We start from the raw sequence: 144,179 nt of genomic DNA, 5'->3' as shown, positions 1-144,179 counted from the left end.
ACTAGCCAGTATTTACCTAGCTGGTTTGTACAGTCACTTTAGGTATGCTAGCCAGTATTTACCTAGCTGGTTTGTACAGTCACTTTAAGTATACTAGCCAGTATTTACTTAGCTGGTTTGTACAGTCACTTTAAGTATACTAGCCAGTATTTACCTAGTTGGTTTGTACAGTCACTTTAAGTATACTAGCCAGTATTTACCTAGCTGGTTTGTACAGTCACTTTAAGTATACTAGCCAGTATTACCAAGCTGGTTTGTTCATTCATCTATTTATACTAGCCAGTATTTACCTAGCTGGTTTGTACAGTCACTTTAAGTATACTAGCCAGCATTTACCTAGCTGGTTTGTACAGTCACTTTAGGTATACCAGCCAGCATTTACCTAGCTGGTTTGTACAGTCACTTTAAGTATACTAGCCAGTATTGCCAAGCTGGTTTGTTCATTCATCTATTTATACCAGCCAGTAATTACCTATCTGGTTTGTTCATTTATTCCAGGTATACCAGCCAGTATTTACCAAGCTGGTTTGTTTCAAAACCCATAAATATATATATTATTTTGCAGTAAATTGGGGGGGGGGGCAAAAATGTATTGGAGATTACAACATGAAATTATATTGAGTTGATTCAAAATATTTGTTTAATACGTAACATATTCTAGATAATTGTTCCTACACCCAAGTGTAAACTGTTTGGTTTTGTAACGACAATGAAATGACTTCATAATGTGTACAAAAAGATCGATACCTGGATCTTCACATTGAACTGTGGTACAAAGAGATCAATACCTGGATATTCAGTGAACTGTGGTACAAAGAGAGCAATACCTGGATCTTCACATTGAACTGTGGGACAAAGAGATCAATACCTGGATCTTCACATTAAACTGTGGTACAAAGAGATCGATACCTAGATCTTCACATTGAACTGTGGTACAAAGAGATCAATACCTGGATATTCAGTGAACTGTGGTACAAAGAGAGCAATACCTGGATCTTCACATTGAACTGTGGGACAAAGAGATCAATACCTGGATCTTCACATTAAACTGTGGTACAAAGAGATCGATACCTGGATCTTCACATTGAACTGTGGTACAAAGAGATCAATACCTGGATCTTCACATTAAATTGTGGTACAAAGAGATCGATACCTGGATCTTCACATTGAACTGTGGTACAAAGAGATCAATACCTGGATCTTCACATTAAACTGTGGTACAAAGAGATAAATACCTGGAACTTCACATTGAACTGTGGTACAAAGAGATCGATACCTGGATCTTCTGTGAACTGTGGTACAAAGAGATCGATACCTGGATATTCAGTGAACTGTGGTACAAAGAGATCAATACCTGGATCTTCACATTGAACTGTGGAACAAAGAGATCGATATCTGGATCTTTAGTGAACTGTGGTACAAAGAGATCAATACCTGGATATTCACATTGAACTGTGGTACAAAGAGATCGACACCTGGATCTTCACAATGAACTGTGGTACAAAGAGATCAATACCTGGATATTCAGTGAACTGTGGTACAAAGAGATCGATACCTGGATCTTCACATTGAACTGTGGTACAAAGAGATCAATACCTGGATCTTCAGTGAACTGTGGTACAAAGAGATCAATACCTGGATCTTCACATTGAACTGTGGTACAAAGAGATCAATACCTGGATCTTTAGTGAACTGTGATACAAAGAGATCGATACCTGGATCTTCAGTGAACTGTGGTACAAAGAGATCGATACCTGGATCTTCACATTGAACTGTGGTACAAAGAGATCAATACCTGGATCTTCAGTGAACTGTGGTACAAAGAGATCGATACCTGGATCTTCAAATTGAACTGTGGTACAAAGAGATCGATACCTGGATCTTCACATTGAACTGTGGTACAAAGAGATCAATACCTGGATCTTCACATTGAACTGTGGTACAAAGAGATCAATACCTGGATCTTCACATTGAACTGTGGTACAAAGAGATCAATACCTGGATCTTCAGTGAACTGATTTCCTACTTAGTTTTGTACAGAGTATTAAAGAAAGTAAACAAAGCTTTCGTGAGACACGTTAAATAGAACCAATTATATAAATAACATAATGTAAGTAGAACTAACTATATAAATAACATACTGTAAGTAGAAACAACTATATAAATAACATACTGTAAGTAGAAACAACTATATAAATAACATACTGTAAGTAGAACTAACTATATAAATAACATACTGTAAGTAGAACCAACTATATAAATAACATACTGTAAGTAGAACTAACTATATAAATAACATACTGTAAGTAGAACCAACTATATAAATAACATACTGTAAGTAGAACCAACTATATAAATAACATACTGTAAGTAGAACTAACTATGTAAATAACATACTGTAAGTAGAAATAGCTATATAAATAACATACTGTAAGTAGAAATAGCTATATAAATAACATACTGTAAGTAGAAATAGCTATATAAATAACATACTGTAAGTAGAACTAGCTATATAATAACATACTGTAAGTAGAACTAGCTATATAAATAAGATACTGTAAGTAGAACTAGCTATATAAATAACATACTGTAAGTAGAACTAGCTATATAAATAACATACTGTAAGTAGAACTACCTATATAAATAACATACTGTAAGTAGAACTACCTATATAAATAACATACTGTAAGTAGAACTAGCTATATAAATAACATACTGTAAGTAGAACTAACTATATAAATAACATACTGTAAGTAGAACTACCTATATAAATAATATACTGTAAGTAGAACTAACTATATAAACAACATACTGTAAGTAGAACCAACTATATAAATAACATACTGTAAGTAGAACCAACTATATAAATAACATACTGTAAGTAGAAACAATGCATAAATAACATACTGTAAGTAGAACCAATGCATAAATAACATACTGTATCTAGAACCAACTATATAAATAACATACTGTAAGTAGAACTAATTATATAAATAACATACTGTAAGTAAAACCAACTATATAAATAACATACTGTAAGTAGAACCAACTATATAAATATCATACTGTAAGTAGAACCAACTATATAAATAACATACTGTAAGTAGAACCAACTATATAAATAACATACTGTAAGTAGAACCAATGCATAAATAACATACTGTAAGTAGAACCAATGCATAAATAACATGCTGTATGTAGAATCAAGTGTATAAATAACATACTGTAAGTAGAACCAACTATATAAATAACATACTGTAAGTAGAACCAATGCATAAATAACATACTGTAAGTAGAACTAACTATATAAATAACATACTGTAAGTAGAAACAATTATATAAATAACACACTGTAAGTAGAACCAACTATATAAATAACATACTGTAAAAGTAGAACCAACTATATAAATAACATACTGTAAGTAGAACCAACTATATAAATAACATACTGTAAGTAGAACCAATGCATAAATAACATACTGTAAGTAGAACTAACTATATAAATAACATACTGTAAGTAGATACAACTATATAAATAATATACTGTAAGTAGAACTAACTATATAAATAACATACTGTAAGTAGAACCAATGCATAAATAACATACTCTATGTAGAACCAACTATATAAATAACATACTGTAAGTAGAACTAATTATATAAATAACATACTGTAAGTAAAACCAACTATATAAATAACATACTGTAAGTAGAACCAACTATATAAATATCATACTGTAAGTAGAACCAACTATATAAATAACATACTGTAAGTAGAACCAACTATATAAATAACATACTGTAAGTAGAACCAATGCATAAATAACATACTGTAAGTAGAACCAATGCATAAATAACATGCTGTATGTAGAATCAAGTGTATAAATAACATACTGTAAGTAGAACCAACTATATAAATAACATACTGTAAGTAGAACCAACTATATAAATAACATACTGTAAGTAGAACTAACTATATAAATAACATACTGTAAGTAGAACCAACTATATAAATAACATACTGTAAGTAGAACCAACTATATAAATAACATACTGTAAGTAGAACTAACTATGTAAATAACATACTGTAAGTAGAAATAGCTATATAAATAACATACTGTAAGTAGAAATAGCTATATAAATAACATACTGTAAGTAGAAATAGCTATATAAATAACATACTGTAAGTAGAACTAGCTATATAATAACATACTGTAAGTAGAACTAGCTATATAAATAAGATACTGTAAGTAGAACTAGCTATATAAATAACATACTGTAAGTAGAACTAGCTATATAAATAACATACTGTAAGTAGAACTACCTATATAAATAACATACTGTAAGTAGAACTACCTATATAAATAACATACTGTAAGTAGAACTAGCTATATAAATAACATACTGTAAGTAGAACTAACTATATAAATAACATACTGTAAGTAGAACTACCTATATAAATAATATACTGTAAGTAGAACTAACTATATAAACAACATACTGTAAGTAGAACCAACTATATAAATAACATACTGTAAGTAGAACCAACTATATAAATAACATACTGTAAGTAGAAACAATGCATAAATAACATACTGTAAGTAGAACCAATGCATAAATAACATACTGTATCTAGAACCAACTATATAAATAACATACTGTAAGTAGAACTAATTATATAAATAACATACTGTAAGTAAAACCAACTATATAAATAACATACTGTAAGTAGAACCAACTATATAAATATCATACTGTAAGTAGAACCAACTATATAAATAACATACTGTAAGTAGAACCAACTATATAAATAACATACTGTAAGTAGAACCAATGCATAAATAACATACTGTAAGTAGAACCAATGCATAAATAACATGCTGTATGTAGAATCAAGTGTATAAATAACATACTGTAAGTAGAACCAACTATATAAATAACATACTGTAAGTAGAACCAATGCATAAATAACATACTGTAAGTAGAACTAACTATATAAATAACATACTGTAAGTAGAAACAATTATATAAATAACACACTGTAAGTAGAACCAACTATATAAATAACATACTGTAAGTAGAACCAACTATATAAATAACATACTGTAAGTAGAACCAACTATATAAATAACATACTGTAAGTAGAACCAATGCATAAATAACATACTGTAAGTAGAACTAACTATATAAATAACATACTGTAAGTAGATACAACTATATAAATAATATACTGTAAGTAGAACTAACTATATAAATAACATACTGTAAGTAGAACCAATGCATAAATAACATACTCTATGTAGAACCAACTATATAAATAACATACTGTAAGTAGAACTAATTATATAAATAACATACTGTAAGTAAAACCAACTATATAAATAACATACTGTAAGTAGAACCAACTATATAAATATCATACTGTAAGTAGAACCAACTATATAAATAACATACTGTAAGTAGAACCAACTATATAAATAACATACTGTAAGTAGAACCAATGCATAAATAACATACTGTAAGTAGAACCAATGCATAAATAACATGCTGTATGTAGAATCAAGTGTATAAATAACATACTGTAAGTAGAACCAACTATATAAATAACATACTGTAAGTAGAACCAATGCATAAATAACATACTGTAAGTAGAACTAACTATATAAATAACATACTGTAAGTAGAAACAATTATATAAATAACACACTGTAAGTAGAACCAACTATATAAATAACATACTGTAAGTAGAACCAACTATATAAATAACATACTGTAAGTAGAACCAACTATATAAATAACATACTGTAAGTAGAACCGATGCATAAATAACATACTGTAAGTAGAACTAACTATATAAATAACATACTGTAAGTAGAAACAACTATATAAATAATATACTGTAAGTAGAACTAACTATATAAATAACATACTGTAAGTAGAACCACCTATATAAATAATATACTGTAAGTAGAACTAACTATATAAATAACATACTGTAAGTAGAACCAACTATATAAATAACATTCTGTAAGTAGAACCAACTATATAAATAACATACTGTAAGTAGAACCAATGCATAAATAACATACTGTAAGTAGAACCAATGCATAAATAACATACTGTATGTAGAACCAACTATATAAATAACATACTGTAAGTAGAACTAATTATATAACTAACATACTGTAAGTAAAACCAACTATATAAATAACATACTGTAAGTAGAACCAACTATATAAATATCATACTGTAAGTAGAACCAACTATATAAATAACATACTGTAAGTAGAACCAACTATATAAATAACATACTGTAAGTAGAACCAATGCATAAATAACATACTGTAAGTAGAACCAATGCATAAATAACATACTCTATGTAGAACCAACTATATAAATAACATACTGTAAGTAGAACTAATTATATAAATAACATACTGTAAGTAAAACCAACTATATAAATAACATACTGTAAGTAGAACCAACTATATAAATATCATACTGTAAGTAGAACCAACTATATAAATAACATACTGTAAGTAGAACCAACTATATAAATAACATACTGTAAGTGGAACCAATGCATAAATAACATACTGTAAGTAGAACCAATGCATAAATAACATGCTGTATGTAGAATCAAGTGTATAAATAACATACTGTAAGTAGAACCAACTATATAAATAACATACTGTAAGTAGAACCAATGCATAAATAACATGCTGTAAGTAGAACTAACTATATAAATAACATACTGTGAGTAGAAACAACTATATAAATAACATACTGTAAGTAGAACCAACTATATAAATAACATACTGTAAGTAGAACCAACTATAAAGATAACATACTGTAAGTAGAACCAACTATATAAATAACATACTGTAAGTAGAACCAATGCATAAATAACATACTGTAAGTAGAACTAACTATATAAATAACATACTGTAAGTAGAAACAACTATATAAATAATATACTGTAAGTAGAACTAACTATATAAATAACATACTGTACGTAGAACCACCTATATAAATAGCATACTGTAAGTAGAAACAACTATATAAATAACATACTGTAAGTAGAACCAACTATATAAATAACATACTGTAAGTAGAACCAATGCATAAATAACATACTGTAAGTAGAACTAACTATATAAATAACATACTGTAAGTAGAAACAACTATATAAATAATATACTGTAAGTAGAACTAACTATATAAATAACATACTGTAAGTAGAACCAACTATATCAATAACATAGTGTAAGTATAAACAACTATATAAATAACATACTGTAAGTAGAACCACCTATATAAATAACATACTGTAAGTAGAACTAACTATATAAATAACATACTGTAAGTAGAACCAACTATATAAATAACATACTGTAAGTAGAACCAATGCATAAATAACATACTGTAAGTAGAACTAACTATATAAATAACATACTGTAAGTAGAAACAACTATATAAATAATATACTGTAAGTAGAACTAACTATATAAATAACATACTGTAAGTAGAACCACCTATATAAATAGCATATTGTAAGTAGAACCAACTATATAAATAACATAGTGTAAGTATAAACAACTATATAAATAACATACTGTAAGTAGAACTAACTATATAAATAACATACTGTAAGTAGAACCAACTATATAAATAACATACTCATCTAAGTTCAACTTCAGGTTATTAATTACCGATTCGTTTATTTGACTTTTCGTCAGTTGTTTTTGTTTCTTACAATTAACAGTATTATTTATTAACAGTATTAATTATTAACAGTATTAATTTTTAACAGTATTAATTATCAAGAGTACTAATTATTCACAGTATTAATTATTAACTGTATTATTTATTAACAGTATTAATTATCAAGAGTATTATTTATTAACAGTATTAATTATCAAGAGTATTAATTATTAACAGTATTAATTATTAATAGTATTAGTTATTAACAGTTTTAATTATTAGTAACGTAAAACTTCAATGAAGAAGTGAGATTCGAATTGAAAAAAAACAATTTTTGTGAAATCATAATTAATTTAAAACATGTTTGATAATTATTGTATAAATCGAAAATTTATATTACGAAATTAGCTTTTTTTATATATCTGAACAGACTAAACTCCATTTGGTGATTCTGAAAATTTTAAATTGTCTGATTCTAAAGTAGATTGTTGGATAACATTTTGGGAAGACAGCCATCTTCTGTATCACCGCAGCATGTCGAATCTCGTAAGCTTATATTTTGTATATTGCCTATATATATATATCTTAATAGAGTTTAATAACTATTTATATTTTTATCTTTATAATTTATAAGTGTTTTGAAGTAAGATTTCGTTACACAGAAAGTGACATGCCCATGTTGATGTAACCAGCTGTCCTCCTCAACGATGCCTTACCCCCACAAGATTAATATGTATCGATCACTCTTTATGTTAAGACTGACGTCACTGGTCTTACAACGAGAGTGGATGACGTGCTTAATTAATAGACAGCGATCATTTGGAAAGAGTTATTAGTATTATATGACGTTCGTCTTCAAAACGTTCGTTAAAAAGATTATAAACAAGTTATAATAGCGGGTCAGTTCGGTATATTGATTTATCAGGTTTGTTCACTTATCTAGGATATGATAACATATAATGACACGTTTATAAACATGAAATATTCAAAATTTCAACATCTCACGACCTCCGAATTATATTTATTCGTCCTGTAGACAGACAGACAGACATCTGTGGTCAAAAGGCTAGTTTCAACTGGACGAATAAATAACCACGTTTTGTGTCAGGCCTTGTTCTGACCGTGGATGTTGTTATTGTTTCGAACGTTGTAAAGTTACACAATGGTTCAAGGACGGAATCGAACCCAAAATTTTAGCATTATAAGCCCGTAGAAATTACCGGGAATTCTCCATTGAGGTTTCTTCATCCCACGCAACCTTCTCATCCTAATCTCCATGGTTACTTACAACTGTCAAAAATCTGTTCAAGCGAATTCCTTAAAATCAGTCTATATTTCTGGGTATTGATTTTAAAATCAGTCTATATTTCTAAGTATTGATTTTGTGACTTGTACTTCAGAATCTGAGGTTTTCGTTAGAATTCTCACGAACATATTTTCAGTGAAAATTTTTGTTTGCGTTTTAATTAAATATATGGAATTAATAGCAGCCAATAGTCGTGCAAGTGTACTTACATATTACCTACGTATAGTATAGTCGTGCAAGTGTACCTAAATGTTACCTACGTATAGTATAGTCGTGCAAGTGTACCTAAATGTTACCTACGTATAGTATAGTCGTGCAAGTGTATCTAAATGTTACCTACATATAGTTTAGTCGTACAAGTGTACCTAAATGTTACCTATGTATAGTATAGTCGTGCAAGTGTACCTAAATGTTACCTACATATAGTTTAGTTGTGCAAGTGTACCTAAATGTTACCTATATATAGTTTAGTTGTACAAGTGTACCTAAATGTTACCTACGTATAGTTTAGTTGTACAAGTGTACCTAAATGTTACCTACGTATAGTATAGTCGTGCAAGTGTACCTAAATGTTACCTACGTATAGTATAGTCGTGCAAGTGTACCTAAATGTTACCTACGTATAGTATAGTCGTGCAAGTGTATCTAAATGTTACCTACATATAGTTTAGTCGTACAAGTGTACCTAAATGTTACCTACGTATAGTATAGTCGTGCAAGTGTACCTAAATGTTACCTACATATAGTTTAGTTGTACAAGTGTACCTAAATGTTACCTACTTATAGTTTAGTTGTACAAGTGTACCTAAATGTTACCTACGTATAGTATAGTCGTGCAAGTGTATCTAAATGTTACCTACATATAGTTTAGTCGTACAAGTGTACCTAAATGTTACCTACGTATAGTATAGTCGTGCAAGTGTACCTAAATGTTACCTACGTATAGTTTAGTTGTACAAGTGTACCTAAATGTTATCTACTTATAGTATAGTCGTTCCTAATCTTAAACTTACAGACTAGAAATAACACAGTGTCTACCGTTACGTCATGTGGAATAGTCTGGCTTAATTTATTACTCATTTAAGGGTCCAAAGTTCGACGCACGTTTTTGGGACTGAAGGGTTTCGGATTCACAGACCTAACGCTATTGTTATTCTCATGGCTTGGCTGTTATTTGTTTGTTTTTATATTTGACACACTTTTTACTGTAACATAAAATCACAAAACTACGAAACCATTATTAACTTGAAATATATTTCCTTGTTTGTCCACTAACCGTCATGTCAGTTTATTTATCCAAACGGGCACTAGTAGAAAAAAAAGACAACATAAAACGATCGTCCAAATGTAGTATAATGGAACAATATACTCAAAAACTAATCAGTCAGCAACAAACTAAAGTCAGTAGGTAATCTGTCCGTAACAAACTAAGGCCAAGGGATAATGAGTCAGTAACAAATTAAGGTCAGGAGGTAATCAGTCCGTAAGAGACTAAGGTCAGATGATAATCAGTCAGTAACAAACAAAGGTCAGATGATAATGAGTCAGTAACAAACTAAGGTGAGGAGATAATCAGTCAGTAACAAACTAAGGCCAGGGGATAATGAGTCAGTAATAAACTAAGGTCAGAAAGTAATCAATCCGTAAGAAACTAAGGTCAGTAGGTAATCAGTCAGTAACAAACTAAGGCCAGGGGATAATGAGTCAGTAATAAACTAAGGTCAGAAAGTAATCAATCCGTAAGAAACTAAGGTCAGTAGGTAATCAGTCAGTAACAAACTAAGGCCAGGGGATAATGAGTCAGTAATAAACTAAGGTCAGGAGGTAATATGTCCGTAAGAGACTAAGGTCAGATGATAATGAGTCAGTAACAAACTAAGGCCAGGGGATAATGAGTCAGTAATAAACTAAGGTCAGAAAGTAATCAATCCGTAAGAAACTAAGGTCAGTAGGTAATCAGTCAGTAACAAACTAAGGCCAGGAGATAATCAGTCAGTAACAAACTAAGGTCAGTAGGTAATCAGTCAGTAACAAGCTGAGGTCAGGAGGTAATCAGTCAGTAACAAACTAAGGCCAGGGGATAATGAGTCAGTAACAAACTAAGGTCAGGAGATAATCAGTCAGTAACAAACTAAGGTCAGTAGGTAATCAGTCAGTAACAAACTGAGGTCAGGAGGTAATCAGTCAGTAACAAACTAAGGCCAGGGGATAATGAGTCAGTAATAAACTAAGGTCAAGAGGTAATCAATCCGTAAGAGACTAAGGTCAGATGATAATCAGTCAGCAACAAACTAAGGTCAGGAGGTAATGAGTCAGTAATAAACTTAGGTCAGGAGGCAATCAGTCTGTAATAAACTAAGGTCAGAGGTAATGAGTCTGTAAGAAACTATGGTCAAGAGGTAATGAGTCATTAACAAACTAAGGTCAGTAGGTAATCAGTCAGTAACAATACTAGAATCTATCGGAAAAGTTCAATGTAAGTAATTTATTTCATTTTGTGGAAATAATCTGAAGAATTCTGGATATTTCCTCGGATTCATTACTAGGAAGTCATTTTCAATTATCATCTCTTTAGCAGATAAAGTAAACAGAATTCATCAGGTAAATAATGAGAGTTTTTTACACTTTATTAAGAACGAAACTCCTTACCAATTTAGTTGTAGAATTTTCTGGTAAAATTAGGTAAGATAAAGCTGTTTAAATGATTTTAATATGCGATATTGAACACGACGCTAGGGTCCTTCGTATTAATTTCAGTTGTACGTACTGGAATGCACACTGTTTCATCGAAAATCTAGACAGAGTAAATTCTGTATAGAGTTTATTTCACGTGAGCAGTTGCTATGTAACCCGCAAATATCGACCAATCAGAATCAAGACAAGGTACGTTCATAGAACTTGCAATTAGTTTGCTATGACATCGCAGGACATTGATATTACAAGTCAGTATACTGTTGTCAGGTATGATACTGGATATCAGAACAGTCTCGAGCAAGAATGCTCTATCATAAGATATTATAAAGCCTTAGGCTATTGTTAAAGAAGTTTTTCTATTCATAGTAATATCTGCATCTTAGTCAACGTATAAACAGTTTCTGTTGTTCTTCAACTGAGATTCGTTTCCTGAGTGCTATTAATATATATTAATATTATTTTACATGGATTAATAATTACTTAATGCAAACTTATTTAAAACAAGTTAAACATTGTTAAAAATCATAACATTTCCTCAGTTTGTTTTGTTCTAAAATATAATTATTATTCGCCCAATTTCCTTCTCCAATCAGAAGTAGAGCGTTTACGTATTAGCTCTTTGCAGCTGGAGGGAAAAGACAGCTATACAGGGGCGTCTTATATATAACTCTGAAATAGCATTTCGAATGATGAATAAACACAGTCTTCAATCACTTTTCCCACCCACTTCGCCACATGTACCCCAAATATTCTATTTTTATCACCTGTGTGAATATGATAATTAAAAGCGATAAACGTTACAATAATTGTTTGTTTGTTTTGAATGTTGCGCAAAGTTACACGAGGACTATCTGCGCTAGCCGTCCCTAATTTAGCAGTGTGAGACTAGAGGGAAGGCAGCTAGTCATCACCACCCACCGCCAACTCTTGGGCTACTCTATTACCAACAAATAGTGGAATTGACTGCCACATTATAACGCTTCCACGGCTGAAAGTATGAGCATGTTTGGTGTGACGGGGATTCGAACCCGCGACTCTCAGATTACGAGTCGAGTGCCCAAACCACTTGGCCAAGACAAGCCTACGGGAATTGTCACGTAACTTATAAATAATTAGAAAGATAATAATTCATACAAGAAATCAACCTATAGTGTAAGGTTATTTAGTTTGTTCCTACAGGTTTGTTACACGTTACACAAGTCGTTACAACATAATAACTTGATGGTTGTTAAACTACCAACTGGAACATAAGGGTATGTTTGATATTAAACAAGAGTCAGTCGGTACATTCACACACAATCTATCGGGGTGGTGACGAAACTGACTGAACGTCATGAAAAATAACCAGTCGTAGCAGGTGGTGTATTACATATTACCAGTCAGTCATTTTAAATATTAAAAATAAGTAGTCGTGGCAGGTGGTGTATTACATATTACCAGTCAGTCATTTTAAATATTAAAAATAACCAGTCGTGGCTGGTGGTGTATTACATATTACCAGTCAGTCATTTTAAATATTTAAAATAACCAGTCGTGGCAGGTGGTGTATTACATATTACCAGTCAGTCATTTTAAATATTAAAAATAACCAGTCGTAGCAGGTGGTGTGTTACATATTACCAGTCAGTCATTTTAAATATTAAAAATAACCAGTCGTGGCAGGTGGTGTATTACATATTACCAGTCAGTCATTTTAAATATTAAAAATAAGCAGTCTTCGCAGATGGAATTATTACATATTACCAGTCAGTCATTTTAAATATTAAAAATAAGCAGTCTTCGCAGATGGAATTATACCAGTCATGCTGCATAGTGTATTAACTATTAACATTTATGACAAATATATATTGCCAGTCATGTTAAATGGTATATTACATATAAGTAGTTATGATAAATGGTTTATTATAAATTATCAGTCATGACAGATGGTATTATATATATTACCCCTTATAGTAGAATGGGTATGTTAAATGAGTCATGATAGATTGCATGTCACTTGTATATATCATCGGTCATGTCAGTAAGTGCGTTATAAGAGTGGGTGTCAAAGTCATGCATTCCCCAAGAAATTTGGAGTATGGTTTAAAATGCGTAAAGCGTGATGTTGCAGCAATGGGACACAATCCTTGAACCCTCGGAGCCACAGTACAGCGTGCTGATCACTATCAACAGTCGGTGCTTTCGACAGAAAAAAAGAATTACAATATGAGTGTGATGAATTTTGCCCAAAGCTATTCGAGAACGTTTCTGTCCCTAATTCAGCAGTGATAGGCTACAAAGAAGGAAGCTAGTCAACAACACACACCGCCAACTCTTGAGCTGTTCTTTTATTAATAAATAGTGGGCTTGACCGAATATAATAACGTCCCCATGGCTGAATGGGCAAGCATATCCGGTGACGGGGATTCAACCACGCATATCGTAAGTCGTGAGCAGAACGCAATATTTTCTCTCCCTAACGTTGATTTAATAACCAACTTGTATTATAGATTTCATGTTGACTTAAAACAGGATATCACTAGTTCTACAAAATAAGGACGGATGGTTCTGTAATTCGTTTTAATAAACTCAAAACTATTAGTTGAACTAAAACACGTCACGTTTGAAACAAAGCAAGTGAAATGAAGTTGTAGGTAAATGTCTTTCTATCCTTCCTTTTTCTTTATATCTATCTAACCGTAAAACATGTATCGTTATTGTCTCGTATTATGAGCACGGAAATGGAGACAGTCTAATCTAATGCGTATTTATCAAAATTTTATAGCGTATTACTTTAATACGTCTGCCTTAACGCTATTCGAGACAAACGTGTTTCCTATTGAACAGCATGCAATTCACGGTGTGACTTCTCCATCGTCCCCCTAGTGGCTAAATCTAATAAAATAAAATTATCATTTTCTGCTTTCACTCAAAACTAATGTTTTGTTCGAAACAAAATATTCTGTGTGAAAGAATTTCTTGTAAAGATTTTTTGTTTTCAAGGAAATTAAAAATGGCCGACTTTAACAGAGAAATAAAAAAATGAGCTTACTGATTTACGTTATAGATTTTATGATGACTTTAACAACAACTAACCTGATACGTCGCACGCTAGTTTATCGTTGTAACTACACGCTCTGTTGTCAATTTCCCGCTACAATGTTTGACCTACATGACTACAGATCTGACGTACCGTCTACTTATAACTGTTTCAAACGCGTTTTGCTTTGTCATATTATTCGAGATAAACAGATCATTTTATACTATAAAATATAATATACATCATGTTGCCAAAAGACATCACTCAAGCAACGTCCAGAAACGTCCACAAAACTTTTAAAACAATACGAACTGGAATTTTCAACTTGAATGACCAGATGAGAACTTCATTTAAGATTCGTGTACAGCTGTCCCTGACTTGGAGATACTGACCAAAATCGAAGGCAACCAACCACAAGGTTGTTTCTTTCTAGCTCTTTTAATCCAATAATAGTGTTGACTGTCACTCTAATAACGCATACATAAACTAAAGTATTAAACGTGTTTGATAACGTTATACCTCGAATCCACAATTTTTCAATCTACAGCCCACCTTCTACGATGTAACTGACCCTCAATAAACTTATCTTTACAAGAATATGTGTTTCAGAGAATTGTTATTCAAATATATCGTTTAGTAAAAACACTAGCACTTTTTTAACTTTTAACACGTCTGCATCGTGTATTTTATTTAAAGTTAAAAAACATGACAAGGAAACTTTAATTCAGTACAGATAAAAACGAGGCTGGCTGTTGGGTAATAGCTTCTCTAGGATACCTCTGGGAATAACGTAAACAGAAAACACAAACTCAATGTTGCAGAAAAAGTCTTTTCAACATCTGAACAAATTTTTTACAAAATACGTAATAATAAAGTATAAATAATACAGTATATAAAGTTCTTTATTTCTCCCTCAAGTATTTAGTGAAAAGGTTGAGGAAGTTACATTGGTAATGATATGGAGCCTGAACACGCGACATTACCCTGTGTTATCTCATCCGGTCAAGTTCTACCTGTCGATCGTGCATCTTGTCAATAGTCCTGCAGCGTAGTATTCGTTGCAAAAGACTCGTGTCCAAAGCACAGATTCTTCCCATAACATATCTAATAAAGAAGGATGATGGTTTATAGCGCGTGTTTCACGCAGAAACCTACACGCTCTCCTTGTGTACAAACTATCAACAAAATATGGCGTAAAGGCAGTATGTGTTTCTTAGACAGACATTTGTATTTACTATGTTGTCATAAACGCGTAGACTGCTTTTATTCCAAACCTTGATGTCAGTGGATTCGCACCTGTTAAAATACGAAGAAATTTGCTTACAACGATTGAAGTGCGTCTTTTTTGTAGACCTTCTCTTCCTGGAGAGTTCTGGTACCCCAAGTTGATACATAATTCCTTTGTTTCCACCGTTATTAAGTAATAGAGATATCCACGTCTTCGAAGGTTAATATCCTCATCTGAATACATCGTAATGGTCTGAGTGTATAAATTGTTACAAACTCTTACCACGCGTAATCAATGTTTTTAGTAGCAGCAAACTATTTACAAAACGCCACACAACGTCAAAATGTAATTCTAATACATTCCGTTCCACCGTGACTCTACTTGAGCTGTCATTGTCACATCAGTTGCTTATTTAGGTATTCAAATTTATTTTAATATAATGCAACCAACCCTCTGTATATGCCCTTCTTTCTTTTGTTACGTTAAACCCCAAATTGCCCCAAAATTGTTTTCTTCAAAAGAAAAATTCCATTACATTCAAGGAAATCGAAACAATCAACTCTGAAAGTAACTCTGTTGCTCGGATGTAAAACCTCCTGTTTAGCTGACGATAATGTAACGTTGCTCGTTTTTTGCTGACGTAAAACGTAAAAAAAAACACAGCACATGTGGTAACATTACTTTTCTGGATTTTCACAGTCGGTTTATACAGCACATTGAAATCATACAAACACTGTGAAATGCATATCTATTTGACTCATTTTGCGTATCATAAACATGGGTTTTGTCACGTAAAGAAATCCTAGTGCTTCTTTAAAAACACCAAGTATTTTCTTACACAGAGGACATACGGATATAAACACATTTATATCACAGGTATGGATTCTTATTACGAAATTCCAACTTTGGTTTCCACCAAGTAAAGGCACGCTGAAATAGACACAGATGGCACAAAATGATGGTGCTAGTGTAATCATATACTTCAAAAATCGAATAGATAACTTCGTGTATCATCACGAGAAAAGGTAAAGATTCCTCCAGGGGTCACTTATCGTCTAATGACCACTAGTAATAGAATAGAATATTATTGATAGTGTTTCAAGATCACATTGTAATAACATTAAAATGTAACACTAGCATTGAAATACAATGTAACACCAGTATTGTAATGTAATGTAACACTAGGATTGTAATACCATGTAACACTACCGGAATACTACTAAAATGTAACACTATGATTGGTTTGGTTCGTTTTAAATTTCGCGCAAAGCTACACGAGGGCTATCTGCGTTAGCCGTCCCTAATTTAATAGTGTAAGACTAGAGGGAAGACAGCTAGTCATCACCACCCACCGCCAACTCTTGTGCTACTCTTTTACCAACGAATAGTGGGATTTACTGTCACATCATAAGCCCCCACGGCTGAAATGGCGATCATGTTTGGTGCGACGGGGATTCGAAGCCGCGACCTTCGGATTACGAGTCGAGTGCCTTAACCACCTGACCATGCCGAACCCACAAGAATTGTAATACAGCCCACAGATTGTAAACCTTAAATAAACCACTGTAATTGTAGATGCTGTTTTAAATCGTCTCTAATACCGAGATATCTGTAAGGTGTCAAATTTTTACCTACCATTCCAACAGTAACAGAATAACAAGGCAATCTAGACAGTGAACTATGTGTGTATAATTCTAGTAATACACATAATAAAACCAGAACCCATAATGATATAGTTCTAGTGATATAATGTTAAACTAGAACCCATAATGATATAGTTCTAGTGTTACACATGATAAAACTAGAACCCATAATGATATACAAGATTTTATTCCATGTCCGTTGATATATCATGATAGCGCAACAAAAATGTCACTCCCGAAATCTCCTAAGTAAAGAATCTGACAAAAGGGGGCAAAATGATCTCAACTTTCAAGAAACCTCTGGCCAACTTAATGGCACTCATCAAGAAACCTCTGGCCAACTTAGTGGCACTCATCAAGAAACCTCTGGCCAACTTAGTGGCACTCATCAAGAAACCTCTGGCCAACTTAGTGGCACTCATCAAGAAACCTCTGGCCAACTTAGTGGCACTCATCAAGAAACCTCTGGCCAACTTAGTGGCACTCATCAAGAAACCTCTGGCCAACTTAGTGGCACGCATCAAGAAACCTCTGGCCAACTTAGTGGCACTCGTCAAGAAACCTCTGGCCAACTTAGTGGCACTCGTCAAGAAACCTCTGGCCAACTTAGTGGCACTCATCAAGAAACCTCTGGCCAACTTAGTGGCACGCATCAAGAAACCTCTGGCCAACTTAGTGGCACTCATCAAGAAACCTCTGGCCAACTTAGTGGCACTCGTCAAGAAACCTCTGGCCAACTTAGTGGCACTCATCAAGAAACCTCTGGCCAACTTAGTGGCACTCATCAAGAAACCTCTGGCCAACTTAGTGGCACTCGTCATCTCTTCTCCACGGAGATCTTCCACCAAGACATAATTTAAAAAGCCATTTCTGATGGCTGGTGTGGGATTTGTCCCCACATCGGCTGAAAACCGAATAGAACCAGCTTGTGATGTAAGAACTCTTGTGGTTTATTGGTTTTCAAAACACTCGCCCATTTTATCCAATTCTTTTACCCCACTTTAAATAACATCCGATTATTTAGGATTCACCCCTCATCCGGTTGAACATCTCCCCACAAGCATTGCAGACACTAATCTCGCTTCAGACATTTTCCACACATCCACCTTTAACTGTTAACCCTCGGGAAATAATGTTTGTTTGCCACAGAAACCAAACACATTCCTGTTATATCTCCAAACGAAGGTTCAGCTGATTTATAACATTTCTTTGCCATATTTAACTCCTTCGCTAACACACTAACCCCAGTTGTTCACACAGTTTTAAAATTCATCAACTGTGTTTTTAGTAACAAGTTCCATGAACCACGGGATCAAACGTTAGTCAAAATTATCAAAAATTATTATTCATACGAATACAGCAGATCAGAAAAAACCTCACTAAAATAACGAATCTTTCGTAGCGTTCAGTTATAATCAAATTATACCTGACAAGGGTAAACTTATTAATATATCAATCTTATAATATTAAATTACAATCGCTTTTTGTAAGCTGTGATAAAATGTATTGATTTTAAGTTAGAATGCAAAAGATATAAACAACAAATGTTACTAAAAATTCAATGTGAAGTCCGGTTCAGGGGGCAAGAAACAACCTTGGTTATCATATAGTGGTTCAGGGGAAAAGAAACAACCTTCGTTATCATGTAGGGGTTCAGGGGGTAAGAAACAACCTTCGTTATCATATAGTGGTTCAGGAGGTAAGAAACAACCTTCGTTATCATGTAGTGGTTCAGGGGGTAAGAAACAACTTTCGTTATCATGTAGTGATTCAGGGGGTAAGAAACAACCTTTGTTATCATGTAGTGGTTCAGGGGTAAGAAAAAACCTTCGTTATCATGTAGTGGTTCAGGGGGGTAAGAAACAACCTTCGTTATCATGTAGTGGTTCAGGGGATAAGAAACAACCTCCGTTATCATGTAGTGGTTCAGGAGGTAAGAAACAACCTTCGTTATCATGTAGCGGTTCAGGGGGTAAGAAACAACCTTCGTTATCATGTAGTGGTTCAGGAGGTAAGAAACAACCTTCGTTATCATGTAGTGGTTCAGGAGGTAAGAAAACACCTTTGTTATCATGTAGTGGTTCAGGGGGTAAGAAACAACCTTTGTTATCATGTAGTGGTTCAGGGGGTAAGAAACAACCTTCGTTATCATGTAGTGGTTCAGGGGGTAAGAAACAACCTCCGTTATAATGTAGTGGTTCAGGAGGTAAGAAACAACCTTCGTTATCATGTAGTGGTTCAGGGGGTAAGAAACAACCTTCGTTATCATGTAGTGGTTCAGGAGGTAAGAAACAACCTTTGTTATCATTTAGTGGTTCAGGAGGTAAGAAACAACCTTCGTTATCATGTAGTGGTTCAGGAGGTAAAAAACAACCTTCGTTATCATGTAGTGGTTCAGGAGGTAAGAAACAACCTATGTTATCATTTATTGGTTCATGGGGTAAGAAACAACCTTCGTTATCATGTAGTGGTTCAGGGGGTAAGAAACAACCTTCGTTATTATGTAGTGGTTCAAAAAGTAAGAAACAACCTTTGTTATCATTTAGTGGTTCAGGGGGTAAGAAACAACCTTCGTTATCATTTAGTGGTTTAGGGGGTAGGAAACAACCTTGTTATCATTTAGTGGTTCAGGGGGTAAGAAACAACCTTCGTTATCATGTAGTGGTTCAGGAGGTAAGAAATAACCTTTGTTATCATTTAGTGGTTCAGGAGGTAAGAAACAACCTTCGTTATCATGTAGTGGTTCAGGGGGTAAGAAACAACCTTTGTTATCGTTTAGTGGTTTAGGGGGTAGGAAACAACCTTCGTTATCATGTAGTGGTTCAGGGAGTAAGAAACAACCTTCGTTATCATGTAGTGGTTCAGGAGGTAAGAAACAACCTTCGTTATCATGTAGTGGTTCAGGAGGTAAGGAACAACCTTCGTTATCATGTAGTGGTTCAGGGGGTAAGAAACAACCTTCGTTATCATGTAGTGGTTCAGGGGGTAAGAAACAACCTTCGTTATCATGTAGTGGTTCAGGGGGTAAGAAACAGCCTTCGTTATCATGTAGTGGTTCAGGAGGTAAGAAACAACCTTCGTTATCATGTAGTGGTTCAGGGGGTAAGAAACAACCTTCGTTATCATGTAGTGGTTCAGGAGGTAAGAAACAACCTTCGTTATCATGTAGTGGTTCAGGAGATAAGAAACAACCTTCGTTATCATGTAGTGGTTCATTAGGTAAGAAACAACCTTCGTTATCATGTAGTGGTTCAGGAGGTAAGGAACAAACTTCGTTATCATGTAGTGGTTCAGGGGGTAAGAAACAACCTTCGTTATCATGTAGTGGTTCAGGGGGTAAGAAACAACCTTCGTTATCATGTAGTGGTTCAGGAGGTAAGAAACAACCTTCGTTATCATGTAGAGGTTCTGGAGGTAAGAAACAACCTTCGTTATCATGTAGTGGTTCAAGGGGTAAGAAACAACCTTCGTTATCATGTGGTGGTTCAGGAGGTAAGAAACAACCTTCGTTATCAAGTAGTGGTTCAGGGGGTAAGAAACAACCTTCGTTATCATGTAGTGGTTCAGGAGGTAAGAAACAACCTTCGTTATCATGTAGTGGTTCAGGAGGTAAGAAACAACCTTTGTTATCATGTAGTGGTTCAAGGGGTAAGAAACAGCCTTCGTTATCATGTAGTGGTTCAGGAGGTAAGAAACAACCTTCGTTATCATGTAGTTGTTCAGGAGGTAAGAAACAACCTTCGTTATCATGTAGTGGTTCAGGGGGTAAGAAACAACCTTTGTTATCATGTAGTGGTTCAGGAGGTAAGAAACAACCTTCGTTATCATGTAGTGGTTCAGGAGGTAAGAAACAACCTTCGTTATCATGTAGTGGTTCAGGATGTAAGAAATAATAGCTGATACAGGTATTAACACTTTTATTAATAAGGAGGAAACCTGGTTATTTTCAGGTTCTTAAGAGGTTCTGAAGATGACCGAGGAAGTTCGAAACGTCGTTCTCTGCTTTATCAGTCAAAGTGTTAACACCAGCCGTTTTGAGATACATTTCTATTTCAACTGGTTTATCACTCAAAGTGTTAACACCAGCTGTTCTGAGATACATTTCTATTTCAATTGGTTTATCAGTCAAAGTGTTAACACCAGCGGTTCTGAGATACATTTCTATTTCAATTGGTTTATCAGTCAAAGTGTTAACACCAGCTGTTCTGAGATACATTTCTATTTCAACTGGCTTATCAGTCAAAGTGTTAACACCAGCTGTTCTGAGATACATTTCTATTTCAACTGGCTTATCAGTCAAAGTGTTAACACCAGCTGTTCTGAAATACATTTCTATTTCAACTGGCTTATCAGTCAAAGTGTTAACACCAGCCGTTCTGAGATACATTTCTATTTCAAGAGGGTTTTGGTCATCAACAACTACCATCTGGAGGTAATTCTTGGTTGTTGTTTTATTACTAAAAGTCAACTTTTACAAAGGCTGGCCAACACACCCATCAACAAGTAAATACATTTTGATACTAGTTTTGTTTAATGACAACAATTATTTAATATATTGATTTATACAATATATACAATTCATTTTTAAATGTCTGGTTATATAAAAAATAGTACATTGATTTCTTAAGTTTTTGTTTATACAATGATGTACTTGCATTGTTATATAGTGCGTTGATTTCTTAAGTTTTTGTTTATACAATAATGTACTTGGATTGTTATATAGTGCGTTGATTTCTTAAGTTTCTGTTTATACAATGATGTACTTGCATTGTTATATAGTGCGTTGATTTCTTAAGTTTTTGTTTATACAATGATGTACTTGCATTGTTATATAGTGCGTTGATTTCTTAAGTTTTTGTTTATACAATAATGTACTTGGATTGTTATATAGTGCGTTGATTTCTTAAGTTTCTGTTTATACAATGATGTACTTGGATTGTTATATAGTGCGTTGATTTCTTAAGTTTCTGTTTATACAATGATGTACTTGCATTGTTATATAGTGTGTTGATTTCTTAAGTTTCTGTTTATACAATAATGTACTTGGATTGTTATATGTTTCTAGTTACATAAAGTTATATTGGATTAATGTTTATGTTCCTGGTTATATAATGGCGTACTCAGATTGAACTAACTATAGAAACGTCTACAATGTAATTAAACACGAACTGTAGGAACGTCTACCATGTAGTTAAATACTAACTATAAAACCTTCTACCATGTAGTTAAAAACTAACTATAGAAACGTCTACAATGTAATTAAATACTAACTATAGAAACGTCTACAATGTAATTAAATACTTACTATAGAAACGTCTACAATGTAATTAAACACTAACTGTAGGAACGTCTACAATGTAATTAAATACTTACTATAGAAACGTCTACAATGTAATTAAATACTTACTATAGAAACGTTTACCATGTAATTAAATACTTACTATAGAAACGTCTACAATGTAATTAAATACTTACTATAGAAACGTTTACAATGTAATTAAATACTTACTATAGAAACGTCTACAATGTAATTAAATACTTACTATAGAAACGTTTACCATGTAATTAAATACTTACTATAGAAACGTCTACAATGTAATTAAATACTTACTATAGAAACGTCTACAATGTAATTAAATACTTACTATAGAAACGTTTACCATATAATTAAATACTAACTATAGAAACGTTTACCATGTAATTAAACACTAACTGTAGGAACGTCTACAATGTAATTAAATACTTACTATAGAAACGTCTACAATGTAATTAAATACTTACTATGGAAACGTCTACAATGTAATTAAATACTTACTATAGAAACGTTTACCATATAATTAAATACTAACAATGTAATTAAACACGAACTGTAGGAACGTCTACCATGTAGTTAAAAACTAACTGTAGGAACGTCTACAACGTAATTAAATACTTACTATAGAAACGTCTACAATGTAATTAAATACTTACTATAGAAACGTTTACCATGTAATTAAATACTTACTATAGAAACGTCTACAATGTAATTAAATACTTACTATAGAAACGTTTACCATGTAATTAAATACTTACTATAGAAACGTCTACAATGTAATTAAATACTAACTATAGAAACGTCTACAATGTAATTAAATACTAATTACTACAATGGTCGTTTCATTCTTTGTTCCCCTACCTCCCACAAAAACTAAACGTATGCACCATTCCAGTTCTGACGTGATACACGTTTGACGTCAGCAGACCATCGAAGAAGCTTGAAACGTCGATATAGAAGCTCAGGGTTGGCGCCAGTCCATACATAGCTAAAATGAAAGCTTCTGTGATAGATGAAATACATTGTTATTCAGAAACGTAGCATTTGGTTTGCAATCAGAAACTGTTGAAAGGAAATTAATTTGTTAAAAATGCATTTCATTCTGTCCTCTGGTGTTCAAACATTTAAACCAATAAACTATAAGTGTGGTTTTCCCAAATCCGTGTGAAAGCAGTTTTTGATAATATAGCTTTGAGATTCACGCACACACAAATTATCTAAACGTCAAGGGTCAGAAACAAAAGAAATATACGTGTTAATGAAGCAAATTCTATACACGAAAACTGAAACCTACAAGCTAAGATTTGTTGCCTCTACTACTCATTATAATTCCAAAGCTTTTAATAATAAAACCTTTCTAACGCCATATCTGATTAGTATTTGTTAAGTCCAAAGAATATGAAATAACTCCTTCACTTATAAAACACGAGACTCCAACAAAACAGTGTAATTTTAAGATTTATACCTTGAGCATGCGCACTAACTAACGTTGTTATTCCTGTCTGGGAAGGAATTTGACATTAATTTTTTTTACCACGTGCTTTATTAAACTGGGAGAACTTTCTGATGTACCATATGTTTAAATAAACCTTCTGATGTACAATATGTTTTAATAAACCTTCTGATGTACTATATGTTTTAATAAACCTTTTGATGTACTATATGTTTTAATAAACCTTCTGATGTACTATATGTTTTAATAAACCTTCTGACGTACTATATGTTTTAATAAACCTTCTGATGTACTGTATGTTTTAATAAACCTTCTGATGTACTGTATGTTTTAATAAACCTTCTGATGTACTGTATGTTTTAATAAACCTTCTGATGTACAATATGTTTTAATAAACCTTCTGATGTACTATATGTTTTAATAAACCTTCTGATGTACTATATGTTTTAATAAACCTTCTGATGTACAATATGTTTTAATAAACCTTCTGACGTACTATATGTTTTAATAAACCTTCTGATGTACTGTATGTTTTAATAAACCTTCTGATGTACTATATGTTTTAATAAACCTTCTGATGTACAATATGTTTTAATAAACCTTCTGACGTACTATATGTTTTAATAAACCTTCTGATGTACTATATGTTTTAATAAACCTTCTGACGTACTATATGTTTTAATAAACCTTCTGATGTACTATATGTTTTAATAAACCTTCTGATGTACTGTATGTTTTAATAAACCTTCTGATGTACTACATGTTTTAATCAACCTTCTGATGTACTATATGTTTTAATAAACCTTCTGACGTACAATATGTTTTAATAAACCTTCTGATGTACAATATGTTTTAATAAACCTTCTGACGTACTATATGTTTTAATAAACCTTCTGATGTACTATATGTTTTAATCAACCTTCTGATGTACTGTATAAAGTCTTGTCAATGATTTCACATGAATATTAAATTAAAAAAGAAAAACGCGTGTTTTTATTCACCGTTATTACGTTACGTTATAAGACTACAATAACAGGAAAAGTACATTACTTCTTGAACGTTCATAATTGCCAGAATATTTTCTGTAACATTCACATGTGGTAGTACCCTTCCTGTAACATTCACACGTGGTAGTACCCCTCCTGTAACATTCACACGTGGTAGTACCCCTCCTGTAACATTCACACGTAGGTACCCCTCCTGTAACATTCACACGTGGTAGTACCCCTCCTGCAACGTTCACAAGTGGTAGTACCCGTCCTATAACATTCACACGTGGTAGTACCCTTCCTGCAACGTCACAAGTGGTAGTACCCCTCCTGTAACATTCACAAGTGGTAGTACCCCTTCTGCAACGTTCACAAGTGGTAGTACCCCTCCTGTAACATTCACAAGTGGTAGTACCCCTCCTGTAACATTCACAAGTGGTAGTACCTCTCCTGCAACGTTCACAAGTAGTAGTACCCCTTCTGTAACATTCACAAGTGGTAGTACCCCTTCTGCAACGTTCACAAGTGGTAGTACCCCTCCTGTAAAATTCACAAGTGGTAGTACCCCTCCTGTAACATTCACAAGTGGTAGTACCCCTCCTACAACGTTCACAAGTGGTAGTACCCTTCCTGTAACATTCACAAGTGGCAATACCACTCCCGTAACATTCACAAGTGGTAGTATCCTTCCTGCAACTTTCACAAGCGGTAGTACCCCTCCTGCAACGTTCACAAATGGCAGTACCCTTCCTGTAACATTCACAAGTGGCAGTACCCCTCCCGTAACATTCACAAGTGGTAGTACCCTTCCTGTAACATTCACAAGTGGTATTATCCCTTCTGTAACATTCACAAGTGATAGTACCCCTCCTGCAACGTTCACAGGTGGTGGTGCCCCTCCTGTAACATTCACAGTGGTGGTACCCTTCGTGCAACGTTCACAGGCGGTAGTATTCTTCCTGCAACTTTCACAAGCGGTAGTACCCCTCCTGCAACGTTCACAAGCGGTAGTACCCTTCCTGTAACATTCACAAGTGGCAGTACCCTTCCTGTAACATTCACAAGTGGTATTACCCCTCCTGTAACATTCACAAGTGATAGTACCCCTGCAACGTTCACAAGTGGTAGCCCCTCCTGCAACGTTCACAAGTGGTAGTACCCCTCCTGTAACATTCACAAGTGGTAGTACCCTTCCTGCAACGTTCACAGGCGGTAGTACCCCTCCTGCAACGTTCAAAAGTGGTAGTACCCCTCCTGCAACGTTCACAAGTGGTAGTACCTTTGGTTGCAACGCTCAGAGTCAGAAGCATAACACGTACAACGCACGATCGAGTTAGGAACCCAAGTGTCTAAATTATATCTCGTTGTTACAACATGAGATCCACGTTACTCAACAAATCCTGCTCGTGAGTTATTAACGTGTATTATATCCAATACGCACAGCATTACATTATTTTAGAATTAAGCCACAAACGAAATCACCGTAAGAAATAAGACATTACAAGCTGATTTATGTGGTTTCGAAACTTCTAATTCTTCAAAATGTATTCAGACATCGGGCTACAGTTCTATACCTAGTAGCTAGTAAACAGATCTAACGAGAAACAATCGCATACAACTCCCATATTAACAGAGACCTTACTCTGTGAAGTGAAAATCAGTTATGGTAAGTGTTGGAGCGTTGCAAAGACGTTGTTTTATCCACATGTTAAATATTAATAATTATCCACTCATTTCAGTTTAAACACGAACCAATTAACGAAACTTAAGAGCAGGCTATAACAAAGTAATATAATTAGTCAGAGATTTGGATTTTCTCTTTTTAACGCAGGCCTTCCTTTTCATTTTGTTTACTTAAATTTATCAGTATTAAGTTTCTGTAAATATATACATGTATATTACATTTACAACAAATGTAAAACTTTAATAAATATAAACAGTTGACTTACCAACCACCTCCAGACAAACACCGTAAACATACTTTAAGAATAAATAAAAATAACCAACTTTGTAGGTTTAAAAGTGACAATGAAAGAAGGCATTGAAACGTAGTTCAATACCAGTAAAGATCTCTGGAACGGTATGGGGTACTTAGTAGAGACGGTCGGTCCAGCAGAGTTTAGTATTCATCGATAATTCTATAACCGAATTCACCAGTAAAGGATATGGCCACTCGATAATAAACCTTGTGTATCTCCTTATTATGTTATCTTCCTTCAGTATAAACAAGGAAGAGGGGGCCTTCCCCCCTGGGTAGTGGTGAGTGCCTCTCTTCCGTGGCATTGTTTTCAGTACTCTCCCGTGGCCCGCTGAACCTCCATAGTCGCTGAACGTGGAAGACACCGGGGCGCCTTCACTAGCTATTGCCGTCAACGCCCTCTGTCTGAAAGAGAAGGAACAACACTTCTATTAATTTTTTTTTTTCACCGTTGTTGTTGTGTTAAACCAAAATGGTTCAGCATGTACTTATTGATCTAGCTTCTATATCTGGCTTTTAAATTTTTGAGAAAGAACCGCAGTGGATAAAACCGCTTAGGTGGCGTGAAGACTAAAACACATTTTTATGAAAACGATTTTGTTTTGACTAAACAGCTCATAAATTTGTTATCTGTTGGTTCGTTTCCAAAGATCCTTGTGGTAGGTTTTAATGAATATTCATTTGCAACGAGTAAAGGTTAGGAATCAGAGATCATTATTGGTTGATATGAATTTCATAAGCAGAGAAGAAACCAATCGAAATACAAATACCAAGGAAACAAATGAATGAAACCTGAGTCATATTTCCATTGAACATTGAATGTGTTCTATCTGCTAGATTGTGACACAAAGAATCGTCTATCAATAACAATATACACCAGTATTGTTTACTTGTTTGTTCTTCTATGTTCATCACGTGGAATCGAACCACGATTTTATTATTGTAGAAGACTGGGTCAAAACTAGTACGGTAACTTATATGTAAATTAGGGTTAGGGCAAAGATATAAACAGCTAGTACGGCAACTTATATGTAAACAAAGATTAGGGCAAAGACATAAAACAGCTAGAACGGTAACTTATATATAAATTAGGGTTAGGGGAAAGACATAAACCAGCTAGTATGACAACTAATATGTAAATTAGGGTTAGGCAAAAATATAAAACAGCTAGTACGGCAACTTATATGTTAACAAAGATTAGGGCAAAGACATAAAACAGCTATTACGGTACCTTATATGTAAATTAGGGTTAGAGCAAAGATATAAAACAGCTAGTACAACAACTTATATGTGAACAAAGATTAGGGCAAAGACATAAAACAGCTAGACCGGTAACTTATATATAAATTAGGGTTAGGGGAAAGACATAAAACAACTAGAACGGTAACTTATATATAAATTAGGGTTAGGGGAAAGACATAAAACAACTAGAACGGTAACTTATAAGTAAATTAGGGTTAAGATAAAGACATAAAACAGCTAGTACGGCAACTTATATGTAAAAAAAACTTGGGCAAATACATTAAACAGCTAGAACGATAACTTATATGTAAATTAGGGTTAGGGGTAAGAGATAAAACAGCTACAACGGTAACTTATATGTAAATTAGAGTTAGGGCAAAGACATAAAACAGCTAGTATGGCAACTAATATGTAAACAAAGATTAGGACAAAGACATAAAACAGCTGTAACGGTAACTTATATGACATTAGAAACTTTGTAAAACGCAACGTTAGATTTCGACGAAGATTGGAACCAAAATAAAATGGTTAACTCCACTGTAAGATATTACTACAAACTTATATGTACGAAGTAACTTCAAATATGGTTAGCGAATTAGTTATAAACGTTTGTGAATGATGGAGGTGTTTGTCTTTTTGTACATCACGTGGAGTTGTGGTTTGATGTGTTTTTGTATTTTGTGCAAAGCTACACAGGGCTATCTTTGCTAGCCGGCCCTCATTTAGCAGTGTAAGACTGGAAGGAAGGAAGCTGGTCATCACCACCCACCGCCAACTCTTGGGTTACTCTTACCAACGAATAGTGGGATTGACTGTAACTTTATAACGTCACCATGGCTGAAATGGCAAAAATTTTTGGTGTGACGGGTACTCGAACCCACGACTTCCAGATGATGAATCGAGTGCCTTAACCAGCTGACCATGCCGGACGGGTGTTTGGGTACATCACTTAGAATTATGGTTTGAAGTGAGATGTTTTTATATATCACGTTAAGTAAGGGTTCAGGGTAAGGGTTCGGGGTCACGTGTGATTTAGTACAACATCAGTGCCACTTCTTGAATGTGTCTGGGTGAAGGTATCAAAGTGTGATACAGATGTGTGGTACCTGGTGATACAGATGTGTGGTACCTGGTGATACAGATGTGTGGTACCTGGTGATACAGATGTATGATATCTGGTGATACAGATGTATGATATCTGGTGATACAGATGTGTGGTACCTGGTGATACAGATGTATGATATCTGGTGATACAGATGTGTGGTACCTGGTGATACAGATGTATGATATCTGGTGATACAGATATATGATATCTGGTGATACAGATGTGTGGTACCTGGTGATACAGATTTGAGAATATCTCTAACACTTATACCACCAAACTTTACCTTACAATTTGTGTTACCTGAAACAATCGTTCAACGCAGAAGGAAGACATTGGGGTCAGTTTCAAAGGTCCATCCTCTTACGTTACTCTCTAAGGGTGCATATCATGTTCGGTGACAACCGTTCAAGTATTTCGCCTGTTATAAGCGGACAAACACACATATGTAGATCTCTGTCAATTAACAGCTTCGATTTTTTATCTTATCGATTCTAGACTCACACGTGTGTGTAAAAACGGCTCGTTTGGGTTGAGAAAATATCTTACGTAGAGGAGCGAATAACGTTTCCATCTTCTTCGGTCATCGTCAGGTTCACAAAGAAAGGAAGAGGTAACTGACCGGAAGCTCACCACATGTTTGAAAAAGGATATGTAACTGAGTGTCGGAATGTAGAGGGCGTACTTAGATGTTTGAATATATAATTTTATATTATTCATTTTATTGTTATTATTTATTATATTATTTTAATATAGGCGTTCCTTTGTATTGGTTTATTTTGGGTTTAAGTTGTTGTATAAATAAGGCTTCTTTAATTTTGCGTGTGTTTATGTTTATTTCTTTATTTAGTATTTGAGTTGTATTTTTACATAATTCAAACATGTTTTCTCGACATCACGAGACTCACACAGTTTTATAATTCGTAACTACTTTAATGTACCGCTAGCCTCACACTTTCAAGTCCGCCCTTAAGTTTACCGCTAAATCGCCAGCGACGAGTGAGTCTTATCAACACTCCTACGAAAAGACGTTTCTAGTCCTGATTTCTCCAAGCCCGTTCCCCTGGCTGTGGTTTCGCTAGATAGTAGATAGGGACAGTGGGAATCTCGTTAATCCATTCATTAATGGATTTAAATGGCAATTTCATTTAAATACAAAATTATTAGCCTAATATTAATAACCTTTCAAATTGCTCTGGGGCCTATTAGGCCCCATTTTTCGTAAGAGTGTGAAAAATCTCTACATTATTAATATTCGTAATGTTTTTCGAATTACACACCAGAGCTTTGAGCGCTAGTTTTTATCGAAACAGAGAAGTGAACAATAAACAGTAACATTCACTCCATTTATCACGACTCAAATAACAAACAACATGTACGTCGCCGATACAACAAACCCGGGAATTGAACGACACGAACCAACAGAACTCACTTCCTGCATGTGACGTAACAATAATGTGTTCGTCCAATGAAAAACGAAGACGTTTCATCGGAGGGATCGAACGTACTACAAGACCCTAAAACATGACTAAACACTTACGAGCCAGAGACAATAACATAACAAGGAATAAATATGGTTATTTATATATCATGATATTAAATCTAGAAATTGCTTAATCATGTATGACAATACTAATTGTATAGAACAAATGTGTATAATAATATTACCTATGGTAGTCGTAACGATTCAGACAGAAGGACGATTCTATATATTGTCTGGATATTCTCAAACAAAAATATTATATCATTTATAATATAGGGGAAAAATAACAACTTTTGACACGGGCTGGAAATGTGAGGAAGCGCCATCTACTTTTAAGATATTTTTTTGTCATTCCATACATATTTTATTATATTGATCAACTGAAATCTTTGTTCTGGTCTCTTCATAAAATATATTTATTTAACCCAGTAAGCTTCACCGACAACTTATTGCACGTTATAACGTCTTGCAGCCACTTTAAGAACCTCTTTAATGTTCACTAGCTCTTAATTTTCTGTGCTTACTGATTGCATGTTACAAACTACAATAGTTCGTAACAATGGTTAGCAACAGAAGTGGTCCAATAAATACATCCAACCAATAAGTAAAACAGAGCTAAATAAAGAGTTTACTAGAGATAATAACAAGAGATGTAACATACAACAGAGGTAAAGAAACACGTGTTTATAGAATATTGTTTACTGTGATATAAAAACAAACATTCACTACAGTTAGTTTAAGAAACACGTGTTTATTGAATATTGTTTACTGTGATATAAAAACCAAACATTCCTTACAGTTAGTTTAAGAAACACGTGTTTATAGAATATTGTTTACTGTGATATAAAAACAAACATTCACAACAGTTAGTTTAAAAGACACGTGTTTATAGAATATTGTTTACTGTGATATAAAAACAAACATTCCTTACAGTTAGTTTAAGAAACACGTGTTTATAGAATATTGTTTACTGTGATATAAAAACAAACATTCCTTATAGTTAGTTTAAGAAACACGTGTTTATAGAATATTGTTTATTGTGATATAAAAACCAAACATTCACTACAGTTAGTTTAAAAGACACGTGTTTATAGAATATTGTTTACTGTGATATAAAAACTAACATTCCTTACAGTTAGTTTAAGAAACACGTGTTTATAGAATATTGTTTACTGTGATATAAAAACAAACATTCCTTATAGTTAGTTTAAGAAACACGTGTTTATAGAATATAGTTTACTGTGATATAAAAACAAACATTCACAACAGTTAGTTTAAAAAACACGTGTTTATAAAATATTGTTTACTGTGATATAAAAACAAACATTCCTTACAGTAAGTTTAAGAAACACGTGTTTATAGAATATTGTTTATTGTGATATAAAAACAAACATTCCCTACAGTTAGTTTAAGAAACACGTGTTTATAGAATATAGTTTACTGTGATATAAAAACAAACATTCCCTACAGTTAGTTTAAGAAACACGTGTTTATAGAATATAGTTTATTGTGATATAAAAACAAACATTCCTTACAGTTAGTTTAAGAAACACGTGTTTATAGAATATAGTTTATTGTGATATAAAAACAAACATTCCTTACAGTTAGTTTAAGAAACACATGTTTATAGAATATAGTTTACTGTGATATAAAAACAAACATTCCCTACAGTTAGTTTAAGAAACACGTGTTTATAGAATATAGTTTACTGTGATATAAAAACAAACATTCCCTACAGTTAGTTTAAGAAACACGTGTTTATAAAATATAGTTTACTGTCATATAAAAACAAACATTCCCTACAGTTAGTTTAAGAAACACGTGTTTATAGAATATAGTTTATTGTGATATAAAAACAAACATTCCTTACAGTTAGTTTAAGAAACACGTGTTTATAGAATATTGTTTACTGTGATATAAAAACAAACATTCCCTACAGTTAGTTTAAGAAACACGTGTTTATAGAATATAGTTTACTGTGATATAAAAACAAACATTCCCTACAGTTAGTTTAAGAAACACGTGTTTATAGAATATAGTTTACTGTGATATAAAAACAAACATTCCCTACAGTTAGTTTAAGAAACACGTGTTTATAGAATATAGTTTACTGTGATATAAAAACAAACATTCCCTACAGTTAGTTTAAGAAACACGTGTTTATAGAATATTGTTTATTGTGATATAAAAACAAACATTCCCTACAGTTAGTTTAAGAAACACGTGTTTATAGAATATAGTTTACTGTGATATAAAAACAAACATTCCCTACAGTTAGTTTAAGAAACACGTGTTTATAGAATATAGTTTATTGTGATATAAAAACAAACATTCCTTACAGTTAGTTTAAGAAACACGTGTTTATAGAATATAGTTTATTGTGATATAAAAACAAACATTCCTTACAGTTAGTTTAAGAAACACGTGTTTATAGAATATAGTTTACTGTGATATAAAAACAAACATTCCTTATAGTTAGTTTAAGAAACACATGTTTATAGAATATAGTTTACTGTGATATAAAAACAAACATTCCCTACAGTTAGTTTAAGAAACACGTGTTTATAGAATATAGTTTATTGTGATATAAAAACAAACATTCCTTACAGTTAGTTTAAGAAACACGTGTTTATAGAATATAGTTTACTGTGATATAAAACAAACATTCCTTATAGTTAGTTTAAGAAACACATGTTTATAGAATATAGTTTACTGTGATATAAAAACAAACATTCCCTACAGTTAGTTTAAGAAACACGTGTTTATAGAATATAGTTTACTGTGATATAAAACCAGTACCTGGACCTGATATTATGAAATAATCTATATTTTCGATTGTGTATTTAATTTCTAGTTCACTATTTATATCTATAGTGCAAGCTCCACAAATATATTTTCCACCGTACGTCACAACCGATGAGACCTTCCGTATCGTACGTGGGGATTTATCATACAACGAGATTTATCTTTTCATTAAAATCCCCTATCGCAGGACCAATAGAAAATAACCTGTACAGAACTTTCACCCATTTAATATGAAGGGTCATATAAACTACCACCCATTTAATATGAAGGGTCATATAAACTACCACCCATTTCAAGTATTTTGCCATCGACACCTCTTACTTGATATCTGTTTGTCTTTTGTGTGACATTTGTTCAATACTGAAATAAAGTTCATAGCATGGGTTTTATGCTAGAAATAACGATTATTTTGTCCTATTTATCAAATTAAAATAATCATGAATGGAACATTAATAGTGATTGATTCTCTTTAATATTAATTTATAAATGAAAATAAACAAATTCCTTTTCTACTACGAGTTTCCATTACATTAGATGTTTCCATTGGATTATAAGGTTACGTTCTTCTAGTTTCTTCCTTTGGAGAAAGTGGTTCCACTAAACTAGGACTATTGATTGCACTTGTAGTTCTAGTTTACTAAGTAAGGAGTCAAACTTGCAGAAGTAGCTACACTCCAATGGTAGGAGTTGGCAGGTGTTAGGAAAATCTCCCAGCTAGTGTTATAGCACTTCTCGAAACTTCTCGTATAATTTGTGAGATTGCGTGAGGAAAAAATAGAATCGGCCAGCACAAGTTGGAAAGAAAGACGATAATGGAAGAGGCACAATCGGCGAGCGCGAGACTGTCAGTAACTAGGACACAGAATTTCTCTGGTCAGAAGCGGAAAATCGTACGTTCAAGTTTATTGACAATTTTCTAGTAATTACTCGTGAAACACGAAAGTTCAATGTTTGACTCATCACGCAGTGAATGTAGTATGTTTCAAAATTAACAAAACACAAGAAAGAGTTTTTGTTTTATCTACATTATTGTTAATTCAATTATATATTATTAGCAGTTATATTTATAGACTGAGGCGTTAAACCTATTGAATAAAATACCCTGGCGTTGACCTCGGATAGTTTCAAGTTAGAAGGATTGAGCGAAACCAAACATTTTAACCCTGTTTGTCTGTTTTGAATTTCGCACAAAGCTACTCGAGGGCTATCTGCTCTAACCGTCCACAATTTAGCAGAGTAAGACTAGAGGGAAGGCAACTAGTCATCACCACCCACCGCCAACTCTTGAACTACTCTTTTACCAACGAATAGTGGTATTTCTGAATAGTTTCAGAAACCTGAAACTCGGAGTGTGATTAACCTTAGAAGATGTAAGGTACTTCAGAAACCTGAAGCTAGGAATGTGATCAACCTTACAAGATGTAAGGTACTTCAGAAACCTGAAGCTAGGAGTGTGATCAACCTTACAAGATGTAAGGTACTTCAGAAACCTGAAGCTAGGAGCGTCATCAACCTTACAAGATGTAAGGTGCTTCAGAAACCTGAAGCTCGGAGTGTGATCAACCTTACAAGATGTAAGGTTACTTTTCAACTGCGATTCATAAACAGTATATAAACAGAGAATTTTATATTGTAATTAAGGCGATAAAAAGAAAATATATTTCAAGTGGTTTGAGAGTGAAGAATTATATAAAGATATTGTTGAATATGTATACAAACGTAGTTTTATACAGCTGTATATTGTTGAAGATCTATACAAACGTAGTTTTATACAGCTATATATTGTTGAAGATCTATATAAACGTAGTTTTATACAGCTGTATATTGTTGAATATCTATATAAACGTAGTTTTATACAGCTGTATATTGTTGAAGATCTATATAAACGTAGTTTTATACAGCTGTATATTGTTCAATATCTATATAAACGTAGCTTTATACAGCTGTATATTGTTGAATATCTATATAAACGTAGTTTTATACAGCTGTATATTGTTGAATATCTATATAAATGTAATTTTTATACAGGGATTCACATATATCTTAGTTTACTCTGCTACACATAAAATTGTTTTTGGTGCACAAAACAAAGAATACCCATCTTGTTGAAACTTCACTGCAGGAGATCCTGGTGTTTCTTTCTTTCGCGGAAGTCTACAGTTAGTTATTTATATACATGTTTCCTTACATCTTTCTTTCATTGTGTTTGTTTTATAGATAAGCACAATTCTACGTAAACGGATATCAGTGGTCTGCCAAATGGAGGTATCGAAATCTGGTTTCTATCAGTATAAGTCCGAAGCAGTTGTGACGTTAGGGGGCGCTGAAGAAAGATCATTTACTGATGTAACGTTTTCTTAACATACGTCTTGCAGAAGTTGTAGTTACTTTAGCGACAACCAGTTACAATTAATGTAAAACGAAATATGTAATAATTTCAATAAATCCAGTATCTGAATTTGTCACTGAATTGTTTTTAACAGTAGTTTATGTTTCTTTGTTTGATTATTTTTGCACAAAACTACACAAGCTAGTCGACACATCGGTCTCCAACTCTTAAGTTTCCTTATTTTAAATTCTTACGTCACTATCCCAAGTTGTGGAATGTTTCTATTCTGAAAAGAAACGCGTACCCTGAAACGTCGTGTTCACTGCTCAGGCACACTAATCTCTAGGCCGCGTCTGAACTTTCAAAACTGAGATATGTAGGTACAGCAGAAATCATACGAAACTCAATCTCTCTGTAGAGTAGTTCTGGATATATGAAGTTCAAACATCAATAAACTCTGAACCGAAACACTGAAGCGTTGAACGTTGCTCGGCTCTGATCTGAAGCAACGAAGCTTCTTACCCTCGAGGCTAACATTTAAAGGAGATACTTATACGAGAGGCCAACTAATGATGAAATTCCTGTTTTTTTACACAGTTGTACCTAAAGATATGTATGACACCTAATATATGTGTAAACCAACACCTGTTTGTTTATCCGTCCGTTATCTAACTACTCCTAAGTCGCTGAGCCAGTCTCAACCAAACTTTGTGGGATCAGAACTTGGTTGTGAGCCCCAGGTTACAGAATTTGGATGTTGTGAGTTCCCGGTCACATGCCTTGTTATTACACCTTTATTATGTTTGACATAAGTTAACTTTAACTACCTTCATATACGTATATATATATATATATTACACAACATACACACAGTGAGGCCCCGGCATGGCCAGGTGGTCAAGACATTCAGCTCGTAGTTCGAAAGTCGAGGGTTTGAGTCCCCATCACACCAAACATGCTCACCCTTTCAGCCGTTGGGGCATTATAAGTGATTGTCAATCTCACTATTAGTTGGTAAAAGAGTAGCCTAAGAGTTGGCTGTGAGCGGTGATGACTAGCTGCCTTCCCTCTAGTCTGACACTACTAAATTATGGACGGCTAGCGCAGATAGCCCTTGTAGCTTTGTGCGAAATTCAAAAAAACAAACAAACCACACAGTGTGAGGGGGAAGACACTGAAATGTTTCATACGTCGGAGATAGTGTGTTATCACTCCTAATAGAGGATTTCAATGGAAAAAACTGGTTGCCACTATTACAATAATACATAAACTCGTCTGGAGTTTCTACTCCAATAGCCACGATACGAGTAATACGAAGAGCCGTTACCTAAGTTACACCCACTTCCTAACTTTGACCCGTGCGTGACCTTACAATTTTATCTCATAAGGAACTTCTGCGGCCAATAATCGCCAATTAATTAATCGAGTGGAAAACAGTGTAGAAGGACATTAAGAACTGGTTGTTGAAAACAGGTAACAGAAAGGTCTTCTAGCGCCACTAACTTATCAGCTACCTCTTCCTACAATGTTACCTTTAACATCACACAGCGCATACCATGTTTTACGTATATACGGACTGAAGTAATAATGAATGTTTTAATAATAGTTTATGTTATAAATAAATTATGTAAAAGTTAGGATTTTAGTGTTATTTATAATAACATTTATTTAAGGTATTACAGAAATGATACCCCAGCTTGTATTCAATATAACAGTTTCGATATTGGTCATGGTATAGAAATATATACCATTTTATCTAAAAGTGCAGTGTTGTATAACCCAAGTACCTAATAAAACACACACCATTCAGTCTAAAGATGTAATATCATACGACAGATATATATATATATAATATGAAAATGTCATATATGAACAGATACGTTTAAAAACGAATTTGGTTATTTGTATGTCCATTTATAGTTCCTTGTGTGTCCACTTAACTTAAGTGGTTGTTTCTGTGAGGACCACATGCCTGTTAGTAAACTTCAGCCTTGTCTTCTTTAGATTCATCTGTGTATGCTTAGATGCGTTGTAAATTATAGAAAGAAAGTCAGACATTCATTTCTCGAACATGACGTTCTCTTTCATTCAGTTATTTCCGTGTTCTTTTAAGAATCGCCAGCATCTTTGGATTTAGAATCTTGACGGGTGAAATATTGAATAGCAAGGAAGAAATTATCCCGTTAAAATATTCTTTATCGACGAAAGGCCAGAGCTAACCCTAAAAACTTTCCATTCAAGACTAAACTTTGTCAGAGCTAACCCTAAAAACGTTCCATTCAAGACTAAACTTTGTCAGAGCTAACCCTAAAATCGTTCCATTCAAGACTAAAATTTGTCAGAGCTAACCCTGACACCTTTTCATTCAAGACTAAACTTTGTCAGAGCTAACCCTGAAAACTTTCCATTCAAGACTAAACTTTGTCAGAGCTAACCCTAAAACCTTTCCATTCAAGACTAAAATTTGTCAAAGCTAACTCTGAAAACTTTCCATTCAAGACTAAACTTTGTCAGAGCTAACCCTAAAAACTTTCCATTCAAAACTAAACTTTGTCAGAGCTAACCCTAAAAACTTTCCATTCAAAACTAAACTTTATCAGAGCTAACCCTGAAACCTTTCCATTCAAGACTAAACTTTGTCAGAGCTAACCCTGATACCTTTTCATTCAAGACTAAACTTTGTCAGAGTTAACCCTGAAAACTTTCCATTCAAGACTAAACTTTGTCAGAGATAACCCTGAAACCTTTCCATTCAAGACTAAAACTTGTCAGAGCTAACTCTGAAAACTTTCCATTCAAGACTAAAATTTGTCAGGGTTAACCCTAAAACCTTTCCATACAAAACTAAAATTCGTTATTAGTTAAGGAGATAATTTTTCAGAGCTAACTCTGAAACCTTTCTATGTTTTCTTACTTTTCTTTTCAGGATAATATAATGTTATCATATAACCATCAGAAATTAACTTCAATAGCATACATATCTTTCACAGCAAAAGAACAAAATCTATGTTTATGTTCTCAAACTGGTTATTCAACATTTGTTTTCTTCCCAGAATAGTACCTTTCCAAAAACCAAAACGTACAACAGTGGTGTTTCTAGACAAACCAGAAGTATCAAACATTCCGAAATGTTTCCACAGAACTCATAGCGAAATCTAAGTGTGATTAGGAATTTTATCCTGACGTTCTTACATATATAAAAATCGTTATCTCTGATATTTACTGCCATCTAGTGGCAATGAAACGACTACAAATCTTCGAGTGGCTTTCGGAAGGTTATTGTGCTCTATTGATTTATCAATTATTGCATTAAACAAAAGAAAAACAAATCAAGTAAAATTACGTTTTTTAAGTGGTAGCTAAGAAATGAAAACGTAATTGAACTCTAAAATAACACACGTAATATGAACATCTGTATTTATAAAAGAAATTATTTTGAACTTTATAAGTAAAATTATTCTATGTTTCCCCTTCGTTCTTCGACTACAAACTATAATATAATTTGTATGAAATGAGACACATCACAATAACGTCACTCAGTTAAATACTTTCTAATGCTATTCATAAATAATTCTACATTAATATATTTTTCACACAATTCTATTACCTTAGTTCGTGACGAAGAGATATATCGAAATATTGGTGTTAAAGAACATATGAAATGTTTACTAATCTAAGCCTAAAATTAGTAAATGACTTTAAGTTTTAATACTGAAGTTTGATAGATACTGAATGAATTAAAACTATGAGCAAACAAACAGTAAACATAAATTGTACTCCACCAAATCGACTATAAGAGATACCAGTTTATAGCCAGTCGTTCATGTATATATATAAACGGTTTCATAGCCAGTCGTTCATGTATATATATATAAACGGTTTATTGCACGTACTTTATTAGCTCGTAACCACTCATTATTTTGTTTGTTTGTTTTTTGAATTTCGCACAAAGCTACACGAGGGCTATCTGCGCTAGCCATCCCTAATTTAGCAGTGTAAGACTAGAGGGAAGGCAGCTAGTCGTCACTACCCACCGCCAACTTTTGGGCTACTCTTTTGTCAAGGAATAGTGGGATTGACCGTAACTTTATAATGCTCCCACGGCTGAAATGGTGGGCACGTTTGGTGTGACGGAGATTCGAACCCGGGACCCATTACTTTGTAAAATGCTTACTGTACGTGCCTTGTGCTTAATAACCAACCACGCATTTAAGAATCCATAGGAGAAAAAAACAACATTTGTGATTCGTGAACTTATTTACTTATTTATCCGACTTAGTTTTAGTTTTAAAGACACCTTCCTGTTGGTATGATGTTGGAGATCAAACATTTTTAAAAATAAACTACCACGAAGCAAATTCATACAAAATTAGGCTATTGTAGTAACCCAAGAGTTGCCGGTTGGTGCTATTTGTCTATGACACGGCATGGCCAGGTAGTTAAGGCACTCGACTCGTAATCCGAAGGTCGCGGGTTCGAATCCCCGTCACACCAAACATGCTCGCCCTTTCAGCCGTGGAGGTGTTATAATGTTATGGTCAATCCCACTATTCGTTGGTGAAGGAGTAGTCCAAGAGTTGGCGGTGGGTGGTGATAACTAGCTGCCCTCTAGTCTTACACTGATAAATTAAGGACGGCTAGCGCAGATAGCCCTCGTTTAGCTTTGCGCGAAATACAAAGCTAACCAAACCAAACAATTTGTCTAGCTGGCTTACCTCTAGCCTATAGGTGTAGGTTTGCGCAAAAACCCGAGACGAACAAACCAGGACTTTATTAGAAAGAGAAGAAAACAGAAAGCAACGGTTTAAGTGGTCGAATCAGAACCACGAATGATGAACAGGTCCATTAAAGTAGCGTATTTCCTTCCTTTTCATTGTAAAAAAACAACAGAAAGAAAACCAACAAATAAATAAATATCAAACAGCCTCTGTAGTCGTTTGTCTTTAATACCAGTAAACCTAAAATGCTACATTTATAGATATCTGAATAAGATACCGGAAACCAATTAAAAGAACGTAAAAGTTTGTTTTTTTATTCTCGTCTGCGCAGAGTAAAGGGTGTGCCCATTTAGGCTTAACTGTTTTCGTGTCATCTCTACAAGACTACAAAAAGAGCACACTATTCCACCTGCTATAAGAAAAATCGAATTAGTTAAACAAAGTGAGTATAAGAACACGGGGGGTGGGGCTGAGATAAAGAAAGAAAGCTTGCTTATAAAAGTGTTGTAATTTTAAACCTTTAAATAAACGGGTTGTGGGGTGGAACAGAGAAAACTTAAGAGCTCTGCGGAAACAGATTACAATATATATACTTGTTTCATTTAGAGTTCATAAATTTCACGTTTCCTGGTGGTCTTATTTCAGAATCTCTCTAAAGCATTTCCAAACATTTATCTAGAAACGTTAACAAATCAGAGAACTGATTAAACAGAGAACTTTGGATGCACCACTAACATATTTGCTTTTTTTTTTAATTAATTATATAAAGCGTATACTGTTTCAATATTTACACTTTAACTGTTAACCAGAAATGTAACAACAAACGTCTGTGGTTAAACGTATATCGCAGGGTTACCAACAGTTTGTGCATAAAAACAAAACAAAAACCAACAAGAAATAAAGACATGCGCACTAACCTGTCCCACCCTTCAAACGTGAATAGTCAATAATTCTCTCGAACCTGCGTTTTTCTAAAGCCAACAGAATAAAATATTCACATACCACACATAGGATTTCTTTCTTTTTCAACTCCGAGAAAATTTTGAAAAAAAATAAAATTGAGTGTATATTTAAGGTCAGAGGGCACTTCCGTGAATCTTCAAGTGTTAGTGGCCCAGTCATAGCAACTGTTGCCAAGGTACAAGCAATTAATAACAGGTTGCAAGCGTCTAGCCTTTGCGCATGCTCTTGTGTGACCAGCACGCGGCTTCAACCGAGAGCGAGAGTTGGATTATTCATTAGCAATAATTTGTTTTCGCTGCTTTGTCCGGGTATTTTGCTTAACGAATCACATACGTAGGTTTAAAAGATTACGTCACGATGTCTGGTATCCTAGTGGATACACAGAAACGATTTTAAAAACAGCAGCTGTCATTTTATTTGTTCAATAAACATTCCTCTGTGTTGTCGTCATAATTTTGTATCGGCGTATACAACTGATGGCCCCCCATAATGCTAGAAATTCGATATTATTCATGATGGGCACAGCACAGATAGCCCATTGTATATCTTTGTGCCGAACAACAAACAAACTGAGTTTATGGGTTTCCTTGAAGAGGGAAAATGGCGTCGATAAATATTTTGGAATACAATGTACTTTTAACATTATTTTCCTCACATTTCTTTATGTTAGTTTTGTGTTTAAAAACAAAGCTACACAAAGGACTATTTGTGCTACGCCCTACACGGGTATCGAAATTCAGTTTCCAACGTTGTAAGTCCGCAAATATACCACTGTGCCACTGGGGGCTCGTCTTTGTATCTATTATGTCTGTAAGGTCAGCAAACGACAGAATTTAAAGCAATTATTAATCCACGTGATTTAATCTGATCAATTTCAATAATATATACATATATGTATGTATGTATGTATATAGAGATCGGTTCCATGTATACATAGACAATGTTTATAGACATAGGTTCCATATAAACGTAGACAATGTTTATAGACATAGGTTCCATGTATACGTAGACAATGTTTATAGACATAGGTTCCATGTATACGTAGACAATGTTTATAGACATAGGTTCCATGTATACATAGACAATGTTTATAGAGATAGGTTCCATATATACGTAGACAATGTTTATAGACATAGGTTCCATATATACGTAGACAATGTTTATAGACATAGGTTCCATGTATACGTAGACAATGTTTATAGACATAGGTTCCATGTATACATAAACAATGTTTATAGACATAGGTTCCATGTATACATAGACAATGTTTATAGACATAGGTTCCATGTATACATAGACAATGTTTATAGACATAGGTTCCATGTATACATAGACAATGTTTATAGACATAGGTTTTATGTATAGGTAGACAATGTTTATAGACACAGGTTCCATGTATACATAGACAATGTTTATAGATATAGGTTCCATGTATACGTAACAATGTATACGTAACAATGTTTATAGACATAGGTTCCATGTATACATAGACAATGTTTATAGACATAGGTTCCATGTATACGTAGACAATGTTTATAGACATAAGTTCCATGTATACATAGACAATGTTTATAGACATAGGTTCCATGTATACATAGACAATGTTTATAGACATAGGTTCCATGTATACATAGACAATGTTTATAGACATAGGTTCCATGTATACGTAGACAATGTTTATAGACATAGGTTCCATGTATACATAGACAATGTTTATAGACATAGGTTCCATGTATACGTAGACAATGTTTATAGACATAGGTTCCATGTATACATAGACAATGTTTATAGACATAGGTTCCATGTATACGTAGACAATGTTTATAGACATAGGTTCCATGTATACATAGACAATGTTTATAGACATAGGTTCCATATATACGTAGACAATGTTTATAGACATAGGTTCCATGTATACATAGACAATGTTTATAGATATAGGTTCCATATATACGTAGACAATGTTTATAGATATAGGTTCCATGTATACGTAGACAATGTTTATAGACATAGGTTCCAGGTATACGTAGACAATGTTTATAGACATAGGTTCCATGTATACGTAGACAATGTTTATAGACATAGGTTCCATGTATACATAGACAATGTTTATAGAGATAGGTTCCATATATACGTAGACAATGTTTATAGACATAGGTTCCATATATACGTAGACAATGTTTATAGACATAGGTTCCATGTATAAGTAGACAATGTTTATAGACATAGGTTTCATGTATACATAAACAATGTTTATAGACATAGGTTCCATGTATACGTAGACAATGTTTATAGACATAGGTTCCATGTATACATAAACAATGTTTATAGACATAGGTTCCATGTATACGTAGACAATGTTTATAGACATAGGTTCCATGTATACATAAACAATGTTTATAGACATAGGTTCCATATATACGTAGACAATGTTTATAGACATAGGTTCCATGTATACATAAACAATGTTTATAGACATAGGTTCCATGTATATATAGACAATGTTTATAGACATAGGTTCCATGTATACGTAGACAATGTTTATAGACATTGGTTCCATATATACGTATACAATGTTTATAGACATAGGTTCCATGTATACGTAGACAATGTTTATAGACATAGGTTCCATGTATACATAAACAATGTTTATAGACATAGGTTCCATGTATACATAGACAATGTTTATAGATATAGGTTCCATGTATACGTAGACAATGTTTATAGACATAGGTTCCATGTATACATAAACAATGTTTATAGACATAGGTTCCATGTATATTTAGACAATGTTTATAGACATAGGTTCCATGTATACGTAGACAATGTTTATAGACATAGGTTCCATGAATACGTAGACAATGTTTATAGAGATAGGTTCCATATATACGTAGACAATGTTTATAGACATAGGTTCCATATATACGTAGACAATGTTTATAGACATAGGTTCCATGTATAAGTAGACAATGTTTATAGACATAGGTTTCATGTATACATAAACAATGTTTATAGACATAGGTTCCATGTATACGTAGACAATGTTTATAGACATAGGTTCCATGTATACATAAACAATGTTTATAGACATAGGTTCCATGTATACGTAGACAATGTTTATAGACATAGGTTCCATGTATACATAAACAATGTTTATAGACATAGGTTCCATATATACGTAGACAATGTTTATAGACATAGGTTCCATGTATACATAAACAATGTTCATAGACATAGGTTCCATGTATACGTAGACAATGTTTATAGACATAGGTTCCATGTATACGTAGACAATGTTTATAGACATAGGTTCCATGTATACGTAGACAATGTTTATAGACATAGGTTCCATGTATACGTAGACAATGTTTATAGACATAGGTTCCATGTATACGTAGACAATGTTTATAGATATAGGTTCCATGTATACATAGACAATGTTTATAGATAGAGGTTCCGTATATACGTAGACAATGTTTATAGACATAGGTTCCATGTATACGTAGACAATGTTTATAGACATAGGTTCCATATATACATAGACAATGTTTATAGACATAGGTTCCATATATACATAGACAATGTTTATAGACATAGGTTCCATGAATACGTAGACAATGTTTATAGACACAGGTTCCATCTATACATAGACAATGTTATAGACATAGGTTCCATGTATACGTAGACAACGTTTATAGATATAGGTCCTATATTCTTTAGGCTCAAAATTGAGGAGAGGTACAAATTAACACAAATAGCCCTTGTGTAGCCACGCACAAAATACTTTTGATTGTTTAGTTCAGAAGTAAGCATAATGTTACACAATGAGCTATTTGTACACTGCCCACCACGAGTATCGAAACCCAATTTCTAGCAGTAAGAATCCGAAGACATACCGCTATGTCACTGGAGGGCCACAAAATACTTCAACAAACGAAGTCATAAAATTTTGCAATATAGACGCAAAGGTTACGTTTTCCTCTAGAAACTTCTGAAAGCAGAAATGAATTATTACATAAATAAATAAAAATAAGTCTTGACCTCTGGAAATAATGAAAATCATAACTAGAAAAATATTTTTTTTTGTCTCTCGTTGGAACTGTAACAATCGTATATTCCTAGACGGCATGTGACGCTAACATTGGGCCTTAGTTCAAATCGTATCACACGAAACGTTTTGTACCTAGAAAAGTCATTTCAACACCAGGGGACAGACTATTTCTTGTTTGTTTATTTTTGGAGCAAAGCCACATGGGGCTATTCTAGGGAAGAATACCAATTATATCTAGGATAAGAATAGTACAAAATCTGGATCGCTCTCTCTAACTTTGCATTTATTAACGTACTACGATAGTTATATATCCCATAATTCATTAAATATAATTTACAAAACATACCACGTGCTCAAGATTGTAATACAGTTTTACAGAAGTTTAATGACACACCACCAAAGATGTTACGTGTTCAAGTCTATATTTTAAAACAGGTATTATTGTTTATATAAATGTTAGAATACGGTCAACCACAGATTACACTTTAAATTCATTCAAGCGTAGCCGATAAAATAAGTTGTGTACCTGAGTTGACGATAAAATAACTCCTATTATATAAGTAGTGTTAATTTATGTGTTGGTAACTAACGCTCAGAAATTTGCAGCACACGTAATGTCATCTATGAACTAATACTAGTAATTGGGAGGTTTTAATTAAAAAGTTGTATTAGTTGTTTATGGATATAGTTACTGATGGTCAGGAACGTGTTTTAAGTAGCTCCATCTATGAACCAACACTAGTAATCATGAGGTGCTAGTTAAAATCTTGTAGTCTACATGTTGGTAACTGACGCTCTGGAAAGTGTTTTACAAATGGCTCTCCATTTATTAATTAATAGTATTAATTATAGAGCGCTAATTCATCCTGTCAATTTTTATTTTTAGAGAAATCAAAGTACTCGCAAAATAAAATATTTTTGTGCATAAAACACGTTATTGTCGTGTTATTCTCTGGAAATCTAAGTAATTTGACAATTTTATCAGACCAATCAACAGCGACATAATAATGTCTTTAGAATAAGCTTCATTGTGATGAATAGATTTTCAGAGTCATCTCTGTTGTCATGACAATGTCGTCACAAAAATACGTACGTTATAAAACCAAACGGACAGAACTGGTTAATCCATTTGTTTGAACGTTGGTGTGTGCTATACAGGACATCTCGATGAATACACGATAATGTTCTGTGTTGTGAGGCATTTAGACATAGTGATGTCATGTTCTCAAAATACTGAAGATATGTTTTGAGTTAACCACGATAGTTGTTATGTTGAATTAAGACAATTTAATTTGATTTTTGGTATTAAGCACAAAACTGCACAATGTGTTATAACTGCTGTGTCTGCCACGAGCGTTAAAAGTCACGTAAGAACTTCGATTCTGTACAAATTTGAAGAACATCAGGCCAGGTGTAGAATACCACAGAAACACGGCTGTAATGAATAGTGAATGGTATTTGTAATACAGATCTGTAAAATTTGGACAACGATAACTGACATACAAACCATTTAACACGTGCACAACGGTCAAAGGCACTTGGCACCAAACCAAAGATCCATAAATTTAGACAACGGTCAAGAATATTTGGATACAAACAACAGGTCCATTAAACCTGAACTATAGTCAGGAGCACATAGACACAAACAACAGATCCGTAAAATGTGGACAATAATAAAAACAACTTCGTTATAAACCACAAATCCACAAAGCTTGGACAATGGTAAAGAGAAGTTGGCTACACACTATAAATCCACAAAAATTGGACAATGGTAAAAAAACACCTGGCTACAAACAACAGATCCACAAAACTTGGACAATTGTTTGTTTTGAAATTTCGCGCACAGCTACACGAAAACAAATTCCGCTAGCTGTCCCTAATGTAGCAGTGTAACATTAAAGGAAACACAGCTAGTCAACACCCCCCACCGCCAACTCTTGGGGTACTCTTTTACCAACAAATAATGGGATTGACCATCACTTATAACGCCCTCACGGCTGAAAGGTGAGCATGTTTGGTGCAAGCTGGATTCGAACCCGTGATCATCAGATTACGAGTCGAGCACCTTAACCCACTTTTCATTACATTGCAACACTATCTACACCGTACAGGACTATGAAACAACATTACTATTACATTACAACTCTATCTACACCGTACAGGACTATAAAACAATACTACTATTACATTGCAACACTATCTACACCGGACAGGACCATCAAACAATACTACCATTACATTACAACACTATCTACACCGGACAGGACTATAAAACAATACTACTATTATATTACAACACTATCTACATCGGACAGGACTATAAAACAATACTACTATTACATTACAACACTATCTACACCGGACAGGACTATAAAACAATACTACTATTACATTACAACACTATCTACATCGGACAGGACTATCAAACAATACTACTATTATATTACAACACTATCTACACCAGACAGGACTATAAAACAATACTACTATTACATTACAACACTATTTACACCGGACAGGACTATCAAACAATACAACCATTACATTACAACACTATCTACACCGGACAGGACTATAAAACAATACTACTATTACATTACACCACGGTCTACACCGGACAGGACTATAAAACAATACTACTATTACATTACAACACTATCTACACCGGACAGGATTATCAAACAATACTACTATTACATTACAACACTATCTACACCGGACAGGACTATAAAACAATACTACTATTACATTACAACACTATCTACACCGGACAGGACTATAAAACAATACTACTATTATATTACAACACTATCTACACCGGACAGGACTATAAAACAATACTACTATTACATTACAACACTATCTACACCGGACAGGACTATAAAACAATACTACTATTACATTACAACACTATCTACACCGGACAGGACTATAAAACAATACTACTATTACATTACAACACTATCTACACCGGACAGGACTATAAAACAATACTACTATTATATTACAACACTATCTACACCGGACAGGACTATAAAACAATACTACTATTACATTACAACACTATCTACACCAGACAGGACTATAAAACAATACTACTATTATATTACAACACTATCTACACCGGACAGGACTATAAAACAATACTACTATTACATTACAACACTATCTACACCGGACAGGACTATAAAACAATACTACTATTATATTACAACACTATCTACACCGGACAGGACTATAAAACAATACTACTATTACATTACAACACTATCTACACCGGACAGGACTATCAAACAATACTACTATTACATTACAACACTATCTACACCGGACAGGACTATCAAACAATACTACTATTACATTACAACACTATCTACACCGGACAGGACTATAAAACAATACTACTATTATATTACAACACTATCTACACCGGACAGGACTATAAAACAATACTACTATTACATTACAACACTATCTACACCAGACAGGACTATCAAACAATACTACTATTACATTACAACACTATCTACACCGGACAGGACTATAAAACAATACTACTATTACATTACAACACTATCTACACCGGACAGGACTATAAAACAATACTACTATTATATTACAACACTATCTACACCGGACAGGACTATAAAACAATACTACTATTACATTACAACACTATCTACACCAGACAGGACTATAAAACAATACTACTATTATATTACAACACTATCTACACCGGACGGGACTATAAAACAATACTACTATTACATTACAACACTATCTACACCGGACAGGACTATAAAACAATACTACTATTATATTACAACACTATCTACACCGGACAGGACTATAAAACAATACTACTATTACATTACAACACTATCTACACCGGACAGGACTATCAAACAATACTACTATTACATTACAACACTATCTACACCGGACAGGACTATCAAACAATACTACTATTACATTACAACACTATCTACACCGGACAGGTCTATAAAAGAATATTACTATTACATTACAACACTATCTACACCGGACAGGACTATAAAACAATACTACTATTACATTACAACACTATCTACACCGGACAGGACTATAAAACAATATTACTATTACATTACAACACTATCTACACCGGACAGGACTATCAAACAATACTACTATTACATTACAACACTATCTACACCGGACAGGACTATCAAACAATACTACTATTACATTACAACACTATCTACACCGGACAGGTCTATAAAAGAATATTACTATTACATTACAACACTATCTACACCGGACAGGACTATAAAACAATACTACTATTACATTACAACACTATCTACACCGGACAGGACTATAAAACAATACTACTATTACATTACAACACTATCTACACCGGACAGGACTATAAAACAATACTACTATTACATTACAACACTATCTACACCGGACAGGACTATAAAACAATACTACTATTACATTACAACACTATCTACACCGGACAGGACTATCAAACAATACTACTATTACATTACACCACGGTCTACACCGGACAGGACTATCAAACAATATTACTATTACATTACAACACTATCTACACCGGACAGGACTATAAAACAATACTACTATTACATTACAACACTATCTACACCGGACAGGACTATCAAACAATACTACTATTACATTACAACACTATCTACACCGGACAGGATTATCAAACAATACTACTATTACATTACACCACGGTCTACACCGGACAGGACTATAAAACAATATTACTATTACATTACAACACTATCTACACCGGACAGGACTATAAAACAATACTACTATTACATTACACCACGGTCTACACCGGACAGGACTATAAAAAAATATTACTATTACATTACAACACTATCTACACCGGACAGGACTATAAAACAATATTACTATTACATTACAACACTATCTACACCGGACAGGACTATCAAACAATACTACTATTACATTACACCACGGTCTACACCGGACAGGACTATAAAACAATATTACTATTACATTACAACACTATCTACACCGGACAGGACTATCAAACAATACTACTATTACATTACAACACTATCTACACCGGACAGGATTATCAAACAATACTACTATTACATTACAACACTATCTACACCGGACAAAACTATCAAACAATACTACTATTACATTACACCACGGTCTACACCGGACAGGACTATAAAACAATATTACTATTACATTACAACACTATCTACACCGGACAGGACTATAAAACAATATTACTATTACATTACAACACTATCTACACCGGACAGGACTATCAAACAATACTACTATTACATTACACCACGGTCTACACCGGACAGGACTATAAAACAATATTACTATTACATTACAACACTATCTACACCGGACAGGACTATAAAACAATATTACTATTACATTACAACACTATCTACACCGGACAGGACTATCAAACAATACTACTATTACATTACAACACTATCTACACCGGACAGGTCTATAAAACAATACTACTATTACATTACAACACTATCTACACCGGACAGGACTATCAAACAATACTACTATTACATTACACCACTATCTACACCGGACAGGACTATAAAACAATACTACTATTACATTACAACACTATCTACACCGGACAGGACTATAAAACAATACTACTATTACATTACAACACTATCTACACCGGACAGGACTATAAAACAATACTACTATTATATTACACCACGATCTACACCGGACAGGACTATAAAACAATACTACTATTACATTACACCACGGTCTACACCGGACAGGACTATAAAACAATACTACTATTACATTACAACACTATCTACACCGGACAGGACTATAAAACAATACTACTATTACATTACAACACTATCTACACCGGACAGGACTATAAAACAATACTACTATTACATTACACCACGGTCTACACCGGACAGGACTATAAAACAATACTACTATTACATTACAACACTATCTACACCGGACAGGACTATAAAACAATACTACTATTATATTACACCACGATCTACACCGGACAGGACTATAAAACAATACTACTATTACATTACACCACGGTCTACACCGGACAGGACTATAAAACAATACTACTATTATATTACAACACTATCTACACCGGACAGGACTATAAAATAATACTACTATTACATTACAACACTATCTACACCGGGGGACTATAAAACAATATTACTATTACATTACAACACTATCTACACCGGACAGGACTATAAAACAATACTACTATTATATTACACCACGATCTACACCGGACAGGACTATAAAACAATACTACTATTATATTACACCACGATCTACACCGGACAGGACTATAAAACAATACTACTATTATATTACACCACGATCTACACCGGACAGGACTATAAAACAATACTACTATTACATTACAACACTATCTACACCGGACAGGACTATAAAACAATACTACTATTATATTACACCACGATCTACACCGGACAGGACTATAAAACAATACTACTATTATATTACACCACGATCTACACCGGACAGGACTATAAAACAATACTACTATTATATTACACCACGATCTACACCGGACAGGACTATAAAACAATACTACCATTACATTACAACACTATCTACACCGGACAGGACTATAAAACAATATTACTATTACATTACAACACTATCTACACCGGACAGGACTATAAAACAATACTACTATTATATTACACCACGATCTACACCGGACAGGACTATAAAACAATACTACTATTACATTACAACACTATCTACACCGGACAGGACTATAAAACAATATTACTATTACATTACAACACTATCTACACCGGACAGGACTATAAAACAATACTACTATTATATTACACCACGATCTACACCGGACAGGACTATAAAACAATACTACTATTATATTACACCACGATCTACACCGGACAGGACTATAAAACAATACTACTATTACATTACAACACTATCTACACCGGACAGGACTATAAAACAATACTACTATTACATTACATCACGATCTACACCGGTCAGGACTATAAAACAATACTACTATTACATTACAACACTATCTACACCGGACAGGACTATAAAACAATATTACTATTACATTACAACACTATCTACACCGGACAGGACTATAAAACAATACTACTATTACATTACACCACGGTCTACACCGGACAGGACTATAAAACAATACTACTATTACATTACAACACTATCTACACCGGACAGGACTATCAAACAATAATGTAGTTTTTATTGAGATCGACTTTTGTCGGTTCTTTGTGTCTTACAGAATTATCTTTTAAAACACCACCTCTGAAATATTCTCTTATATTTTAATGAATTTCAGGAAATCATTCTATCTGTTTTGGTTATTTTATATGTCCACATTTCTCTCGTTTCCAACTCATTCCTACTGTTTAACGTGATGTGACGAGAGCGAACGTGCAGTTAGACAGACCCTGGTGTAGCTTTGTGGCGAAAAACAATCGATTACTGTAACACATGCATGTTCAGTCACTTGAGAGAATTATTTCTCTTATTAAATTTCATACTTAGATAAATCCGAGACGTTTAATATAACCTTAAAAACAAACCGTTAACATCACTATAGAAACAGCCTTATTCAACAATATACAGACTCGTTTTATTTATCTACAGCGGTTGAACGAAAATGTTCGATCGTCAGTTCCCGACGCTCATTGTCCCATCTACTCTCTGCCCAACTTTGATCCTTATTATGTTTCTGTTTCTAGGGTTTGCTGTAGACTTCATCATGAGAAACTGGTGCGTGGTCTACTGGTCTCTTGTCCTCTGTAAATTCAATAGATAATAGTAAACACAATAGAATCAATCACAGTTCAATTTGGTAAGGGCTAAGTGCTTCCTAGTACGTCACTACAGCTGAAGAGTTTTGTTTGTCGAGACTAAAAGCCATAGATACAAGTAATGAGAAACGTTTGATTTCAACTCTCAACGTTAAAGCCTTTTGTAAAGAGGTTTAGGAAAACTGGTTCGGTTAGAATACATGTGATTTAACTCATAAACAGTAATACCTAAAACAGACACTGAGGTATTGCCATGAAATGACTGGTCTTTTGTTTACCATTTCTTTAAGTAACTGCTTCTGACTATGACGCGCGATAACTTGTATTTCATCTCTGTGTATACGACTCGTCCTCATAAGCTGTATCTCACCCCCCTGTATGTTACAACCATATTTCACTTTTTATTCCTGTATTCTTAAGCCTAAACAGGTCAAACGCCCAGACGCTGTTGTCTTCTCTTCCTACTGTAAAAAGTAGTTCGTTTTTTGGTCTTTTCTGGAAAGGAAAGACGACCTTATTTTCGTCAGGTGAATTTCGAGAAATCTCTCATCTAAGCGGAACCGTAAACGAAACTGAAAAATGCGAAAATCGTTTTATAGTAAAAATACGAAATGTGGAAAAGTTGAGTGAAAAAATAACTAACAAACGAATAGTGATTAAGATAGAAAACTACGTCACAATCAGCAGTTCCAGTCTAACGTACAGAGGTCGCTAGTAGTAATAACTGGAAATTTATAATGAAGTACTTCGGGGACCAAACAAATACAATAATAAAAGGTTGTTTGTAAACATGATGGATATGGCGAGTCATGCACGGCGTTGTATCGACCGGTTTGTTGTCATCTAATGTTATATCGTTCGGTTTGTAATCCTAAAATAACAAAACGATTCGAGACATGAATAACCAAGAAATTAAATAATCAAATCACGAAAATATAAAAGATTAAATTCCTTATTTTAAAACGAGATGATAAATTTCAAAGCGAACTTATTTGCAAGTTTTGGATAGATAACAAAACACTCGAAGCCATGTCTTTAAACCCATGAAAAGTTTATTCCACTTGTAACATTGAATCGTACTTAAAAACGGTTATAGTTTATTCAACTGGCAAATATATTTTTAACATAAATCTTTAAAATTCAGTTTTGTGAATGTACGCATTTTTATATATCAGTTTGTTTGTTTGTTTTGCACTTAAGCACAAAGCTACACCATGGGCTATTTACACTGTGCCCGCTACGGGTATCAAAACCTAGCAGTGTAGGTCTACAGACATTCTGCTGTGCCACTCGTGGGCATTACATATCAGAATATCAATCTTCTACGAATATCTTCATTTCCTCTAAAGGGGAGTCGAAAGGCTGCTTAGAGGAGACATCTTTGTTAGCCACTCTCAGATTGTTATCTGTCAGTCAGTCAGTAGACACTAAAATGACGTCACATAAAATGAAGCTTAACGTTGCGTTTTGTACTGTCGTGACATCAGTGCGCATGCCACGAATCACGAGAAAAATTATACGCACTGTAGGCTACAAGACAGCATAACATATGAACTTCAAAAGCAAAAAGTAAAAAATATTTGGCACTCTCAATTAAGGTTTTATTTACTCTTGAAACAGAATATTTTGAGGAACTCTGCAAAAGTACACCTAGTGTTACGTTTAGAATAAAACAAACATACTTATTATTTAGTCAAAACAGTATAATTTACTTTCATTAGCCTATTCACACCCTAGAAGGTTTTAATACTGATATTCTAATTTCAACCCTTACACAAGTTATTTGAAATGTTTAATAAAAATCTTCTAAACTTTCTCCATTACAAAACTGGATACCAAAACAGGGACAACATAGATTAGGTTTCACTTGTCAAAATGAATTAAATTTTTAAGAACGATTTAAGGTTTGAGTTTAGCAAATTAAAGAAGAGTTGAAAGGGTGAACATTCGCGAACTAAGCACGTTTTACGACAAATCGACAGTCTGTTAAAAAGAGTAAATATTTCTCTGGTGGGTAAAAACCAACGTATCGAAGATAATTACTATAATTACCTACCTAAAGATGGTGGGTAAAAACCAACGTATCGAAGATAATTACTATAATTACCTACTTGGAGACACAGATTCTCCGATGTTCCATTTAAATTTAATTAGATTTATTATTCTATTTTTTTAAATAAGAATATTTGTTACTAAATTTATCATAATTTATATATCATATATATATATCATATGACACAAAAAATAACGTTTGGTATAACCCATATAAATAAACAAAAAATATAGATGTATTTTTTAGATACAAGAAAAATGTACGTAGTATTACATACACTTTGCAATAATGGTTTCATTTATTTTTCAGTGATTAGTTTTTAATTGGATTTCTTAATGCACAAGCCCAGTTCGAGAATGTTCTAGAAACACCTGTTTAAATAAGTTTCAGGTAAGGTACTCAGGAGCGACCTGAGCATAGGCGTTCCTAAGTTTGAGTTAATAAACTAGAGGGAATATAACTGGCGAATGGGTGTGTTTTCGTATAGCAAAGCCCCCTGTGGCTATCTGCTGAGCCCACCGAGGGGAATCGAACCTCTGATTTTAGCGTTGTAAATCCGGAGACATACCGCTGTACTAGGGGGGTGCGCGAGCCCTCCGACTATTCTTCAGCTAACCTTGTGTGACCGAACAGTTGGATTTGATCCTTTCCTTCATTGTCTAGTTAAGGTCACAAAGTGACGTGTTCGTTCATGCGCCAACAGGACTCAACTCTTGGATACTCGAATTCACGGTCTGGGCATTTCTATTCGCTGAGCCACGCACGGCTCATCTTGCTATGTTAACTTCGTTGTTTGTTTCTCACGATCTGCTACAATTTCTCATTCTTGGCTCGAATGTTTATTTTTCATTTTTCTTGTAGCAAAATCACAGTGGGCTATTTGCTGTGTCCACCGCAGGGAATCGAGCCTCGGATTTTAACGTTGTAAGTACGTCAAGTTGTCCTATCGAGCGGCATACATTGAAGGTGCGGTAAAATTCGAATTAGTATAAAGGGAAATAATCGGTTCTTTAGGTGAAAAAATGAAGCTTTACTTGTCTCTAAATTCTGTACCCAAACCCAAAAGAAATATTTGCCCCCTATTTTTCACAAGCTAACTTCAAAAAAATAAGAAAATATGTAAATATTAAGTTTTGTAATGTCGAACTTCAAACTGGTCATGTGATCTTATTGTTTAAAAAAACAAACTCTGTTAATAAGTTAAAGAAATGTTTATAAACCTATAGATACGTCACAATAACCTGACCAATCAGGAAATATTTCATTAGAGTTTCTGACTGTTACTATTTGGAAATATTACAGTGTTTTGTTCACGATGTTTCTGGTCACGATAATTGTGTCACGCGGACGATGATTTCTGTTTCATCAGTTATTTCATTAGACAAACTAACAGTCTGTTTGGTTTGTTTTGAATTTCGCGCAAAGCTACACGAGAGCTGTATGCGCTAGATGTTACTAATTTAGCAGTGTAGGACTAGAGGGAAGACAGCTTGTCATCACCACCCACCGCCAACTCTGGGCTACTCTTTAACAAACAAATAGTCACATTATAACGCCACCACAGATGAAAGGGCGAGCATGTTTGATGCGACCGGGATTCGAACCAGCGACCCTCGGATTACGAGTCTTAACCCACATGGCCATGTCGGGCCCGGCTGTAAGAACAACAAATATCTTGACCTTTGAACAAATGTTTAATAAAGAAAACGATATACCTGTTTTACATGTAACTTTGAACTTTATCAACGCACGTGTTTAACTTTCTGCTGCACTACGAGTCGAACGCGTAAGCCCACCTGACCATGCTGGGCCAATTATCTGTTGTAATCAATTAGATGGATAATCCAGCAGACAGATATCAAATACCCTTCACGTGTGTGACATAAAGCAACTAATTATCAGTGAGATACACTATTCATATTCTTATCAACTAATGGCTAACACTAAGATGACCTTAACCCACCTGGTGATGCTAGGTCAATATTCTGTTATAATCAGATAAACCAGCATACAGATATTAAAGACCCTTTACGTCATAGCCCATGTGGTCTAAAACAACTAATTATCAGTAAGATATACTACTTATATTCTTATCAACTAATGGCTAACACTAAGATGACCTTGATCCACCTGTTCATGTTGGGCCAATAGACTGTTGTAATCAGATAAACCAGCAGACAGATATTAAATACCCTTTAATATCTTGTGTAATAGCTTGTGTGGTATAAAACAACTAATTACACTGTGCAACACTCAAAAAAGTACAAAAGATCTGTGGCCATTTTTATATGCAAAATAAAATGGGAAATCCATTTCTGGCTTTCTTTTTGTTGAATTAGGCATGTTTTTTGCAGAATTGTCACTGTATACTCTTTTTGTCATTATTATTAAATAAAATTCTCTACCGCATTGTAAAATGGTTTTCAACCCAGGGCTAGAGACCAATCTTAGTAACACCTACAATGCGATATGATAAATAGCACAGTACAGTTTAAAATCATATTTTCTGGTTTATTATTGTGTGCTTATATTTAATTGAGTTTATCACCTAATACTTTATACGCCAAAGCTTGTGTTTAATGTTATTTATTTTTTTTTCTTTCAGATCTTATTTGTTTTCAACAATGAGTGCAAGACAGTGCAAAAATGATCCAAACAGATTCTGTTACGTATGTAGGGAATTAACTTTTGCTAAAGAAAAGCGCAGTATTACACGCCATATCAAGAAAATGTACAAGGCGTACTTCGTTTGTGACTTAGGAGACCAGGACAAGTCATGGGCTCCTCATGCGTGTTGCCTTACATGTATGAAGACATTGAGTGCCTTGTATGCAGGAAAAAATGTTCACATGAAGTTTGGTGTGCCAATGATTTGGATCACTCTAATGATTGCTATTTCTGTCAGCAAGACTTTACAGGCTGTACTACAGCAAAGAAAAAGAAACACATTGTTTACCCAAATTTGCAATCAGCAATGCGCCCAGTAGAGCACTCAGAAAATTTACCTGTGCCCAAACCTCCAGATCAAGAAATGCAGAGTTCGAGCTGTGCAGATGAACATCCCAGTGGTGAATATGTGGAGCCCAATCATCCAGAAAGCGAAAATAAACAATACCATTTTCTCAAGAGGCTCTAAATAACTTGTGCATGGATTTCTATTTAACCAAAGACAAAACTGAGTTTCTGGCATCAAGGCTTCAAGAACGTAATCTTTTTGAGAAAGGAGTGAAGATAACACTGTACAGGAAACGTACAGAGGATCTGCTTGCATTATTCACCATGAAGGATGACGTATGCTTTTGTAATGACATCACTGAACTTTTTGAGCAACTGGAAATACCATATGATAAAACCAACTGGCGACTTTGCATAGATGCATCCAAGGACAGCATCAAAGCTGTTCTGCTACACAATGGTAACACTCTGCCTTCTGTTCCCATAGCTTATAGCACAACCATGAAAGAATCATATGAAAATCTGAAAGCAATTCTAACAAGCATACAGTATGATGACCATAACTGGCATATTTGTGCAGATTTCAAGGTTGTGGCCATGCTTACTGGCCTTCAGCTTGGCTATACTAAATTTTGCTGCTTCCTGTGCTTATGGAACTCCAGAGCAAGAACTGAACATTATGTACGCAAGGATTAGCCGATCCGAGATGAAATTGAGGAAGGAAAATACAACATCATGCACAAACCACTTGTGAAAAGTGATAGAATTCTTTTACCACCTTTGCATATTAAACATAATTTGTTTAAACAATTTGTGAAAGCCTTGGACAAGGAATCCTCCACATTTGCATACCTTGCAGAGAAGATTCCTTCCCTGAGTCAAGCTAAAATTAAAGAAGGTATCTTCATAGGTCCCCAAATTGTACTTGATGAAACCTTCATCGCAGATCTCAAGAGAAAAGAGAAACTTGCCTTTGAGTCATTCAAGAACGTTTGTGATAACTTCCTGGGGAACCATCGTTCAGAAGACTATGTGCAAGTTGTGAATGATCTGCTGAGTCATTATCATGATATTGGATGTCTCTAAAAGTTCATGTGCTCCACTCTCATTTGGATTTTTTTGCGGAAAATCTTGGTGATGTGAGTGATGAACGTGGCAAGAGATTCCATCGGGATATTTCAGTGATGGAGCGACGATTTAAAGGAAAATGGAACCCTGGCATGTTGGCAGACTACTGCTGGGGTATAAAAAAAAAAAGATCACACTCTACACAAGAGGCTTAGAAGAACAAAAGTTCTTTAAACTTACAGGTGTGTGTTTTTAATTCATAACCAATAAATGTTTTGTTATACCAACAAAATTTTTGTTTTGTTTTTTGTAACTTTCAGTATTTGGAATGTTGTGTTCAATACGCGATATTTTGCAGTATATTATAAAACATATGGTTCATGGTACAGGAAAACGGTGCCTAATCTGGAGAAATAAAGGTCAGATTCAGAATCAGGACAATTTTTTGACCCAGAAACAAGTCTTACTTAACTTGTACTTTTTTTGGACCTGAAATTTGTTGCACAGTGTTATCAGTAAGATATACTAGCCATATTCTTTTCAACTAATGGCTAACACTAAGATGACCTTAACCCACCTGGTGATGCTGGGCCAATAGTCTGTTTTAATCAGATAAACCAGCAGACAGATATTAAACTCCCTTTACGTCATAACTTGTGTGGTCTAAAACAACTTATTATCAGTAAGATATACTACTTATATTCTTATCAACTAATGGCTAACACCAAAATGACCTTGACCTACCTGTACCTTGTTGACTGTGATTGGGTGTCTTTGAAAGTAACAACTGGACTCTGGCTCTGAGTCTTGTTCATGTTCTTCTCCTCAAAGATAACATTGAGAGAAGAAGGGGCAGAACTCACTTTAGGTATGGCGTTCTCTTTAGGTGATCCTGCTGTGACCATTTGTAAGCTCGACCACTTAGTACCAGACGAGCGGTTTGGCCAGAAGCTCGTATCCGTTTTCATGTCCTTTAATACTATCTCGATGTCAGTGCAGGATGCACGAGGGATTCCAGGTTGTTTTAGTTGATCATTTATGGCCGGAGAGTTCGTCCCAATACTTCTGGTGGAAAGTGGCCGTCGTTTCGGGGTCTTCTCTGTTACAAGCATCGATGGCATCACAGTTGGGGTCCGACGACGATGTAAGCTTTTACGAAACGAAGCTTCAACCTCCAAGTTCCGTCTCTTCATCCGAACACTGTACGAACGTACGGGCAACATTTTGTGTAGAGATCAGGAATAACAATATCAGAGGTGATAGTACTTATTCACGTCCAAGATCCGTACAACCCGTTGTTATGTACCTTCCAAATCCGTACAACCTGTTGTTAGGTACTTTCCAAATCCGTACAACCCGTTGTTATGTACCTTCCAAATCCATAAAACCCGTTGTTATTTACCTTCCAAATCCGTATAGCCCGTTGTTATGTACCTTCTAAATCCGTACAACCTGTTGTTAGGTGCCTTCCAAATCCGTACAACCTGTTGTTATGTACCTTCCAAATCCGTACAACCCGTTATTAGGTACCTTCCAAATCCGTACAACTTGTTTTATTTGGTGTCATTCTTTTCATTCACAAGTTATTATTTAATTTTTTAAAACTAAAACCGAGTAACGTATGAAGAAAACATCGAAATAAATTATCAATCTAAAACTCGTATCATATGAGATACCGTAAACTGCACAGTCTCTGGGTGAGAGATACCGGAAACTGAACAGTCTCTAGGTAAGAGATACCGGAAACTGAACAGTCACTAGGTAAGAGATACCGGAAACTGAACAGTTTCTAGGTAAGAGAGTTTTAAACATTCTCCTGAGAGAAACGTAGTTGCTGACAAACAGAATGAACGTTTTTATTGTCATGAGCAGTATGTTTGTTGTAAATAAATCGATTGTGTTTAGATTTTTTAAAAACCATTGTTTCAGATAAATAAAGTTTAAATAAACCCCGAAGAGATATTTATTGATGTTTTATAGTTATCCGTCTTGTCGTGACATTTCAAAAGTTCTTGTAGAATTCTTCACGGTTTCCGTAGAAAAAAACAAATCCATTCGTTCCTATCTGATAAGCTGTTCAAAAATTGGTCACCCAGCGCTGCTTTCATGAACGTTGGTGGCGGTCATTCAATGACACCAAACTGAGAAACGTATAAAACTTAAGCCTAACAACTGTCCACATGTTTTGTTAGTATATGCACTAACTCTATTATATCTCTAGCATCAGCAGTCCTAATATTTAGATTTGGCCAAATCATTTAGCTCTATACATCAGTTCCTGTATTATGTTGATTTGTTTTGTCAAATTTGAAGGAAAAATTTATAAAAACCTGAAGAGAGGATTTGGTTTTTTTCTGAGGTGGTATTAACCCTATCTTCTGCGACCAGTCTAAACGGAAAACAGCACTCAGAATTTTAGAAACTAGTTTAAATAGTTGATTCTTGCAGAAATGCTCCAATAGAGGGCACTTTTGCTATACAGAAAGTTATGATAAAGTTTAATTAAATAAATAAGAAACGAAAACGCGCTTCGTTCATTTAACACGTTCATTTGGCACGAATGTTAAGAATTACTTTAAAATAATCAACAACAGAACAACGTCTTTACCTTCGTAGTTAAGTTGGCAAGATAAAATCAAAATTAATCGACTCAAATCTCTCAAGAGGAATCACACAATGGTTCGGTTTGTTTTGAATATCGCGCAAAGTTACACTAGGGCTATCTGCGCTAGTCGTCCCTAATTTAGCGGTGTAAGACTAAAGGGGAGGCAGCTAGCCATCAACATCCACCGCCGACTCTTGGGCTACCCTTTTACCGACAAATAGTGGGGTTGACCATCACTTTATATCTCCCCCACGACTGAAAGGGCGAGCATGCTTGGTGTGACACGGATTCGAACCCGTGGCCCTCAGATTACGAGTCGAGCACAGAATTGAAATAAGAACTCTTTTATTTCACACGAGGATGGTTTGGAAAATTCAGGTTAGGAAACAGGTGTTTTACACATAATCTACGGAACTCTGGTTCGTAGAATAAGCATTTTGACGTCAACTGTTATGTTGCTACGTTGGAAAGAAAACTAATGATCCAGTGCCAAAATACGTTGCTTCAAAATCATTCTAAGGACATTTAGCACGTGAACTGGCACGTTATTCTAACCCCTATCATTAACAAGTGTCTCTCACATCCGTCTAACATTAAATACAACAAACACGGAACTCTTCACGAATCGAAGTTTACAGAATCACAAACGCGTTTGTGACAACGACACAAATCACCCGCCAAAATAGTTCCCGCAAAGCGTCACAGCTTCTGTACAGATTTCACAGCAGCTGACCTGAAGTGTAAAGAAATAAGTTTGAAGCAACTCTACAGATAGTCCTAGGTGAACATTTCGTGTATCTCCATCGTTGCACGTTGAACGACGTCTTGTCCAGGTGTGTCTCGCTTTCTCGCTCATCCGTGCTCCTCTCTACAGCTCCGGCCAATCACAAAGCACCTTCAAAGTTTGTTGTTGCTTTCTGCAGAACTGTTGACGTCATTTCTCACATAGAGTACAATGTGCTTCTCAGATCGTATTTCAAAGTAAGATTCGTTGTCAAACGGAAAATTGGATTCTATTTTTAATCCAGTTAAAATATATATAAATACATATAACGCAGCTCGATAACTTCATAAGGCCTAATAAACGAACTGATTGTTCTATAAAGTATACAATAAAATATTACTTTTATATATAAAAATACGGACACTTACGATCAGCACATTGAGAAAGTGCTTTACTTACAAATAATAAGGGTGTTACTGCTGACCAGCTACTGACCTTTTGGAAAGTGAGTCGAAAGTAGGGACAGCAGCAGATGGTCTTAATAATTATGTCATAAACACAAAATATAAGTAATACATGATGACGTCATTTATAATTAATAACACCCGAAAACCAATGGTGTGAAGTGACGTTATATTCTCGTCATCCAGACACCAACTGCAAAGAACCAGCTAAAATATTTGGACGAGTCGAACATTTTCTGGATAATTATCATAGGGGGCGGCACCCAGTGGGATCGACTGCTATATTAGGTAAAACGTAAAATATAACAAGTATTTTTTTACACGTTGTTTGACGGTTTATTTTGTAGACAGTCAGTCTTCTGTGGTTGTATTTGATTTATAATCCCAAGGTCATTGTGGTTTTAAAACAATAACTTAAGTATATTTTTTTCTTTGTTGTTGTTGTTTATATTTCGTGTGGGATTCTAATGCTATAGGCCACGTAACCAACGACGTCATGAAGCCAATAAGAATTTTCGACACACGTGGTTTAGACAAATGTATTTAAAACAACAAAAACTATGGGGTTTTCATTGAGTGATTTTAGGGTTAAGCGTACCGAACTGTGTTAGTCCTACCAAGGATTAATAACAAGAGAAAGAGGGTCCACCCTGATCCTCTCGAGATGCGTAGGGGCTAGACGTCCCTGATACGTAGATCAGAGAGAAGGCAGTTAGTCAACATCACACACCGTGAACTTTTGGGCTAGTTTCTTACCAAACAATAATGGGATTGAGGGTCACATTATAACGTTCTCACAGTTCATAGGGTGAGCGACTATTTGAAGGAGAATCGAAAGCGCGATCCACATATTACGAATTTAGCGCCCTACACACCAGACTATGGCAAGTAATAAGAAATATTTAGTCCAACTCTCCATAGGCGTCACTTAAACCAGAGGTACTTCCACAAGGTCCAAAAACGTTCTGTATTTCAAGAGTAAATGAAACCAAACTTATGAGTAAAAAATGGTTTTACTTTTTTGCTTTTAAAGCTCAAATGTCATGCTCTGTTGCAGCTTACAGAGTGTATAATTATTCTCGTGATTCATGGTATGCGCATGACTTACTGGCCTCGCGAGAGGAGAAATTGCAACGGTAGGCGTCCCTCAGACGACGTCATTCAGTGTCTACTGAATGACTGACAGACAACATATTACGATATGGTGGTGCGAGCGATTCTAACAGCTGACCTCTCCAAGCGACCTCTGGCCCCCTTTACGGGAAACCGACAACCTTAAGCCGAACAACAAAAATAAATAACAAGAAAATCGTTCACCTGAGTTAAACAAAACGATTGGCTTCTAGTTTAAACTAGTTTTCCCAACATCTTAAATTGAGATTACCAGTTTTATTATTAGAACGATAAAGGTAAGTTTTATGGTAAATTGGCATCAAAGAGATACGTGAAGCGATTCTTGTCAAAACCTCACTAATTATTAATTCAATTGTAAACACGTAACCCCAGGGAGTGTGCTTCGTGTTAAACACTAAATTAAAAAACAAACACTGAACGCTCTCTCACGCAATAAATTTATAACACAATTACGTTGTTATGGTTACACTAGTTATAACACATTATTGGTTTTATGTTCTGTTAAATGAAAAGAAACAGCACGAAGGTCTCTTATCTTATTATTGTCCAACTGTGTTGTCTTGGTTACTGACATTCTTTCTCTGTTTCTAAAGGTCTCTTATCACATTGTTGTCCCACTGTGTTGTCTTGGTTACTGACATTCTTTCTCTGTTTCTAAAGATCTCTTATCATATTGTTGTCCCACTGTGTTGTCTTGGTTACTGACATTCTTTCTCTGTTTCTAAAGGTCTCTTATCATATTGTAGTCCTATCGTGTTGTCTTGGTTACTGACATTCTTTCTCTATTTCTAAAGGTCTCTTATCATATTGTTGTACTACTGCGTTTTCTTGGTTACTGACATTCTTTCTCTGTTTCTAAAGATCTCTTATCATATTGTTGTCCTACTGTGTTGTCTTGGTTACTGACATTCTTTCTCTGTTTCTAAAGGTCTCTTATCATATTGTTGTCCTACTGTGTTGTCTTGGTTACTGACATTCTTTCTCTGTTTCTAAAGATCTCTAATCATACTCGTGTACTACTGTACTGTGTTTGTTTGTTATATTTATCGTTACATACTATCACTATATGATGGATGGAACAGCAGTGTGAAACCATCCTTTATGTACAACATGCCATCACTACATGATGGATGGTACAGCAGTGTGAAACCATCCTTTATGTGCAACATGCCATCACTACATGATGGATGGTACAGCACTGTGAAACCATCCTTTATGTACAACATGCCATCACTACATGATGGATGGTAAAGAACTGTGAAACCATCCTTTATGTACAACATGCCATCACTACATGATGGATGGTACAGCACTGTGAAACCATCCTTTATGTACAACATGCCATCACTACATGATGGACAGTACAAAGGTTTTTAAGAAGAAACTGACAACAGAGTTTGATATAGTAATACACTTTATAACACACTTTCAACAGAACTTTTTATTTGCTTATAATATTAACATCATATCCGTATTTAACATATTTTCTCACCTCTACAACAGAAAGTTTTGTTACCAATATATTCTTTATCGAATATATAACAATTTTAAAGTTAATATATTACATTATTCTGTGATAAATACAAGGAAACTTTCTGTACATCATAACAAAACTACGTTAATGGGGTTCACTGAGCTTGTAAACAATTGATCTGTAAACAGTAAAAATAATGTTAATATTTATAAATTTGTATATGTTATAAGTTTAACCATTTTGATCAGATTTTAATAATTATATGAATATTATTATTTGTTTATTATTATTGTTAATGTGAGTTTGATTTCAACAACACAAAACAGAAACTCTTGTAGGAATGTTTGTTAAAACTTATGTGTTGGGAGAATGTTTGTTAAAAGTGGTGTAAGGGTGTTTGTTAAAACTTGTGTAAGGGTGTTTTTAACAACTTGCTTCATTGTATTTATCAGTCCAATAATTTTAACACAGGTGAGTTCAGTTACAAGTTTGATCTTTGATAAGGACAGCATTTAGAGGGATGATAGTTGTATACTGAAGCATTACTACTATGGGGATGATAGTTGTCTGCTGAAGCATTACTATTATGGGGATGATAGTTGTCTACTGAAGCATTACTACTATGGGGATGATAGTTGTCTACTGAAGCATTACTATTATGGGGATGATAGTTGTCTACTGAAGCATTACTACTATGGGAATGATAATTGTCTACTGAAGCATTATTACTATGGGGATGATAGTTGTCTACTGAAGCATTACTATTATGGAAATGATAATTGTCTACTGAAGCATTACTATTATGGGGATGATAGTTGTCTACTGAAGCATTACTACTATGGGGATGACAGTTGTCTACTGAAGCATTACTATTATGGGGATGATAGTTGTCTACTGAAGCATTACTACTATGGGGATGATAATTGTCTACTGAAGCATTACTACTATGGGGATGATAGTTGTCTACTGAAGCATTACTATTATGGGGATGATAATTGTCTACTGAAGCATTACTACTATGGGGATGATAGTTGTCTACTGAAGCATTACTACTATGGGAATGATAATTGTCTACTGAAGCATTACTACTATGGGGATGACAGTTGTCTTCTGAAGCATTACTAATATGGGGATGATAGTTGTCTACTGAAGCATTACTATTATGGGGATGATAGTTGTCTACTGAAGCATTACTACTATGGGAATGATAATTGTCTACTGAAGCATTACTATTATGGGGATGATAACTGTCTACTGAAGCATTACTATTATGGGGATGATAGTCGTCTACTGAAGCATTACTACTATGGGGATGATAGTTGTCTACTGAAGCATTACTACTATGGGGATGATAGTTGTCTACAGAAGCATTACTACTATGGGGATGATAGTTGTCTACTGAAGCATTACTACTATGGGAATGATAATTGTCTACTGAAGCATTACTACTATGGGGATGATAGTTGTCTACAGAAGCATTACTACTATGGGGATGATAGTTGTCTACTGAAGCATTACTACTATGGGAATGATAATTGTCTACTGAAGCATTACTACTATGGGGATGACAGTTGTCTTCTGAAGCATTACTACTATGGGGATGATAGTTGTCTACTGAAGCATTACTATTATGGGGATGATAATTGTCTACTGAAGCATTACTATTATGGGGATGACAGTTGTCTACTGAAGCATTACTACTATGGGGATGACAGTTGTCTACTGAAGCATTACTATTATGGGGATGATAGTTGTCTACTGAAGCATTACTACTATGGGGATGATAATTGTCTACTGAAGCATTACTACTATGGGGATGATAGTTGTCTACTGAAGCATTACTATTATGGGGATGATAATTGTCTACTGAAGCATTACTACTATGGGGATGATAGTTGTCTACTGAAGCATTACTACTATGGGAATGATAATTGTCTACTGAAGCATTACTACTATGGGGATGACAGTTGTCTTCTGAAGCATTACTACTATGGGGATGATAGTTGTCTACTGAAGCATTACTATTATGGGGATGATAGTTGTCTACTGAAGCATTACTACTATGGGAATGATAATTGTCTACTGAAGCATTACTATTATGGGGATGATAGTTGTCTACTGAAGCATTACTACTATGGGGATGATAGTTGTCTACTGAAGCATTACTATTATGGGGATGATAGTTGTCTACTGAAGCATTACTATTATGGGGATGATAGTTGTCTACTGAAGCATTACTACTATGGGGATGATAGTTGTCTACTGAAGCATTACTATTATGGGGATGATAATTGTCTACTGAAGCATTACTATTATGGGGATGATAGTTGTCTACTGAAGCATTACTACTATGGGGATGATAGTTGTCTACTGAAGCATTACTACTATGGGGATGATAGTTGTCTACAGAAGCATTACTACTATGGGGATGATAGTTGTCTACTGAAGCATTACTACTATGGGAATGATAATTGTCTACTGAAGCATTACTACTATGGGGATGATAGTTGTCTACAGAAGCATTACTACTATGGGGATGATAGTTGTCTACTGAAGCATTACTACTATGGGAATGATAATTGTCTACTGAAGCATTACTACTATGGGGATGATAGTTGTCTACTGGAGCATTACTACTATAAGGATGACAGTTGTATACTAAAGCATTACTACTATGGGGATGATAGTTGTCTACTGAAGCATTACTACTATGGGGATGATAGTTGTACACTGAAGCATTACTACTATAAGGATGACAGTTGTATACTGAAGCATTACTACTATGGGGATGATAGTTGTCTACTGAAGCATTACTACTATGGGGATGATAGTTGTCTACTGAAGCATTACTACTATGGGAATGATAGTTGTCTACTGGAGCATTACTATTATGGGGATGATAGTTGTCTACTGGAGCATTACTATTATGGGGATGATAGTTGTCTACTGAAGCATTACTACTATGGGGATGATAGTTGTCTACTGAAGCATTACTACTATGGGGATGATAGTTGTCTACTGAAGCATTACTACTATGGGGATGATAATTGTCTACTGAAGCATTACTACTATGGGGATGATAGTTGTCTACTGAAGCATTACTACTATGGGGATGACAGTTGTCTTCTGAAGCATTACTAATATGGGGATGATAGTTGTCTACTGAAGCATTACTATTATGGGATGATAGTTGTCTACTGAAGCATTACTACTATAAGGATGACAGTTGTATACTGAAGCATTACTACTATAAGGATGACAGTTGTATACTGAAGCATTACTACTATGGGGATGATAGTTGTCTACTGAAGCATTACTACTATGGGGATGATAGTTGTCTACTGAAGCATTACTACTATGGGAATGATAGTTGTCTACTGGAGCATTACTATTATGGGGATGATAGTTGTCTACTGGAGCATTACTATTATGGGGATGATAGTTGTCTACTGAAGCATTACTACTATGGGGATGATAGTTGTCTACTGAAGCATTACTACTATGGGGATGATAGTTGTCTACTGGAGCATTACTATTATGGGGATGATAGTTGTCTACTGAAGCATTACTACTATGGGGATGATAGTTGTCTACTGAAGCATTACTACTATGGGGATGATAGTTGTCTACTGAAGCATTACTGCTATGGGGATGATAGTTGTCTACTGAAGCATTACTACTATGGGAATGATAGTTGTCTACTGGAGCATTACTATTATGGGGATGATAGTTGTCTACTGGAGCATTACTATTATGGGGATGATAGTTGTCTACTGAAGCATTACTATTATGGGATGATAGTTGTCTACTGAAGCATTACTACTATAAGGATGACAGTTGTATACTGAAGCATTACTACTATGGGGATGATAGTTGTCTACTGGAGCATTATTACTATGGGGATGATAGTTGTCTACTGAAGCATTACTACTATGGGAATGATAATTGTCTACTGAAGCATTACTACTATGGGGATGATAGTTGTCTGCTGAAGCATTACTATTATGGGGATGATAGTTGTCTACTAAAACATTACTACTATGGTGATGATAGTTGTCTTCTGGAGCATTACTACTATGGGGATGATAGTTGTCTACTGAAGCATTACTATTATGGGAGTGATAATTGTCTACTGAAGCATTACTACTATGGGGATGATAGTTGTCTACTGAAGCATTACTACTATGGGGATGATAGTTGTCTGCTGAAGCATTACTACTATGGGGATGATAGTTGTATACTGAAGCATTACTACTTTGGGAATGATAATTGTCTACTGAAGCATTACTACTTTGGGAATGATAATTGTCTACTGAAGCATTACTACTATGGAAATGATAGTTGTCTACTGGAGCATTACTACTATAAGGATGACAGTTGTATACTGAAGCATTACTACTATGGGATGATAGTTGTATACTGAAGCATTACTACTATGGGGATGACAGTTGTCTACTGAAGCATTACTACTATGGGGATGATAGTTGTCTACTGGAGCATTACTACTATGGGGATGATAGTTGTCTACTGAAGCATTACTACTATGGGGATGATAGTTGTCCGCTGAAGCATTACTATTATGGGGATGATAGTTGTCTACTAAAACATTACTACTATGGGGATGATAGTTGTCTACTGGAGCATTACTACTATGGGGATGATAGTTGTCTACTGAAGCATTACTATTATGGGAGTGATAATTGTCTACTGAAGCATTACTACTATGGGGATGATAGTTGTCTACTGAAGCATTACTACTATGGGGATGATAGTTGTCTGCTGAAGCATTACTACTATGGGGATGATAGTTGTATACTGAAGCATTACTACTTTGGGAATGATAATTGTCTACTGAAGCATTACTACTATGGAAATGATAGTTGTCTACTGAAGCATTACTACTATGGAAATGATAGTTGTCTACTGGAGCATTACTATTATGGGGATGATAGTTGTCTACTAAAACATTACTACTATGGGGATGATAATTGTCTACTGGAGCATTACTACTATGGGGATGATAGTTGTCTACTGAAGCATTACTATTATGGGAGTGATAATTGTCTACTGAAGCATTACTACTATGGGGATGATAGTTGTCTACTGAAGCATTACTACTATGGGGATGATAGTTGTCTGCTGAAGCATTACTACTATGGGGATGATAGTTGTATACTGAAGCATTACTACTTTGGGAATGATAATTGTCTACTGAAGCATTACTACTTTGGGAATGACAATTGTCTACTGAAGCATTACTACTATGGAAATGATAGTTGTCTACTGGAGCATTACTACTATAAGGATGACAGTTGTATACTGAAGCATTACTACTATGGGATGATAGTTGTATACTGAAGCATTACTACTATGGGGATGACAGTTGTCTACTGAAGCATTACTACTATGGGGATGATAGTTGTCTACTGGAGCATTACTACTATGGGGATGATAGTTGTCTACTGAAGCATTACTACTATGGGAATGATAATTGTCTACTGAAGCATTACTACTATGGGGATGATAGTTGTCTGCTGAAGCATTACTATTATGGGGATGATAGTTGTCTACTAAAACATTACTACTATGGGGATGATAGTTGTCTACTGGAACATTACTACTATGGGGATGATAGTTGTCTACTGAAGCATTACTATTATGGGAGTGATAATTGTCTACTGAAGCATTACTACTATGGGGATGATAGTTGTCTACTGAAGCATTACTACTATGGGGATGATAGTTGTCTGGTGAAGCATTACTACTATGGGGATGATAGTTGTATACTGAAGCATTACTACTTTGGGAATGATAATTGTCTACTGAAGCATTACTACTATGGAAATGATAGTTGTCTACTGAAGCATTACTACAGACTGATTGCTCTCCCTTTAAGGCTATCAGTTCCACTTTAGGAACTTCTGGCCTAGTTCTTCTGAGTGGTTTTTCGATAATTCTCAAACAATCGAGATTATGCTCGAACTTATAACTTATAACTATAACTGTAACTTATAACCATAACTGTAACTTATAACTATCACTTATGTTGTTCTACTTCTATCATTTTTTTTTTTTTTTACTTTCAAACATTCTCCTTTTACTTTATAATAACTCACTTTTCTTAATTTTCCACAAGACTGGTCTTTTCTGACATTGGTGATTCAAGATGACTGAGCAAATTGAGTTCACACGAAGAGACTGAGATAAATTATTTTGTAAAGTAATAAATCTTGGGGGGGGGAGGCTTTAGACTGTCGTAAAACATGTGAGAAAGACAAGTACACGTTGAGGGGTTCCCAAGTTCTATAAATCTGGAAGACTTTGGTTCAGGTTAGAAATTCTGTCAATTTGGAAGAATGTAGGATGGTGTAACGTGACAGTCAATCCCAATACTTATAAATGAAAGAGTAGCCCAATAGTTAATAGTGGGTCGTGATATCTCTAGTTTTGCAGTACTAAATTAGGGACGGTTGGCGAAGATAGTCCTTATGCAGCTTTGCGCGAAATTAAAACGAAAATAGAAAACAAGCAGAGTTACTGTTATAAGGTTTTACTTGTGGTTAGATATCTTCCATTTTAAACAAATTAGGAGCCCCTTCACCCTAATAACCTTTAAATAGTAAGTGACTCACACTTTTCTTAATCGGGACATTGAAATATGTAACATGTTGCAACTCTCACTTGAAACATGTAACATGTTGCAACTCCCACATGTATTGCAGTTTCATTTGAATGTCGATTCTTCTTAACATCCATTCATGTATATATTTAATTTAAATATGTGTTAATAAATTCAGTCATATCGAATAAGGTTAGCATATTACAAGAAGTCCCTTGTTTAACCTTCCATACGCCAGTCTCTCTTTTAAGCCACCGTACACGAATTTCAAAGCTATTCACGTGAAAAAGGAATGACCGAAAAGTCCAGACAAACAAGACAAAACTTTTTATATAGAACGAGTATTTTGTTTGATTAATTAATAGTGTGTTATTAATTCATTAACTAAATTTATAAATGCTTTTTAAATTGTGTCATGTGTTATCTTAAGCAATCCTGATGTAAGAAAAACACTGGAGGGGAGGTTGAGTTCGCACCAGTGTTTTCCTATCTGTATACTTTGAGCTAATGTTCGAGTATTAAATAATGAATTAATTATAAAACCATAAGTGTTCGTTACGGAGCAAAGTGCTCTTCAAACTTTCACGAGTAAATTAATGTAAATAACACGTACTTGAAGGGAGATTTCACATCGTGTGAACCTCCTTATTCGATCTACACATGTAAGGAGAATATTAATATGTAATATTAATGTGTAAGTTTTCCTTACTATTATTTTTTTCTTAACAACATTTCTAAATTGATCAGAACACTAGTCAAGAAATACGTTACTTACGAAGCACCGTCTCGAAATAAACCAATGAATATGCTATTTCTCTTGAGACATTACAGCGAAGATCTAATAGCGCAGGACTTAAAGTACGGTGGATTATAAACGATACTGTTCTATAATTTTGATAACGTTCAACAAAATTGATATATGGTAATTTTGATCTCATCTGATTAAAGTTAGCTTTATGTATTTGTGATTCAGTATGTATTGATGACTATTTTAATGTTATGAAAGTAATTATGCTAATATTGTGTGGCTACTTTGTAAGGACGATTAGATCCAGTCTACTTTAAACTATTAAAGCAGAGCACCGGTTCGTGACTATTGTAAACCTATGCATCTCTCAGTATAAGTGTCCTGCAAGAAGAAGTTGGTTTGGAATTCTAGATTTTCTATTATACTAAAAACCCCTTTTTGAGAACCCTTAAAGCTGATTTACATTTCATTCTCCAACTGCTTCACGTATGTGAAGATGGAAAACGAGTTTTGATTATAAGCCTTATTTTCTGAACTTTTGCCATGTTGACCTCGTTTCCATGTGAAGATTAGTATCTTGATCATGTTGTTGCTTGCTGTTGCCCGGTGCAAATGAATATCCTCTGACCTTTGTGTTCGTGAATTCTCACCTGTTACAAGATGCTGCAATTTGCTTACCACAAGTGAGGTACTACTTGTAGCAGGTCTTTTTCTTAAAGGTTCTTGTACCCCTAATTGATCCATATTCCATTTGTATATCCATTGTCCTAAAATATAAGCGATATTCCCGTTTTAGACATTCTAACTCATTGCTTTAAATACATCCTTATAACCTGAGTATGTTAATATTTTATATTGGTAAGAACTGGTAAGGGTATTTGTTAACCTAAAGATGGCCTAAGAAGTGAGGTCGAAACGTTGTTCTCTGATTACCAATAAAAGTGTTAATACCAATACCAGCTGTTCTGAGATATATAGTTTTATTTCAAGTGGGGTTCTCGTTATCAAGAAAATGTAACTCCAATACATGTCGTTGCATCGTGACTTTATATTTCCTGTGACTGTTATGTGACTTGATGATTCTTATTTTCAGAATCGTTTTACTATAACGTATTTCAACAGCGGAGTCACTCTTTTTACCGAGGTTCTCATCAGGTGTACAAACTTACCGCTGAGCCACATGGATCTGTCTTTGTTATAATCGTGGTTAAAGACATACATATAACACAACCCTAATTCCTTCAACTGCTCTGTAATTTTTCTATGTCTTCCTGTTTGTATCAACACAATGGTAAAAACATAATAATTGGTTAAATAATGTAATTCTGCTAACTTGTAAGATTAGAGATATAAATACTCATATCAACTGTTTAAAAACATTAGGCCTTACAATCGAGATTCAAAACACTCTCGGGAACTACCTGTCTTTTATCAACTGTTTGATAACATCTAAAACGCTACATCTTTTGACAACATTCTCTCGTGAATCAGCGGCAAGTTCACGGACTTATGACGTTAAAATCCGAGGCTCGATTCCAGTCGGTAAACGCAGCGGATTGCCCATTGTGATTTTTCGCTAGCGCAAAGAAACACTTATCTTAATACAGTATGTTTGTGTGATTAATTACTTCAGTTTATGAATATTACTTGACAGCCGGTAATCTGTCTGTTTCTATCCTAACACATAAGTGATAGTCTGTCTGTTTCTAGCCTAACATATAATTTGTAGTCAGTTTCTAACCTAACACATAAGTGATAGTCTGTCTGTTTCTAGCCTAACATATAATTTGTAGTCAGTTTCTAACCTAACACATAAGTGATAGTCTGTCTGTTTCTAGCCTAACATATAATTTGTAATCTGTTTGTTTCCAGCTTATCATATAATTTGTAGTCTTTCTGTTTCTAGCCTAACATATAATTTGTAGTCTGTCTGTTTCTAGCCTAACATATAATTTGTAGTGTCTGTTTCTAGCCTAACATATAATTTGTAGTGTGTCTGTTTATAGTCTAACATATAATTTGTAATCTGTTTGTTTCCAGCTTATCATATAATTTGTAGTCTGTCTGTTTCTAGCCTAACATATAATTTGTAGTGTCTGTTTCCAGCCTAACATATAATTTGTAGTCTGTCTGTTTCTAGCCTAACATATAATTTGTAATCTGTTTGTTTCCAGCTTATCATATAATTTGTAGTCTGTCTGTTTCTAGCCTAACATATAATTTGTAGTGTGTCTGTTTCTAGCCTAACATATAATTTGTAGTGTGTCTGTTTCTAGCCTTACATATAATTTGTAGTGTGTCTGTTTATAGTCTAACATATAATTTGTAGTCTGTCTGTTTCTAGTCTAACATATAATTTGTAGTCTGTCTGTTTCCAGCATATCATATAATTTGCAGTCTGTCTGTTTCTAGCCTAACATATAATTTGTAGTGTGTCTGTTTCTAGCCTAACATATAATTTGCAGTCTGTTTGTTTCTAGTCTAACATTTAATTTGTAATCTGTCTGTTTCCAGCTTATCATATAATTTGTAGTCTGTCTGTTTCTAGCCTAACATATAATTTGTAGTCTGTCTGTTTCTAGCCTAACATATAATTTGTAGTCTGTCAGTTTCTAACCTAACATATAATTTGTAATCTGTCTGTTTCCAGCTTATCATATAATTTGTAGTCTGTCTGTTTCTAGCCTAACATATAATTTGTAGTGTGTCAGTTTCCAGCTTATCATATAATTTGTAGTCTGTCTGTTTCTAGCCTAACATATAATTTGTAGTCTGTCTGTTTCTAGCCTAACATATAATTTGTAGTCTGTCTGTTTCTAGCCTAACATATAATTTGTAGTCTGTCAGTTTCCAGCTTATCATATAATTTGTAGTCTGTCTGTTTCTAGCCTAACATATAATTTGTAGTGTGTCTGTTTATAGTCTAACATATAATTTGTAGTCTGTCTGTTTCTAGCCTAACATATAATTTGTAGTCTGTCAGTTTCCAGCTTATTATATAATTTGTAGTCTGTCTGTTTCTAGCCTAACATATAATTTGTAGTCTGTCTGTTTCTAGCCTAACATATAATTTGTAGTCTGTCTGTTTCTAGCCTAACATATAATTTGTAGTCTGTCAGTTTCTAACCTAACATATAATTTGTAATCTGTCTGTTTCCAGCTTATCATATAATTTGCAGTCTGTCTGTTTCTAGCCTAACATATAATTTGTATTGTGTCAGTTTCCAGCTTATCATATAATTTGTAGTCTGTCTGTTTCTAGCCTAACATATAATTTGTAGTCTGTCTGTTTCTAGCCTACCATATAATTTGTAGTCTGTCTGTTTCTAGCCTAACATATAATTTGTAGTCTGTCAGTTTCTAACCTAACATATAATGTGTAATCTGTCAGTTTCCAGCTTATCATATAATTTGTAGTCTGTCTGTTTCTAGCCTAACATATAATTTGTAGTCTGTCTGTTTCTAGCCTAACATATAATATGTAGTCTGTCTGTTTCTAGCCTAACATATAATTTGTAGTCTGTCAGTTTCTAACCTAACATATAATTTGTAATATGTCTGTTTCCAGCTTATCATATAATTTGTAGTCTGTCTGTTTCCAGCTTATCATATAATTTGTAGTCTGTCTGTTTCTAGCCTAACATATAATTTGTAGTCTGTCTGTTTCTAGCCTAACATATAATTTGTAGTCTGTTTGTTTCTAGCCTATCATATAATTTGTAGTCTGTCTGTTTCTAGCCTAACATATAATTTGTAGTCTGTCAGTTTCCAGCTTATCATATAATTTGTAGTCTGTCTGTTTCTAGCCTAACATATAATTTGTAATCTGTCTGGTTCCAGCTTATCATATAATTTGTAGTCTGGCTGTTTCTAGCCTAACATATAATTTGTAGTCTGTCTGTTTCTAGCCTAACATATAATTTGTAGTGTGTCTGTTTCTAGCCTTACATATAATTTGTAGTGTGTCTGTTTATAGTCTAACATATAATTTGTAGTCTGTCTGTTTCTAGTCTAACATATAATTTGTAGTCTGTCTGTTTCCAGCATATCATATAATTTGCAGTCTGTCTGTTTCTAGCCTAACATATAATTTGTAGTGTGTCTGTTTCTAGCCTAACATATAATTTGCAGTCTGTTTGTTTCTAGTCTAACATTTAATTTGTAATCTGTCTGTTTCCAGCTTATCATATAATTTGTAGTCTGTCTGTTTCTAGCCTAACATATAATTTGTAGTCTGTCTGTTTCTAGCCTAACATATAATTTGTAGTCTGTCAGTTTCTAACCTAACATATAATTTGTAATCTGTCTGTTTCCAGCTTATCATATAATTTGTAGTCTGTCTGTTTCTAGCCTAACATATAATTTGTAGTGTGTCAGTTTCCAGCTTATCATATAATTTGTAGTCTGTCTGTTTCTAGCCTAACATATAATTTGTAGTCTGTCTGTTTCTAGCCTAACATATAATTTGTAGTCTGTCTGTTTCTAGCCTAACATATAATTTGTAGTCTGTCAGTTTCCAGCTTATCATATAATTTGTAGTCTGTCTGTTTCTAACCTAACATATAATTTGTAGTGTGTCTGTTTATAGTCTAACATATAATTTGTAGTCTGTCTGTTTCTAGTCTAACATATAATTTGTAGTCTGTTTGTTTCCAGCTTATCATATAATTTGTAGTCTGTCTCTTTCTAGCCTAACATATAATTTGTAGTATGTCTGTTTCTAGCCTAACATATAATTTGTAATCTGTTTGTTTCCAGCTTATCATATAATTTGTAGTCTGTCTGTTTCTAGCCTAACATATAATTTGTAGTGTGTCTGTTTCTAGCCTAGCATATAATTTGTAGTGTGTCTGTTTCTAGCCTTACATATAATTTGTAGTGTGTCTGTTTATAGTCTAACATATAATTTGTAGTCTGTCTGTTTCTAGTCTAACATATAATTTGTAGTCTGTCTGTTTCCAGCTTATCATATAATTTGCAGTCTGTCTGTTTCTAGCCTAACATATAATTTGTAGTGTGTCTGTTTCTAGCCTAACATATAATTTGCAGTCTGTTTGTTTCAAGTCTAACATTTAATTTGTAATCTGTCTGTTTCCAGCTTATCATATAATTTGTAGTCTGTCTGTTTATAGCCTAACATATAATTTGTAGTCTGTCTGTTTCTAGCCTAACATATAATTTGTAGTCTGTCAGTTTCTAACCTAACATATAATTTGTAATCTGTCTGTTTCCAGCTTATCATATAATTTGTAGTCTGTCTGTTTCTAGCCTAACATATAATTTGTAGTGTGTCAGTTTCCAGCTTATCATATAATTTGTAGTCTGTCTGTTTCTAGCCTAACATATAATTTGTAGTCTGTCTGTTTCTAGCCTAACATATAATTTGTAGTCTGTCTGTTTCTAGCCTAACATATAATTTGTAGTCTGTCAGTTTCCAGCTTATCATATAATTTGTAGTCTGTCTGTTTCTAGCCTAACATATAATTTGTAGTGTGTCTGTTTATAGTCTAACATATAATTTGTAGTCTGTCTGTTTCTAGCCTAACATATAATTTGTAGTCTGTCAGTTTCCAGCTTATTATATAATTTGTAGTCTGTCTGTTTCTAGCCTAACATATAATTTGTAGTCTGTCTGTTTCTAGCCTAACATATAATTTGTAGTCTGTCTGTTTCTAGCCTAACATATAATTTGTAGTCTGTCAGTTTCTAACCTAACATATAATTTGTAATCTGTCTGTTTCCAGCTTATCATATAATTTGCAGTCTGTCTGTTTCTAGCCTAACATATAATTTGTAGTGTGTCTGTTTCTAGCCTAACATATAATTTGTAGTGTGTCTGTTTCTAGCCTTACATATAATTTGTAGTGTGTCTGTTTATAGTCTAACATATAATTTGTAGTCTGTCTGTTTCTAGTCTAACATATAATTTGTAGTCTGTCTGTTTCCAGCTTATCATATAATTTGCAGTCTGTCTGTTTCTAGCCTAACATATAATTTGTAGTGTGTCTGTTTCTAGCCTAACATATAATTTGCAGTCTGTTTGTTTCTAGTCTAACATTTAATTTGTAATCTGTCTGTTTCCAGCTTATCATATAATTTGTAGTCTGTCTGTTTCTAGCCTAACATATAATTTGTAGTCTGTCTGTTTCTAGCCTAACATATAATTTGTAGTCTGTCAGTTTCTAACCTAACATATAATTTGTAATCTGTCTGTTTCCAGCTTATCATATAATTTGTAGTCTGTCTGTTTCTAGCCTAACATATAATTTGTAGTGTGTCAGTTCCAGCTTATCATATAATTTGTAGTCTGTCTGTTTCTAGCCTAACATATAATTTGTAGTCTGTCTGTTTCTAGCCTAACATATAATTTGTAGTCTGTCTGTTTCTAGCCTAACATATAATTTGTAGTCTGTCAGTTTCCAGCTTATCATATAATTTGTAGTCTGTCTGTTTCTAGCCTAACATATAATTTGTAGTGTGTCTGTTTATAGTCTAACATATAATTTGTAGTCTGTCTGTTTCTAGCCTAACATATAATTTGTAGTCTGTCAGTTTCCAACTTATTATATAATTTGTAGTCTGTCTGTTTCTAGCCTAACATATAATTTGTAGTCTGTCTGTTTCTAGCCTAACATATAATTTGTAGTCTGTCTGTTTCTAGCCTAACATATAATTTGTAGTCTGTCAGTTTCTAACCTAACATATAATTTGTAATCTGTCTGTTTCCAGCTTACCATATAATTTGTAGTCTGTCTGTTTCCAGCTTATCATATAATTTGCAGTCTGTCTGTTTCTAGCCTAACATATAATTTGTAGTGTGTCAGTTTCCAGCTTATCATATAATTTGTAGTCTGTCTGTTTCTAGCCTAACATATAATTTGTAGTCTGTCTGTTTCTAGCCTACCATATAATTTGTAGTCTGTCTGTTTCTAGCCTAACATATAATTTGTAGTCTGTCAGTTTCTAACCTAACATATAATGTGTAATCTGTCAGTTTCCAGCTTATCATATAATTTGTAGTCTGTCTGTTTCTAGCCTAACATATAATTTGTAGTCTGTCTGTTTCTAGCCTAACATATAATTTGTAGTCTGTCTGTTTCTAGCCTAACATATAATTTGTAGTCTGTCAGTTTCTAACCTAACATATAATTTGTAATATGTCTGTTTCCAGCTTATCATATAATTTGTAGTCTGTCTGTTTCCAGCTTATCATATAATTTGTAGTCTGTCTGTTTCTAGCCTAACATATAATTTGTAGTCTGTCTGTTTCTAGCCTAACATATAATTTGTAGTCTGTTTGTTTCTAGCCTATCATATAATTTGTAGTCTGTCTGTTTCTAGCCTAACATATAATTTGTAGTCTGTCAGTTTCCAGCTTATCATATAATTTGTAGTCTGTCTGTTTCTAGCCTAACATATAATTTGTAATCTGTCTGTTTCCAGCTTATCATATAATTTGTAGTCTGTCTGTTTCTAGCCTAACATATAATTTGTAGTCTGTCTGTTTCTAGCCTAACATATAATTTGTAGTCTGTTAGTTTCCAGCTTATCATATAATTTGCAGTCTGTCTGTTTCTAGCCTAACATATAATTTGTAGTCTGTCTGTTTCTAGCCTAACATATAATTTGTAGTCTGTGTGTTTCTAGCCTAACATATAATTTGTAGTCTGTCAGTTTCCAGCTTATCATATAATTTGTAGTCTGTCTGTTTCTAGCCTAACATATAATTTGTAGTGTGTCTGTTTATAGTCTAACATATAATTTGTAGTCTGTCTGTTTCTAGTCTAACATATAATTTGTAGTGTGTTTGTTTCCAGCTTATCATATAATTTGTAGTCTGTCTGTTTCTAGTCTAACATATAATTTGTAGTCTGTCTGTTTCTAGCCTAACATATAATTTGTAGTGTGTCTGTTTATAGTCTAACATATAATTTGTAGTCTGTCTGTTTCTAGCCTAACATATAATTTGTAGTGTGTCTGTTTATAGTCTAACATATAATTTGTAATCTGTCTGTTTCCAGCTTATCATATAATTTGTAGTCTGTCTGTTTCTAGCCTAACATATAATTTGTAGTGTGTCTGTTTATAGTCTAACATATAATTTGTAGTCTGTCTGTTTCTAGTCTAACATATAATTTGTAGTCTGTTTGTTTCCAGCTTATCATATAATTTGTAGTCTGTCTCTTTCTAGCCTAACATATAATTTGTAGTATGTCTGTTTCTAGCCTAACATATAATTTGTAGTGTGTCTGTTTCTAGTCTAACATATAATTTGTAGTCTGTTTGTTTCCAGCTTATCATATAATTTGTAGTCTGTCTGTTTCTAGCCTAACATATAATTTGTAGTCTGTCTGTTTCTAGTCTAACATATAATTTGTAGTCTGTCTGTTTCTAGCCTAACATATAATTTGTAGTCTGTCTGTTTGTAGTCTAACATATAATTTGTAGTCTGTCTGTTTCTAGCCTAACATATAATTTGTAGTCTGTTTGTTTCTAGCCTAACATATAATTTGTAGTCTGTTTGTTTCTAGCCTAACATATAATTTGTAGTCTGTTTGTTTCTGATCTAACATATAATTTGTAATCTGTTTGTTTCCAGCTTATCATATAATTTGTAGTGTGTCTGTTTCTAGCCTAACATATAATTTGTAGTGTGTCTGTTTCTAGCCTAACATATAATTTGTAGTCTGTTTGTTTCCAGCTTATCATATAATTTGTAGTCTGTCTGTTTCTAGCCTAACATATAATTTGTAGTCTGTTTGTTTCTAGCCTAACATATAATTTGTAGTCTGTCTGTTTCTAGCCTAACATATAATTTGTAGTCTGTTTGTTTCCAGCTTATCATATAATTTGTAGTCTGTTTGTTTCCAGCTTATCATATAATTTGTAGTCTGTCTGTTTCCAGCTTATCATATAATTTGTAGTCTGTTTGTTTCTAGCCTAACATATAATTTGTAGTGTGTCTGTTTATAGTCTAACATATAATTTGTAGTCTGTCTGTTTCTAGTCTAACATATAATTTGTAGTCTGTCTGTTTCTAGCCTAACATATAATTTGTAGTCTGTTTGTTTCTAGCCTATCATATAATTTGTAGTCTGTCTGTTTCTAGCCTAACATATAATTTGTAGTCTGTTTGTTTCCAGCTTATCATATAATTTGTAGTCTGTCTGTTTCTAGCCTAACATATAATTTGTAGTCTGTTTGTTTCTAGCCTATCATATAATTTCTAGTCTGTCTGTTTCTAGCCTAACATATAATTTGTAGTCTGTTTGTTTCCAGCTTATCATATAATTTGTAGTCTGTCTGTTTCTAGCCTAACATATAATTTGTAGTCTGTTTGTTTCTAGTCTAACATTTAATTTGTAATCTGTCTGTTTCCAGCTTATCATATAATTTGTAACCTGTTCGTTTCTAGCCTAACATATAATTTGCAGTCTGTTTGTTTCTAGTCTAACATATAATTTGTAGTGTGTCTGTTTCTAGCCTAACATATAATTTGTAGTCTGTCTGTTTCTAGCCTAACATATAATTTGTAATCTGTTTGTTTCCAGCTTATCATATAAATTGTAGTCTGTCTGTTTCTAGTCTAACATATAATATGTAGTCTGTCTGTTTCTAGCCTAACATATAATTTGTAATCTGTTTGTTTCCAGCTTATCATATAATTTGCAGTGTGTCTGTTTCTAGTCTAACATATAATTTCTTTATTCTTATAAATTATGTCTTCATTCACCTGAAGTTATTTTTTGTCTTCCATACAAATCCAAACCAAATCACTTGTTGTATGAGATGTGATTCCAAATAAATCCAGATAATAAAAATAATAATTCATTAAAAATAAGTATTTTGCATTATCTGCGCTAGCCGTCCCTAATTTCAGTGTAAGACTACAGGGAAGTAAGCTAGTCATCACCACCCACCGCCAACTCTTGGGCTACTCTTTTACCAAAGGATAATGGGATTGACCATCACATTATAACGCCCCCCCCCCAGATAAAAAAGCAAACATGCTTGGTGCGACAGCGATTCGAACCTACGACCCAAAGATTACAAGTCGATCTCCCTAACCACTAGACCAGGCCTATAATTAGACACAATAAAACCGCCATCTGATTTAAATAGATGAAATACTTAAGGTAGCAGCGAAACACCTGGTTAATATTACATAACTAAGCAACTGTCGAATAAATCTCACAGAGTTGAAACTAGAAGATAAAACAATATTTTGATAACTTTCATGAGATGAAGCTCCATCAAAAATCGAGTATGTTAATCGAATTAAGCTCTTTGTTGGTAGAAATAACATTTTATAAAACTGTTTATAATAATCTCATGGAAAAACATTTGAAATCCAAAGGTTGAGTTTTAGTATCATGATAGCATGTTTATTCCTTCTTGGGTTCAGCACAGGTTTAGCTTTAGCTCTCATTTAGCACTGAGAAGCTTCGTACTTAACAGCAACTACAAAAAACAGATTCTAGTCCAATTCACAACAACAATGCAAAAACAACGCAATTTAATATTGTTTCAAAGTCTGCTTTTAATAATGATCTTAACGAAGTTATTGGTTAAAAAAAACCAATGGTATTTATGTCTCCTTAAAGTAAAAACTGGATACACAGGAACAAGAAAGTTTTACTCCTTGAATATGCTACAAATCTCTAGCCTTATGATCATGCCGTCTGCCACATTCAGTTTCCCACCGTCTATACGTCTGTCTTTGTGTGTATATGCGTATATTTCATAATACAATAAGTGTCTTTCACTGCACACAAAGCTCTTTCCAAATCCACTGCTTCTCAGACGCCTTCACAATAACTTCTCTGTCTTTTCTCTCGTTGCACGAAACTACGTTGCTATAGCAACAGGCATCGTCTGTGATGGATCTATCTTATGTAAGACTTGTAAACGTAATCGCCAGGTGGCGCCTTGCTTAAGACGATCTGAGCGCTCGTGCGTGAATAATTGATCAACTCCTTCGGTTACGCTTTTTACATCTTCTCTCCTGCATTTTTTTTCTTCTAAAATCAAAAGTAAGAATTTTGTAAAACCGGATTGAGTGTAAGGCATAGAATCCCTGTTTCTATTTGTTATGGTGTAGTTCAATGTAAGAACAAGAACGAGTCTTCATAGTATAGATATTATACGGTTTCTATTTGTTCATTCAGTAATAATTAGTCGTATATTTGAAGCGGTGTTCACTGTGTGAACAGGTGTAAAACGTTCTTGTACCATTACAACATCACTTCTCGCACTGGTTTAAAGGCAAGCCTGAAGACTTTTGGCCCTAAAAACTGGGTTTCGATACTCGTGGTACGCACTGCTCAAATTGCCCAATATGTAGCCTTGCGCCTAATGGCGAAGAAATGTTTTCAGGGTAGGAATACTCGTCAACACAGTATGTGAAAACCCATTTTGTGATAACTTGCATTACGTACGATAAGTTGTATAAAGAATAGATTCCAAATTTTAAAATCAGAAATACACGGGAATAAAACAAGATTTATTCTTTAGCGTCTGAAATTAAAGGCGAAAGAGCATTTAGGTACCACAAAAGGCATTGGCAAAAGCAGTCCTCGTGTTCCAGGCAACAGTCCCAAACACAACCAAAAAGTAACTCTGTCTGTAAAACCAACGTAAGTCACATGTGCACATGAATCTTCCACGACATACCCGTTCAACTGTCGCATACTTTAAGGACCTTGATATAATAAATTGACATTAGGACATAAAGTAATATAATGACCTTAATAATGGTATTTATGTTACTCAATGTGAAGACAAAGCGATTAAGTGGTGGAAGGCTGAGGAACATTTTTCGTCGTACACCAGACGAATTATGGAAAATATGCATTGAGGAGTGATGAGCTTTTGGTAGGACAGCCTTACATCGGAGTATATTTCAATGGATAGTACACTGCAGGACTATTGCCAAGATACACCGTCGTGAGACAGAACATAATAAAACGTGGAGACATAGACTACAAGAATGTGGTGAGACTCCAAAATAGCTTTGATATAACGCACTCAGTCTTTTGTAACAAATATAATATATTTAAACCCATATGAAATTTATATCCTTAAAATAAATAACCATATCGTACAGTTGGAGATTTAAACCTAAACTGCAAGTTTTGGGCACTTGAACTAAACAGTCATGGCAGTTAGATCCAGTGTACAAGTATAGTAGTCAGGTTAGTTAAAAGCAGTGTACAGGTAAAGCAGTCAGGAAGGTTAGGCCCAGTGTACAGATGTACTAGTCAAGTTAATTAGAACCAGTGTACAGATGTAGCAGTCAGCTTAGTTAGAACCAGTGTACAGGTGTAGCAGTCACGACAGTTAGACCCAGTGTACAGGTGTAGCAGTCAGGACAGTTAGACCCAGTGTGCAGGTGTACCAGTCACGTTAGTTAGAACCAGTGTACAGATATACCAGATAGGTTAGTTAGACCCAGTGTACAGGTGTAGCAGTTAGGACAGTTAGACCCAGTGTACAGGTGTAGCAGTTAGGACAGTTAGACCCAGTGTACAGGCGTAGCAGTCAGGAGAGTTAGACCCAGTGTACAGGCGTAGCAGTCAGGACAGTTAGAGCCAGTGTACAGGCGTAGCAGTCAGGACAGTTAGACCCAGTGTACAGGCGTAGCAGTCAGGACTGTTAGACCCAGTGTACAGGCGTAGCAGTCAGGACAGTTAGACCCAGTGTACAGGTGTAGCAGTCAGGACAGTTGAGGCCAGTGTACAGGTGTAGCTGTCAGGACAGTTAGACCCAGTGTACAGGTGTAGCTGTCAGGACAGTTAGACCCAGTGTACAGGTGTAGCAGTCAGGACAGTTAGACCCAGTGTACAGGCGTAGCAGTCAGGACAGTTAGACCCAGTGTACAGGTGTAGCAGTCAGGACAGTTAGACCCAGTGTACAGGTGTAGCAGTCAGGAGAGTTAGACCCAGTGTACAGGTGTAGCAGTCAGGACAGTTAGGCCCAGTGTGCAGGTGTACCAGTCACGTTAGTTAGAACCAGTGTACAGGTGTACTAGTCAGGTTAATTAGAACCAGTGTACAGATATAGCAGTCAGGACAGTTAGAACCAGTGTACAGATATACCAGATAGGTTAGTTAGAACCAGTGTACACGTGTAGCAGTGTACAGAAATACCAGTTAGGTTAGTTAGAACTAGTGTACATGTGTACCAGTCCCTAATTCTGAGCTACTTGTAAGAGAAAATCCGGCTAGCTAGCTGGACTTGCCACGAGAAAAACTTTATCCACTTTTAAGGTATCGTGCCCACAGTAAAACATTCAGTGGCACCAGGTCTCGAACCTCAGACCCTAACACTCGTAGCCTGACTACAAGCTGGGCCAGGCACGGATGAAAACGAATGTTCCATCAAACATTTCCACTCATCCCACAGAGAAATGTTTTCATTTTCATTTGAAACAACTTTAATGTAACTTAGTTCGTGTTAAGGTATTTATTTCTTCACTTACAGTGTTTTAAAGTGCTATCCAACAAAACAATGACAGTGAAAAATATTATTAAAAATGTGGCCCACATAAATAAAAAGTACGATGGGTGTCGAATTGTCTAACAGCGTAAGTTCAGTAAGATAAACAGGTTGCTGTCTAACAGCGTAAGTTCAGTAAGATAAACAGGTTGCTGTCTAACAGCGTAAGTACAGTAAGATAAACAGGTTGCTGTCTAACAGTTGGATGACAATATTAAAAGAAATCAGGCTGATGTGAAGAACAGACACACCGTATGTGAATGTGTTTTTGTGTGTTTTTCTTATAGCAAAGCCACATAGGCTACCTGCTGAGCCCACCGAAGGGAATCGAACCCCTGATCGTATGTGAAACAACTGACAATAATTTATGGACTAAATCAAAGAACAGAATACACTTAAGTCCGTTCTATTTCACTGTGGTTCTGTGGGGAGCAGTTTAGAATGGAAGTAGCATTATGGGCTCTCGTGGGGACTCACGAGTTTCTTTGGAAGGGCCTTTCAGGGACTGAAAACCTAGGAGACGAATATGACATGATCGTGGTCGAGATGTTGTGATTCTATTCCAGTTCAAACTAACGTGTTCGTTAATTTTGTATACGTTGGTTGTTAACTGAATTGTGCATAACCAACTGAGATTGTACTCAGATTACATGTTCTGTCTAAAAAGCGAACAGAGGTAAGAACGTTAATGAAGATTACTGGGATCAACAGCTTGACCTCTTGAACTATTTACAATAAATAAAAATCCATTTAGAAAATTGCTTTGTTTGTTTAGTGAACAGCTTCACAATGAAATGTCAAAGGGAATCGAGCCCCGGATTTCAACGTTGTACCTCTGTAATTTTAGTTCTAGCACAAAGCCACATAACGGGTTCTGTCTTTGCCTTTCCCACAACGAAAAATCTAATTCCAAGTCTCACAGTGTAACTCAATAAAGTCACTACCAAAGGACTGTAGGTTCACTAGTCACAGAATAAACTAATGTTCCATTGTTACTTTAAATATAACTGTAGTTAGTTTAATGTTCCCTTGTTACTTTAAATATAACTGTAGTTAGTTTAATGTTCCCTTGTTACTTTAATGTAACTGTAGTTACTTCAATGTTCCCTTGTTACTTTCAATATAATTGTAGTTACTTTAATGTTCCACTGTTACTTTCAATATAACTGTAGTTACTTTAATGTTCCATTGTTACTTTCAATGTAACTGTAGTCACTTTAATGTTCCATTGTTACTTTCAATGTAACTGTAGTCACTTTAATGTTCCATTGTTACTTTCAATGTAACTGTAGTCACTTTAATGTTCCATTGTTACTTTAAATGTAACTGTAGTCACTTTAATGTTCCATTGTTACTTTCAATGTAACTGTAGTCACTTTAATGTTCCATTGTTACTTTCAATGTAACTGTAGTCACTTTAATGTTCCATTGTTACTTTCAATGTAACTGTAGTCACTTTAATGTTCCATTGTTACTTTCAATGTAACTGTAGTCACTTTAATGTTCCATTGTTACTTTAAATATAACTGTAGTCACTTTAATGTTCCATTGTTACTTTAAATGTAACTGTAGTCACTTTAATGTTCCATTGTTACTTTCAATGTAACTGTAGTCACTTTAATGTTCCATTGTTACTTTCAATATAACTGTAGTCACTTTAATGTTCCATTGTTACTTTCAATATAACTGTAGTCACTTTAATGTTCCATTGTTACTTTCAATGTAACTGTAGTCACTTTAATGTTCCATTGTTACTTTAAATGTAAATGTAGTCACTTTAATGTTCCATTGTTACTTTCAATGTAACTGTAGTCACTTTAATGTTCCATTGTTACTTTCAATGTAACTGTAGTCACTTTAATGTTCCATTGTTACTTTCAATGTAACTGTAGTCACTTTAATGTTCCATTGTTACTTTCAATGTAACTGTAGTCACTTTAATGTTCCATTGTTACTTTCAATGTAACTGTAGTCACTTTAATGTTCCATTGTTACTATCAATATAACTGTAGTCACTTTAATGTCCAATTGTTACTTAAATGTAACTGTAGTCACTTTAATGTTCCATTGTTACTTTAAATATAACTGTAGTCACTTTAATGTTCCATTGTTACTTTCAATGTAACTGTAGTCACTTTAATGTTCCATTGTTACTTTCAATATAACTGTAGTCACTTTAATGTCCCATTGTTACTTTCAATATAACTGTAGTCACTTTAATGTCCCATTGTTACTTTCAATATAACTGTAGTCACTTTAATGTCCCATTGTTACTTTCAATATAACTGTAGTCACTTTAATGTCCCATTGTTACTTTCAATATAACTGTAGTCACTTTAATGTCCCATTGTTACTTTAAATATAACTGTAGTCACTTTAATGTTCCATTGTTACTTTAAATATAACTGTAGTCACTTTAATGTTCCATTGTTACTTTAAATGTAACTGTAGTCACTTTAATGTTCCATTGTTACTTTCAATATAACTGTAGTCACTTTAATGTTCCATTGTTACTTTCAATATAACTGTAGTCACTTTAATGTCCCATTGTTACTTTCAATATAACTGTAGTCACTTTAATGTCCCATTGTTACTTTCAATATAACTGTAGTCACTTTAATGTCCCATTGTTACTTTCAATATAACTGTAGTCACTTTAATGTTCCATTGTTACTTTAAATATAACTGTAGTCACTTTAATGTTCCATTGTTACTTTAAATGTAACTGTAGTCACTTTAATGTTCCATTGTTACTTTCAATATAACTGTAGTCACTTTAATGTCCCATTGTTACTTTCAATATAACTGTAGTCACTTTAATGTTCCATTGTTACTTTAAATGTAACTGTAGTCACTTTAATGTTCCATTGTTACTTTCAATATAACTGTAGTCACTTTAATGTCCCATTGTTACTTTCAATATAACTGTAGTCACTTTAATGTTCCATTGTTACTTTCAATATAACTGTAGTCACTTTAATGTCCCATTGTTACTTTCAATATAACTGTAGTCACTTTAATGTCCCATTGTTACTTTAAATATAACTGTAGTCACTTTAATGTTCCATTGTTACTTTAAATATAACTGTAGTCACTTTAATGTTCCATTGTTACTTTAAATGTAACTGTAGTCACTTTAATGTTCCATTGTTACTTTCAATATAACTGTAGTCACTTTAATGTCCCATTGTTACTTTCAATATAACTGTAGTCACTTTAATGTTCCATTGTTACTTTCAATATAACTGTAGTCACTTTAAATATAATTTTAGTTACTGAATATTCAAACTCTGTTTTATATTTTATTTGTTGTTGTTTTTTTTCCCTTTTACTACTTCAAACATGTTTTTCTTTATTCACAACTAGAACTTATTTAATATTCTTACTCTGGTTGTATATTCACATGTGGCGAAGATATTTATTTAAAAAAATTACAGTTTATTTAAATTTTATAATAGCTTATCTGGTATACATTGTATTTAGTAAACCCTCTGTAGGCTTAGTGGTAAGTCTGAAGGGTTATAGCGCTAAAATTTGAAATTTAATATCCCTGGTGGGCAGAGCTCAGACAGCCCATTATTTAGAATTATTCTTAATGACATGTAGCAGAAATTCCAAATAGAGATGGAATAAGTGACGTTCAAGTATATGTAACATTCGTTTTTTTGACTAAAACTATAAAAACTTAGGAAATAAGTGAAAAACTGTTTCAATTCATTACTTAGTTAAACAGAACAAGGGCCTATTGTTCCATCTCAGCTGTTTCATTCTCTAAACTAAACTAAACCTAGTAAATAAAATTATTTTTCATTTATTTATAAAGTTTTATTTTAAACTCACTTAAATTTACACTTTCTATGACATCAGAAGGCAAACTGTTCTAAAAACCAACCACTCTGTTAGAAAAATAAAACTGTCTTGGTTGGATATCACTCCTACCCTACCAAGTGTTATATTTTTTCCCTTGTCCGGGTAACTGTCTTAGTTGGAGATGACTCCTACCCCAACAAGTGTTATATTTTGTCCCCTTGTCCGGGTAACTGTCTTAGTTGGAGATGACTCCCACCCTAACAAGTGTTATATTTCGTCCCCTTGTCCCGCTAACTGTCTTAGTTGGAGATGACTTCTACCCTACCAAGTGTTATATTTTGTACACCTCTCCTGCTAACTGTCTTAGCTGGAGATGACTCCTATTCTACCAAGTGTTATATTTTGTCCCTTGTCCTGCTAACAGTGTTAGTTAGAGATGACTCCTACCCTACTAAGTTATATTTTGTCCCCTTCTCCTGCTAAGTGTCTTAGTTGGAGATGAGTCATACCCTAACAAGTGTTATATTTCGTCTCCTTGTCCCGCTAACTGTCTTAGTTGGAGATCACTCCTACGCTACCAAGTGTTATATTTTGTACACCTCTCCTGCTAACTGTCTTAGTTGGAGATGACTCCTGTCCAACCGAGTGTTATATTTTGTCCCTTGTCCTGCTAACAGTCTTTGTTAGAGATGACTCCTACCCTACTAACTTATATTTTGTCCCCTTCTCCTGCTAAGTGTCTTAGTTGGAGATGAGTCATACCCTAACAAGTGTTATATTTCGTCTCCTTGTCCCGCTAACTGTCTTAGTTGGAGATCACTCCTACCCTACCAAGTGTTATATTTCGTCCCCTTGTCCTGCTAACTGTCTTAGTTGGAGATGACTCCTACCTTACCAAGTGTTATATTTTGTCCCCTTGTCCTGCTATTCTCACTGTTAAATATGAACAAAAAATGGTTCATCATCATTATCGAGTCCTTTTATGATCCTATCAGATCATCCTTGTCCTTTTACAATCTTAAACACCTCCATCAGGTCATCCTTGTCCTTTTAAATCTTAAACACCTCCATCAGATTATCCTTGCCCTTTTGCAATCTTAAACACCTCCATCAGATCATCCTTGTCCTTTTACAATCTTAAACACCTCCATCAGGTCATCCTTGTCCTTTTATAATCTTAAACACCTCCATCAGTTCATCCTTGTCCTTTTACAATCTTAAACACCTCTATCAGATCATCCTTGTTCTTTTGCAATCTTAAACACCTCCATCAGATCATCCTTGTCCTTTTACAATCTTAAACACCTCCATCAGATCATCCTTGTCCTTTTACAATCTTAAACACCTCCATCAGGTCATCCTTGTCCTTTTATAATCATAAACACCTCCATCAGGTCATCCTTGTCCTTTTACAATCTTAAACACCTCTATCAGATCATCCTTGTTCTTTTGCAATCTTAAACACCTCCATCAGATCATCCTTGAACTTTTACAATCTTAAACACCTCCATCAGATCATCCTTGTCCTTTTACAATATTAAACACCTTCATCAGATCATCCTTGAACTTTTACAATCTTAAACACCTCCATCAGATCATCCTTGAACTTTTACAATCTTAAACACCTCCATCAGATCATCTTTGTTCTTTTACAATCTTAAACACTTCCATCAGATCATCTGTGTCTTCTTTTTTTTTACAGAGAAAACAGTTTAAGAGGTTTCAGCCTCTCCCTGTATGACAACCCCTCCATCTCAGGTTCCATTCTAGAAACCCTTCTCTGAACCCCTTCTCACAATTCAACGTCTTTCCTAAAGTAAAGAGCCCAAGACTGAACACAACAGTGCAAATTTAGCCTAACCAGTGACCTATACAATGAAGTTTTAAACTATTCAGACTTGTACTCAATATTTCTGTAAATACAACCTGATATTGTATTTGCTCTAACACTAGCATCAGCCCCCGTTAGTACATTGGTAATTTTACGGATTTACAACGCTAAAATCAGGGGTTCGATTCCCCTCGGTGGGCTCAGCAGATAGCCTGATGTGGCTTGGCTATAAGAAAAATACACACATACTAGCAACAGCACACTGCTTTAATGGCTTCAAAGGCTGATCAACCATTACACCAAAATATCCTCCTTTCATAACATTGTTAAAGTTATTCCCTCTCGAATTATTCCTATAATTAAAATTATGATAACCCACATATGTTATCTTGCTTTTATTATAATTATTTATTTACCCAACTCACTGAATGATATAAATCAGTAACATCCTCTTCACAACCAGCAACATTTTGATGTCATCTGTACATTTAAGTAACGTATTGACCATTCCTTTATCTATGTCACTGATGTAAATAAAAAAACAAAAGTCATGAGACTGAGCCCTGAGGTTACCACAGTTTGATTGAACTCCACATGTAACAACCCTCTGCTTTCTTCCATCTAGCCACTCTTTTGTCCAATTTGCTAAGTTATCCCGCATGCCCATGGCGACAACTTTTTACAAGAATTTTAGGTGACACTTTGTCAATGATTTGTGAAATTCCAGGTACACCAAATCTACACGCCTACCATCAACTACATAAACAGCAACGTTTTCAACGAATGTCAACAAATTTGTAAGTAAGATTTTCTTTTAGTGAGATCATTCTGACTACCAAATAAAACTTATATAATTTTGCTAGATGATTATGTAAAGGGTTTTTCAAGAGACTTTTTCAAATTTTCCCAACAACGGACGTAATACTAATGGATCTATAATTACTGGAACAATTTTTATGACCACCTTTAAAAAGGGTAGTTACATTAGTTAACTTCCAGTCCTCTGGACCCTCCCCTTATTCAAGGACTGACAAAAATAGTCGTTAATGGCTCAATTATCCAATATTTAATATCCTCCAAAACACTTGGGGTAATATTACCTGTCCCAGGAACCGTATCGATTTTTAAACTTCCCAACTTTTTCTTAAACAGCTTAGAACTGATATAGCCATCTTGTTTGATTTCGTCTCTATTTATAAAGTGTTCAAAGTGTGGAATACTGCTTAAGTCTTCGTCAGTAAAAAACAAATAAAAAGTAAAATTTAATAACCCAGCCATCTCATAATCATATTTGCTAGCCTTCCTTTACCATCCCTCAAGAGTTCTACCCCATTCTCACATTTTGTTTATCTTTAATGTATTTAAAGAAATCACTACTGTTAGTATTTAAGTTTTCCATTAACCTTTTCTCATACATCCTGTAACGGGTTACCGTTGTACGTTTCTTTTAGTTTCTACCCTTTTCTCAGCATACTTTTTTGTTTTATTCTTACACGTGAAATATATTCTAGAGTGTGTATTGCGCAAGTCCCGCCTGTTTTGAAATCTGTAGAACGTTCTTGAGAATTAGAATCATCAATATATTTGTTTTACGAAAACGTGCTACAATATTGTTGAAACGTCGAGAAACTCGCACGATTCTTATATAAAAATCAACACGCCGAGAAACAAAGAATATTATTGGTTAGCTACAGTCAGTGTGCTATAGATCTAGGAAGCTACAATTGTAATTAACGCCTACTAATCGAAAAAATACAGAATTGAACCAGGAACGTTTATAGATTTCAGACATTACAAATCGTTCAACTTCAGTGAATTACTTCGGACGTTAGAATTTCTACGATTATATTAAATGTCATCGCTGTGAGGCTAACCAAGCTTACGTGAGGTGTAACAATATCAACTCAGATCGTAGATAAAATATCCAGTTCCAGACAGGACATAAGACTTAGTATTGTCTGCAAGTTTGTAAAACTGTTGTATATGAACCATCACTTGTAATAACTATTAGTAATAACCGTTATTATAAACTGTATTGTTTATATGTTTGTATATTAAAATATATTTGTGTTAAAAACAAACTTGTGTGTATCAATCTCGTTGGCAAATAACATAAATTTAATACATATTAACATTTAATTAACTACTAAATTCAAATTTCCGTTTATTTGAAATATTAATACGTTAATGTAAGTAACATAATAAATCGCAGACTCATCAGAAGTAAATTATAATAATTTTAAATAAATTATAATAGATCTAAATAATTTTAATAAATTACAATAATTTAAATAATTCTAATAAATTATAATAATTCTAAATAATTTTAAAAAATTATAATAATTCTAAATAATTTTAATAAATTATAATAATTCTAAATAATTTTAATAAATTATAATAATTCTAAATAATTTTAATAAATTATAATAATTCTAAATAATTCTAATAAATTATAATAATTCTAAATAATTGTAATAAATTATAATAATTCTAAATAATTTTAATAAATTATAATAATTCTAAATAATTTTAAAAAATTATAATAATTCTAAATAATTTTAATAAATTATAATAATTCTAAATAATTCTAATAAATTATAATAATTCTAAATAATTTTAATAAATTATAATAATTCTAAATAATTCTAATAAATTATAATAATTCTAAATAATTGTAATAAATTATAATAATTCTAAATAATTCTAATAAATTATAATAATTCTAAATAATTTTAAAAAATTATAATAATTCTAAATAATTTTAATAAATTATAATAATTCTAAATAATTCTAATAAATTATAATAATTCTAAATAATTTTAATAAATTATAATAATTCTAAATAATTCTAATAAATTATAATAATTCTAAATAATTGTAATAAATTATAATAATTCTAAATAATTCTAATAAATTATAATAATTCTAAATAATTGTAATAAATTATAATTTTCTGTTTCACCAACTTTCTTGATTTCCCGTCGTACCACTAAATTTATTTTTTCTAAATATATTTTACTTTTCTTTAATTTTATCTTTTAAATTATTCACGTACCAACCTGGTTTTCTAACTTGCAGCTACCGTTTTCTCTCTATAAGGAAAATATTCACCTTGTATACTTAAAAATTGCCATTAAGAATTATCCATATCTGATTAGTGTCTCCAAATAACGCAACTGTATAATTCACAAAATGTAATTTTTTGCCTTCCTTCAATGTGTAACAAAAATATTATTATTCCTCATTTCTGAATCCAACAAAACATCAAACTTAATCAAACCATAATCACTTGTACCTGAATGTTCCACAGTTTCTACTCTCGCAATAATTTATATATTTATAGTTAACTATAAATCTATTATACTGTTGTTTGTAGTAAGTTCCTTGACTAACTGGTGAAGAAAACCATCTTTAGCTGTTTTTTAAAACCTTTTCCTTCAAGTTTTGACTCTAACATTTCCCAATTAGTGGGTCTGAAATTAAAATCACCCATAATTATGACTTCACTAACAGCTGAAATCTTAAGTTCATTGTAGGGCTAATTTTATCAGTGACATCTGGTGGTCTGTAAGAACTCTCGACTAGAGTTTTCATTTTAAATCCACAAATATAAATCCAAATGAATTCAGTATCCTTGTTTTAATACTTGGTATCCTTAACTTCAATAAATTCTTAGAAGTATCGCTGACAAAATTAAGTTATGACCTTTTTCTTTAGCAGCCTTTATCAACCCTTTATTATAACATATTAATTAGCTCCTCTGACATGCCTATCCCTATATCATTAGCCCCTACGTGCATCACAAAAATGTATAATTACTAGTCCATTAACTAGATCTCTTACCATGTTAGTTATATACCCAACCTAGATCTCTTACCATGTTAGTTATATACCCAACCTAGATCTCTTACCATGTTAGTTATATACCCAACCTAGATCTCTTACCATGTTAGTTATATACCCAACCTAGATCTCTTACCATGTTAGTTATATATCCAACCTAGATCTCTTACCATGTTAGTTATATACCCAACCTAGATCTCTTACCATGTTAGTTATATATCGAACCTAGATCTCTTACCATGTTAGTTATATACCCAACCTAGATCTCTTACCATGTTGGTTATATATCGAACCTAGATCTCTTACCATGTTAGTTATATACCCAACCTAGATCTCTTACCATGTTAGTTATATATCCAACCTAGATCTCTTACCATGTTAGTTATATACCCAACCTAGATCTCTTACCATGTTAGTTATATACCCAACCTAGATCTCTTACCATGTTAGTTATATATCGAACCTAGATCTCTTACCATGTTAGTTATATACCCAACCTAGATCTCTTACCATGTTAGTTATATATCCAACCTAGATCTCTTACCATGTTAGTTATATACCCAACCTAGATCTCTTACCATGTCAGTTATATACCCAACCTAGATCTCTTACCATGTTAGTTATATACCCAACCTAGATCTCTTACCATGTTAGTTATATACCCAACCTAGATCTCTTACCATGTTAGTTATATACCCAACCTAGATCTCTTACCATGTTGGTTATATACCCAACCTAGATCTCTTACCATGTTGGTTATATACCCAACCTAGATCTCTTACCATGTTAGTTATATACCCAACCTAGATCTCTTACCACGTTAGTTATATATCCAACCTAGATCTCTTACCATGTTAGTTATATACCCAACCTAGATCTCTTACCATGTTAGTTATATATCCAACCTAGATCTCTTACCATGTTAGTTATATACCCAACCTAGATCTCTTACCATGTCAGTTATATACCCAACCTAGATCTCTTACCATGTTAGTTATATATCCAACCTAGATCTCTTACCATGTTAGTTATATACCCAATCTAGATCTCTTACCATGTTAGTTATATACCCAACCTAGATCTCTTACCATGTTAGTTATATATCCAACCTAGATCTCTTACCATGTTAGTTATATACCCAACCTAGATCTCTTACCATGTTAGTTATATACCCAACCTAGATCTCTTACCATGTTAGTTATATACCCAACCTAGATCTCTTACCATGTTAGTTATATACCCAACCTAGATCTCTTACCATGTCTGTTATATACCCAACCTAGATCTCTTACCATGTTAGTTATATACCCAACCTAGATCTCTTACCATGTTAGTTATATACCCAACCTAGATCTCTTACCATGTTAGTTATATACCCAACCTAGATCTCTTACCATGTTAGTTATATACCCAACCTAGATTTCTTACCATGTTAGTTATATATCCAACCTAGATATCTTACCATGTTAGTTATATACCCAACCTAGATCTCTTACCATGTTAGTTATATATCCAACCTAGATCTCTTACCATGTTAATTATATACCCAACCTAGATCTCTTACCATGTTAGTTATATATCCAACCTAGATCTCTTACCATGTAAGTTATATACCCAACCTAGATCTCTTACCATGTCAGTTATATACCCAACCTAGATCTCTTACCATGTTAGTTATATACCCAACCTAGATCTCTTACCATGTTAGTTATATACCCAACCTAGATCTCTTACCATGACAGTTATATACCCAACCTAGATCTCTTACCATGTCAGTTATATACCCAACCTAGATCTCCTACCATGTTAGTTATATATCCAACCTAGATCTCTTACCATGTTAGTTATATATCCAACCTAGATCTCTTACCATGTTAGTTATATACCCAATCTAGATCTCTTACCATGTTAGTTATATACCCAACCTAGATCTCTTACCATGTTAGTTATATATCCAACCTAAATCTCTTACCATGTTAGTTATATACCCAGTCTAGATCTCTTACCATGTTAGTTATATACCCAACCTAGATCTCTTACCATGTTAGTTATATACCCAGTCTAGATCTCTTACCATGTTAGTTATATACCCAATCTAGATCTCTTACCATGTCAGTTATATACCCAACCTAGATCTCCTACCATGTTAGTTATATACCCAACATAGATCTCTTACCATGTTAGTTATATATCCAACCTAGATCTCTTACCATGTTAATTATATACCCAACCTAGATCTCTTACCATGTTATTTATATACCCAACCTAGATCTCTTACCATGTTAGTTATATACCCAACCTAGATCTCTTACCATGTTAGTTATATACCCAACCTAGATCTCTTACCATGTTATTTATATACCCAACCTAGATCTCTTACCATGTTAGTTATATATCCAACCTAAATCTCTTACCATGTTAGTTATATACCCAGTCCAGATCTCTTACCATGTTAGTTATATATCCAACCGAAATCTCTTACCATGTTAGTTATATACCCAGTCCAGATCTCTTACCATGTTAGTTATATACCCAACCTGCATCCATAGATAATATAATCCAATTCTTTTCTCCTATTTTCCTCACAGACAAATTTTTCATTTATTATTCACGTGCATTCTAAAACTTAAGTTCCGGCTAGTCAGCAGTAAAATTACAGATTCACAACCCTAAAATGTGGGGTTTGATTCCTTGGAAAGAACAAAGAAAGGCATATCTTAACAACTTATTCTACAGGTTTCAATACTTAACTTAGTTTTTTTAAAAAATCGCGGACAACAAATTTAAAGGTTACGAAATTTTGGTGTAAATATTTTATCCTCAAACATCTGTCGTCACATGTGGAAAGGTTTTCTGTTCCCAACGTAGAAATACCAGAAACAACATTCTGGGAAAACAAGAACCCATTAGAGAAAATAGTTCTTTAACAATGCAGTCTCTTTAAACATTAAGCCCTTGTTTCATAGCCAGTAACTTATATAACAAGAAATAAATGCTTGTTACCACTATGCCTTATTAGTGTCTCTTTTTATATAATATTTTTCTGTTCAATATCAAACTTCAGAACAAAGTAATAATACAGCATATTTTACGTTAACAGTGTCTAACAACAGATTATAGAAACAAACAATGTCACCCTTCAGAACAAAGTAATAATACAGCATATTTTACGTTAACAGTGTCTGACAACAGATTATAGAAACAAACAACATCAAACTTCAGAACAAAGTAATAATACAGCATATTTTACGTTAACAGTGTCTAACAACAGATTATAGAAACAAACAAAGTCAAAATTCAGAACAAAGTAATAATACAGCATATTTTACGTTAAGAGTGTCTAACAACAGATTATAGAAACAAACAATGTCAAACTTCAGAAGAAAGTAAAAATACAGCATTTTTACGTTAACAGTGTCTAACAACAGATTATAGAAACAAACAATGTCAAACTTTAGAACAAAGTAATAATACAGGATATTTTACGTTAAGAGTGTCTAACAACAGATTATAGAAACAAACAATGTCAAACTTCAGAACAAAGTAATAATTCAGGATATTTTACGTTAAAAGTGTCTAACAACAGATTATAGAAACAAACAATGTCAAACTTCAGAACAAAGTAATAATACAGCATATTTTACGTTAACAGTGTCTAACAACAGATTATAGAAACAAACAATGTCAAACTTCAGAACAAAGTAATAATACAGCATATTTTACGTTAACAGTGTCTAACAACAGATTATAGAAACAATGTCAAACTTCAGAAGAAAGTAATAATACAGCATTTTTACGTTAACAGTGTCTAACAACAGATTATAGAAACAAACAATGTCAAACTTCAGAACAAAGTAATAATACAGCATATTTTACGTTAACAGTGTCTAACAACAGATTATAGAAACAATGTCAAACTTCAGAAGAAAGTAATAATACAGCATTTTTACGTTAACAGTGTCTAACAACAGATTATAGAAACAAACAATGTCAAACTTCTGAAGAAAGTAATAATACAGGATATTTTACGTTAAGAGTGTCTAACAACAGATTATAGCAACACACAATGTCAAACTTCAGAACAAAGTAATAATACAGCATATTTTACGTTAACAGTGTCTAACAACAGATTATAGAAACAAACAATGTCAAACTTCAGAAGAAAGTAATAATACAGCATATTTTACGTTAACAGTGTCTAACAACAGATTATAGAAACAATGTCAAACTTCAGAACAAAGTAATAATACAGCATATTTTACGTTAACAGTGTCTAACAACAGATTATAGAAACAAACAATATCAAACTTTAGAACAAAGTAATAATACAGCATATTTTACGTTAACAGTGTCTAACAACAGATTATAGAAACAAACAATGTCAAACTTCAGAACAAAGTAATAATACAGCATATTTTACGTTAACAGTGTCTAACAACAGATTATAGAAACAAACAATGTCAAAATTCAGAACAAAGTAATAATACAGCATATTTCACGTTAACAGTGTCTAACAACAGATTATAGAAACAAACAATGTCAAACTTCAAAAGAAAGTAATAATACAGGATATTTTACGTTAAGAGTGTCTAACAACAGATTATAGAAACAAACAATGTCAAACTTCAGAAGAAAGTAATAATACAGCATATTTTACGTTAACAGTGTCTAACAACAGATTATAGAAACAAACAATGTCAAACTTCAGAAGAAAGTAATAATACAGCATATATTACGTTAACAGTGTCTAACAACAAATTATAGAAACAAACAATGTCAAACTTCAGAACAAAGTAATAATACAGCATATTTTACGTTAACAGTATCTAACAACAGATTATAGAAACAAACAATATCAAACTTCAGATGAAAGTAATAATACAGCATATTTTACGTCAACAGTGTCTAACAACAGATTATCAAAACAAACAATGTCAAACTTTAGAACAAAGTAATAATACAGCATATTTTACGTTAACAGTGTCTAACAACAGATTATAGAAACAAACAATGTCAAACTTCAGAAGAAAGTAATAATACAGCATATTTTACGTTAACAGTGTCTAACAACAGATTATAGAAACAAACAATGTCAAACTTTAGAACAAAGTAATAATACAGCATATTTTACGTTAACAGTGTCTAACAACAGATTATAGAAACAAACAATGTCAAAATTCAGAACAAAGTAATAATACAGCATATTTCACGTTAACAGTGTCTAACAACAGATTATAGAAACAAACAATGTCAAACTTCAAAAGAAAGTAATAATACAGGATATTTTACGTTAACAGTGTCTAACAACAGATTATAGAAACAAACAATGTCAAACTTCAGAAGAAAGTAATAATACAGCATATTTTACGTTAACAGTGTCTAACAACAGATTATAGAAACAAACAATGTCAAACTTCAGAAGAAAGCAATAATACAGCATATATTACGTTAACAGTGTCTAACAACAAATTATAGAAACAAACAATGTCAAACTTCAGAACAAAGTAATAATACAGCATATTTTACGTTAACAGTATCTAACAACAGATTATAGAAACAAACAATATCAAACTTCAGATGAAAGTAATAATACAGCATATTTTACGTCAACAGTGTCTAACAACAGATTATCAAAACAAACAATGTCAAACTTTAGAACAAAGTAATAATACAGCATATTTTACGTTAACAGTGTCTAACAACAGATTATAGAAACAAACAATGTCAAACTTCAGAAGAAAGTAATAATACAGCATATTTTACGTTAACAGTGTCTAACAACAGATTATAGAAACAAACAATGTCAAACTTTAGAACAAAGTAATAATACAGCATATTTTACGTTAACAGTGTCTAACAACAGATTATAGAAACAAACAATGTCAAACTTCAGAAGAAAGTAATAATACAGCATATTTTACGTTAACAGTGTCTAACAACAGATTATAGAAACAAACAATGTCAAACTTCAGAAGAAAGTAATAATACAGCATATTTTACGTTAACAGTGTCTAACAACAGATTATAGAAACAAACAATGTCAAACTTTAGAACAAAGTAATAATACAGCATATTTTACGTTAACAGTGTCTAACAACAGATTATAGAAACAAACAATGTCAAACTTCAGAAGAAAGTAATAATACAGTATATTTTACGTTAACATTATCTAACAACAGATTATAGAAACAAACAATGTCAAACGTCAGAACAAAGTAATAATACAGCATATTTTACGTTAACAGTGTTTAACAACAGATTATAGAAACAAACAATGTCAAACTTCAGATGAAAGTAATAATACAGCATATTTTACGTCAACAGTGTCTAACAACAGATTATAAAAACAAACAATGTCAAACTTCAGAACAAAGTAATAATACAGCATATTTTACGTTAACAGTGTCTAACAACAGATTATAGAAACAAACAATGTCAAACTTCAGAACAAAGTAATAATACAGCATATTTTACGTTAACAGTGTCTAACAACAGATTATAGAAACAAACAATGTCAAACTTCAAAAGAAAGTAATAATACAGGATATTTTACGTTAACAGTGTCTAACAACAGATTATAGAAACAAACAATGTCAAACTTCAGAAGAAAGTAATAATACAGCATATTTTACGTTAACAGTGTCTAACAACAGATTATAGAAACAAACAATGTCAAACTTCAGAAGAAAGTAATAATACAGCATATTTTACGTTAACAGTGTCTAACAACAGATTATAGAAACAAACAATGTCAAACTTCAGAACAAAGTAATAATACAGCATATTTTACGTTAACAGTGTCTAACAACAGATTATAGAAACAAACAATGTCAAACTTCAGAATGAAAGTAATAATACAGCATATTTTACGTTAACAGTGTCTAACAACAGATTATAGAAACAAACAATGTCAAACTTTAGAACAAAGTAATAATACAGCATATTTTACGTTAACAGTGTCTAACAACAGATTATAGAAACAAACAATGTCAAACTTCAGAACAAAGTAATAATACAGCATATTTTACGTTAACAGTGTCTAACAACAGATTATAGAAACAAACAATGTCAAACTTCAGAAGAAAGTAATAATACAGCATATTTTACGTTAACAGTGTCTAACAACAGATTATAGAAACAAACAATGTCAAACTTCAGAAGAAAGTAATAATACAGCATATTTTACGTTAACAGTGTCTAACAACAGATTATAGAAACAAACAATGTCAAACTTCAGAACAAAGTAATAATACAGCATATTTTACGTTAACAGTGTCTAACAACAGATTATAGAAACAAACAATGTCAAACTTCAGAAGAAAGTAATAATACAGCATATTTTACGTTAACAGTGTCTAACAACAGATTATAGAAACAAACAATGTCAAACTTCAGAACAAAGTAATAATACAGCATATTTTACGTTAACAGTGTCTAACAACAGATTATAGAAACAAACAATGTCAAACTTCAGAAGAAAGTAATAATACAGCATATTTTACGTTAACAGTGTCTAACAACAGATTATAGAAACAAACAATGTCAAACTTCAGAAGAAAGTAATAATACAGCATATTTTACGTTAACAGTGTCTAACAACAGATTATAGAAACAAACAATGTCAAACTTCAGAACAAAGTAATAATACAGCATATTTTACGTTAACAGTGTCTAACAACAGATTATAGAAACAAACAATGTCAAACTTCAGAAGAAAGTAATAATACAGCATATTTTACGTTAACAGTGTCTAACAACAGATTATAGAAACAAACAATGTCAAACTTCAGAACAAAGTAATAATACAGCATATTTTACGTTAACAGTGTCTAACAACAGATTATAGAAACAAACAATGTCAAACTTCAGAAGAAAGTAATAATACAGCATATTTTACGTTAACAGTGTCTAACAACAGATTATAGAAACAAACAATGTCAAACTTTAGAACAAAGTAATAATACAGCATATTTTACGTTAACAGTGTCTAACAACAGATTATAGAAACAAACAATGTCAAACTTCAGAACAAAGTAATAATACAGCATATTTTACGTTAACAGTGTCTAACAACAGATTATAGAAACAAACAATGTCAAACTTCAGAAGAAAGTAATAATACAGCATATTTTACGTTAACAGTGTCTAACAACAGATTATAGAAACAAACAATGTCAAACTTCAGAACAAAGTAATAATACAGCATATTTTACGTTAACAGTGTCTAACAACAGATTATAGAAACAAACAATGTCAAACTTCAGAACAAAGTAATAATACAGCATATTTTACGTTAACAGTGTCTAACAACAGATTATAGAAACAAACAATGTCAAACTTCAGAAGAAAGTAATAATACAGCATATTTTACGTTAACAGTGTCTAACAACAGATTATAGAAACAAACAATGTCAAACTTCAGAACAAAGTAATAATACAGCATATTTTACGTTAACAGTGTCTAACAACAGATTATAGAAACAAACAATGTCAAACTTCAGAACAAAGTAATAATACAGCATATTTTACGTTAACAGTGTCTAACAACAGATTATAGAAACAAACAATGTCAAACTTCAGAAGAAAGTAATAATACAGCATATTTTACGTTAACAGTGTCTAACAACAGATTATAGAAACAAACAATGTCAAACTTCAGAAGAAAGTAATAATACAGCATATTTTACGTTAACAGTGTCTAACAACAGATTATAGAAACAAACAATGTCAAACTTCAGAACAAAGTAATAATACAGCATATTTTACGTTAACAGTGTCTAACAACAGATTATAGAAACAAACAATGTCAAACTTCAGAAGAAAGTAATAATACAGCATATTTTACGTTAACAGTGTCTAACAACAGATTATAGAAACAAACAATGTCAAACTTCAGAACAAAGTAATAATACAGCATATTTTACGTTAACAGTGTCTAACAACAGATTATAGAAACAAACAATGTCAAACTTCAGAACAAAGTAATAATACAGCATATTTTACGTTAACAGTGTCTAACAACAGATTATAGAAACAAACAATGTCAAACTTCAGAACAAAGTAATAATACAGCATATTTTACGTTAACAGTGTCTAACAACAGATTATAGAAACAAACAATGTCAAACTTCAGAACAAAGTAATAATACAGCATATTTTACGTTAACAGTGTCTAACAACAGATTATAGAAACAAACAATGTCAAACTTCAGAACAAAGTAATAATACAGCATATTTTACGTTAACAGTGTCTAACAACAGATTATAGAAACAAACAATGTCAAACTTCAGAAGAAAGTAATAATACAGCATATTTTACGTTAACAGTGTCTAACAACAGATTATAGAAACAAACAATGTCAAACTTCAGAACAAAGTAATAATACAGCATATTTTACGTTAACAGTGTCTAACAACAGATTATAGAAACAAACAATGTCAAACTTCAGAAGAAAGTAATAATACAGCATATTTTACGTTAACAGTGTCTAACAACAGATTATAGAAACAAACAATGTCAAACTTCAGAAGAAAGTAATAATACAGCATATTTTACGTTAACAGTGTCTAACAACAGATTATAGAAACAAACAATGTCAAACTTCAGAAGAAAGTAATAATACAGCATATTTTACGTTAACAGTGTCTAACAACAGATTATAGAAACAAACAATGTCAAACTTCAGAACAAAGTAATAATACAGCATATTTTACGTTAACAGTGTCTAACAACAGATTATAGAAACAAACAATGTCAAACTTCAGAAGAAAGTAATAATACAGCATATTTTACGTTAACAGTGTCTAACAACAGATTATAGAAACAAACAATGTCAAACTTCAGAAGAAAGTAATAATACAGCATATTTTACGTTAACAGTGTCTAACAACAGATTATAGAAACAAACAATGTCAAACTTCAGAACAAAGTAATAATACAGCATATTTTACGTTAACAGTGTCTAACAACAGATTATAGAAACAAACAATGTCAAACTTCAGAACAAAGTAATAATACAGCATATTTTACGTTAACAGTGTCTAACAACAGATTATAGAAACAAACAATGTCAAACTTCAGAAGAAAGTAATAATACAGCATATTTTACGTTAACAGTGTCTAACAACAGATTATAGAAACAAACAATGTCAAACTTCAGAAGAAAGTAATAATACAGCATATTTTACGTTAACAGTGTCTAACAACAGATTATAGAAACAAACAATGTCAAACTTCAGAACAAAGTAATAATACAGCATATTTTACGTTAACAGTGTCTAACAACAGATTATAGAAACAAACAATGTCAAACTTCAGAAGAAAGTAATAATACAGCATATTTTACGTTAACAGTGTCTAACAACAGATTATAGAAACAAACAATGTCAAACTTCAGAAGAAAGTAATAATACAGCATATTTTACGTTAACAGTGTCTAACAACAGATTATAGAAACAAACAATGTCAAACTTCAGAAGAAAGTAATAATACAGCATATTTTACGTTAACAGTGTCTAACAACAGATTATAGAAACAAACAATGTCAAACTTCAGAAGAAAGTAATAATACAGCATATTTTACGTTAACAGTGTCTAACAACAGATTATAGAAACAAACAATGTCAAACTTCAGAAGAAAGTAATAATACAGCATATTTTACGTTAACAGTGTCTAACAACAGATTATAGAAACAAACAATGTCAAACTTCAGAACAAAGTAATAATACAGCATATTTTACGTTAACAGTGTCTAACAACAGATTATAGAAACAAACAATGTCAAACTTCAGAAGAAAGTAATAATACAGCATATTTTACGTTAACAGTGTCTAACAACAGATTATAGAAACAAACAATGTCAAACTTCAGAAGAAAGTAATAATACAGCATATTTTACGTTAACAGTGTCTAACAACAGATTATAGAAACAAACAATGTCAAACTTCAGAACAAAGTAATAATACAGCATATTTTACGTTAACAGTGTCTAACAACAGATTATAGAAACAAACAATGTCAAACTTCAGAAGAAAGTAATAATACAGCATATTTTACGTTAACAGTGTCTAACAACAGATTATAGAAACAAACAATGTCAAACTTCAGAACAAAGTAATAATACAGCATATTTTACGTTAACAGTGTCTAACAACAGATTATAGAAACAAACAATGTCAAACTTCAGAAGAAAGTAATAATACAGCATATTTTACGTTAACAGTGTCTAACAACAGATTATAGAAACAAACAATGTCAAACTTCAGAAGAAAGTAATAATACAGCATATTTTACGTTAACAGTGTCTAACAACAGATTATAGAAACAAACAATGTCAAACTTCAGAACAAAGTAATAATACAGCATATTTTACGTTAACAGTGTCTAACAACAGATTATAGAAACAAACAATGTCAAACTTCAGAACAAAGTAATAATACAGCATATTTTACGTTAACAGTGTCTAACAACAGATTATAGAAACAAACAATGTCAAACTTCAGAAGAAAGTAATAATACAGCATATTTTACGTTAACAGTGTCTAACAACAGATTATAGAAACAAACAATGTCAAACTTCAGAAGAAAGTAATAATACAGCATATTTTACGTTAACAGTGTCTAACAACAGATTATAGAAACAAACAATGTCAAACTTCAGAACAAAGTAATAATACAGCATATTTTACGTTAACAGTGTCTAACAACAGATTATAGAAACAAACAATGTCAAACTTCAGAACAAAGTAATAATACAGCATATTTTACGTTAACAGTGTCTAACAACAGATTATAGAAACAAACAATGTCAAACTTCAGAACAAAGTAATAATACAGCATATTTTACGTTAACAGTGTCTAACAACAGATTATAGAAACAAACAATGTCAAACTTCAGAAGAAAGTAATAATACAGCATATTTTACGTTAACAGTGTCTAACAACAGATTATAGAAACAAACAATGTCAAACTTCAGAACAAAGTAATAATACAGCATATTTTACGTTAACAGTGTCTAACAACAGATTATAGAAACAAACAATGTCAAACTTCAGAACAAAGTAATAATACAGCATATTTTACGTTAACAGTGTCTAACAACAGATTATAGAAACAAACAATGTCAAACTTCAGAACAAAGTAATAATACAGCATATTTTACGTTAACAGTGTCTAACAACAGATTATAGAAACAAACAATGTCAAACTTCAGAACAAAGTAATAATACAGCATATTTTACGTTAACAGTGTCTAACAACAGATTATAGAAACAAACAATGTCAAACTTCAGAACAAAGTAATAATACAGCATATTTTACGTTAACAGTGTCTAACAACAGATTATAGAAACAAACAATGTCAAACTTCAGAACAAAGTAATAATACAGCATATTTTACGTTAACAGTGTCTAACAACAGATTATAGAAACAAACAATGTCAAACTTCAGAACAAAGTAATAATACAGCATATTTTACGTTAACAGTGTCTAACAACAGATTATAGAAACAAACAATGTCAAACTTCAGAACAAAGTAATAATACAGCATATTTTACGTTAACAGTGTCTAACAACAGATTATAGAAACAAACAATGTCAAACTTCAGAACAAAGTAATAATACAGCATATTTTACGTTAACAGTGTCTAACAACAGATTATAGAAACAAACAATGTCAAACTTCAGAACAAAGTAATAATACAGCATATTTTACGTTAACATATTTTACGTGTCTAACAACAGATTATAGAAACAAACAATGTCAAACTTCAGAACAAAGTAATAATACAGCATATTTTACGTTAACAGTGTCTAACAACAGATTATAGAAACAAACAATGTCAATTTTACGTTAACAGAACAGATTATAGAAACAAACAATGTCAAACTTCAGAAAAGTAATAATACAGCATATTTTACGTTAACAGTGTCTAACAACAGATTATAGAAACAAACAATGTCAAACTTCAGAAGAAAGTAATAATACAGCATATTTTACGTTAACAGTGTCTAACAACAGATTATAGAAACAAACAATGTCAAACTTCAGAAGAAAGTAATAATACAGCATATTTTACGTTAACAGTGTCTAACAACAGATTATAGAAACAAACAATGTCAAACTTCAGAACAAAGTAATAATACAGCATATTTTACGTTAACAGTGTCTAACAACAGATTATAGAAACAAACAATGTCAAACTTCAGAAGAAAGTAATAATACAGCATATTTTACGTTAACAGTGTCTAACAACAGATTATAGAAACAAACAATGTCAAACTTCAGAACAAAGTAATAATACAGCATATTTTACGTTAACAGTGTCTAACAACAGATTATAGAAACAAACAATGTCAAACTTCAGAACAAAGTAATAATACAGCATATTTTACGTTAACAGTGTCTAACAACAGATTATAGAAACAAACAATGTCAAACTTCAGAAGAAAGTAATAATACAGCATATTTTACGTTAACAGTGTCTAACAACAGATTATAGAAACAAACAATGTCAAACTTCAGAACAAAGTAATAATACAGCATATTTTACGTTAACAGTGTCTAACAACAGATTATAGAAACAAACAATGTCAAACTTCAGAACAAAGTAATAATACAGCATATTTTACGTTAACAGTGTCTAACAACAGATTATAGAAACAAACAATGTCAAACTTCAGAACAAAGTAATAATACAGCATATTTTACGTTAACAGTGTCTAACAACAGATTATAGAAACAAACAATGTCAAACTTCAGAACAAAGTAATAATACAGCATATTTTACGTTAACAGTGTCTAACAACAGATTATAGAAACAAACAATGTCAAACTTCAGAAGAAAGTAATAATACAGCATATTTTACGTTAACAGTGTCTAACAACAGATTATAGAAACAAACAATGTCAAACTTCAGAACAAAGTAATAATACAGCATATTTTACGTTAACAGTGTCTAACAACAGATTATAGAAACAAACAATGTCAAACTTCAGAAGAAAGTAATAATACAGCATATTTTACGTTAACAGTGTCTAACAACAGATTATAGAAACAAACAATGTCAAACTTCAGAACAAAGTAATAATACAGCATATTTTACGTTAACAGTGTCTAACAACAGATTATAGAAACAAACAATGTCAAACTTCAGAAGAAAGTAATAATACAGCATATTTTACGTTAACAGTGTCTAACAACAGATTATAGAAACAAACAATGTCAAACTTCAGAACAAAGTAATAATACAGCATATTTTACGTTAACAGTGTCTAACAACAGATTATCAGTGTTTAACAACAGATTATAGAAACAAACAATGTCAAACTTCAGAAGAAAGTAATAATACAGCATATTTTACGTTAACAGTGTCTAACAACAGATTATAGAAACAAACAATGTCAAATGTCAAAGTAATAATACAGCAGAGTGTCTAACAACAGATTATAGAAACAAACAATGTCAAACTTCAGAAGAAAGTAATAATACAGCATATTTTACGTTAACAGTGTCTAACAACAGATTATAGAAACAAACAATGTCAAACTTCAGAAGAAAGTAATAATACAGCATATTTTACGTTAACAGTGTCTAACAACAGATTATAGAAACAAACAATGTCAAACTTCAGAACAAAGTAATAATACAGCATATTTTACGTTAACAGTGTCTAACAACAGATTATAGAAACAAACAATGTCAAACTTCAGAAGAAAGTAATAATACAGCATATTTTACGTTAACAGTGTCTAACAACAGATTATAGAAACAAACAATGTCAAACTTCAGAACAAAGTAATAATACAGCATATTTTACGTTAACAGTGTCTAACAACAGATTATAGAAACAAACAATGTCAAACTTCAGAACAAAGTAATAATACAGCATATTTTACGTTAACAGTGTCTAACAACAGATTATAGAAACAAACAATGTCAAACTAGAAACAGAACAAAGTAATAATACAGCATATTTTACGTTAACAGTGTCTAACAACAGATTATAGAAACAAACAATGTCAAACTTCAGAACAAAGTAATAATACAGCATATTTTACGTTAACAGTGTCTAACAACAGATTATAGAAACAAACAATGTCAAACTTCAGAAGAAAGTAATAATACAGCATATTTTACGTTAACAGTGTCTAACAACAGATTATAGAAACAAACAATGTCAAACTTCAGAACAAAGTAATAATACAGCATATTTTACGTTAACAGTGTCTAACAACAGATTATAGAAACAAACAATGTCAAACTTCAGAAGAAAGTAATAATACAGCATATTTTACGTTAACAGTGTCTAACAACAGATTATAGAAACAAACAATGTCAAACTTCAGAACAAAGTAATAATACAGCATATTTTACGTTAACAGTGTCTAACAACAGATTATAGAAACAAACAATGTCAAACTTCAGAAGAAAGTAATAATACAGCATATTTTACGTTAACAGTGTCTAACAACAGATTATAGAAACAAACAATGTCAAACTTCAGAACAAAGTAATAATACAGCATATTTTACGTTAACAGTGTCTAACAACAGATTATAGAAACAAACAATGTCAAACTTCAGAACAAAGTAATAATACAGCATATTTTACGTTAACAGTGTCTAACAACAGATTATAGAAACAAACAATGTCAAACTTCAGAACAAAGTAATAATACAGCATATTTTACGTTAACAGTGTCTAACAACAGATTATAGAAACAAACAATGTCAAACTTCAGAACAAAGTAATAATACAGCATATTTTACGTTAACAGTGTCTAACAACAGATTATAGAAACAAACAATGTCAAACTTCAGAACAAAGTAATAATACAGCATATTTTACGTTAACAGTGTCTAACAACAGATTATAGAAACAAACAATGTCAAACTTCAGAACAAAGTAATAATACAGCATATTTTACGTTAACAGTATCTAACAACAGATTATAGAAACAAACAATGTCAAACTTCAGAACAAAGTAATAATACAGCATATTTTACGTTAACAGTGTCTAACAACAGATTATAGAAACAAACAATGTCAAACTTCAGAAGAAAGTAATAATACAGCATATTTTACGTTAACAGTGTCTAACAACAGATTATAGAAACAAACAATGTCAAACTTCAGAAGAAAGTAATAATACAGCATATTTTACGTTAACAGTGTCTAACAACAGATTATAGAAACAAACAATGTCAAACTTCAGAACAAAGTAATAATACAGCATATTTTACGTTAACAGTGTCTAACAACAGATTATAGAAACAAACAATGTCAAACTTCAGAAGAAAGTAATAATACAGCATATTTTACGTTAACAGTGTCTAACAACAGATTATAGAAACAAACAATGTCAAACTTCAGAACAAAGTAATAATACAGCATATTTTACGTTAACAGTGTCTAACAACAGATTATAGAAACAAACAATGTCAAACTTCAGAACAAAGTAATAATACAGCATATTTTACGTTAACAGTGTCTAACAACAGATTATAGAAACAAACAATGTCAAACTTCAGAACAAAGTAATAATACAGCATATTTTACGTTAACAGTGTCTAACAACAGATTATAGAAACAAACAATGTCAAACTTCAGAAGAAAGTAATAATACAGCATATTTTACGTTAACAGTGTCTAACAACAGATTATAGAAACAAACAATGTCAAACTTCAGAACAAAGTAATAATACAGCATATTTTACGTTAACAGTGTCTAACAACAGATTATAGAAACAAACAATGTCAAACTTCAGAAGAAAGTAATAATACAGCATATTTTACGTTAACAGTGTCTAACAACAGATTATAGAAACAAACAATGTCAAACTTCAGAACAAAGTAATAATACAGCATATTTTACGTTAACAGTGTCTAACAACAGATTATAGAAACAAACAATGTCAAACTTCAGAAGAAAGTAATAATACAGCATATTTTACGTTAACAGTGTCTAACAACAGATTATAGAAACAAACAATGTCAAACTTCAGAACAAAGTAATAATACAGCATATTTTACGTTAACAGTGTCTAACAACAGATTATAGAAACAAAAACAATGTCAAACTTCAGAACAAAGTAATAATACAGCATATTTTACGTTAACAGTGTCTAACAACAGATTATAGAAACAAACAATGTCAAACTTCAGAACAAAGTAATAATACAGCATATTTTACGTTAACAGTGTCTAACAACAGATTATAGAAACAAACAATGTCAAACTTCAGAACAAAGTAATAATACAGCATATTTTACGTTAACAGTGTCTAACAACAGATTATAGAAACAAACAATGTCAAACTTCAGAACAAAGTAATAATACAGCATATTTTACGTTAACAGTGTCTAACAACAGATTATAGAAACAAACAATGTCAAACTTCAGAACAAAGTAATAATACAGCATATTTTACGTTAACAGTGTCTAACAACAGATTATAGAAACAAACAATGTCAAACTTCAGAACAAAGTAATAATACAGCATATTTTACGTTAACAGTGTCTAACAACAGATTATAGAAACAAACAATGTCAAACTTCAGAAGAAAGTAATAATACAGCATATTTTACGTTAACAGTGTCTAACAACAGATTATAGAAACAAACAATGTCAAACTTCAGAACAAAGTAATAATACAGCATATTTTACGTTAACAGTGTCTAACAACAGATTATAGAAACAAACAATGTCAAACTTCAGAAGAAAGTAATAATACAGCATATTTTACGTTAACAGTGTCTAACAACAGATTATAGAAACAAACAATGTCAAACTTCAGAACAAAGTAATAATACAGCATATTTTACGTTAACAGTGTCTAACAACAGATTATAGAAACAAACAATGTCAAACTTCAGAAGAAAGTAATAATACAGCATATTTTACGTTAACAGTGTCTAACAACAGATTATAGAAACAAACAATGTCAAACTTCAGAACAAAGTAATAATACAGCATATTTTACGTTAACAGTGTCTAACAACAGATTATAGAAACAAACAATGTCAAACTTCAGAACAAAGTAATAATACAGCATATTTTACGTTAACAGTGTCTAACAACAGATTATAGAAACAAACAATGTCAAACTTCAGAACAAAGTAATAATACAGCATATTTTACGTTAACAGTGTCTAACAACAGATTATAGAAACAAACAATGTCAAACTTCAGAACAAAGTAATAATACAGCATATTTTACGTTAACAGTGTCTAACAACAGATTATAGAAACAAACAATGTCAAACTTCAGAAGAAAGTAATAATACAGCATATTTTACGTTAACAGTGTCTAACAACAGATTATAGAAACAAACAATGTCAAACTTCAGAAGAAAGTAATAATACAGCATATTTTACGTTAACAGTGTCTAACAACAGATTATAGAAACAAACAATGTCAAACTTCAGAAGAAAGTAATAATACAGCATATTTTACGTTAACAGTGTCTAACAACAGATTATAGAAACAAACAATGTCAAACTTCAGAAGAAAGTAATAATACAGCATATTTTACGTTAACAGTGTCTAACAACAGATTATAGAAACAAACAATGTCAAACTTCAGAAGAAAGTAATAATACAGCATATTTTACGTTAACAGTGTCTAACAACAGATTATAGAAACAAACAATGTCAAACTTCAGAACAAAGTAATAATACAGCATATTTTACGTTAACAGTGTCTAACAACAGATTATAGAAACAAACAATGTCAAACTTCAGAAGAAAGTAATAATACAGCATATTTTACGTTAACAGTGTCTAACAACAGATTATAGAAACAAACAATGTCAAACTTCAGAACAAAGTAATAATACAGCATATTTTACGTTAACAGTGTCTAACAACAGATTATAGAAACAAACAATGTCAAACTTCAGAAGAAAGTAATAATACAGCATATTTTACGTTAACAGTGTCTAACAACAGATTATAGAAACAAACAATGTCAAACTTCAGAACAAAGTAATAATACAGCATATTTTACGTTAACAGTGTCTAACAACAGATTATAGAAACAAACAATGTCAAACTTCAGAACAAAGTAATAATACAGCATATTTTACGTTAACAGTGTCTAACAACAGATTATAGAAACAAACAATGTCAAACTTCAGAACAAAGTAATAATACAGCATATTTTACGTTAACAGTGTCAGATTATAACAACAGATTAAGAAAGTAATAATACAAACAATGTCAAACTTAGAAACAAACAAGTCAAACTTCAGAACAAAGTAATAATACAGCATATTTTACGTTAACAGTGTCTAACAACAGATTATAGAAACAAACAATGTCAAACTTCAGAAGAAAGTAATAATACAGCATATTTTACGTTAACAGTGTCTAACAACAGATTATAGAAACAAACAATGTCAAACTTCAGAACAAAGTAATAATACAGCATATTTTACGTTAACAGTGTCTAACAACAGATTATAGAAACAAACAATGTCAAACTTCAGAAGAAAGTAATAATACAGCATATTTTACGTTAACAGTGTCTAACAACAGATTATAGAAACAAACAATGTCAAACTTCAGAAGAAAGTAATAATACAGCATATTTTACGTTAACAGTGTCTAACAACAGATTATAGAAACAAACAATGTCAAACTTCAGAACAAAGTAATAATACAGCATATTTTACGTTAACAGTGTCTAACAACAGATTATAGAAACAAACAATGTCAAACTTCAGAACAAAGTAATAATACAGCATATTTTACGTTAACAGTGTCTAACAACAGATTATAGAAACAAACAATGTCAAACTTCAGAAGAAAGTAATAATACAGCATATTTTACGTTAACAGTGTCTAACAACAGATTATAGAAACAAACAATGTCAAACTTCAGAACAAAGTAATAATACAGCATATTTTACGTTAACAGTGTCTAACAACAGATTATAGAAACAAACAATGTCAAACTTCAGAACAAAGTAATAATACAGCATATTTTACGTTAACAGTGTCTAACAACAGATTATAGAAACAAACAATGTCAAACTTCAGAACAAAGTAATAATACAGCATATTTTACGTTAACAGTGTCTAACAACAGATTATAGAAACAAACAATGTCAAACTTCAGAACAAAGTAATAATACAGCATATTTTACGTTAACAGTGTCTAACAACAGATTATAGAAACAAACAATGTCAAACTTCAGAACAAAGTAATAATACAGCATATTTTACGTTAACAGTGTCTAACAACAGATTATAGAAACAAACAATGTCAAACTTCAGAACAAAGTAATAATACAGCATATTTTACGTTAACAGTGTCTAACAACAGATTATAGAAACAAACAATGTCAAACTTCAGAACGTTAAAGTAATAATACAGCATATTTTACGTTAACAGTGTCTAACAACAGATTATAGAAACAAACAATGTCAAACTTCAGAAGAAAGTAATAATACAGCATATTTTACGTTAACAGTGTCTAACAACAGATTATAGAAACAAACAATGTCAAACTTACAGAACGTTAAAGTAATAATACAGCATATTTTACGTTAACAGTGTCTAACAACAGATTATAGAAACAAACAATGTCAAACTTCAGAACAAAGTAATAATACAGCATATTTTACGTTAACAGTGTCTAACAACAGATTATAGAAACAAACAATGTCAAACTTCAGAACAAAGTAATAATACAGCATATTTTACGTTAACAGTGTCTAACAACAGATTATAGAAACAAACAATGTCAAACTTCAGAACAAAGTAATAATACAGCATATTTTACGTTAACAGTGTCTAACAACAGATTATAGAAACAAACAATGTCAAACTTCAGAAGAAAGTAATAATACAGCATATTTTACGTTAACAGTGTCTAACAACAGATTATAGAAACAAACAATGTCAAACTTCAGAAGAAAGTAATAATACAGCATATTTTACGTTAACAGTGTCTAACAACAGATTATAGAAACAAACAATGTCAAACTTCAGAAGAAAGTAATAATACAGCATATTTTACGTTAACAGTGTCTAACAACAGATTATAGAAACAAACAATGTCAAACTTCAGAACAAAGTAATAATACAGCATATTTTACGTTAACAGTGTCTAACAACAGATTATAGAAACAAACAATGTCAAACTTCAGAACAAAGTAATAATACAGCATATTTTACGTTAACAGTGTCTAACAACAGATTATAGAAACAAACAATGTCAAACTTCAGAAGAAAGTAATAATACAGCATATTTTACGTTAACAGTGTCTAACAACAGATTATAGAAACAAACAATGTCAAACTTCAGAACAAAGTAATAATACAGCATATTTTACGTTAACAGTGTCTAACAACAGATTATAGAAACAAACAATGTCAAACTTCAGAACAAAGTAATAATACAGCATATTTTACGTTAACAGTGTCTAACAACAGATTATAGAAACAAACAATGTCAAACTTAGAAACAAACAGAACAAAGTAATAATACAGCATATTTTACGTTAACAGTGTCTAACAACAGATTATAGAAACAAACAATGTCAAACTTCAGAAGAAAGTAATAATACAGCATATTTTACGTTAACAGTGTCTAACAACAGATTATAGAAACAAACAATGTCAAACTTCAGAACAAAGTAATAATACAGCATATTTTACGTTAACAGTGTCTAACAACAGATTATAGAAACAAACAATGTCAAACTTCAGAAGAAAGTAATAATACAGCATATTTTACGTTAACAGTGTCTAACAACAGATTATAGAAACAAACAATGTCAAACTTCAGAACAAAGTAATAATACAGCATATTTTACGTTAACAGTGTCTAACAACAGATTATAGAAACAAACAATGTCAAACTTCAGAACAAAGTAATAATACAGCATATTTTACGTTAACAGTGTCTAACAACAGATTATAGAAACAAACAATGTCAAACTTCAGAAGAAAGTAATAATACAGCATATTTTACGTTAACAGTGTCTAACAACAGATTATAGAAACAAACAATGTCAAACTTCAGAACAAAGTAATAATACAGCATATTTTACGTTAACAGTGTCTAACAACAGATTATAGAAACAAACAATGTCAAACTTCAGAACAAAGTAATAATACAGCATATTTTACGTTAACAGTGTCTAACAACAGATTATAGAAACAAACAATGTCAAACTTCAGAAGAAAGTAATAATACAGCATATTTTACGTTAACAGTGTCTAACAACAGATTATAGAAACAAACAATGTCAAACTTCAGAACAAAGTAATAATACAGCATATTTTACGTTAACAGTGTCTAACAACAGATTATAGAAACAAACAATGTCAAACTTCAGAACAAAGTAATAATACAGCATATTTTACGTTAACAGTGTCTAACAACAGATTATAGAAACAAACAATGTCAAAGATTTCAGAACTTCAGAACAAAGTAATAATACAGCATATTTTACGTTAACAGTGTCTAACAACAGATTATAGAAACAAACAATGTCAAACTTCAGAACAAAGTAATAATACAGCATATTTTACGTTAACAGTGTCTAACAACAGATTATAGAAACAAACAATGTCAAACTTCAGAACAAAGTAATAATACAGCATATTTTACGTTAACAGTGTCTAACAACAGATTATAGAAACAAACAATGTCAAACTTCAGAACAAAGTAATAATACAGCATATTTTACGTTAACAGTGTCTAACAACAGATTATAGAAACAAACAATGTCAAACTTCAGAACAAAGTAATAATACAGCATATTTTACGTTAACAGTGTCTAACAACAGATTATAGAAACAAACAATGTCAAACTTCAGAAGAAAGTAATAATACAGCATATTTTACGTTAACAGTGTCTAACAACAGATTATAGAAACAAACAATGTCAAACTTCAGAAGAAAGTAATAATACAGCATATTTTACGTTAACAGTGTCTAACAACAGATTATAGAAACAAACAATGTCAAACTTCAGAACAAAGTAATAATACAGCATATTTTACGTTAACAGTGTCTAACAACAGATTATAGAAACAAACAATGTCAAACTTATAGAACAAAGTAATAATACAGCATATTTTACGTTAACAGTGTCTAACAACAGATTATAGAAACAAACAATGTCAAACTTCAGAACAAAGTAATAATACAGCATATTTTACGTTAACAGTGTCTAACAACAGATTATAGAAACAAACAATGTCAAACTTCAGAACAAAGTAATAATACAGCATATTTTACGTTAACAGTGTCTAACAACAGATTATAGAAACAAACAATGTCAAACTTCAGAACAAAGTAATAATACAGCATATTTTACGTTAACAGTGTCTAACAACAGATTATAGAAACAAACAATGTCAAACTTCAGAACAAAGTAATAATACAGCATATTTTACGTTAACAGTGTCTAACAACAGATTATAGAAACAAACAATGTCAAACTTCAGAACAAAGTAATAATACAGCATATTTTACGTTAACAGTGTCTAACAACAGATTATAGAAACAAACAATGTCAAACTTCAGAAGAAAGTAATAATACAGCATATTTTACGTTAACAGTGTCTAACAACAGATTATAGAAACAAACAATGTCAAACTTCAGAACAAAGTAATAATACAGCATATTTTACGTTAACAGTGTCTAACAACAGATTATAGAAACAAACAATGTCAAACTTCAGAAGAAAGTAATAATACAGCATATTTTACGTTAACAGTGTCTAACAACAGATTATAGAAACAAACAATGTCAAACTTCAGAACAAAGTAATAATACAGCATATTTTACGTTAACAGTGTCTAACAACAGATTATAGAAACAAACAATGTCAAACTTCAGAACAAAGTAATAATACAGCATATTTTACGTTAACAGTGTCTAACAACAGATTATAGAAACAAACAATGTCAAACTTCAGAAGAAAGTAATAATACAGCATATTTTACGTTAACAGTGTCTAACAACAGATTATAGAAACAAACAATGTCAAACTTCAGAACAAAGTAATAATACAGCATATTTTACGTTAACAGTGTCTAACAACAGATTATAGAAACAAACAATGTCAAACTTCAGAACAAAGTAATAATACAGCATATTTTACGTTAACAGTGTCTAACAACAGATTATAGAAACAAACAATGTCAAACTTCAGAACAAAGTAATAATACAGCATATTTTACGTTAACAGTGTCTAACAACAGATTATAGAAACAAACAATGTCAAACTTCAGAACAAAGTAATAATACAGCATATTTTACGTTAACAGTGTCTAACAACAGATTATAGAAACAAACAATGTCAAACTTCAGAACAAAGTAATAATACAGCATATTTTACGTTAACAGTGTCTAACAACAGATTATAGAAACAAACAATGTCAAACTTCAGAAGAAAGTAATAATACAGCATATTTTACGTTAACAGTGTCTAACAACAGATTATAGAAACAAACAATGTCAAACTTCAGAACAAAGTAATAATACAGCATATTTTACGTTAACAGTGTCTAACAACAGATTATAGAAACAAACAATGTCAAACTTCAGAAGAAAGTAATAATACAGCATATTTTACGTTAACAGTGTCTAACAACAGATTATAGAAACAAACAATGTCAAACTTCAGAACAAAGTAATAATACAGCATATTTTACGTTAACAGTGTCTAACAACAGATTATAGAAACAAACAATGTCAAACTTCAGAAGAAAGTAATAATACAGCATATTTTACGTTAACAGTGTCTAACAACTAATGTCAAACAGAACAAAGTAATAATACAGCATATACGTTAACAACAAACAATAGTCAAACTTCAGAACAAAGTAATAATACAGCATATTTTACGTTAACAGTGTCTAACAACAGATTATAGAAACAAACAATGTCAAACTTCAGAAGAAAGTAATAATACAGCATATTTTACGTTAACAGTGTCTAACAACAGATTATAGAAACAAACAATGTCAAACTTCAGAACAAAGTAATAATACAGCATATTTTACGTTAACAGTGTCTAACAACAGATTATAGAAACAAACAATGTCAAACTTCAGAAGAAAGTAATAATACAGCATATTTTACGTTAACAGTGTCTAACAACAGATTATAGAAACAAACAATGTCAAACTTCAGAACAAAGTAATAATACAGCATATTTTACGTTAACAGTGTCTAACAACAGATTATAGAAACAAACAATGTCAAACTTCAGAACAAAGTAATAATACAGCATATTTTACGTTAACAGTGTCTAACAACAGATTATAGAAACAAACAATGTCAAACTTCAGAAGAAAGTAATAATACAGCATATTTTACGTTAACAGTGTCTAACAACAGATTATAGAAACAAACAATGTCAAACTTCAGAAGAAAGTAATAATACAGCATATTTTACGTTAACAGTGTCTAACAACAGATTATAGAAACAAACAATGTCAAACTTCAGAAGAAAGTAATAATACAGCATATTTTACGTTAACAGTGTCTAACAACAGATTATAGAAACAAACAATGTAGAAACAAACAATGTCAAACTTCAGAAGAAAGTAATAATACAGCATATTTTACGTTAACAGTGTCTAACAACAGATTATAGAAACAAACAATGTCAAACTTCAGAACAAAGTAATAATACAGCATATTTTACGTTAACAGTGTCTAACAACAGATTATAGAAACAAACAATGTCAAACTTCAGAACAAAGTAATAATACAGCATATTTTACGTTAACAGTGTCTAACAACAGATTATAGAAACAAACAATGTCAAACTTCAGAAGAAAGTAATAATACAGCATATTTTACGTTAACAGTGTCTAACAACAGATTATAGAAACAAACAATGTCAAACTTCAGAACAAAGTAATAATACAGCATATTTTACGTTAACAGTGTCTAACAACAGATTATAGAAACAAACAATGTCAAACTTCAGAACAAAGTAATAATACAGCATATTTTACGTTAACAGTGTCTAACAACAGATTATAGAAACAAACAATGTCAAACTTCAGAAGAAAGTAATAATACAGCATATTTTACGTTAACAGTGTCTAACAACAGATTATAGAAACAAACAATGTCAAACTTCAGAACAAAGTAATAATACAGCATATTTTACGTTAACAGTGTCTAACAACAGATTATAGAAACAAACAATGTCAAACTTCAGAAGAAAGTAATAATACAGCATATTTTACGTTAACAGTGTCTAACAACAGATTATAGAAACAAACAATGTCAAACTTCAGAACAAAGTAATAATACAGCATATTTTACGTTAACAGTGTCTAACAACAGATTATAGAAACAAACAATGTCAAACTTCAGAACAAAGTAATAATACAGCATATTTTACGTTAACAGTGTCTAACAACAGATTATAGAAACAAACAATGTCAAACTTCAGAACAAAGTAATAATACAGCATATTTTACGTTAACAGTGTCTAACAACAGATTATAGAAACAAACAATGTCAAACTTCAGAAGAAAGTAATAATACAGCATATTTTACGTTAACAGTGTCTAACAACAGATTATAGAAACAAACAATGTCAAACTTCAGAACAAAGTAATAATACAGCATATTTTACGTTAACAGTGTCTAACAACAGATTATAGAAACAAACAATGTCAAACTTCAGAAGAAAGTAATAATACAGCATATTTTACGTTAACAGTGTCTAACAACAGATTATAGAAACAAACAATGTCAAACTTCAGAACAAAGTAATAATACAGCATATTTTACGTTAACAGTGTCTAACAACAGATTATAGAAACAAACAATGTCAAACTTCAGAACAAAGTAATAATACAGCATATTTTACGTTAACAGTGTCTAACAACAGATTATAGAAACAAACAATGTCAAACTTCAGAAGAAAGTAATAATACAGCATATTTTACGTTAACAGTGTCTAACAACAGATTATAGAAACAAACAATGTCAAACTTCAGAAGAAAGTAATAATACAGCATATTTTACGTTAACAGTGTCTAACAACAGATTATAGAAACAAACAATGTCAAACTTCAGAACAAAGTAATAATACAGCATATTTTACGTTAACAGTGTCTAACAACAGATTATAGAAACAAACAATGTCAAACTTCAGAAGAAAGTAATAATACAGCATATTTTACGTTAACAGTGTCTAACAACAGATTATAGAAACAAACAATGTCAAACTTCAGAACAAAGTAATAATACAGCATATTTTACGTTAACAGTGTCTAACAACAGATTATAGAAACAAACAATGTCAAACTTCAGAAGAAAGTAATAATACAGCATATTTTACGTTAACAGTGTCTAACAACAGATTATAGAAACAAACAATGTCAAACTTCAGAACAAAGTAATAATACAGCATATTTTACGTTAACAGTGTCTAACAACAGATTATAGAAACAAACAATGTCAAACTTCAGAACAAAGTAATAATACAGCATATTTTACGTTAACAGTGTCTAACAACAGATTATAGAAACAAACAATGTCAAACTTCAGAAGAAAGTAATAATACAGCATATTTTACGTTAACAGTGTCTAACAACAGATTATAGAAACAAACAATGTCAAACTTCAGAACAAAGTAATAATACAGCATATTTTACGTTAACAGTGTCTAACAACAGATTATAGAAACAAACAATGTCAAACTTCAGAAGAAAGTAATAATACAGCATATTTTACGTTAACAGTGTCTAACAACAGATTATAGAAACAAACAATGTCAAACTTCAGAACAAAGTAATAATACAGCATATTTTACGTTAACAGTGTCTAACAACAGATTATAGAAACAAACAATGTCAAACTTCAGAACAAAGTAATAATACAGCATATTTTACGTTAACAGTGTCTAACAACAGATTATAGAAACAAACAATGTCAAACTTCAGAACAAAGTAATAATACAGCATATTTTACGTTAACAGTGTCTAACAACAGATTATAGAAACAAACAATGTCAAACTTCAGAACAAAGTAATAATACAGCATATTTTACGTTAACAGTGTCTAACAACAGATTATAGAAACAAACAATGTCAAACTTCAGAACAAAGTAATAATACAGCATATTTTACGTTAACAGTGTCTAACAACAGATTATAGAAACAAACAATGTCAAACTTCAGAACAAAGTAATAATACAGCATATTTTACGTTAACAGTGTCTAACAACAGATTATAGAAACAAACAATGTCAAACTTCAGAAGAAAGTAATAATACAGCATATTTTACGTTAACAGTGTCTAACAACAGATTATAGAAACAAACAATGTCAAACTTCAGAACAAAGTAATAATACAGCATATTTTACGTTAACAGTGTCTAACAACAGATTATAGAAACAAACAATGTCAAACTTCAGAACAAAGTAATAATACAGCATATTTTACGTTAACAGTGTCTAACAACAGATTATAGAAACAAACAATGTCAAACTTCAGAAGTTAAAGTAATAATACAGCATATTTTACGTTAACAGTGTCTAACAACAGATTATAGAAACAAACAATGTCAAACTTCAGAACAAAGTAATAATACAGCATATTTTACGTTAACAGTGTCTAACAACAGATTATAGAAACAAACAATGTCAAACTTCAGAAGAAAGTAATAATACAGCATATTTTACGTTAACAGTGTCTAACAACAGATTATAGAAACAAACAATGTCAAACTTCAGAACAAAGTAATAATACAGCATATTTTACGTTAACAGTGTCTAACAACAGATTATAGAAACAAACAATGTCAAACTTCAGAACAAAGTAATAATACAGCATATTTTACGTTAACAGTGTCTAACAACAGATTATAGAAACAAACAATGTCAAACTTCAGAACAAAGTAATAATACAGCATATTTTACGTTAACAGTGTCTAACAACAGATTATAGAAACAAACAATGTCAAACTTCAGAACTTCAAAGTAATAATACAGCATATTTTACGTTAACAGTGTCTAACAACAGATTATAGAAACAAACAATGTCAAACTTCAGAACAAAGTAATAATACAGCATATTTTACGTTAACAGTGTCTAACAACAGATTATAGAAACAAACAATGTCAAACTTCAGAACAAAGTAATAATACAGCATATTTTACGTTAACAGTGTCTAACAACAGATTATAGAAACAAACAATGTCAAACTTCAGAAGAAAGTAATAATACAGCATATTTTACGTTAACAGTGTCTAACAACAGATTATAGAAACAAACAATGTCAAACTTCAGAAGAAAGTAATAATACAGCATATTTTACGTTAACAGTGTCTAACAACAGATTATAGAAACAAACAATGTCAAACTTCAGAACAAAGTAATAATACAGCATATTTTACGTTAACAGTGTCTAACAACAGATTATAGAAACAAACAATGTCAAACTTCAGAAGAAAGTAATAATACAGCATATTTTACGTTAACAGTGTCTAACAACAGATTATAGAAACAAACAATGTCAAACTTCAGAACAAAGTAATAATACAGCATATTTTACGTTAACAGTGTCTAACAACAGATTATAGAAACAAACAATGTCAAACTTCAGAACAAAGTAATAATACAGCATATTTTACGTTAACAGTGTCTAACAACAGATTATAGAAACAAACAATGTCAAACTTAGAAACAAACAAGAACTTTAGAACAAAGTAATAATACAGCATATTTTACGTTAACAGTGTCTAACAACAGATTATAGAAACAAACAATGTCAAACTTCAGAACAAAGTAATAATACAGCATATTTTACGTTAACAGTGTCTAACAACAGATTATAGAAACAAACAATGTCAAACTTCAGAAGAAAGTAATAATACAGCATATTTTACGTTAACAGTGTCTAACAACAGATTATAGAAACAAACAATGTCAAACTTCAGAACAAAGTAATAATACAGCATATTTTACGTTAACAGTGTCTAACAACAGATTATAGAAACAAACAATGTCAAACTTCAGAAGAAAGTAATAATACAGCATATTTTACGTTAACAGTGTCTAACAACAGATTATAGAAACAAACAATGTCAAACTTCAGAACAAAGTAATAATACAGCATATTTTACGTTAACAGTGTCTAACAACAGATTATAGAAACAAACAATGTCAAACTTCAGAACAAAGTAATAATACAGCATATTTTACGTTAACAGTGTCTAACAACAGATTATAGAAACAAACAATGTCAAACTTCAGAACAAAGTAATAATACAGCATATTTTACGTTAACAGTGTCTAACAACAGATTATAGAAACAAACAATGTCAAACTTCAGAACAAAGTAATAATACAGCATATTTTACGTTAACAGTGTCTAACAACAGATTATAGAAACAAACAATGTCAAACTTCAGAACAAAGTAATAATACAGCATATTTTACGTTAACAGTGTCTAACAACAGATTATAGAAACAAACAATGTCAAACTTCAGAACAAAGTAATAATACAGCATATTTTACGTTAACAGTGTCTAACAACAGATTATAGAAACAAACAATGTCAAACTTCAGAACAAAGTAATAATACAGCATATTTTACGTTAACAGTGTCTAACAACAGATTATAGAAACAAACAATGTCAAACTTCAGAACAAAGTAATAATACAGCATATTTTACGTTAACAGTGTCTAACAACAGATTATAGAAACAAACAATGTCAAACTTCAGAACAAAGTAATAATACAGCATATTTTACGTTAACAGTGTCTAACAACAGATTATAGAAACAAACAATGTCAAACTTCAGAACAAAGTAATAATACAGCATATTTTACGTTAACAGTGTCTAACAACAGATTATAGAAACAAACAATGTCAAACTTCAGAACAAAGTAATAATACAGCATATTTTACGTTAACAGTGTCTAACAACAGATTATAGAAACAAACAATGTCAAACTTCAGAACAAAGTAATAATACAGCATATTTTACGTTAACAGTGTCTAACAACAGATTATAGAAACAAACAATGTCAAACTTCAGAACAAAGTAATAATACAGCATATTTTACGTTAACAGTGTCTAACAACAGATTATAGAAACAAACAATGTCAAACTTCAGAACAAAGTAATAATACAGCATATTTTACGTTAACAGTGTCTAACAACAGATTATAGAAACAAACAATGTCAAACTTCAGAACAAAGTAATAATACAGCATATTTTACGTTAACAGTGTCTAACAACAGATTATAGAAACAAACAATGTCAAACTTCAGAACAAAGTAATAATACAGCATATTTTACGTTAACAGTGTCTAACAACAGATTATAGAAACAAACAATGTCAAACTTCAGAACAAAGTAATAATACAGCATATTTTACGTTATCAGTATCTAACAACAGATTATAGAAACAAACAATGTCAACAAAGTAATAATTCAGAACAGTGTCTAACAACAGATTATAGAAACAAAATGTCAAACTTCAGAACAAAGTAATAATACAGCATATTTTACGTTAACAGTGTCTAACAACAGATTATAGAAACAAACAATGTCAAACTTCAGATGGAAGTAATAATACAGCATATTTTACGTTTACGTCAAATAAGTTTCCCAGTGACATAAAAATTTATGGTTGGATTTCTTTCGGAGAGTACGGTGTTTGTAGGTTATAATCTTAGTTTGACGTTAAACTAATCTGTTTAGTATACAAGTACAGAATGAGCTGGATTTTTTTAATAATATACTATAAACATTATTATTGAATATTCCACCTTTCAACGTCGAATATTTACAGAAGGACAGTGATATTTTCAAAATAACTACATTTTTAACAAGTGTTCAGTTGTTCTGTCGTAACTCGTAACTTTAGGATATTATAAAAGTAAAGCTAATCCTTGTTTATCAAAGATGTTGATTTATCTTATGACGAAAATATTTCAATCAGCTTGAGTTATGCTAGTTTTAAAAACTTTAATTCTGTATTACGAGGAATAAGCTTCTGGTGTCAGTGTGATAACAACATCAAAACTCTCGTCTACTTCTTGTTAATGTCCCGCCTGTTTGTTTAACATTAAACGAAACACGAAATAACACTTATAGTTCTTCTTACCCTGAAGGGTTCAGAAAACATTTACTCACTTAAACTTATCGTATCGTGACGTCACTTCTCTTGTGGAGGGGAAATCGATAAAATGTGTTATTAATTCATAATGGGTTTGTTTGTTGTCGTTCAGCGCAATACTGCACAGTGGCCTGCCACGAGTATCGAAACTCGAACTTTACCGTTGAGTCGATGTGCGGGTCTTTAAGCGGTTTCTATAAGAATCATATAAGATATGTACATAATACAATACGCAAGACCAAATCCAATCCGTCGAACTCTGTTAAAGCAGAAAAAAATAGTTAACTTTGCGCACATTTTTTACTAACTGTTCATTTTGCAAAAGCCATCTTTTAGCATCAAATTATTCTGATTTATTAATATTAAGTTCGATCAGAGTAAGTTATCTGCATAGTGGCCCAGCATGGCCAGATGGATGAGGCATGCTACTCGTCATCTGAGGGTTGAGGGTTCGAATCCCCATCACACCAACCATGCTCGCTCTTTCAGTCGTGGGGGCGTTATAATATAACGGTCAATCCCACTATTCGTTGGTAAAAGATTAACCCAAAAGTTGGCGGTGGGTGGTGATGACTAGCTACCTTCCCTCTGGTATTACACTGCTAAATTAGGGACAGCTTGGGGAAATAGCCCTAGTGTAGCTTTTCGCGAAAATCATGGCCCGGCATGGCCAAGCGTGTTAAGGCGTGCAACTCGTAATCTGAGGGTTGCGGGTTCGCATCCCAGTCGCGCCAAACATGCTCGCCCTTTCAGCCGTGGGGGCGTTATAATGTGACGGTCAATCCCACTATTCGGTAAAAGAGTACCCTAAGAGTTGGCGGTGGGTGGAGATGACTAGCTGCCTTCCCTCTAGTCTTACACTGCTAAATTAGAGACGGATAGCACAGATAGCCCTCGAGTAGCTTTGCGCGAAATAAAAAACAAACAAACAAACAAACAATCGCGAAAATCAAAACAAAGCAAACCAGATTTCTTGTTTCCTGGTTGATGTTACTGCCATCTATTGCCAATAAGAAACATTACTCGGTAAACTCTTGTGCAGTGTTTTCCACACTTTTTGCTGCAGCGCCGCCTCAGCCAACAATCATGCCCTACAACTAGCAACATCACACTGTTTGGATTGCTTTAGAGACTGATCCACTATTACACTACGATCCCTTACCTTCATAACACAGTTAAGGTTATTCCCATCCAAATTTTTCTGACAATTCAAATTATGATAAAAATTATTGTACGTTTTTTTTCCAAATAAATTTCTTATTTCTTATGGTTCAGTTTCGAAAAATTTAATTTTCAAACCCTTCTTGTCCACTCCCTCAAATTTTAAATAATTTATTATTTAAATTTATTATTTATAATTTATTAACAAAGACTCATGCTATAGATACTCTACCGTTTCGTCTTTAATACGCTTTTGTAATAAAGTCATTAGTACTAAACCAGAGTTAATGTTACGTCAAAATTCAATGTTTTATTTTGTTACAATATGATAAAACCGAGACGATACACAAGATGATTATTTCACAACCGGTATTTTTAAGTCACTCTCAGAGTTCCAAATGTTTTCATTATAATTTTTAATTTTGAGAGATTATGATACCTTTTTGATGTTACAAGTTTTTCCTTTAAAAAAAAATGGAGATTCTTAAACTTGTAACGTGTTTTAGAAATAAATATTTCAAAACAAGATGAATTATAAACAGTAAAAAAAATATGAACTAAAATATTTCCTGCCATCTGGAGTGTAAGAAAAATACTAAATAAAAATTTTATGAAATCATAATGTTGCCTTATTTAAGGCGTCAGCTGTGTCATGTAAATTTCATTTTTAAACAGGTACCTAAACCTGTTGAACCCTAATAAGACACAAGCTACGGCCATGAATAATATATCAACACAACAAACATGGCGCCTGTGAGTGAAAAACTAACACATGATAACTGTATAAAAACCAGCATTTATTGAGTATAAATTATGAACCAGCAAGTGACAACCGTTGAGACTTGAGAAGGAAAGTAATACGATATCTTTAACACCTATGATTTGTTACATAACGCAATATGTTTAATATTTATTGATGTCTTATGTAACAGCAACAAACGTTTTGAGACTTCCCGTTCTATATCCACAATTTTGGTCATTAAAAGAATTATCAATATTGTAGAATGCATAATGACACGGTAACATTACACTGTGTAAATACATAATTACGGTAACATTACACTGTGTAGAATACATAATTACGGTAACATTACACTGTCTAGAATGCATAATGGCACGGTAACATTACACTGTCTAGAATGCATAATGGCACGGTAACATTACACTTTGTAGAATGCATAATGACACAGTCATATTACGCTGTGTAGAATGCATAATGAAACGGTAAAATTACACTGTGTAGAATGCATAATTACGGTAACATTACACTTTGTAGAATGCATAATGACACAGTCATATTACGCTGTGTAGAATGCATAATGAAACGGTAAAATTACACTGTGTAGAATGCATAATTACGGTAACATTACACTGTGTAGAATGCATAATGCACGGTAATATTACACTCTGTAGAATGCATAATGACACGGTAATATTACACCTGTAGAATGCATAATGACACGGTAATATTACACTCTGTAGAATGCATAATGACACGGTAACATTACACTGTGTAGAATGCATAATGCACGGTAATATTACACTCTGTAGAATGCATAATGACACGGTAATATTACATTGCGTAGAATGCATAATGACACGGTAATATTACACTGCGTATAATGCATAATGCACGGTGAGATTACACTGCGTAGAATGCATAATTACGGTAACATTACACTGTGTAGAATGCATAATGCACGGTAATATTACACTCTGTGGAATGCATAATGACACGGTAATATTACATTCTGTAGAATGCATAATGACACGGTAATATTACACTCTGTAGAATGCATAATGACACGGTAATATTACGCTGTGTAGAATGCATAATGACACGGTGAGATCACACCTGTAGAATGCATAATGACACGGTAATATTACACCGTGTAGAATGCATAATGCACGGTAATATTACACTCTGTGGAATGCATAATGACACGGTAATATTACACCTGTAGAATGCATAATGACACGGTAATATTACACCTGTAGAATGCATAATGACACGGTAATATTACGCTGTGTAGAATGCATAATGACACGGTAATATTACACTGCGTAGAATGCATAATGAAACGGTAATATTACACCGCGTATAATGCATAATGCACGGTGAGATTACACTCTGTATAATGCATAATGACACGGTAATATTACGCTGTGTAGAATGCATAATGACACGGTAATATTACACTGCGTAGAATGCATAATGACACGGTAATATTACGCTGTGTAGAATGCATAATGACACGGTGAGATCACACCTGTAGAATGCATTATGACACGGTAATATTACACCTGTAGAATGCATAATGACACGGTAATATTACACTCTGTAGAATGCATAATGACACGGTAATATTACACCTGTAGAATGCATAATGACACGGTAATATTACGCTGTGTAGAATGCATAATGACACGGTGAGATCACACCTGTAGAATGCATAATGACACGGTAATATTACACTGCGTAGAATGCATAATGACACGGTAATATTACATTGCGTAGAATGCATAATGACACGGTAATATTACACTGCGTATAATGCATAATGCACGGTGAGATTACACCTGTAGAATGCATAATGACACGGTAATATTACACTCTGTAGAATGCATAATGACACGGTAATATTACACTGCGTATAATGCATAATGCACGGTGAGATTACACTCTGTAGAATGCATAATGACACGGTAATATTACACTGCGTATAATGCATAATGCACGGTGAGATTACACTCTGTAGAATGCATAATGACACGGTAATATTACATTGCGTAGAATGCATAATGACACGGTAATATTACACTGCGTATAATGCATAATGAAACGGTAATATTACACCGCGTATAATGCATAATGCACGGTGAGATTACACTCTGTATAATGCATAATGACACGGTAATATTACACTCTGTATAATGCATAATGACACGGTAATATTACGCTGTGTAGAATGCATAATGACACGGTAATATTACACCGCGTAGAATGCATAATGACACGGTAATATTACGCTGTGTAGAATGCATAATGACACGGTGAGATCACACTCTGTAGAATGCATTATGACACGGTAATATTACACTCTGTAGAATGCATAATGACACGGTAATATTACACCTGTAGAATGCATAATGACACGGTAATATTACACCTGTAGAATGCATAATGACACGGTAATATTACGCCGTGTAGAATGCATAATGACACGGTGAGATCACACTCTGTAGAATGCATAATGACACGGTAATATTACACTGCGTAGAATGCATAATGACACGGTAATATTACATTGCGTAGAATGCATAATGACACGGTAATATTACACTGCGTATAATGCATAATGCACGGTGAGATTACACTCTGTAGAATGCATAATGACACGGTAATATTACACCTGTAGAATGCATAATGACACGGTAATATTACACCGCGTATAATGCATAATGCACGGTGAGATTACACTCTGTAGAATGCATAATGACACGGTAATATTACACTGCGTAGAATGCATAATGACACGGTAATATTACATTGCGTAGAATGCATAATGACACGGTAATATTACACTGCGTATAATGCATAATGCACGGTGAGATTACACTGCGTAGATTGCATAATGACACGGTAAGATTACACCTGTAGAATGCATAATGACACGGTAATATTACACTCTGTAGAATGCATAATGACACGGTGAGATCACACTCTGTAGAATGCATAATGACACGGTAATATTACACTGCGTAGAATGCATAATGACACGGTAATATTACACCGCGTATAATGCATAATGCACGGTGAGATTACACTGTGTAGAATATATAATGACACGGTAACATTACGCTGTGTAGAATACATAATTACACGGTAAGATTACACTGTGTAGAATGCATAATGACACGGTAAGATTACACTGTGTAGAATGCATAATGACACGGTAATATTACACTGTGTAGAATGCATAATGACACGGTAAGATTACACTGTGTAGAATGTATAATGACACGGTAAGATTACACTGTGTAGAATGTATAATGACACGGTAAGATTACACTGTGTAGAATGCATAATGACACGGTAACATTACACTGTGTAGAATGCATTATGACACGGTAATATTACACCTGTAGAATGCATAATGACACGGTAATATTACACCTGTAGAATGCATAATGACACGGTAATATTACACTCTGTAGAATGCATAATGACACGGTAATATTACGCCGTGTAGAATGCATAATGACACGGTGAGATCACACTCTGTAGAATGCATAATGACACGGTAATATTACACTGCGTAGAATGCATAATGACACGGTAATATTACATTGCGTAGAATGCATAATGACACGGTAATATTACACTGCGTATAATGCATAATGCACGGTGAGATTACACTCTGTAGAATGCATAATGACACGGTAATATTACACTCTGTAGAATGCATAATGACACGGTAATATTACACTGCGTATAATGCATAATGCACGGTGAGATTACACTCTGTAGAATGCATAATGACACGGTAATATTACACTGCGTAGAATGCATAATGACACGGTAATATTACATTGCGTAGAATGCATAATGACACGGTAATATTACACTGCGTATAATGCATAATGCACGGTGAGATTACACCTGTAGAATGCATAATGACACGGTAATATTACACTCTGTAGAATGCATAATGACACGGTAATATTACACTGCGTATAATGCATAATGCACGGTGAGATTACACTCTGTAGAATGCATAATGACACGGTAATATTACACTGCGTAGAATGCATAATGACACGGTAATATTACATTGCGTAGAATGCATAATGACACGGTAATATTACACTGCGTATAATGCATAATGCACGGTGAGATTACACTGCGTAGATTGCATAATGACACGGTAAGATTACACTCTGTAGAATGCATAATGACACGGTAATATTACACTCTGTAGAATGCATAATGACACGGTGAGATCACACTCTGTAGAATGCATAATGACACGGTAATATTACACTGCGTAGAATGCATAATGACACGGTAATATTACACTGCGTATAATGCATAATGCACGGTGAGATTACACTGTGTAGAATATATAATGACACGGTAACATTACGCTGTGTAGAATACATAATTACACGGTAAGATTACACTGTGTAGAATGCATAATGACACGGTAAGATTACACTGTGTAGAATGCATAATGACACGGTAATATTACACTGTGTAGAATGCATAATGACACGGTAAGATTACACTGTGTAGAATGTATAATGACACGGTAAGATTACACTGTGTAGAATGCATAATGACACGGTAACATTACACTGTGTAGAATGCATAATGACACGGTAAGATTACACTGTGTAGAATACATAATGACACGGTAAGATTACACTGTGTAGAATGCATAATGACATGTTAAGATTACACTGTGTAGAATGCATAATGACACGGTAACATTACACTGTGTAGAATGCATAATGACACGGTAAGATTACACTGTGTAGAATGCATAATGACATGTTAAGATTACACTGTGTAGAATGCATAATGACACGGTAATATTACACTGTGTAGAATGCATAATGACACGGTAAGATTACACTGTGTAGAATGCATAATGCACGGTAAGATTACACTGTGTAGAATGCATAATGCACGGTAAGATTACACTGTGTAGAATGCATAATGACATGTTAAACTAACTTTTCCTGCTGTTTACGTGTAATGTCGAAGCTATACTCTCAGTACCAGAGCTTATCAAGCTGGTTGAGATAACACACAGACTTAGTCAAGTCATTATTCATTCTAGCTGTTTGTGCTGTATTATTTCTTATTATGTGCACAGTTTAAGCCCAGCAAGTTATTTCACTGTTACTAGATATGGTATATAATATGGTGATATAATCGTGATAAATCTTACGCAATGTCTTCTAACTTCATCCCTTTCAGTTTTATTTGGACCAGGGCGCAACTCTTATGATCCGAGGCGGTCACTGCTCTGCGCCGATTCAGGCGGATCCCAACAGGGAGATCAGGAATGGACAGCTGGTTCGGTGTCTTCCCATTAAGCTCTTCCATTTGCACTGACTTCCTGTTTTCATCTTCTTCTAGGTGGGTGGTTAGAATCGTTCGAGCTAGATGGTGGTGGTGCACAGGGGAGAGATTTGGAGAGGAACTCCGCCTCCTGCTGTTAAGGTGACGACTTCCAGTTGCCCCGATCATTGGAGGTTAAATGATCCTCTAACCTTTTCGCACTGAGGTAAAAAATTGTCATGAGTTTATATATAAGCACGTAACTAAAGGTACATTGTTATATTAAAACAAAACATTTATCAATATTGCTTAAGTGTATCCACGTGTAAACTTTCTATAACCATTCTGCTTGTAACAACAATTATTACTCAAAATATTGTTATAGTTTGTGAACAGATGGCGCCACCAGCTTAACTATACACTAATTATAACGTTTTTATTTTTGTTTGAAAGTGTTCGCTCTTAACAGCAAAACTACACAATAATATGTTACCGATTTTTAGTGTCCCGAAATTTACCGCTGACCACTAGCCAGTGAGATCCTATTTGTGTTTGATTGGGAAGTTTTTCAACTGTACATGGATTTCGTGGTGACAAGAAACTCACTTGTTGAAAGGTATTCTCAAGACAGCTGGTATTGGTATTAAAACTTTAATTAAAATAAGCTACAGAACAACGTGCTGACCTTCTTAGGTCACCTTTAGGTTAACTTCAAGGTTGTTTTGTACTCTATTTTAATTAAAGTGCTAGTACCCAATACCAGCCATCTTGAGGTACATTAGTACGTAGAATAACTTAAAAGGCACGTGCTTTCAACAAGAAACAAAATGAAAGATTTAAACACGAAGGATGCAATACCATTGGTAGAACTGGAATTGCTTTCCGACCTACGAAGTCTCATGAGTGTAGTGGCTCTTCAATGTGTGGTGTTCAATGTAATTAAAACAATTATTTTAATCACTTTGGCAGAATTTGTTCGTAGTATATTCACCAGGGCGTGAAGAAACCAGCTGTTGTCGTGTGACGTCAAGAGTCTACCCTGTTTTTAATCTCGCTTCTGTTTCACTGAAATAAAACTTTTACTGGGAACATAGAATCTGTAAAACTACACAAACATAATGTGTATTACTGAAGAGTGATATTCAATCTGTAAAACTACACAAACATAATGTGTATTACTGAAGAGTGATATTGAATCTGTAAAACTACACAAACGTAACGTGCATTACTGAAGAATGATATTGAATCTGTAAAACTACACAACCATAATGTGTATTACTGAAGAATGATATTTAATCTGTAAAACTACACAAACATAATGTGTATTACTGAAGAATGATATTTAATATGTAAAACTACACAAACATAATGTGTATTACTGTAGAATGATATTTAATATGTAAAACTACACAAACGTAATGTGTATTACTGTAGAATGATATTTAATATGTAAAACTACACAAACGTAATGTGTATTACTGAAGAATGATATTTAATATGTAAAACTACACAAACGTAATGTGTATTACTGAAGAATGATATTTAATATGTAAAACTACACAAACATAATGTGTATTACTGAAGAATGATATTTAATCTGTAAAACTACACAAACATAATGTGTTTTACTGAAGAATGATATTTAATATGTAAAACTACACAAACATAATGTGTTTTACTGAAGAATGATATTTAATATGTAAAACTACACAAACATAATGTGTACAACTGAAGAATGATATTTAATATGTAAAACTACACAAACATAATGTGTATTACTGAAGAATGATATTTAATCTGTAAAACTACACAAACATAATGTGTATTACTGAAGAATGATATTTAATCTGTAAAACTACACAAACATAATGTGCATTACTGAAGAATGATATTTAATATGTAAAACTACACAAACATAATGTGTATTACTGAAGAGTGATATTGAATCTGTAAAACTACACAAACGTAACGTGCATTACTGAAGAATGATATTGAATCTGTAAAACTACACAACCATAATGTGTATTACTGAAGAATGATATTTAATCTGTAAAACTACACAAACATAATGTGTATTACTGAAGAATGATATTTAATATGTAAAACTACACAAACATAATGTGTATTACTGTAGAATGATATTTAATATGTAAAACTACACAAACGTAATGTGTATTACTGTAGAATGATATTTAATATGTAAAACTACACAAACGTAATGTGTATTACTGAAGAATGATATTTAATATGTAAAACTACACAAACATAATGTGTATTACTGAAGAATGATATTTAATCTGTAAAACTACACAAACATAATGTGTTTTACTGAAGAATGATATTTAATATGTAAAACTACACAAACATAATGTGTTTTACTGAAGAATGATATTTAATATGTAAAACTACACAAACATAATGTGTACAACTGAAGAATGATATTTAATATGTAAAACTACACAAACATAATGTGTATTACTGAAGAATGATATTTAATCTGTAAAACTACACAAACATAATGTGTATTACTGAAGAATGATATTTAATCTGTAAAACTACACAAACATAATGTGCATTACTGAAGAATGATATTTAATATGTAAAACTACACAAACGTAATGTGTATTACTGAAGAATGATATTGAATCTGTAAAACTACACAAACATAATGTGTATTACTGAAGAATGATATTTAATATGTAAAACTACACAAACGTAATGTGTATTACTGAAGAATGATATTTAATATGTAAAACTACACAAACGTAATGTGTATTACTGTAGAATGATATTTAATATGTAAAACTACACAAACATAATGTGTTTTACTGAAGAATGATATTTAATATGTAAAACTACACAAACATAATGTGTACAACTGAAGAATGATATTTAATATGTAAAACTACACAAACATAATGTGTACAACTGAAGAATGATATTTAATCTGTAAAACTACACAAACATAATGTGTATTACTGAAGAATGATATTTAATATGTAAAACTACACAAACATAATGTGTGTTACTGAAGAATGATATTTAATATGTAAAACTACACAAACATAATCTGTATTACTGAAAAATTGCAAGATTTACTTATTAATCCTAAAGGTACTTTGAAAGATTTACTTATTAATCCTAAAGGTACATTGAAAGATTTACTTATTAATCATAAAGGTACTTTGAAAGATTTACTTATTAATCTTAAAGGTACATTGAAAGATTTACTTATTAATCCTAAAGGTACTTTGAATGATTTACTTATTAATCTTAAAGGTACTTTGGAAGATTTACTCAATAATCCTAAAGGTACATTGAAAGATTTACTTATTAATCCTAAAGGTACTTTGAAAGATTTACTTATTAATTATAAAAATGCATTGAAAGATTTACTTATTAATCCTAAAGGTACATTGAAAGATTTACTTATTAATCCTAAAGGTACTTTGAAAGATTTACTTATTAATCCTAAAGGTACTTTGGAAGATTTACTTATTAATCCTAAAGGTACTTTGAAAGATTTACTTACTAATCCTAAAGGTACTTTGAAAGATTTACTTATTAATCCTAAAGGTACTTTGGAAGATTTACTTATTAATCATAAAGGTACTTTGCAAGATTTACTTATTAATCCTAAAGGTATTTTAAAAGATTTACTTATTAATCCTAAAGGTACATTGAAAGATTTACTTATTAATCCTAAAGGTACATTGAAAAATTTACTTATTAATCCTAAAGGTACTTTAAAAGATTTACTTATTAATCATAAAGGTACATTGAAAGATTTACTTATTAATCCTAAAGGTACTTTGAAAGATTTACTCATTAATCCTAAAGGTACATTGAAAGATTTACTCATTCATCCTAAAGGTACATTGAAAGATTTACTTATTAATCCTAAAGGTACTTTGGAAGATTTACTCAATAATCCTAAAGGTACATTGAAAGATTTACTTATTAATCCAAAGGTACTTTGAAAGATTTACTTATTAATTCTAAAGGTACTTTGAAATATTTACTTATTAATCATAAAGGTACATTGAAAGATTTACTTATTAATCCTAAAGGTACTGTGAAAGATTTACTTATTAATCCTAAAGGTACTTTGAAAGGTTTACTTATTAATCATAAAGGTACATTGAAAGATTTACTTATTAATCATAAAGGTACATTGAAAGATTTACTTATTAATCCTAAATGTACTTTGAAAGATTTACTTATTAATCATAAAGGTACATTGAAAGATTTACTTATTAATCCTAAAGGTACTTTGGAAGATTTACTTATTAACCCTAAAGGTACATTGAAAGATTTACTTATTAATCCTAAAGGTACTTTGAAAGATTTACTCATTAATCCTAAAGGTACTTGAAAGATTTACTTCTTAATCCTAAAGGTACTTTGAAAGATTTACTTATTAATCCTAAAGGTGCTTTGAAAGATTTACTTATTAATCCTAAAGGTACATTGAAAAATTTACTTATTAATCCTAAAGGTACATTGAAAAATTTACTTATTAATCCTAAAGGTACTTTAAAAGATTTACTTGTTAATCCTAAAGGTACTTTGAAAGATTTACTTGTTAATCCTAAAGGTACTTTGGAAGATTTACTTATTAATCCTAAAGGTACTTTGGAAGATTTACTTATTAATCTTAAGGGTACTTTGGAAGATTTACTTATTAATCCTAAAGGTACTTTAAAAGATTTACTTGTTAATCCTAAAGGTACTTTGAAAGATTTACTTGTTAATCCTAAAGGTACTTTGGAAGATTTACTTATTAATCCTAAAGGTACTTTGGAAGATTTACTTATTAATCTTAAGGGTACTTTGGAAGATTTACTTATTAATCCTAAATGTACTTTGAAAGATTTACTTATTAATCCTAAAGGTACTTTGGAAGATTTACTTATTAATCCTAAATATACATTGAAAGATTTACTTATTAATCCTAAAGGTACATTGAAAGATTTACTCATTAATCCTAAAGGTACTTTGAAAGATTTACTTATTAATCCTAAAGGTACTTTGAGAGATTTACTTATTAATCTGAAAGGTACTTTTATTTATTGCTATTGTTACAGAGAGATGTTTGAGGGGTTGTTGGAATATTGTTTAAAAAGGTTTTACAATAACAGAAAATAGTCACAGCCCACGAGATGACGCTTTATTGTAAACGCTATTCTATCTTTTAATATGACACCTATTCTAGAGATTTAGGCGCTACTGAACGAAATATTAAATAGGTTTGAGTTTAGAGAAAATGCCAAATAACTTTTGATATTTAAAGCTGAGACAAAGTGTTGTACAGATCAGACCGTTTATACGGCTGATATTTGGAACAAATAATGTTTGGTTTGTGGTTTACTTCGTCCTAAGATCGAGTTAATTTCCTAACGTACCGTGTCATGCTAACCCTAAACTGTGGGTTAACTCGTGTCACACTAAAATATAATATATACGTTAAGCCTCATGATTTACTGATACATTGTATCATGTTATCTTTGCGTTCCACATTAACTCTACCACATTAAAATAAATTATATCTTGTGCATCTGGTGATTTTATGGCATGGATGCGCAAAGTATGTGCAAGTAAGAATATGTGTGTGTGTATACGCGTATACCTTTAAAGGCTGTGATATCGATTCTTTTCGAGCACAATGCTATGTTCACTTCAGATATAGTCGAAGCACTAATATCACGAGGATTCCCCCTACCTGGGGATCAATAAAGGTTTTAGAATTTTGATACTGTCACTCTGTAACAGTCATGTGATGATATTTCGTACGTCTTAGCAAGCTTCAATATGTAGGAGATTCATTGGTTTGTCTGCGAAAACGAATTGATTTTGCATAGCTGCATGGGTGTGGCTCCGTGATCGAAACGTGTTCAATCAGAGTCATGCCCCACCCACAAGAAATAACGGGAAACATGTCAACAGCAAGGGGAAGTAACCCCCATAATCTACATGCACACCAAGGTTATAATTACTCTCGTAGGTTATTGCGTTACACCTGATTCTGTACGTCTTTAACAATGTTTTCATTTTAGACGGCTTCCCTTACTTACTGTATTTAACACTGTTTATTCTATTCTTCAGAAAGAACTAAAGATTTTTATAATATTTCATTAAACGATAAATATTTCGTTTTCATTTGATAATTGCCACAATCTTGGAGCATCATCGACTATTTTAATATTGGTTTTACGTTTCGAGCGTGTCCTGGCAAGAACTGGTGATTGGAGCATACGACACGCAGATTGCAAGTCAAGTGCTACTAGGAATTTGGGATCACGGGTTCGATTCCCGCCACCGAACACGCTCGCCCTTTCAGCCATTGGGTCGTTACAATGTAACTGTGAACCTCATTTGGGTGGTAAAATTAGCCAAGGGTTGGCGGTGGGCGATGTTGACTCGCTACCTTCCCTCTAGTCTATCATTTTAAACCTGGAACTGTTGGCACAGATAGTTCCATGTGACTTTGGGCGAATTTAATAAAAAAATCCAATCTAGTAGACTGGTGTGAAAGGTGAGAGTTCAATTGGTGCGCAACAGAGTGTAATAGATTCAGTAAACTGTAAGCCACTGTTACTACTTAAAGCTACAATAGCCCATCTGCGATCTGACAATAGTGAGGTTTCGAGCCCCGGAGTTTAGAGTTATAAGTCCTTGAACCTACTGCTGATCAACCGAGCGAAGGAAAACACCAATAGTATTAATCAAAACATTAACCAGTAACATTAAATTAAAACACCAACAATGTTAATCAAAACATTAACCAGTAACATCAAATTAAAACACCAACAGTATTAATCATAACATTAACCAGTAACATTAAATTAAAACACCAACAGTATTAATTAAAACATTAACCAGTAAATATATTACATTTTGCAGCTTTACGTTTGATAATAATAAACAAAACAATGAAAGTTGAGTACCTGCTGTGATAACAAACTTCGAAATGTAACTTCAATGTAATTATTAATACAAAGTGCTGAAACTAACCAACTTCGTGAAACTAGCTGGAAACTTTGAACATTACACCGTGCACATTAAACACGTAACGTTTCTGATAAGTAACTTGTACAATTTCAACTAAAAACACATCAGTTTTAAGGTTTCCTGAGTTCCTTGCAAAATTATTCATTCGTTTTGTTGTTTTTTTTCAAATTCATATCAAATCTCTACCCTTACGGTTTAGTGTTAAGTTGCAACGCTAAAATCCAAGGTTCGACCTTTCGTGTTTGAACAGTACCAGTAAAAAAAAAAAAAAAAAATCAAAGTATTCGGGTGGTTTTAGACAGTAACACTAAAAACAAAATAAGTATTAAAAAGTGGGTGGTTTTAGACAGTAACAATAAAAACAAAATAAGTATTAAAAGTGGGTGGTTTTAGACAGTAACAATAAAAACAAAATAAGTATTAAAAAGAGGGTGGTTTTAGACAGTAACAATAAAAACAAAATAAGTATTAAAAAGTGGGTGGTTTTAGACAGTAACAATAAAAACACAATAAGTATTAAAAAGTGGGTGGTTTTAGACAGTAACAATACAAAACAAAATAAGTATTAAAAAAAGTGGGTGATTTCAGACAGTAACAATAAAAACAAAATAAGTATTAAAAGTGGGTGGTTTTAGACAGTAACAATAAAACAAAATAAAGTATTAAAAGTGGGTGGTTTTAGACAGTAACAATAAAACAAAATAAGTATTAAAAGTGGGTGGTTTAGACAGTAACAATAAAAAAACAAAATCAAGTATTAAAAGTGGGTGGTTTTAGACAGTAACAATAAAAACAAAATAAGTATTAAAAAAGTGGGTGGTTTTAGACAGTAACAATAAAAAACAAAATAAGTATTAAAAAAGTAAGATTTCAGACAGTAACAATATAAACAAAATAAGTATTAAAAAGTGGGTGGTTTTAGAAAACAAAATAAGTATTAAAAAGTGGGTGGTTTTAGACAGTAACAATACAAACAAAATAAGTATTAAAAAGTGGGTGATTTCAGACAGTAACAATAAAAACAAAATAAGTATTAAAAAGTGG

This window comes from Tachypleus tridentatus, chromosome 3, assembly GCF_004210375.1.
Source record: "Tachypleus tridentatus isolate NWPU-2018 chromosome 3, ASM421037v1, whole genome shotgun sequence".
Classification (NCBI taxonomy): Eukaryota; Metazoa; Arthropoda; class Merostomata; order Xiphosura; family Limulidae; genus Tachypleus; species Tachypleus tridentatus.
This window is presented reverse-complemented; position numbering follows the sequence as displayed.